A 144179-nucleotide genomic window follows, 5' to 3' on the forward strand; every position below is an offset into this window, starting at 1 on the left:
CCCCACATCCAATCTGCAGCAAGTTCTGTTTTCCTACATTTATAAATATATCCAGAATCTGACAACCATTTGTTTCCCACTGCTACCACTCTAGCCAAACCAGCATCACTTTCACCCAGATCTTCCTAAGTGCTAAATTTGCTTCCGTTCTTATAATTCTACAATCTATTCTGAATATAGCAGCCAGAGTGATCCTCTTAGGCAAGCAACATCACAACAGTTATTTCTCACTCTCAAGAATAAAAGCTTTATAATGGCCTATAAAACCTAGACACGCCTGACTGGGTGGTGGCGCAGTGGATAGAGCCTCGGACTGGGATGCAGAAGACCCAGGTTCGAGACCCCGAGCTTGTCAGCTTGAGTGAGGGCTCATCTGGTTTGAGCAAAAGCTCACCAGCTTGGATTCAAGGTCACTGGCTCGAGCAAGGGGTTACTCGGTCTGCTGAAGGCCCGCGGTCAAGGCACATATGAGAAGGCAATCAATGAACAATTAAGGTGTTGCACTGCGCAACGAAAAACTAATAATTGATGCTTCTCATCTCTCCGTTCCTGTCTGTCTGTCCCTGTCTATCCCTCTCTCTGACATTGTCTCTGTAAAAAAACAAAACAAAACAAAAATAACCGAGACGCCTTATTACCATTCTCAGCTTATTTCCCTCCAGCCATCATGGCTTACTTCCTTGACTTTGCTAAGAATATTGTACGGTAGAACCACAATTAAACTCTACTGTCCTGAACCCTAATATAGTAGTCTATTCACAAGACTATGGTGAAGGATAGACTCTAAGATCAAACAACTTTTTTTTTTGTTTTTTACCTTGCATGAATCTTGAGATTGCTAGAAGTTGCAAATTGTAAATTGCACACATCACATTTATAGGGTTTTTCCTCACCATGATGCATTCGACTATGGAAGACTAGCTGGCATTTCTGAGCAAATCCTTTATCACACAATTCACATTTGTACGGCTTCTCACCTAAAAGTAAATAAAATCTATATTTAGGAAAAAGTATTGTTTTAATTATTTAAGTCATAAAAGCTTTCAAGAGTCTATCAACAATACTAGTTTCAGTATTCAGAAAATGTTAATTGCTAGAAGTAAAAAGAATAGGAGCTCTCCTTCCAGATTGACTCCTGAAAATACCAGTAGAGTTAAAAGAAATTAGTGTTTCTTAATTCATAATAAAAAAAAGTGATCAGTGAGAGAAATATATAATGCATCTTCAAAAGTAAAAATCTAAGTATACCAATAAAGGTAAATGCAGAAGCTGAGAAAGGAATATTGCATAATGCTAAAAGATGTTCAGAGGTTGACAAAGTCTTAGAAGCAGGTGGTGAGATGTGTTGGCAAAATCTCAGAATTGGCCTGAGTTGTAATTCCTTTATTCTCTTTATCCATTTTAATATCTTTTTGTTAAATACCTAAATTTATGCTTATTTTAACTATGAGGGGAAATGGTATAAAGAGCTCAAGTATTACAGCTACGAGGGACAGTTATAATAAAACAAATAGCCATTAAACACTTGCTCACAATTACGAAGAAATTTTCAATAGTTTAGCATGCTAAATACTTTTATAAATACAAGTATCTATCAAATTTTGGCCACAAGTAGTTAATACTGTATATTAAAAGATTCACTATAAAAAGTATTATTTCAGTCACAGTATAAAAGGAGCTGTATCTCCCACAAAACCAGTCTTACCTGTATGAGTTCTTACATGTGTTTTCAGCTGATTACACTGGGTAAATGCCTTTCCACACAAGTGGCAAACATAAGGTTTGACTCCTTTATGTATCCTCATGTGCCTTCTCAAGCTGCTGGCTTCTGAAAACACTTTCCCACATGTGTTACACATAGGCTTGGCCTTGGAATACCTCTGATCCAGCTCTTCCCCAGAGCTCTCCAGTTCATAAGAGTTCTTGACACTATCTATATTAGACATAGAGTGTTCTTTGAGAGCACAGTTTGGCTGTGATTTTCCACGTTTCCGTTTCACTGTCACAGTTTGCACAATATCTTGTGCTGGAAAAGTATTTTCCACAACTGATGTCAACTCGAGTTCTGAATTATCATTTCTTTGTGCAACCTGTTCTATTACAGGTGTGGATAATTTATTTGCATCTAGGAATAATTCAACAGATGCATTCTCTAAAATGTCGCTAGGATATTGCACTGTTTTATTCTGCCCTGTTTTCTGGGAGTTGAAGGCCTTCTTCTTTTTAGTTTGAGATGTCTTCTTTGCTAAAGCCCCTTGTTTAGAATTTGCCTGAACTACAGCTGTAGACATTTCTGACTTCTCTCGATTGTTATAATCTCGTAGAGTAAGAAGACAAGTCTGTTGATTCAATTCAATATTTCCAGTAATACTAGATATCTCTGTAGAAGAGGGATTAGCAATAAAAGCAAAATCTTCCATCTTTATTTTACATTTAGTGACCACCTCTTCCACTTTGAGATAGTCAGCAGCCTGATGAATTTCTTTAACATTCCAACTGTAAGGAAACAAGGCTAAATGACAATATTCTGATCAAAGGAAAACTGTTTTTGAAACAGAGCTGCACATATATTTCAATGTCTTTTAAAGACCTAATGAAGCAGAATGCTACGAAAGGCACAAAGAGAACAAATCTATAAAATTCATTCATTCACTCAGAGTAATGTTTAGACAAAATCTCTAGCTTTACAGAACGAAAAGATAATGATTATTCAAAGCTATCTATGTATCACTACAGAAAAAAAAAAGCATTAAATTTTCTACCCGTTTAAAAAAACAAAAAAACACTTGGAACATAAAAGTAACTGTTGGCAACTTCCTGCCTCCTTCCATTCATCCCAAGACCTTTTCAGCTAGCAACTAACTTTTCTGGATAGACAATAGGGTCCTATTACCTTCCTCAGCTCTCTTCCTTCTAAAAGGGACTTTAATGGTGCTTTTCAAATTTTCTTTTGCATGTGAATCACCAAAGGAACTTATTAAATGTAGATTCAGATTCAGTAGGTCTGTGGTGGGGCCTGCGAGTCTGCATTTCTAACACACTCCTGGGGATGGCCAATGCTGCTGGTCCATCGATCACAATGGGAGGAACAGGTTTTAGAATGTGGTTCCTTTTGTAAGTCTTCTACTTTGTATGAATGTGTGATACCAACACAAGTTAGCTAGAGAGGTTGTCATACTAGGATTATATACAAAAGTTAAGTTACTCTGTTCAACATTCCAGTCCACATTTATTGAGCAACCACCGTGTGTGGTACTAACAGGGCTATTAAGAAATATCAGTTTCTTCCCTCCAAAAGTTTACAATGTAGTAAAAGGTTGTTAGATTATTCTAGTACTGGCTCTGAAATTATTAACTGAGTTAATTCAAGTTAAGTTAGTACCTTTGGGTACTTCAATTTTCTCAGCTGTAAAATCAGAACTGAGTTGGTATTAACACTAAAAATGTGAACCTTTTAATTATTTGAGGAGACAACAAACACACATCCCTACCCACCTTCCTCAAGTAACCTTTCTACTTGCCATTTTCCCCAAATATTATTTAAGTCTCCAGGAAAAAAAATAACTCTTTTCCCTATTCATTACATGTGTGAGCCAGAAAAGGGTTTTAATCATAGCCAATAATATAAATATAGCACTCTTAATACATCTTTCTTTTATTAAAAAAAAGTAAAATTTGAAATGCTGTAATACCTAGTGTCATGAAACTCTCAAATCACTAAAAGTATACGTACTACAGCATATACATATCTCTACCCATTTTCTCATAACCTAATTAAGCCTGCTTTGCTTCAGGTGCCACTGGTATGTTTTGGAAATTATTGCATTACAACAGCTTTTAAAAACTTGTCCTTTATTAGATACATAATCATTTTTCAGCTGATTATAAACTAGAGTTATAGGCTAGTTTGGAAACCTAGTAACCAGTTTAAGGAACATTTTACTCTCTGGGAAAATCCATTCTAAGTTCCTAAACATACTTACTATAAATACACTTTTGGAACATAATCTGTTTGCAAATTCAGACTTTCCCTTAAATAAGAAAACAACACTTAAGATATTCTTATGGCTCTTGGCTATAATTCCGGAATGTGTATAATCAGTAATCTTTATACTCAAGGTAATTCTTTATTTGCAAAGACACAACACAAATGCCCCAGATACAAATATAAGCTTATTCATCTTTTATAATGAACTGTTTTTTCCATATGTATAGCACTGTCATTCTCTAAAAACATGACGTTTCTTCTTAAGCATTTCTACTGATGTTACATAATCTATTATTAAGTTACAATAAATGAGAGACACCACTAAAATGAAAGCCAAATTTACTCTATTACTTTTTATACTGTGGTCTCATATTATAATTGTGCTTACTGCTCCATAAAATGAAACACCAAACAGATAACAACAAGGTCAGAAAGTCTTTGTGACCAATATGAAGTAGCACTAAGTCACACTAAAACATCAATACATACAAATTCATATAAATTATTTATCTCTTTCACAGGCAGCCTGTAATCTCAATTACCATTAAGAGAACCAATCAATATTTGTTCATGTCAACAACTGATGTGCTTTTGCTTAAAAGCATGAAGTTTCAGTGCTTGAAATTTTGCTTTCACTTTTTGAACAGTCATTGAAAGTCATTTAATTACATATTGCAGGTATCTGGCTAAATGCTTTTTATGAGTAGTTCATTCAATCCTCAGAACATGCCTATGAAATCTACTGTAATCCCCATTTTGCATACAAGTGAAGGATCAAAGGTCCAAAGCAATAACTTTTCTCCGTTATTCTGAGTTTCTTTTATCATTAAATTATACAGACTTTCTATTTTTGGTAAAGTCTTCTTTTACATTTGTGGCTGGGCTCAAACAATTGGCTCCCCGGAAAAGATATGTACCAAAAAAGATTGAGCAAAACATCTGGCTCTTCTTCACACTGGTTCTTTGCATGAGAGTGCAAAGTCAGATGCTCTTCAGTGTATTCAGATCAACTCAAGATTTTGTCAGCAAAGTTAAGTGAGAAAGAGAAAATGTTAAATTTGAAGAGCAATAAAAATTCACTGGTTTGTATGGTTATTTTATATTAAATATTCTAAATTTTAATCAGAGGCTCTTGTGGAGTCAATTATTTAGCAAATTTTACTAACTTATCATGAGATTAAAATGTGACACTGCTGTTCATTTATTAAACTTAAACAGAACTGATTTAAAGATTTCATTACACCAACATTTAAAAAATAATTCCCAAAGAGCATGAATGTTTCTTTTTCAAAAGTATTAAGGAACATCATGATTCTAGTTTTTTGAACAGGTTTATTTCCAGGCCCTGGCTGGGTACTAAGTTGGTTAGAACATTGTCCTGATATGCCAATGTTGTAGGTTCGACTGGGGGTATGGCACATACAAGAATCAACCAATGAATGCATAAGTAAGTAGAACAACAAACCAATGTTGCTCTCTCTTCTTCCTCCACACCCCTTTCCTCTCTTTCTAAGTGAACAACAAAAAATAAAGAGGTGTATTTCCATGATAAGCTGCGATATGAAAGGGAAGGAAAGATTTTGCTTAATGTGTGTATGTGCTTTTATCTATAGACATCATCTGGAAAAGAATGAAAGAATATTTTTCAAGATGTTAATGGTAATTATCAGTGAATGGCAGAATCAGTTGTTTCATTCTACCTTTTCTCCAAGAAATGTTAAATTAAAGAGGGAGAGGAGGGTAGAGAAGAGAAAATCAAGGAAAGCAATGTTCACTGGGAGATGGGCCTTCAAGTAAATCTTTAATCTTTATAGTAACACCAAGGCAGTTATTACCATCTAATTTTCACCAGTGGGAATACTGAGACCTAGAGAGACTGCATCTTGCTCAGGGACATAGGGACTTGCAGGCAAGATCTAATTCTAAAGCCGATAATCTATGTCACACTTTCAGAAGAGATAGAAGAAAGATGATCAAGGTGATTTGGATTCTCTTTCCTTTAATCTGCTCCACCTTTCCCCCCATAAACTAATAAATGTATTGGTATTAAGCTAATTATATAGATCATTATGTTCTGAAGTCACAGTGCCTACATTATCGAAGTCCTCAGTACTTACTTGTTAGTGCAGTGATAGCATTAAGCATATCAGAAAACTGTTTAGCACCTTCGACCTAACTCAAGCATCAGTATTGATAACTTTATAGAAATTATATTTCAATGAAGTTATTTTCCTGAAGCAATATCATGAAGAGGTCCTGCACATTGCTATTTGTAGTTGGAAATGGGAGTACTTCTAAACCAGGGGTAGTCAACCTTTTTATACCTACCGCCCACTTTTGTATCACTGTTAGTAGTAAAATTTTCTAACCGCCCACTGGTTCGACAGTCATGGTGATTTATAAAGTAGGGAAGTAACTTTACTTTTTAAAATTTATAAAGCAGAGTTATAGCAAGTTAAAGCATATAACAATAATTACTTACCAAGTACTTTATGTCAGATTTTTGCTGTTTGGCAGAATAAATCTTTATAAAATAACTTATTATAATTAAATCTATCTTTTTATTTATACTTTGGTTGCTCTGCTACCGCCCACCATGAAAGCTGGAACGCCCACTAGTGGGCGGTAGGGACCATGTTGACCACCACTGTGCTAGATGAACAGAGGTTCTCCCTTCTTTCTCCATCTATACTCCTTCGCCCCAAACACCTTAAGAGGTAGGGGATAGAAAGTGAGGGATAAGGAAGACCAGAGGAACATGAAAACCAAAAAGCAAGGTGAAACTAGAATTCACTTAGAATGCATTGTTTGATTCTCCAGTTTACATACTGAAACCATAGGCTTATTTCAGTAGTTAAGTCAAATGTGTCAGAAACAAGGTTTTACTCATATTAACATCTGTACTTTTTGTGCTTAAAAATATAGTCTGGCCTGACCAGGTGGCGCAGTGGATAGAGCGTCGGACTGGGATGCGGAAGGACCCAGGTTCGAGACCCTGAGGTCGCCAGCTTGAGAGCGGGCTCATCTGGCTTGAGCAAAGAGCTCACCAGCTTGGACCCAAGGTCGCTGGCTCCAGCAGGGGGTTACTCGGTCTGCTGAAGGCCCACGGTCAAGGCACATATGAGAAAGCAATCAATGAACAACTAAGAAGTCGCAACGCGCAATGAGAAACTGATGATTGATGCTTCTCATCTCTCTCCGTTCCTGTCTGTCTGTCCCTATCTCTGCCTCTGTAAAAAAAAAAAAAAAAAAAAAAAAATATATATATATATATATATATATATTCTGAACCCTAGCCTGTTGGCTCAGTGGTAGAGCATCGGCCTGGCATGCAGGAGTCCCGGGTTCAATTCCCAGGCAGGGCACACAGGAGAAGCGCCCATCTGCTTCTCCATCCCTCCCCCTCTCCTTCCTCTCTGTCTCTCTCTTCTTCTCCCGCAGCCGAGGCTCCATTGGAGCAAAGTTGGCCTGGGCGCTGAGGATGGCTCCATGGCCTCTGCCTCAGGTGCTGGAATGGCCCTGGTTGCAACAGAGCAACGCCCCAGATGGGCAGAGCATCGCCCCCTGGTGGGCGTGCCAGGTGGATCTTGGTCGGATGCATGCGGGAGTCTGTCTGACTGCTTCCCCGTTTCCAACTTCAGAAAAATACAAAAATACATATATATAGTCTGTTCATCAAAATCAATGATACTGACTTATTTCAAAAACAAACAAACAAAATAACAACATTGTGCACACCAATATCTGAAGACTCCAAGTTCAGGAACTGTAAAAAATACAAATCCACCTTAGCTCTTATGACTATTGATAAGCATTATAAAGGAAATAAAATGTGTACTTACCTGTCAAGGTTTAAGGTTCCTGTGTATATAAACTCCAACAGTTTCTTAAATCCATCTGCCTTCACCTGACTCTGATCAAGAAAGACATTGTTCTCAGAAGTGCTTCTGTAGATCGCACCAAAATACTCACTAAATGAGGCAAGCACATTCCTATGAGCTTTAAACTGGAATTCCCCAATCACTATGGTGCAGTCACAAAGAAAACCTGCTTCCCGTTGTTTGTTCAGTCTCTCTAAAAGGTGCTCACAGTGGTGCGAATACTGCATTTTGATACCAGAATGGAATTTTACCCTTGTTCTAAAAGACAAAAAGAAATAGTAAATTAGTAATCCTAAATTTTCATCAAACGTTTCACCCAAGCAGTTGGTAATGGAAGAAGAGACATAGAACAGGAATAAAGCCAGTTCCCATGTTATGCTGCCCCACCACCACAAGTTTTTTTATCAAACAGATCTGGTAAAAATGCTGAAGGGGCCTGACCTGTGATGGTTCAGTGGATAAAGCGACGACCTGGCATGCTGAAGTTGAGGGTTCGAAACAGGATTGCCCGTTCAAGCCCCATACGAAAAACAACTACTACGAGTTGATGCTTCCTGCTCCTCTTCCCCACCCTCTCTCTCTCCTCTAAAATCAATAAAAATCTTTTTTTTTTAATGCTTAAGGGATAAGTCCTTTCTACCTTTGTTTCATTTTAGCCAACTAACACAATCCTCTGGACACAGTAATAAGTAACAGTGAGTGAAAACACTTGCACAAGCTGAAGAAAAACAGCACCACAAAATTGCTCGCTTTCGCAACAACTGAACCTTCAGACTTTCAAGCTCAAGACATACGTTGGTTAAGGAGAAAGAGAACAATTCAGAAATGACTTCTGGGGATAAATGAGGAAAAGACAGGGTACAAGTTGTTTAAAACTGCTCTCAAATCACCGAAACCTGTTAGCATCCGAGTGCACACAGTTGCTTCCAAGCGCGAGGCGCGAGTCCTCGGGGTGCGACGCCAGACCCGGGCCGGAGCAGTCACAGGTTCCGTCCCTCCGCCGACTCCCTCAAGGTGGCAACTGGGTGACAACCGCCGCCGGTCTCTCCCCGCTCTGTCACCCCGTCCTTCGCCCGGCTCCCACTCCCCCAAATTACCACAGCAGAAGTTGCAGCCAAGGCCGACACTGGGCTGCCTCGCCCAAGATTCGCACTTTGACAAATCTCATCCCCACCTGAGTTGGAACTCCAAGATGCCTGCCCCGCAGGGACCCAGGGTCTGGAGAGAGCGGACAGTGAGCTGGGGCGGGGGCTGGTGACGAGAGAACTCACCTACAGCCACCCAACAGGGACCAAGCTCCCTTCACCCTCTCCCCGCCATCTTGGGAGAACGTCACCACGCCACGCTCCGCCTCGCCCTGCGTCCTCCCCGGCAGGGTCACGTCCGGGTCGGGCGTCCCCTGGCCACTCCGGCGGCTCTAGGACCGTGGAGGTCCAGTGCCGGCCTGGGCCGAACTGGCTGGCCCGCCAAGTACCCCTCACACACGCACACACGCCTAACGTGCCAGGGTTCCCCCAAGAGAGTGAGCGTCAAAAATAGACCTCAGGGCTCGCTCACAGCACCCGCCTGTTTCCCTCATTCTCAGCGTTCTGATCGGCCGACAGTTGGCGTCTCGTGATCCTCCTGCATTTAGACCGAGGCCTGGCAGAGATGCACCGTAGGCCTCTTTCCGTAAGCCACGCTGCGCACTGCATGCTGGGGCTTGTAGGTGCTTGTCTTCTCCCATCATCCTTCCCTTCCTCTGGAACAGCTGCTTTGTGTACTGGGCTCTCGGCCCTGGAGAACTCTTGAGCCGAGACGGATCATCCCTTTTCAATTTACATAACCGAAAGCTGTTGGGAACCCCTGGGTTTTGTTTTTGTTTGCATCAGCCAACTGAGCCCAGTTTCCAGGACACCCTTATCTAGAGACAAGTCTGATGCACGAAAACGGAGCAAAGCGGTAGGGCACACTGCGTATGTGCAACATTGGAGGAAGATGGGCGTTATACCGGAAAAGGTTCTGAATCTGGGCTGGAAATAATTTTAATATAGTTATTTACATCGAATTCAGGCTTTGTGTGGTGAAGGAAAGGGATGCCAGTTTGTATAACATACAAAAAGTGCAGAAACAATAAGATAGGTCATGTTACCGTAGATTATTCTCTAGAACCCACGGACATCATAAATCTCAGAAAACCAAAACTTACACATTTTTGTTAAAAGTTGTGTCAGGACCATAGGAAATTTACTCGCAGCTTTATTTTAAAGGACATTTTCAACTAGAATTTAATTGTGTCTTCTCTCCTAGTATTTTTTCCAACCAGGTTCTGTTGGCTGTTTTTATAAGTTAGTTCTGTCTACTCAGAATCATATTTGTGCATAAAACCACAACTGTTATGTTTATAAGCAAAATAATTGAGGCTGATTTTCTTGTTTTTGTTACTGAACTCAAGAGGTTCACCACCTGGGGTGCTGCATTAAAAAAGGAGAGGTGGTTATTGCAAGGTAGTTTTATTTATTTGCAGCAAGAAAAAGATGGGGTTCGTAGCAAAGCTCTGTTTCCCATAACGGAGGCTTAGCCCTTGCTTATATTCACTATTTGGTCAAGTGCACATTTCTTTGCAATTGGCTACACTTAACTAGTTAAGTTCCTGCCAAGCTCATCCTATTTACACCTGGTATGTAAAATATTGTTATATTTTAAAATTTAGCAAGAGTAACTAACATTTAGTGAGTGATCCAAACCTGGAGACCCTTGTCCCATCTAACCTAACAATTTTATCTTTCGGAGTATACTTTTCTTTCTGATTACTTTTATTTTTGTCAGAACCCTTTTTGATGATTTATTAATTCAGGAATTGTTATGAGTCTCTCCTAGGTGCCAAGCATGACACAAAGTACATAGAATAAGAATAAAGCACGGTCTCTGACGTTTAGAAAAAAATCTAATCTTCAAGAAAAGTAATAGAAAACCAAATGACTTACAGTACAAAGTATGCTCTGGAGGCAACAGGGCTGTTTTCACTTGGCTCTCCTCTTCTAGGCTGTACAGTACATTATTTTTCTAGTATCAGCTTGTGAATTGAAAATTTTTTAAAAGTCTAGAGCACAACTTAACTGTCCTCTAAAGATGGAGAAAAATTGTTTCCGCCCGGTTTCGAACCGGGGACCTTTCGCGTGTTAGGCGAACGTGATAACCACTACACTACGGAAACTAAACTTCCATATGCTGTTCTTGAAGTCTAGATATAGATACTCTACCTTGCAGTTCACTTGCTACTAAAGCTAATTAAGCAAAATTAATGTAAATTTCAATAGAAAAATAAAAAAGAAAACCGGAAAAGGGAAAATAAGTATATGTCCAATTGAATAGTGCTACTATTTCAAAAGTTGGAATTTGCGTGAACTTTTTTTTAAAGGCCACGCCCCACCCCTCCGCTAGGTCCCCTTCCTTTACCGGAAAGAAGTGTTTACTACGTATCTTTTTCCAACATCGCGCTGTTGAGAGTTTCCGGGCTTCGCTAACCTGGAAGGGCGCACCCTCACGGATCCCAGTTACCTGACCCAGCAAGATGCGCATTAGCAAACCTCAACGCTGGAATTTAGCCAGAGAGAAAGCGACTCTTCTAAGCCCCTAGTGGAGAAACGTGTAAATAGCTTTTGAATTTCCTTCTCTGCTTCTGTAGACCAGAACTTCTAAATTGGGTACTAATTTTAAAATCTACAGGACGTGCAAAATTGAATGGGGAAACAAAACAGGCATCAAGATGCACTTTTTGGCACTCAAGGTATTGAAATGTTTTTAAGCCTGAGCTCATATGACTTAAGTAATACTTCTTTTCCTGCAAAGAGGCAGACACATTCTTAGGCCTAAAAACCCATAATTTTTCAGAATAACACTTAGCTTCCATATTACCTCCAGGAGATAACCTGATGAGACTGCTCAAATAAATAATAAATAGTGAGATTCTATAATTTTGGTTTTGAGTCCATTATGCTTACAAACCAACTAACTATTGCCCAGTATATAGAAACAATAATAAAAGTTTTTAAAACTCACTTTAAATCTAGCATTCCCTTCCCCCCACCCCCCTCTTTTCAGAAGTTGATGAGGTTTCCAAAGCAGGCGCAACTGCCTCCCCTGCTGGGACAACTGCCTCCTGTCTAGTCTCTCCACCTTTCCAGTTTCAACATATTCCAGAGCATCCCCCAGGTCCCTGTTCAGACACTTAAGCAAAATTCCACGGTTTGGGAAAATAAAACTGTTTTTATAGCTCATTGAAGTATTAGAAAAAGCCACTTGTGAAGGGTTAGAGTGTATCTTTGGGGAGGAAAATCAGTTTTTCCTGATCATTGTATTCTGGGATTCCCGGGGTTAAGGAGTGAAGCCATGAGTGAGACCCAATGGCAAGCGCACGGCGCACGGAGAGTCTATGGGCATGGCTCCAGCCCCCCACCAGCTAGCAGGCCTCCAGCGCCTAGGGCCTCTGAGGGGCCTCTGTGATGCGGCGTTCCGGCCGACTGCTCCCGCGCATCACTGGAACCCTGGAAGGCCGCCCACGGGCTGCGCCCAGCACGTTCTGTTCTCCCCGCTGGGCCCGCAGGCACAGCAGCGGGAGCGTCCGTCCGCAGTATGAGCAAATACCAGCCTCCCGTGGTGATCGACAACGGCTCAGGAGTAATCAAGGCGGGCCTGGCTGGGGCTCGGGAGCCTCAGTTTATCTACCCGAACATTATCGGCCGTGCCAAAGGCCAGAGCTGGGCAGCCAAGGGCGATCCGGAGCTGTGTGTGGGTGATCAAGCGCAGGCGCGGAGAAGCGCGCTGTCCATCAGGTACCGCCTCTTTCTGGCAGGCAGGACCCACAGGAAGGGAAGGAGGGAGAGCCAAGATGAAGTGCACAAGGGAAGGGAAGGAAGCCAGGAGAGTCTCAGCTAGCCGGCGTTATTGCAAGTGCCTAGGCCAGGCCACAAATCTCCGAGAATACCAAGCACTGAAGTAGTGAATATTACTTGCTCTCTGTATGTATAGAAATGTACTCAAATGTATAGTTATCATTCATAAAATACAAGTTCATTTAAGAACGTTACTTAACTCATGGTACATTTGTCATTTGGGTTATTTTCAATTAATTGATGGTAAAACAGAACTATTATGTGAATATTCCACACCACCCCCGCACCAACTTTTTTAAGTTACAAAGGGTCTTACAAAGTACATGAGGGGAACAGAAAGCAAAAGAAATGGCAGACGAAGGTAGTTGTTCTCCTTTTGCTGGTAGTTACCTTCTCTGAGAGGCTCTGGCAGTCACTGCCTGTAAAGGGATATTGGTGATAAACAAGGGGATTAGCCCAGGTTCAAAGAGTAGAAACTTACATTTATGCTATTGTCCTTCCTACAGCTACCCGGTGGAGCGTGGTCTCATTACTTCCTGGGGGGACATGGAGATCACATGGAAGCACATCTATGACCACAACCTGAAGCTAAAGCCGTGTGATGGCCCAGTCTTAATTACTGAGCCAGCTCTGAACCCACTGGCTAAACGACAACAGATCACTGAAGTGTTTTTTGAGCATCTGGGGGTTCCTGCCTTCTATATGTCCACCCAGGGGGTGCTGGCTCTCTTTTCTGTTGGTTTCACAACTGGCTTTGTGCTGAATTCAGGTGCTGGAATTACCCAGTGTGTCCCCATTTTTGAAGGTCACTGTCTCCCTCATGGTGTCCAGCAGCTACAACTGGCTGGCCTTGACCTCACCAACTACCTCATGATGCTGCTGAAGGACCATGGCATCATGCTGCTTAGCGCTGCAGACAGAAGGATTGTTGCAGACATTAAGGAAAACTGTTGTTATGTGGCAATGAACTACGAAGAGGAAATGGCCAAGAAACCTAGAGATATAGAGAAAGTTTACCAACTACCTGATGGGAAGATGCTCAAGCTCCATGACCAGCTCTTTCAATGTCCAGAGGCTCTCTTCTGTCCGTCTCTCCTGAACGTTGAGACGCCTGGCATTGACAAGATGTGCTTCAGCAGCATAATGAAATGTGACACAGATTTGAGGAATTCCTTTTTCTCCAATATTATTCTTGCTGGGGGATCAACCTTATTCCCTTGTTTAAACAAGCGGCTAGTTAAAAATATAGCAGATGTGGCACCTGCCAATACCCCTGTGCAGGTTACAGCTCCCCAAGAAAGGAAAATATCTGTGTGGATGGGAGGCTCTATTCTTGCATCCCTGTCTGCCTTCCAGGACATGTGGGTCACTGCTGCAGAGTTTAAAGAAGTCGGTCCCAACGTAGTGCACCAGAGATGCTTCTGAATATAGATAAAATGGTTGGAAGAAAATGTTTTGAGTGTGTGGGACAGGAAACTTTAGACATTATGTTTCTGGGAGAAAAGAAAAATATTTCAATTACTGGAATGTCTGTTACATTTTTATAAGGGGGGTGGTGGAAATAATGGTGAAGCAGTCAAACAACAATGTTCATTAAGTAGAACCAAATTAAATGCGAAAGGAAACTTTCTTTTTTACTTTGGAGATCTTACATTTTCCTTGGAGAGAGAGCAATTTGGTGCAACGTGCTATGTACCAAAGGAGTGATACTGATTTAAGTTCGATGAAATTTAAGGGAAGAAGGTTGCTATGAGGAAAGACTTCATAGCAGAAGTATGCCATCAATGATGTAGTGGCATTAGGATGGGTAGAGGCAGAGGGGAAAAGGGACGATATCCAGAAAAGCATAATGGAAACGAGCTAGAGATGAAAACGAACAAAGCATTATTCAAACAAAATGAACATATTCAAGGCATTCAATAGAATGGTTTTGTTAAAATTAAGAAAGCTCATGTAGAGCAGCCTAAGAGCAACACCAGAAACAAAAATTAAAACCAGGGGCTAGAAGGCTTTGTGTTCAATGTTGTATATATAAGCAAAGGGAAACAATGAGAGGTTTAAAAGCAGAAGACATGCCTGACCTGTGGTGGCGCAGTGGATATATCATCAACCTGGGATGCTGAGGGTCGCCGGTTCTAAACCCTGGGCTTGCCCGGTCAAGGCACATATGGGAGTTGATGCTTCCTGCTCCTCCCCACTTTCTCTCTCTCTCTCACTCTCTCTCCTCTCTAAAATGAATAAATAAATTAAAAAAAAAGAAAAGGTTTATTTAAAAAAAAAAAAAAAGCAGAAGACATAAGGAAATTAAAATGAATGTGGCAATAATTTAGAGAGTAAATTGCACTGGGAAGGCCCTGGAGATTTGATGATCAGTTAAAAACTAGACACAAAGTAGCTAAGTCTTGTACTCAAGACTATAGGCAATAGTAATTAAAAAGAAGAAATTAAGCCTGACTAGGCAGTGGCACAGTGGTACAGTAGTGCAGTGGCTAGAGTGTCAGACTGGGACACAGGACCTAGGTTCAAAACCCCGAGGTCGTGGGCTTGAATGTGGGCTCATCTGGTTTGAGCAAGGCTCACCAGCTTGAGCCCAAGGTCGCTGGCTTGAGTGGGGGGTCACTCTCTCTGCTGTAGCCCCCCCCCCCATCAAGGCACATATGAGAAAGCAATCAATGAACAACTAAGAAGTTGCAATGAAGAATTGATGCTTCTCATCTCTCTTCCTGTCTGTAGGTCCTTATCTATTCTGTCTCTGTCACACACACACACACACACAAAAATTATAGGTCCTGGCTGGTTGGCTCACCAGTAGAGTATTGGGCCAGCGTGTGGAAGTCCTGGATTTGATTCCTGATCAGGGCACACAGAAGCAACCATCTGCTTTTCCACTTCCCACCCCCATTCCATCACTAGAATGGTTGGCCCCAGGTGCTGAGGATGGCTCCATGGCCTTGCCTCAGGCGCTAAAATAGCTCAGTTGCCAAGGAACAGAGCAGTGGCCCAGAAGGGCAGAGCATTGCCTAGTAGGGGGCTTGCTGGGTGGATCCAGGTCAAAGAATGAGGGCAGTATTGATAATTGAAAATATTTAGTATCTGCTCTATGCAAATCACTGTATTAAATCAGGAGTCGGATCCTGTCCCAAGCAAGCCAGTAGTCTAGTATAAGAGGAGAATCTATCCCTAACATGAGGTGGAAAGTAATTTGCTATCCTAAGAGAAGTATAAAATACTGTGATGTTTCACAGAAGGGCAAATACATGGTAGAATTGAATTTGGAGCTGGGCTTGAAGGATAGCTGAAAGTTAAGTGTATTGGAGCGCCCTGTCCTCTGAATTTAGGGGCAACATATGTATGTTTGGGTACAGATCCTTCCACCTACCAGCTCTGTGACTTAAGCATATTGTTTAATCATCTTTTGTTTTAACATTGACTTTTGAGAGAGAGAGAGAGAGAAAGAGAGGGCAAAGCATTCATTTGTTGTTCCACTTAGTTGTGCATTCATTAGTCACACCTGATATGTGCCCTGACTGGGGATCAAACCCAGAACCTTGGTGTTTCAGGAGGATACTCTAATGACAGAACTAACTAGCCAGGGCTGTTTAGACATCTTTTTTTTTTGTGTGTGTGTGTGTGTGTGTGTGTGTGTGTGTGTGACAGAGACAGAGTCAGGGAGAGGGACAGATAGGGACAGACAGGAAAGGAGAGAGATGAGAAGCATCAATTCTTCATTATGCCACTTTAGTTGTTCACTGCGTTCTCATGTGCCTTGACTAGGGGGCTCAGCAGAGCGAGTGACCCCTTCCTTGCTCAAGCCAGAGACCTTGGGCTTCAAGCCAACAACCTTTGGGCTCAAACCAGTGACCATGGGGTCATGTCTATGATCCCACGCTCAAGCCAGCAACCCCATGCTCAATCTGGTGAGCCCATGCTCAAACCAGCGACCTCAGGGTTTCGAACCTGGGTCCTCTGCATCCCAGTCTGAACTCTATCCACTGTACCACCACCTGGTCAGGCCTGTTTAAACATCTTGAAGATCAAGTTTCTCAGCCATAAAGTGGGGTTGCTAATTTCAGTCTGTCTCACAGGGTCATTGTGAGGTTTGAATGAGATTAATGTCCCTATGAGAAAGTTTTTGGAGAATTTATAGTTCCAGTTCAGATGCTACTCCTCCATGGAGTCTGAATTTATTATTTCTGTCTCCCACCACAGTTGATCATGTGTACATCTATAGATCACTTTACTTATGCAGTCTTATTGTTTGGTTTGTTTGTTTTTTTTGTTTTGTTTTGTTTTTGGTATTTTTCTGAAGTTGGAAACGGGGAGGCAGTCAAACTCCTGCATTTGCCCGACCGGGATCCAACCAGAATGCCCACTAGGGGGCGATGCTCTGCCCATCTGGGGCATCGCTCTGTTGCAACCAGAGCCATTCTAGCACCTGAGGCAGAGGCCACAGAGCCAGCTCCAGCGCCTGGGCCAACTTTGCTCCAATGGAGCCTTGGCTGCAGGAGGGGAAGAGAGAGACAGAGAGGAAGGAGAGGGGAAGGGGTGGAGAAGCAGATGGGCACTTCTTCTGTGTGCCCTGGCCGGGAATCGAACCCGGGACTCCTGCACGCCAGGCCGACGCTCTACGACTGAGCCAACCGGCCAGGGCCTTGGTTTGCTTGATTTTCTTCTTCACTAGATGTGTTCTATAAGACAGGTGTTGAGGCCTTTCTCTTTTCATCTCTGTCCCCTTGCCTAATGCCTTCTATGGTGGACTCCAAATAGGTATATAGATGTAGAGAATTGACCAGGAGTACATTCCTGGAAGAGGGAACATTAGGGCAAAGGCTCCAAGGTATAAAAATGATATACATGCACAAGTAGCAGTAACTCAGTCAGCTTGGCTATAGAGTCAAGCATCTGTGAAGAGGCGATTTCAATTTTTGGTATGTGTCTTCCACTTTAGTGACTGTAAGCAAGTCTAGATGGGATAAAGTGTAAAAACAGAGGGCAGTATAAACAACTAATGCTGCACTCAATAGATTCACAAGCACTAAAGAGTTTGATTACAACTGTCCACTTTAGATACCTTTTTAAAATTACTTAGTGAGAGGATGGGGAGGCAGAGACAGACTCCCGCATGTGCCTAACCTGGATCCACCAGGCAAGCCCACTAGGAGGGTGATGCTCTGCCCATCCGGGACCCTTGCTCCATTGCAGCTGGAGCCATGTTTTTAGTGCCTGAGGTGGAGGCCATGGAGACAACCTCAGTGCCCAGGGCTGCAGGAGGGGAGGAGAAGGAGAAAAAGAGAGAGAAGTGAGAGGGGGAGGGGTGGAGAAGCAGATGGATACTGTTCTTGTGTGCCCTGATGGGGAATCAAACATCCACAGGCCTCCAGCGCTCTACCACTGAGCCAACTGACCCAGTGTTAGTCAAATAAGTTTGTAAATTGATATATATGTTTGCTTGCTTATAGTTTGCATTGGATGTGGGGGATAGGCTGTAAGCAGGCAGGGTCCTTAAGGCCTAAGGCTTAGTTTTAAGCCTCAGATAAGTGACTTTGTATCAGAAACTTCTTTGTATATTGGATTAAAGGTTTTGATTTCTATACTATAAAATGGGACAGAGGAGCTCATCATAGAGAACAGAGAAAGGCCACGTGGAGGAGAGGAGAAGCAGCCAAGATGGGGGACTGTTGAAGGAGAAGCCAGTTTGTGTAGAGTTTGTGCAGAGAGAAGATGGGGAACAGAGGTGAATAAGGCTGGTGAGGTAGAAACCTTTGATTCTAGGAAACTCAGATAAGTCAGTGGCTTTGGAAGCCCTGAATGGAAAAGGAAGTGTTTTCCCATTGTTTATTTCTTGCCTGCCGGGTGCAAGCTAGGCTTAAAGCTAATGGTTCACCAGTTCTTGGCTCCGTTGTTTCATTACTGTCTGTCCAAATCAAATTCAAACCTGCACAGGCCAGGTGGCTGTGATGGTGGCCGTGGCTACTGGCCATACACCCGGGCTCACTTCAGATTCTTAAAAGTGCTTTTTATTTTTCTAAAAGAAAATAGAGCTAATCATACATTTATTTAATTTAAATTTCAACATCCCATAAAGACAGACAAGTATTATCCCTATTTTACAAATTAAGAAATTGAGATTAAGTTTAAAGTGATCCCAAAGTACCTTGCCAGGGTAGGGAGGCACACAGTCCTTAACCCTAGTCTCTTAGGTAGTTAACCCAACAACCAGCCTGGAATATTCTAGACTTCAGTCTCTACCATAAGGTCTTAAGTGATCCTTATCAGGCAATCTAGTAATAGGGAATAAAATGTGAAAACTCTGTTTATATTTTCCCTGCCCTTACGATCATTTGGAACCGACCCCCCTAACATTTTACTTTTTTTCTGATTGGAGCACTGGTAGCAACTCCAGGGAGTTCACCTAACTGAAAACAAATTAAATTAAGATCTGCCAGTTACATGTAAAACATCATTATACCGACCATTATAAATTCTCCTCCACTATTTATGGTGGATTGCTCCTTTTGTTTTAACCTAATCACAACACAGCATTAAAGGAAAATCAATGCTTGAAATCCCTTCCAAAAAAAAAAAAAGTAGACTCAGTTCTTACTGTCAAGATTAAAAATGAAGTGTTACACTGAATAAAACTCATCCTCTCCTCATGACATTCAAGATAGCGCATTCAAAGCAGAAGGGACCAGAGCAGGAAATTAGCAGGAACCCAACAAATTCAGCCAAGACTCTGATTTAATTAGTGCTGCCGAGAATCTAAGTTCTCTAAAAGCGACGATGGGAACTGAGAGTCACTGTTCTGGTCTCCTGCCTTCAAATTTTTCTGTGAACTCTTTATTTATTTATTTTCATATTTTTCTGAAGTTGGAAATAGGGAAGCAGTCGGACAGAGTCCTGCATGCGCTCCGCCGGGATCCAACCGGCATGCCCACCAGGGGGCGATGCTCTGCCCATCTGGGGCGTCGCTCTGTTGCATCCAGAGCCACTCTAGCGCCTGGGGCAGAGGCCATGGAGCCATCCCCAGCGCCCGGGCCATCTTTGCTCCAATGGAGCCTTGGCTGCGGGAGGGGAAGGGAGAGACAGAGAAGAAGGAAGGGGGGGGGGTGGAGAAGCAGATGGGCGCTTCTCCTGTGTGCCCTGGCCGGAATCGAACCCGGGACTCCCGCACGCCAGGCCCACGCTCTACCACTGAGACAACCGGCCAGGGCCCCAACATTTTTTTAAAGTAGTCGAGTGCACCGCACCTAGTCCGCAGCGGAGGGACAACGGTACTGTGAGTCACAAATTAATTTTCACCTTTACAGTCCGTCGGAAGAAAAGACCCAAAATTTCTTCTAAGAACGCGAGGAAAGCAGGCGAGTGACCTCATGACCAGAAATAGAACTTTTGAAAAAAACTTTTTATTTTTGCGACGTCGTATCTCGCGAGAGCTGCCGCGGGGGCCGCGGCCAATGGACGCGGGCGGCGCGGGTCCTTTATAAGGAGGGCGGCGGCGGGCGCTGCGGAGGCGGGCCCGGCCGGGTGATGGCCGCTCTCTGACTAACCCTATTCGAGTCGGGCGTGGGCGCCGTGCTTTTGCTTCCCGCGCGCTGTTTTTCTCGCTGGCTTTCAGCGGGCGGAAAAGCCTTGGCCTACCGCCGTCCACCATCTAGTTTATTGAAAAAAAAAAAAAAAAAAGCCAGCGGCCGGCTATCTCACCCTCCCGGGAGCCTGCGGCGTGCGCCGCCCAGCCCCGCGCCCGCTTGGAGGCCGCGGTTGGCCCGGGCCTTCTGCGGAGGTGCCCATTGCCGCCGCGAAGAGTTGGGCTCTGTCAGCCGCGGGCGTCTGGTGGGCCGAGGGCGACGACTCCTAACGCAGGGAGAGAAACGGAGCGGGAGCCCGCGCGGTGCGCTTCCCTGAGCAGTGGGACTTGCATCCGGGACTGGGCTCGACACATGCAGCCCGCAGAGGGCTGTGGCTGGAGGGGAATTTGCTTTCCCACCGGGGGGTGGGGAGGGTTCGGCTGTGCGCGTGCCTCTCTTTGCTGTCAGTGGGGGCCTGTGGACCTCCAGACCTGCTGATTGGACCTGGGTGCTTGCAAATCGCCGAAGGACACGTGAAGCACCTCTAAAATTGGCCCAGTTGCATTTTAGAGAGGGGAAAGGGGGAAAGAGGGATCAAGAAGCATCAACTCCCATATATGCCTTGACCAGGCAAGCCTGGGGTTTTGAACCAGTGATCTCAGCATCCCAGGTTGACACGTTATCCACTGCGCCACTACAGGTCAGGCCATGCTTGGGAATTTTATTGAGGTTCCTGCTGCTCCCCAAAAAGATCTTGACTAGTCTCGATCGGGTGTGGAAGAGCAATGTGTGTGATATTACTAAACATTTTGTAACTAGAAGAGATTGCGTGTTCTCAGAGTGAAAGGTATGTTACTTAATGGTCATTGCTTTTCACCCTTCCCTCTCTTTGCCTTTGGGTGTAAAGTATTAAGTGGTGTCAGAAAATAAGTTCACAAGGGAATAATATACCCGCGCCCCATTCCCCAAAGAAGTGGGTCTGGTTTCTTTTCAGAGAAGAAAAGCTGATGGCCCACTAGGTTAAAGGAAACAACCTACAGGCCATTCAGTGCACTCATCCCCCAAACCTCACTCTAGACTCAAGTGTGGATTCAGTGAGTTCACCTCCTTAAGGCAGCTTTTCTGGGGGCAGTAGTTGAGAGATAGTAAGTAGCCAGTGGCCTGTATAAAGGCAAATTAACCAAGCCTGAATCCTAACCTGATGGTACACAGGCCCAGAGAGGAGGACCATGTCAGTAAAATTTTAAGTGGGTAGGTAGGTCTATAGCATCTCAGTCTATAACCTAAAATAGGTCTGTAGGTGTTGTACAATACAATTTTTATTTTTTTGAGAGAGGGACAGATAAGGACAGACAGGAAGGGAGAGAGATGAGAAGCATCATTTCTTCCTTGTGGCACCTTTGTTGTTCATTGATTGCTTTCTCATGTGCCTTGCTGGGGTGGGGGGTGGCTGGGCTACAGCAGAGCAAGTGACCCCTTGCTCAAGCCAGCGGCCATGGGGTCATGTCTATGATCCCACGCTCAAGCTGGCAATCTCAAGGTTTTGAACCTGGATCCTCTGTGTCCCAGTCGGACGCTCTATCCACTGCGCCACTGACTGGCCATGCTGTCCAATACAATTCTTAGCTTTATGCAGTTAAGAAATGTGAGAAAACAAATGCACTTTTGCTGGTAATGTTGTCAAGTAAGAAGGAAGAAAAATTTTCCCCAGTCAGCATGGTTTTATGGAAAGAACTCAGGGTAAGTGAATGAAGCTCTAGTTCTCATTTTCTAGATTCTTTTTAAAATTTTCTAGATTCTTGAAAGTAGCTTCACCAAGCTTTCTTTTTCTCAGAAAGTGATCTTAAGACCTTTGAGGACTGCCCGGGCTCCCGGAACTACAAATAGATGTCTTTTGTTCCGGCTCCACCTAGTGGTGCTTTTGCTTTCTCACATTTACAACGTTGGTGTTGGGCCTGAGGCAGATGATGGTTATCTACTGGGAATACTTTTCTTATTCTTATAAAGAAATAGTGATTTAACAAATAACAATTAAAAAGCGGGCCCACAGTTGTCTAGTTCTTATATTTGAAAGCTTCCCTCTGTCTTATAAACATTTAATTTTTTTTGTTTTGGCAAAATGGTCTTAGGTTACGCAATTCTGATGTAAGACAGGGCCATCAAGTTCTCCCAATGAGATCATTTACATAACCTTTTGTAGAAAATAAATTATGGCAAATATGACTTAGTGCTACAAGATTTAAATCCCTCTACAACAGGGGTCCCCAAACTACGGCCCGCGGGTTGCATGCGGCCCCCTGAGGCCATTTATCCCCCCCCCCCCTCGCTACACTTCTGGAAGGGGCACCTCTTTCATTGGTGGTCAGTGAGAGGAGCATAGTTCCCATTGAAATACTGGTCAGTTTGTTGATTTAAATTTACTTGTTCTTTATTTTAAATATTGTATTTGTTCCCGTTTTGATTTTTTATTTTAAAATAAGATATGTGCAGTGTGCATAGGGATTTGTTCATAGTTTTTTTTTATAGTCCGGCCCTCCAACGGTCTGAGGGACAGTGAACTGGCCCCCTGTGTAAAAAGTTTGGGGACCCCTGCTCTACAAGATTTAAATCCCTCTAATAGATATAGACATTGGTGCTTAGAGGGGTTTAACTTACTTGCCTAAGTTAATTATTTGCAGAGTTGGAACAGCAACAAGGCCTCCTAAATTCAAGTCCAGTGTTCCATTTACTATGTGGCACCTTAATGCTACTTTGGTTTGCCTGGGAAGATGACTGACATTAACCCCATCATCACTTACTGGTTTAAAATAACATCCTTTCTTGGTTACTTGCCTGTGAGCTTAGTTTCAACACCCCCACCCCCACTTCTTTCCTCCACAACTTCTTTGATGTGATTTATGCTGGAAAGTCCAATGTATGTTTCACTATTTTACAAAGTTAGTTGATCCTTCTTATTTGTGTTAGTTACAGTTAAAAAGTCACCGTAGGATCCCTGGTTGGATAGCTTAGTTGGTTAGCATCTGCCTGATGCACAGAGGTTGCCGGTTCAGTCCCAGGTCAGAACAGATTGATGTTTCTGTCTCTTTTCCTTCCTTCCCTACTCTAAAATCAATAAATTAAAAAAAAATTTTTTTAAAGATACTTTGTTAAAAACAAAAGGTTACTGTAAACACGGAATTAGTGAATACCAAACCATTTCTCTTAGGAGAAATATGGAATGAGGTTCCTGTAAGCCACTGGTCACATTTTATCGAGTAACCAATGCATAATCTATGTGTTTCTGTTTACAAACCCTTTAATATATATTATTGATTCATTAACAGTGAACTTACATCCAGCAACACTAGTGCCTGTACAAAGCTTATCTAACAAGCATTTTCTCTGTAAGATATAATAGCTTTCTTGCACTTAGGATCACCAGGCAGCACTTCAGCACTATGCTTGGGGGCCAATTTAAACAGCAAATCATCAACAAGAAGCACAAAAATGGGAAAAAAAAGTGTCACTAAATACACCATAAAAAGGGCACTTGTTTATAGTGTTCTTTTGAGAACAAGTAGAGTGTCAACTTGTTTGACCTTACCTGTGAACCTTAATATTAGGTGACTCAAATTTTTCACTGCTCTGCATATGTCCATGAATGACTTAAAACATTGCAGATAATTGATTTTGAGGTTACAAATAAATTTTAGTAGATGAACACACACATATGGAATTTGTGAATAGTGAGTATCTACTGTACTTCATGGTTTATATGACACCTGTACCTGAGAGAATCTGTAGGTGTCCACATGGTCCCTGAAATTTTGGGGCATCTTTTCATGCCTTTTATATTATTTAAACAAGTAATTTGCAAAGGGATGTAATGTGAGAATGTATATGAAATTTTGAAAATAACAGTATTTGTCCCATTTATTTTCCATTATTTATTTTGAATTTCAAATAATAAAGGAGGAGGATGGGAGTATTTTATGCTCATGAAGAAAGCTACAGCTCTAAAAGTGACAAACAATTTGTTTTGTCTTTAGAGCAAGAGGCTTCTTTTCGAAAGTTCTGGGTTGGCTGTAGTTCTTCACTCTGACCATGACATGAGTTTTAATTCAGCTTGTCTTGGTTGTGTGGTCAAAAGTTCCCCGTTAGCCTGGCTCAGGACTTAAGATAGAAGTAGATAGCACAGCGTACCTATGTGCCCACATGTGTCCCGCTCACACAAAGGGTAGACAGGAAGAGGAGTTTAAAACCAAGGTGCGATTGAAAGGACAAAAGGTAATTGTCATTCTTCCCCACTTATTTTTTTAAGGTAGTATTGTGTGACTGGAAGTAAAAACAGCAAAAATACCCACGGCTTAGGCCAGAGTTTGTAAATTTAAATGTCTGCAATGGACATGAAGGAGACAAAGGAATGAATCATTCCAAGATTAAGGAAATAGAAACTATGGAGATAGTGGGGAGAATGAATGTCCTTTTAAAGGGGAAGCAGCCTATTGGGAATAGAGTTCCAAAATTGTCAATACTTTAGTGGAGGACAAAAATAAATTAGATTTTTATGTAAGCACTGATTTTTAAATGTTGGTAGCTAGTATCAAGTAAAATTTAAATATTGTCTGTGTGTTTAATAAAGAATTTAGCTGGTCTTTGTTCTTGAGTCCTGGGAGGTGGCCTCTACTCTCTTGGAATTTCCTGAGTGGTAGGAGTACCTTTCATAATCATGGTGGGCCCCTCAGACTACATGTCATAGTTTATGTGATGATTCAAATGAGGCTGGTCACATGGAATTATCAATCTGCCTCCCTGAGAGGGAAAGGGGGCCTGAGACTGAGTTGTGTGATTCAACCAATTATCCCAGTGTAATGAAGCCCCAATAAAAATTCTGGACACCCTGAAGCTTGGACAAGCTTCCTTGACTGGCTATATCAGGGAATTGATTTGTGTTACCACATTTCAATTCATTGGGAGGATAATATGTCCCTAAAGACAGAACAATGGAAGCTTCACATTTGAGACCATCCCAGAGCTCACCCTGTGTATGTCTCTCACTTTGGCTGGTTCTCATTTGAATCCTTTTGCTATAATAAAACTGTAGTCATCAGTATTTATACTTTCCCAAGTTCTGTGAGTCTTTGAAGCAAATTAGCAAACCTGAAGGGCTAGTGGGAACTTCTGAATGTGTATTCAGCTGTTCAGAAGCAAAGGTGGCCTGGGGACTCCTGGAATTGGACTGGTATCTGAGGTAAGGGCAGTCTTGTAGAGGACTGTACTCTTCACCTGTGAAGTTTGGTCTACCTCTGTTGCTGTCAGAAGTCAGTGCAATGGGCTAGTCAAAAACCTTTTGAGATAAAAATCTGCCCCATTACAGGCTACTAATTTATGACCTTTGGCCTAGGCAAATTCAATGATAACCGGAAGTTAGGAATGCCTTCCTCAGAAGTGTGTGAGTTTGGACCATTCTGCCAGTTCAAGGCCCACCCAAGATAATTGTATGTGAGAAGAGGCTATGCTGTTGGCATCTTTTATAGGTTCCTGGGAAAATTCCTTAAGATAGAAATTTCAAAATTAAATTTTAATAATATTCTGAAACAGTAGTCTATTCCTTCCCCACATAAAGGAACTAGGAACTTTATTCCAGTGTTTTTGCCTGAGGGATAAGCTTGTCCTTCAGTGTCCATTCTCTCAGATACTGGTGGGCCTGTGTGGAAGCTTCTACCATCACCTGGTAGAACTAAAAGAGTTTCCTCCGCAGCCTTCCTCTATCCTGGTTTAGATTTCCCCTACAAGAAAAATATCAAAGTATGCAGTATTTTCATTTGTGTTGCCTCCATTCTCATTTCTTCCTTAAGAGAAAAGGGAAACAGGAAGAAATGGTAATGAGGTATCCTTGTGGGCAAGCACATTTAGCCTGTGTTCTGACCTCGCTGGGGATCTTCTGTAAGTGGCCCAACTTCAGAATCCACATCTGTTGCATGGTTATACGGAGATTTACCTGGAAGGGTGTTATAAAAGAGAGGACAGGTAGGTCTTACTCTCTTTGCAAGGAAAGCTTTTACAGCACTCTGATGGGAGTCCTGTGGCTGTTCCAACAGGAAAATCCTGATTTGTTTTGGGTGAGGATGGACTTGCTAATGGTTTGTGAGTCTTTTTATAACATTAATTATTAACTTGATATACATTCATAATATAAAATGTTCTAGATGATGTTTACTATTTTGTATTTTCTATTTTTTAAGCCAGAATTTATTTCTATTAAAAAAATACTGAAGAGCCTGACCAGGCGGTGGTACAGTGGATAGAGCATCGGACTGGGATGCGGAAGGACCCAGGTTCAAGACTCCGAGGTCGCCAGCTTAAGTGCAGGCTCATCTGGTTTGAGCAAAGCTCACCAGCTTGGACCCAAGGTCACTGGCTTGAGCAAGGGGTTACTCAGTCTGCAGTAGCCCCATTGTCCAGGCACATATGAGAAAGCAATCAATGAACAACGAAGGTGTTGCAATGAAAACTAATGATTGATGCTTCTCATCTCTCTTTGTTCCTGTCTGTCCCCATCTGTCCCTCTCTCTGACTCTCTCTCTGTGTAAAAAAAAAAAATATATATATATATATACACACACACACACACACACACACACACACACACACATAAATAAATAAATGAAAAATACTCAAGAGACTTTACAAAGGCCCAAAGTTGTCCAGGTTTAATATATGATCATGGTGCCTTGACTGGTGATCAAACCAGCAACCTTTGCACATCAGGATGATACTCTAACCAACCAAGCCATCTAGTCAGGGCTGTATTATGTCTTGAAGGTTGTAGGTTTTTACTTTGGTGATATATATATGTGTACCATGGTTGTCTATATTAGTAATGCATAATTACAGCTATTAAAAGCAATTTTAAGAAAAACCATCAGAAAAAATATATCAATGAAGAAATATCAGATTTTTATATTTTTGAATTAGGTTATTATAGCTAAAATGAAAAAACCATTATTTATACATATCACTTGCAGAAAATAGTTATTTACTTACAATTATTTATTAGAATGCAAGTAGCTTACTAACGTAAATCAAGTGACTTACTTTCAACCTTGGAAGAAAAACTCAATTAAAGCAGCAATTGAACTGTAATGGCACCAAGGAGTTCAACTTGACCTCATATGCCAGATGATAATCATCTTTCAAGTGTACAAACAAGGAAGCATAGTTATCAAAGAATGAGAAATACATTTGTTCAAAGACCATTTACTGCTTTAACAAGAGGTGAAAGCTTGCCAGAAATGTATAAACACCTAACAAGGTGCTTTTCACTGGCTTAACATGTTCAAAGAATTGGGGGGCAATTTTAAAATATCTTTGAAGTTGTGGGTATTCATCATCATATCTAATAATACTTACTTTCTTGAGTCCCTCTTCAAGTAGGGCAAAGCAATTTATCTGACTTATTTTCATGACATCCTTGTGAGATAAGGCAACTACCATTATCTCTCTTTTGCAGATGGAGAAACTGAAACACTGGGAGGTAAAATCACTTGAACAAGGTCAGTAGCAGGTCCAAGAATTTAAACACACACATTAAAGCTTTTAACTTCCATTTTAGTTTAATTGCAGAAAACTAAACAAACAAAGAATTCAAAAATAAAGAATCTTTTACTTTTTTCCCCCTTTTAAGTTAAAGAATAATTAATGGTCAATCAAGTTTTCCTTGTCTGCTTTGGTAAAGAAAACTGTCTAAAACTAGGCTTTTCACAATAACTAAAATCTTATTAAATTGAAATGAAAGAAATATTTGCAAAGCCGTGATATTTATTTAACAAACACCAGATGTCTGGTCTGTAACTTGTGCATTGTTTAGGATGTTGAGACTTCAAAGGTGAAAAAAACATATTCCCTATCCTTAAAGCTCTTCTTGGAGAGAAGGATTATATAAACATTTTATATTACAGTTTTTTAAAATTTAACGGGATTTTTCATTTTATCCCCCAAATCTATTCCTCACTTTCCCCATCTCTATAAATGTTCCTGCCATACATGCAATTGCTCAAACTGGTAATCTGGGCATTGTCCTTGACTCACTCTCCCCTCCCCCCACCATAGCCAATGGTCTAGGTTGAAAATAACCCCCGAAATCTTTCAGTCTACTTCATCTCCATTGCCACCACCCTAAGCCAGTTCACTATGTCTTGCAAAGACTTTCTGACTTCTTTCTGCTTATCTTGTCCCCTTCACCACCAAATCATTCAACATAATGCAGCCTGAGTGATCCTATCATAATGCAAATTACTCTGGGGGTGTGTATGGCTCAGTTAGTTAGAGTGTTGTCCTCATACACCAAGACTGCAGGTGAGATCCCTGGTCAGAACACAAACAAGAATCAACCAATGAATGCATAAGTAATTGGAACAACAAATTAATGTCTCTTTCTCCTTCCCTTTCTAAAATCAATAAATTTAAAAGAAAAAATCTGGGATATTCCTTTAAAAAATACAAATAAACAATGTTTTCTTTATATGTCACTTTAGTGATTTCACAGTGCACTTGGAATAAAATACAAGACAGTTTAATCAAGATTTTGTATGAACTGGTCCAACCTCATTTTAACCCCTCTTCCTTGCATTGTGCTCCAGCAACATGGTCTCCTTTCAGTTCCCAGGACTTCCCAAACTGTTTTTCACCTTGGGTCCCCGCTTAAATTCCTCTCTTTCAGTCCTTGAAGTTTCTGGCACCTTCTCACTCTAATACCACTTGCTGAACAGCTTCTCTGATCCCTTTTTTAAAAACAGGTTTTTCTTTGCCCTGGCTGAGCCCGTTGGTTAGAGCATCGTCCTAATACACAAAGGTTGTGGGTTTGACCCCCAGTCAGGGCACAAACAGGAACATATTGGTATTTCTGTCTTTGTTGGGCAAATGAGTTGTAAAAATCTGTATTTTCTGGTTTTGCTCACTCTTAATTGAGCTGCTCACGTGATGATGCTCTCACGTAATACAACTGATTGTTTTCATGCTTGGGGAGGGGCTTGGTTATGCTAATGTGCGTTGGGGGAGGACTTTCACGCTGAAAAGTTGTAAAAGAAGGAGCTAGGAGGCCATTTTGGGAGAGAGACCATGTTGTAGAGAGGAGGAGACCACGTGGTTGGAGAGGAGACAGTCAAGATGGCCGAGTTCTGAAGGAGAAGCCAGTTTGTGCAGAGAGGAGAAGGGAGATGAGGAACCAGAGGGGATAAGACTGGTGGGGACCTTTGATTCTAGGAAACTCGGATGTGTCAGTAGCTTTGTGAGCGCTGAAGGAGTGGGTTTTGGAGCCCAGTGTGTTTGTGTTTACTCGCTTGTGGAGTGCGAGCTAGGAATAAAGGTAATGGCCCACCAGTTCTTGGCTCTGCAGTTTCATTACCATCTGCCTGAATTAAATGTGAACTTGCAAAAGCCAGGCAGCTGTGATGGTGGCCATGGCTACTGGCTTTACACCCTTCCTCTCTAAAATCAATAAATAAAGTAAAAAATACAGTGAAATAGGTTCTCCTTCTATTAGGATATTGTGTTAGTTATTTTTATACCATATTTTCCTAATTTGTAATTATTTTCTTATCGCTTATCTTCTTCACTGAGCTGTAAAGAGAGGAGGAGTAGGAACCATAACCATATGATTTACCTTACTGATATATCTTTGGTGCCTAGGATAGAATAGGTGCTCAATAATTATTTCTTGAGTAAATGAATGAGTGCATTTGGGACAGAGGACAGACCACCTAATTGTAATTGCTGTTTTACTAGTACAGAGGCAAACTGCTAAATAGACATCTGCTAAGTAATAGTGTTTTGTTCTTTTGTTTTGTTTTGCTTTGTTTTGTTTTGTTTTTTGGGTTTTTTTTTTTTTTGAGAGAGAGGCAGGGACAGAGAGGGACAAGAACATCAAGCTGCTCCTGTATATGCCCTGATGGAAGCAGAGTCCGCATTCTGAGACTATGCTCCAACCAACTGAGCTATCCTGCCAGGGTTTAATTTTTATTGATTTTTAGAAAGACAAAGAGAGGAAGAGGGGGTGGGGAAGGGAAGAATTTGTTGTTTGGTTGCTTTCTGTGTGTGCTCTGACCAGGGATCGAACCAGCAACCTTGTTATTTCCAGATGACACTCTTAACCAACTGAGTTAACCAGCCAGGTCCAGTAATAGTGTTTTCTAATTTTTTTCAGTTATAAAATTAATGTAACAATATCACAATATAAGTTGAGAAATTGAAAACAATCACATTTCAGTAAAACTCAAATGTCATTTGGAATATTTCTTTCCAGTCTATTTTTACATGTACATATATTTTACATAATTATACTTGATATGTACATAATTATTTTTTAAATTCTCTTCAAATTCTGTTTTTCACTTAGTAATAAATCATAAGTATTATTTTGTGATATTGTAGATCCTTCAGAACCATAATTTAATATCGTTGCCTCATGTTTCATTGAATGGTTGTATGGTAATATATATAACACTTGCCTACTGATGAGTACTTAGGTTGTTTTCAAATTTTTCCTGGGAATTATGAATAAGTATTATGTACAACATTTACTAAATCATTATTTCTTTACTTAATTACTAAGAGTTTTTCAAACTTTTTATTGAAATATGTTGTATTTCACACATATATATAGAAAGGTAAAAAAATAAATTGTAAGTAGTATACCAAAAAAATAAAAAAGAGTTCATGACTAACACAAGGGGTAGCACAGTCATCCTTGAAGAATTGAAGGATTGTTTCCTTGGGGATTTGGTATCCCTCCGATATCAAAATTCTGAGATGCTCAAGTGCCTTATATAAAACGGTGTAGTATTTATGGATAACCTATATTTGCATATGAACTACAGCAGGGTTACCTATATATCACTTCATTCCTGTGGATTCAACACAGTGTTTGGCATGTGGCACATTTAAGTGGTTTGCTTTTGGGAACCTCCTGGGATTTTTGTTTTGAATATTTTTATCTGTAGTTAGTTGAATCTGGGTTTCAATTAATTGTCCATACTTGTATAATACCTCTGGGTGATCAACCTATTTTGCTTTCTCTTCTAAAATTTCTCCAAATAGAATTTTTCTTGATCACCACATACATCTACATATCTAAAGCACTAGATCTGGCCACAGCTGCAGACCTTGGGTATCTGTGCAGATTTCATCTCTGAATCTTTCCCAGAGTCGTCCTACTAAAATGAAAAACATTGTATCTTCCCTGCCTATCTTTCCCCATCCTGTTTTCTATCTTGCTTTCACTGCCAATCAGTTTTAACAAAGCAGGAGGTAAAGATGTCAAGGAGAATGAGAGAGAAAGAGAAGGGGAGGAAGAGGGGGAGGAAGAAAGGAGAAGAAGGAGGAGGAGAAGAAGAAGGAGAAGAAAAGGGGGAGGGAGAGAGAAAGAATGGCCCAAAACATTGAGTGAGTCTATTTCTCAGCGAGGTTTGTGGTTCCAATTCACAAGGACTAAGAAAATCAATACAGGCTGGGTATGGACAGGACAGTGCCTCTGCCACATCATACCCTTTTTCATCCAATTGCAGCCATGCACTGCATGTAGGTGGAATGGATTGACCCTTGCTTATATCCAGGATGGTTCTAAGCCCATCTCACTTGCCATCATGATCTGTTCTGGGGTTGTCCAACTGAAACAAGTCTCAAACTTCAGGTTAATGGTTGAGTGAAATAAAGGTCTCGCTCCTAGAATGGAATGAAGAAACAAGAAACCAATGTTGTTGCTATAAGCAACTAAAAGGGAAGCCAGTCTGAGGACAGAGGCAACACATAAAAAAAAGGCAGAATCCAGGGAAGCAGAGAGAGAAGAGAACCCTAAATGGACCATATTTAAAAGCTTTCCTTACTCTGGACTTTTTAAATACATACATTAAAGTGTAGAAAAGAAAGGCTCTTAACGTTAATAATTTTTGGCAAAACTTACTTTATTTAAAACAAAGAGACTTTTAGCAGAACTTATTTTTTCTGAAAAGACTCCCTATTCTTGGCCTTGGGGCCAGTTTCCCAGACTGTGACCTTGGGCTAGCTTTGCAAAGTTGCAGGTGTTCTCAGAATGTTTCTCCCTGAATTAACTTTATAGATAAACATTGTAAGAAAGCTGTTTCACTGCTTTGTTTTACTGCTATGCTTCCTCTCCTCCCCATTCCTCAGTCAGTATGTAATTTCTCTTTAAAAGCCAGCCCATTGATTTGAATGACTTAGGTCTCCATGTGGTCCGCAGCTGGTTAATTAAAAGACTCCTTAATTTTTTAATTTGGCTAATTGATTGATTGTGTGGCAAGATGTCTTAACTCACTGTTCTGATATAACATGAACTGATAAATTACTTTGATTGTTTAAGCCAGTTAGCGTTAGGTTTTTGTTGTTTCTACTTAAAAGTACCTTAACTGATGCAGGAGGATTGGCATGATGATAATATGACTACTATCTTGCTAAGTAATCATATTGTAACCCTGTCCTAGAAGAGGGGTTAAGATGGCTTTTGTCCTAGAAGGAAATGTTCTCTACAACACAGGAGGCCTGCCTCAGAAAATTCTGGCATCTACTCTTCTCCCACTTTGTATTCCCAGGCTCTGGGCACAATGATAGGTGGCGTTGTTATTTCTAAAAACAGGACTTGCAACTTTCAGATAAGTAAATTTTCTCCTATTACAGATGTTTTGAAATTGAAAATACCATGGATGTAGTTTGTGATCTTTATATATATTATATATTCATTATACATATATATTTTATATATATATAATATATATATATTTAGTGAGAGAGAGAGAAAGGGGGAGAGATTAGAAACCAACCCATAGTTGCAGCACCTTAGTTGTTCATTGATTGCTTTCAGATGTGCCTTGACTGGGGGTCTCTAGCCAAGCCAGTGACCCCTTGCTCAAGCCAGCAACCGTGGGTCAATTAGGGTCATTTCTATGATCCCACACTCAAGTCGTGACCCTCACTCAAGCTGGTGAACCTGTGCTCAAACCAGAGACCTTGGGGTTTCAAACCTGGGTTCTCAGTGTCCCAGGTTGACGCTCTATCCACTTCACCACCGCCTGGTCAGGCTAGTTTGTGATTATTTATAACATCAAATAGGCGAGGTAGAGAAACTAATTTTAAGGGAAAGCCAATCTTGACAGCAGCGCTATGCTTTTCAGGGATGTAGGCCTAAAGGTTAGGAAGCTGAAACTACAGAGAATGCTTGGAATGTTTATTCTTAGAGGTGAAAGACAATTCTATTGTGTGTGTATGTTGGTATGTAGCTTTTCAATAATGAGGTAAACAGTCATGGCAAGGACCGACTCTCCAGCCCTCCTCCACCCCTCTCTCCTGTTCTGTCTTTTCCCCAGTACTAGCCCTCACCTTATTTGATTGGTTGTTTATTACAGAGAGGTTCTTATGAATGATGTTATAACTGAAGTGAGAATATTTCTGTTTAATTTTTGTATCAAAGTTAATATTTAAAAGGAATTAATACTTTTGGATGTTGGATGGCCATCCAATATGTTATTCCTGTTATGGAATAAGTCTTTCTTTGGTATTTATTGCAACAACCAAACGATAGCAAAAAAAAAAAAAAAAAAAAAAAAAAGCAAAGAAACCTCCCCTCCACACAAAACAGCACTGTGCTGATAATGCTTCTGAATGGTTGACTTCCACTGTAAGAGGCCTCCCCTTCTCTGTCAGACAGTAGGGTGTTCCTGTGGGGGCTACAAGAAAATTAATACTTTTACTTCTATCTTCTAAGTTCTTCTTGCTGGGCTGATTATCAAATTAACAGAGACAGATTCACAGGAGAAAATCATATTTTGACAACATGCACATGGAAATTTACATATGCATGAAAATTCCCAAAGACAGTGAGGCAATATTAGGTATATGTGACATTTTGGACACAGGAGAGAAAGGAGGGTAACGGGATCTAAGCTTTCAGAAGTGGTAGTGGGGGTTTACAGGTCGTTGAGGGGATTGGAGCACACAGCCGGCACATTCTAGCCAGGCAGCCCAGAAACAATGGGATGCAGGGGTTTTCTAGCTAACAGGCCCCTGCCTAAAACTTCCCCATTTACTATAGTTAATTTAAATTAAGCTAAGGCACCATCCTAAAATTCTCTTCCTGGAGTAGGCCTTTCCATAAGAATCACTTAAGCAGGAAGGGGAGGGTCAAAAGTTCTTTCTGAGTCTTAATAAACAAACAGCTTAAAATCAATATCCCAAAAAGCAGCTTCAGGGTGGCAAAACTTTGGTCCCCTTTATTCCTTAACCAGAAAGAATGTTTTTACCAGTTCATTAATGTAATTTTCTCAGTTATTGCAAGATTAGAATGAAAAGAAAGTTATGCAGAAAGCAAATGAGAAGAACAGAGGAAATGCTTTGAATTCACCAGTTCTCTACTTTTCTCCATGTCTGTCTTTTATTCTTGTCTTTTCCCAGCATTAACTCTGACCTACTTGTCTCTTTGTCTCAGAGTTTCAGATGCTGATTTTTTAATAGGGTCACAAGTATATTTATTGTATATTATTCTCACAGGTATATTATTCTCAATTTCATACTGTTTACACTGTATTTCCCAAAGGTGTTCTGCAGGCTGTTTGCTTATTTTTTTCATCTGCTTATTCATGTGCTCATTCATCCAATAAACTTTTACTGAGTGTAGCAGAGTGTGTTGGCATTATGCTAGGTGTTAGGAGGGCTAAGCACTGGGTGACCAAACCTCAGGGTCCCTGGCAGTAAACTAGATAAGCTATACAGTGACAAGTCAACTAGCAAGTATAAAATATATAATTACTATCAAAGTAAGAAATGCCCAAACCTGTAGAAAATGTTATGAGTTTATTTGAGCCAAACCGACAACATGTGCCAGGGAGCAACATCTCAGATGCTCCTCAGAGTGACAGTTTTGCAGTTTCCTTTTTGTATTTGAGATTAAGAAGGAAACATACGGAAGATGACATGGAGGTTGGAGAAAGCAAGGTGGGGATTGGATTAGCTTGCAAGACTATGTGCTGTCGTGAGGATGATTGGAAGGTGGGGTAGGCAGTTTGAAGGTGTGTATGCACAGAAACAATGGACAGGGCTTGCTCCAGGCAAATATAAACTTTTCAGTAAAAAGTTACATGCTTGGGGCGTGACTCCCCACCACAACCTGCCCAGTTAGGAGGTTCTGATTTGTTGCACCATCTCCTTTTCATCCACGTTGTAGAGTGTGAAGGAAGTGAACAGGGTGCTGTGCTGGAATACAACGGATGGGGGAGAAGGATCTAAGTAGTAGAGGGAAGAGAAGAGAAGTGTATATATTTCAATTATACTCTGCAGCTAATTATATGATAAAGAGTTATAAAATGGATGTGAGAGAGGGGAAGAGAAAACTGGGCATGATTCCCAGGTTTCTGGCTTGAGAAAATATAGGATGAATACATATGGGATTAAATAATATGAGGAAAAACAGATTTTGTAGGAAAATCAATGATTTGGTGTTTTTATGTTGAGTAAGATTCAAAACACCTAATGGAAATATTTTAGAGTTTCCGTAAGTCCCAGTTTGTATGTAGGACAAGCCCTGTTTGTGCCTATCATTCCACTGTAATTGTCAATTGTGTTCTCTTTCATTCTCAAGAGTCCTGGTTTTATAATACATTACATGGTCATACTGCGTGTTGGTTAGAGTGGTTTTGTTGGATTGGGAAGGTGTGATGTTATTTATAATATTTATAATAAGAGATATATATTTGGTGTTCCTCCATTTCTGGCACAGAGCTCCTAAACTCTTAGAATTTCCTAGGTAACAAGAGTGATAAAGATGTCTCGATATTCGTAACAAACCCCTTTGAGCCTCACAGGAGTTTATGTTAATAAGATGACTTTGGAAAGCATGTGAGGGTGGGGGCTGGTTGCTAGAAAATCAACAAGGTGTTCAGGGGGTTGGAAATTTTATTCACCCCCATATGAAGTTAGAACCCAGGTCATGTATGTGCCAGAAGTCCTTCATTCTCCTAATAAACAACCCTTTGCTGATTAAAAAAAAATGATCATTTTATTTTATTAATACAAAAATAGTATGTTATAGCTACTATTATCTGGATTTTACATAGGATAAAACTGAGGATGAACAAGGTCTGTTATCCAACTTGTATCCAATCTGTATCTGTACTTCCAACGTATCCATGCCCCATGTTACTTATTCAACTTTTCTCCTTTCCACTCTGGTGGGTGAAATGGAAGGGAATAAAAGTTAGTCATCTTTTCATTGCACTAAAATTTAGAGTGTCTGGCCTGATTCTCCCTTTGGGGCCTTACCACAGTTCTGATTATAGTGCTTTGTGTTTTGGTTGTTTTTTTTATCAAATTATAAGAGAAAGTTTATTTAGAAAGTCACAGAGGTGGGCTCAGGAAACACATTACAGAGGCCAAAGGAGGGTCCTTGGAGCTTTGCAGAAAGAAAGGCAAAGGTAATGCACCTGGGGGGAGAAGGAATGGGAAGAAAAAGGCACGGGCATGCTCCCGAGAGTGCAGTGATGGGAGGCTGCTTCACATGTAAAATCTGGAGTGGCCCAGAGAAATCAGACTTATCATCCTTGAAAATAGAAAGAGCACCAAACCGAGAGATAAAATAGCCGGGTTTAAATCTCAGTGTTGCCGTGTAGATTCTCAATGACCTTGGGAAATTCACTGAAACCTGAGCCTGTTTCCTCATCTCAAAAGGAGGTTATTAATATCTACTCTTTCTAACCCGCAGGGATTTGTCAAGATTAGATTAGACAAACCATGTGAAAGTACACTGCTCTGCAAATTGAAGTACCCAGCTTCCTTCCCTCAAAGAAATAGTTTGAGTCATCTCTGCATGTCCTAAGAATAAGAATAAAGGAGATTCATCTGAACCCATGAAAGTGGCCTAATCCTGATGTTAGAGAGAAATCTTGGGCAAGGTATAAAATATAAAGAATGATCTAAGGAAGACTTTCAGTCAATTAGAATTCAACTGACCAAAGTCTTTAATTAATCAGGATTAGCTTTTGTTTTGTTTGTTTGTTGTTTTTTTGGGGGTTTTTTTACAGAGAGAGAGAGAGAGTCAGAGAGAGGGATAGTTAGGGACAGACAGATGGGAACGGAGAGAGATGAGAAGCATCAATCATTAGTTTTTCACTGCGACACCTTAGTTGTTCATTGATTGCTTTCTCATATGTGCCTTGACCGTGGGGCTACTGCAGACCAAGTGACCCCTTGCTAGAGCCAGTGACCTTGGGTCCAAGCTGGTGAGCTTTGCTCAAACCAGATGAGCCTGTGTTCAAACTGGCGACCTTGGGGGTCTCGAACCTGGGTCTTTCGCATCCCAGTCCGACGCCCTATCCACTATGCCACTGCCTAGTCAGGCCAATCAGAATTAGTTTTTGAATGTTCTGATTCTAAATCGCTAAAAGAAATTTTTTGGATTTAGCCTGGGATTAATACATTGTTCACCCATCTACATTTTGTGGCCACAGGTGGTAAGTGTGGAGATGACAGTAGAATAGAATGAATGGAGTCCTTGATGACATTGTTGTGCTCCGATCTTGACTTGCTCTGGGACCTCCTGCTTTTGGACTTTGTGAGATTATAATTTTCTTTGTTGTGTGAGGCTCCTTCAGTTGGGTTTAATTGTTATTTGCAACCAAAAGCATCCTAATAATTCAGCTCTGCTAAAACATAGGCAGGTTTTTTATCTCTTCCTACTAGTCTAATGCTCCAAAACACAACGGCTTCACAGAAGCAGCACACTGCAGAAAACAAATAAAAAGCAAAAGGTTTTGGTATAGAATTAGAAATTTATTCACCTCACTTCCTTCATCTATTCTGCTGAACTCCTGATAGCTGACTGTGGTTGACTGAACTTCGGTATGTTTCTGTCTTCTAATACCTCTGCTGGTCTCCTTGGACTTGGCCGTTCATTGTCTAAATCCCTGCTTTTCTTTGATCTTTCCTGCTTATCTAGACTTCCACCCCAGATCTGGCTTCTCTTAAACCACCTATAATGCCAACCCCACCCAGACAAGATACACCTTTGTTTTTTAGCTTAAACCTATTTATGGAACATGAGTCATAATATCTGCTGATTTGATGTTACAAATGTTTGTATGTAACGTTTTTCTAACAGCTTCCATCCCTGAGTCCCTCACAGCCCCTACAGCTTGGAAAACCGCCAGCAACCGGACCCTGCTAAACTGAGTCTTTTTATCAAATTGCACACCCCATTTCTTTTGCTGTGTCATCCTTGGGACTGGCACATTGTCCTTCAGCTGCCCAGTTATAAACCTTCATCAATTTTTTTCTTTCTCCTGTCTCGTCTCAATCTCTAATACTATATAATCCCTGCCCATCTTAACCTAAGTATAAACTGCCTCATCATCTACATTCTTGATTCATTCAGCCCAGCTTCTCTTTTCCTTACTCGGTAACAGGCATAATTATACATTTCATACCTCGGAATCCTACTTGTCCTGTATTCAAGAAAAGCAGGAAATTGTCATTCTGGTGCTATTCTGATGCCATTGACAAGTTACAGAAAGTTACACATGAGAAAAAATGACATATAACAGGGTTAATTAATTTACCAAGTCTCACAATTGATGATGGTAGTGCGTGCCAGATCCAAGCCCAAGTCTATTCGTCTCCAAGGCCTGGACTGCTAATCACCATACTTCTGATTTCTTACTTTCAAAACAGGAATAAAGAGCTAGCTGGTTAGCTTAGTTTGTTGTCCTGATACGCCAAGGTTGTGGGTTTGGCCCTTGTCAGACACATAAAAGACTCAACCAATGAATGCAGAAGTAAGTGGAACAACAACATACTGATATTTCTCTCTTCCTCCCTCTAAAATCAATACATGAAAAAAAATCATACTTAACTTGAAAGATAAGCTATATTTAATTTTGAAACACACAAAACTAAACATATACTCACCATATGGTCCAGCACTCACATGTCTGGACATTTATCCCAGAGAAATAAAGCTTACATTTTTACAAAAATGTACATATAAGTGTGCACGGCAACTTTATTTTTAATAACCCAAACCAGTAAACACCCATAATGTCCTTCAGTGGCTGAATGGTTAAAAAATTATGGTGCAGGCGCTGGCTGGTTGGCTCACTGGTAGAGCGTCGGCTGGCATGTGGAAGTCCCAGGTTCTGTTCCCAGTCGGCACACAGGAGAAGCACCCATCTGCTTCTCCACCCTTCCCTTTCTCCTTTCCCTCTATGTCTTTCTTCCCCTCCTGCAGCCAAAGCTCCATTGGAGCAAAGTTAGCCCCGGCTCTGAGGATGGCTCCATAGCTTCCACCTCAGGCGCTAGAACGGCTCCAGTTACAACGGAACAACACCCCAGATGGGCAGAGCACCGCCCCCTGGTGGGCATGCCGGGTGGATTCCGGTCGGGCGCATACAGGAGTCTTTCTCTCTGCCTCCCTGCTTCTCACTTCAGAAAAATACAAAAAAGAAAAAATAAAAGAAAAAGAAACTGGCGCACTCACACCATGGAATGTTACTCAGCAATGAAAAGGAGCAGACTATTGACACATGTAATGATTTGGCTGCATCTTGGACATTATGCTTAGGGAAGCAAGCTCGTCTCACAAGGTCCTATACTGTATGATTCCATTTACATACCATTCTCTAAGTGATAAAACCACAGAGGTGAGGAACAGATTAGTGATTACCAGAGGAGGATTTAATGGTGGGTGTGCGTCCTGGGCCCTGACTTTTGAAGGGCTCTGCAAAACCCCAACTTTACACTTTTTTCTAATGTAAGGGGCCAATATTTTCTTCTGTACCCAGGGCCTCAACTGACCTTAATCTGCCTCTGGTCGTTGCCAGGAATAGGGATAGTGAAGGGGAGGTGGGGGGCAGATGTATCTATCAAGCAGCAGCACGAGGGAAGTCTTTGCCCCAGAAGTTTAGAAGTTTGTCTTGATTGCATTTCTAGCTACACAAATCACATTCAATAAAATGACAGAGAACTATGCACATAAATTGTAGCAATGTCATTTTTATGGTTTTGATGTTGTGTTATAGCTCCATTGGATGATCCTATTAGGGAAACTGGGTGAGGGGCAAATGTGACCTATATATACTATACTTGCAACTCTGAAGCTATAGTTATTTAAAAAAATAAAAGGTTAAAATAGCCTTTTGTCTCTCATTTTCCTCTCTACCTTCTGTTCCCCAATCTAGCTTGTTACTCAGCCAGAAAGCAGGTAATATTAAATTCTATTCTTTCCTTTATCCCCAAATCTAACCAGTCTTGAAGCCCTATCTCTCCACCCCTGAGTGTGCATTTCTCTGGTCTGGCTGTCCTTCCATCCTCTTTGCCTTTGCCCTGTGTCAGACCCTATAGCCTGACATTTTGTAACAGCTTCCTGGCTGGCCTTCTATACCCCACCTATCTTTTACAATACTGATGATTTCTATAAAATACAAATCAGATGCTATTACTTTGCCAAAGAACAGTTAGTGGCTCCCAGATGCCCGCAGCTTCAAATCAACTCAGTGCGGTAAACAGTGCCTTCAGTTCCTGCTCTCCACTCCTACTATGAACAATCTGAATGTCCCAGAGATTCATCTCCTCCCCATTCTTGGTTAATCTTGGTAGACTGCTGGCATAGCAAGCAGGTCAGAGTTAGCAGACCAGAGCAAGCTGGTATCAGCCTGTGGGCTTCAGAGGTTTTCCTTTTCTATCAAGGCCACTTCTCTGACCAGGGACCACCCCTGGCACAATGATGTTGCCTGGCGCTAGAGCATTGTGGAGCATGGCCCTTTTCTGCTGGGATGTTAGCCGTGAGTCATGTGGACCATCTACACAGGGGCTAAGCTGTGGGATAATAAGAGTACAGGATGCTTGTGGACACTATACTACCTCTCTGTTTATAAGCTCTTCTCTTATAACCTTTCATTTTTATATCTTCCCTGAATATATGATACTAGGCATATATACCTGGGACTCCTCTGTGTGACACTTGCTCACCAGACTCACCTACTGATGCCCACTGAGCATGTCATCTCCCACAATGACCTGTCATTCTCGGGAAGTGTTTCCTCTGCTGGTTCATGTGCTCTTCAGTTTTCTATTACCTACACCTTCCTGATTCCTGCCTGTCACTGAAGCAGAAACAGATCTACTGTCTTTCTCTTTTACGTAGTTCCCCTTCATTCCTCTCTGAAGGAACCTTTGACATTGTTTTGTGTTCAGTACAGATTTGTTAAATGAGCAAACAAACTGTGACATGTAGAAGGGTGTCTTATAAATAGTCAATGCTAAACCAATGTTCATTATGAAGAAAATGCTTTACTGAAGCCAGTTAAATAATCCAGAATGGTTGTAAACAGAATTGATGATAAAACAAAACCAATTATCAGTTTTCAAAAACATGAACTTCTCTACACATATACACACGTACACACCATATACAGTGTAGTGTGTAATCAGCTTTCACACTTAGACTAGCACCCTGCAGTTTCCAAGGTCTCATCCCTTTTTCTTTCTAGATGATCACGTTGGGGACTTATTCTGTACCATTCATACCTCATACTTCACACCAGCTTCTCTTGACTGTGAGACAGCTGAGACAGGACATGATGTGGTAACCGAGTTAAAGAAATACTTTTTAGAGCGGAAGATGCTTTATTATGTATGAAAACAACGGAATTTCGGCCACCAAATTATTTCTTTCAGCTCAACACCAGCCAGCAGAATAAGTACAGGTCATTCCTCACATTCATGGTCTGGAGACACAGAACGCTGTCCCTCTCACTTGCAGGACAGTTTTAGTGTGGTGGACTCGCTGACTCCGACATGTTGCTTTGATGGTAGCTTTCTGCCTTACCTGGGCTATCACTAAATTTGAGCTTAATTAGGCCTATTAGAGACCGGAAGAAGGCTAAGTGTAAGCTACCCTATTTTTCTAAAGAAAATTTATTTTTAACTAAATCTAAAATTAAACCTGACTTTGTCTTAAGCACTTCTAGTGGCTTTATGAGAAAGCAATGAAAACAAGCTATATTTTAAATTTTAATTTTGAAATGAAGTTTAGATCATTAAAAAGGGATAATTTACTTATGGTATTTCTTCATTATAGTATCTAAATGGTGGGCCAAAAGGCAACCTATAAAACAATGATTGGCTTTCAACCTTTAATTAAAAATAAGAACAATTACTCATAACAATTTTTCTGATTTTAGGGAACAAAGTTTCGTTTGTTATATTTTCTATTCTTTGTTTTCAAACTTTTATGGATTTTAAATAGCTGTATAATCGAGGAGAAACTGACTACTTTCATAAAGCCATTTTATCCATTTTGAATTTATCAGTCAAAACCCTAATAAGGCTGAAAACTTTTGGCTCAACCATTTTATTTTTTCTTGACAGTAGATGGCAATATCTGTTCATCTGTAGTAAAAACCTCAATCACTGTAGCAACCACAGATTTAGATGTTTTCTCTCCCACCCGATAGAGTGAAGCCAGTCTATCTAAAATTGTAAACCTAAAGACGGAAACAGTTTGCAAGCCAATACAATCTTACTTTTAAATTTCTGTTGAGGGTTACAAAAGCACACGAGCAGATGAAAACTATGCCTCTTTCACTTCAGGGCAGAGAGGCAGCGGCTCTAGAAGAGGCAGTCGGCTATTGTGAACAAAGAGAACCTACAGGTAGACAGTCTGGGGCGAGCGAGAACAAGAGAGGTTAAGCTAATAATTTTTAGCTAGCTCTATTGAAATTTATGTTTAAATCTCATTACATATTCAGAGAGGGTTTGTTTTTTTTGCTTATTTTTTTTTTAATTCCAAAGTGTGGTTTTGCTTAGAAATTTTAAACTTACACATTTTTATTTTTGAGAAATAAAACAAAAAAGTAAACAAAGCCAGTTTTGTACCCAAGGTTCATATTTACTCTTTCCTTCTCAAGGAAGTAAAGGGGTTGGACTCAGAGCAAGGGTCCTTCTGACTCCCTCAACCAGAGCAGTCACATTTCTTATAAAGTGGATTTCTAGTGTTTGTTTGCAGAAATAGCTCCATGGCATTACAACTTTCAAAAATCACTGCTGCTGGGCTAAGGAAGAAGCTGTTCTACAGGTTAAACAGCTTTACTTCTGTGATAAACCAGAGCTTTTTTCTTTTCTTTTCCTTTTTGTAAAAAAGGATAATATGCAGTGATATCCCCCTTAGCATCTAACATCATCTATGCCTTTGAAAATGCTAATGTCTAGTATTGTGCACTATGATGAAAGAAACATATTGACAGACCATAACTCTTTAGCTTTTACTTAGGAATTTCCGCAAGGGTTATCTTCACTAAAATCTGTCTTTAAGATGTCACTTTTGGTACTAATTTGATTGCTTATTGGCTGAAACTTTCTGTTTTGTATTTTAAAACAAGTCATCCTTTTGCCATAAAGGCTCCACTAATAATTGGCTCATTGGAGGACAGGATGGAAAAACAGCTGTTTTTGGACAGAACTGCAGGGAAGTGGGGCAAGCGTCTGCCACTGCATCAGCAAGTGTCAGGCCGTGCACAGAACAAACACAAAGAAACAGTACTGGCGCTTGGTGGTGTCAGATAGGTCTAGCTTCCATGACATCATAGCGATCAAGATTTCAAATGTTTTTATGGCCCATCTTAATATTTTCATTAAAAAAAACCCTACTGTCTTCTTTTTTTGTAGTTGATGATCAACTACTCAGAATCAATATATTTGATGATCGCCTTTCTGGACTCTTTTTTTCAAGTAATCACTTTCAGTAGCTACATTTTAAAAAATAAATGTTTAGTAGAGAAGCCAAGGAGGAATAAGAATCTATTTTAAGTTGGTCTGTGTTGGTAACTGTTGAGTTCCATATAGACAATTCCTTAGGATTCTGGAGATTTACATCGAAACTTAAATTCCTGTTAAAGAACATATCCTATGGCAGATTGTCTGTCCATCTGTCTCTTTATTTAAGAAGGCTATGGCATGTGTGGTTAACTGTAGTTACTGCATAAATAAAGTAACCACATTCTGTGAAGTTTTGATGGGTTTATGGTCAAATGAAGGAAATGATCTTGGCTACTTCTTGGTGGATCTTTTCCATCAAGTGTGGCTGTGTTTCTCTCATTATTCCCTGTGAAGTAATAGGTTTTACAGCAGAAACTTACCAATTTTTAGGGTCACTGGACATCTGGCCAGTTTCACTATTTGTTACAAGTCTTCTTTCAGGCAAAGAACCAATTTCACCATTTCTTTTTATCATACTAATGTGTCTGTAAACTACTGCACTATAGGGTCTACTATCTTTAGCGGAGGCATATCCACAACCTATATGTATTTATATTTTCATCACAGGAAGCAGCTTGAATTTCTTTATAACAAATGGAACTTTCATTTATCTTGTTTCACCACAGCCTTTTGCCATTCACTTGGTTTTATGTACATGCCTGCACCATGCACAAAGAGAAGTGTGACCCTGAGAACGATCCTCATGATTGTAAACTCCTTCACATCAGAACACATTAAAGGGTCAGGCTAATATTATGCATCTGTAGACAACTTTACACAAACAGAGCATGATGGTTTTGAGTGTGAACTCAAAAAGCCTGCTAATTTCTCTTCCTTTCCTTTTTACCTTAAATTCTCCAAGGTGGGACTTTTATCTGTACATTTCCAAGAAGATGTTCAATTAATAAGAGAGAAGAATTAAGGCTGATATGATCGCTTCATGTCTTAATTTAACTCTTTTAAACAGACTGCTGGGAAGAAAATATATCGTTTTTATGTTTTTTTTTTTAATTTCAGGTTTTTTTTCATTGTGCTTGTCATGTAACATTTCATAACAATATTAATTTTGAAATATCTCTTAATTTTTGTGAGCAGTATATTTTCCTTTCAGTAACTTATTACAGGTTACTTGGTATTTGATCGCTTATACACATAGCATACACTAAATTTTTAAAAACAATTTTATTTACTGATTTTTACCTGGGGGGGGGGAGAGAGGGAGGGAGAGAGAGAGAGAGAGAGAGAGAGAGAGAGAGAGAGAGAGATTGGGGGGGTGTGTGGGGAAAAGTGGGAAGCATCAACTTGTAGTAGTGGCTTCTCATGTGTGCTTTGGCCTGGCAAGCCCAAGGTTTTGAACCGGTGACCTCAGCATTCTAGGTTGATTCAGTGCCCCACCATAGCTCAAGCACATATACCAAAGTTAACTTTAGGTGAATAATATCTAAAATGTTAACTTGTAATCTGTGCAGGGCTTGCACAAGCCACAGGTGTCCCTCTCTATTCAGGACCTTAACCCTCTCCTGTTAAGGTGTCTCCAATTTGATGCCTGTTATGTATCATTCCTTCTAAGCTTTCTCCTCTAAATTGTGTTACCTTCTCCTGTCAGCCCTGGGTTCTAGTTTTTAGCTTTTCTTCAACCATTAGAGAGCTGGGAAGAAAGACAGCTTGTGCAACCAGCATCCAGCCAGGTCACTCCATCCGTTGAAATTTAACTCAATGGACTAAATCCTTCATTCCATTTGTGGTGGGACAGGAGACATCCCTTACCTTGACTCCCATTTCTATTGTGTCTGAGGATTCCTGTGGGAACCTATGCTCCAGACCAGTGCCCTTTGATTCTGCCTTTCTGCCTCTGCAAGTCTTCTCCACTGTGCATTTATCTTATTGTCTATGTTTGCTGCCTGCTTTGGCATGTGTCTTCTTGTTGGACATCAGCGCTTTTCCCTCTGCAAGTATATATATATCTATAGGAATATGGAGGGGGTTCATAATGGAGATAGAGTTTAAGTAGAAGTTTGTGCTAAACTATGTATAGTATGCATTGTTTTATTTAATAAATGACCCTATGAAGAATCTACTGTGTGGTAGGAAACAGTTCCCCATGAAGGAATGCATACAAGGACACAGAGGCAGTGGATTCAATCTAGATGGGTCTTAGTCCAAAATCCTGTGCCCTTCACCACTACTCACCATGGAACTTTTCTCCATAGATAAGTTCATTACATTTCTTTAAGGGCAGAAGTTCATTGAGTTCAATGTGATATTATTTTACCTAGATAGTGAATATAACATTGTTTAAACACACACTACTTCTTGGCCTGACCTGTGGTGGCGCAGTGGATAAAGTGTCGACGTGGAATGCTGAGGTTGCCAGTTTGAAACCCTGGGTATGCCTGGTCAAGGCATATATGGGAGTTGATGCTTCCTGCTCCTCCCCCCTCCTCTCTCCCTTTCTCTCTCTGCTCTCTCTTTAAAAATGAATAAATAAAAATCTAATAAATAAATAAATAAATAAACACACACTACTTCTTTATATGTGAATAAGAATCAATTTGTTATAGGATATATTGATTATGTGACAGGCTTAAACCAATGATAAAAGATTGAGATAGTGCTATATTGTCTAAAATTTAATCTCAGTTCCTTCATAAATATATATTGTGTATGTATACATATAATATAAGCAAATATAATAAATCTATATTACATATAGATTTATTTACAGGATCACTTCATGTCTTAATTTAACTCTTTTAAACAGACTGCTGGAAAGAAAATGTACTGTACCATTACTATATTATATATAGACTATTATCTATATATAATCTATATTATATATTATATTTATTATATATGTATTATATATAGATTTAAATAATTATAAATATGTATAAACATAATAAATATAACATAAAATCTATGTTCTTCTTAATCTTTCTGTACCTGCTCAATAAGAAGAGAGATTTTTATAGTCAAGATATTCAAAAATTTTTTGTTTGTTAAATTATAGTAATGTGATGAACTTTATGTTATAGTTAAAAATGAGAAAGCATTATATTTCAATTCTCCACAGTTCTACTAAAAAATAAGAATTTTCACAAATATACTTACAAGGTCATCTTATGATGCAAAAAGGTTATTTTCAAATAATTCATAAAGGAAAAATGTTCCATTAAAATTTAGTTAGAATTTTCTTTTTCAGTAGGATATGTATTCACATTGTTCAAAAATCCAAAGTTATGCAAAGGTATAGAGTGAAAGTTCTTCTTTCCATGTTCGGTCTTCCCTTGTATTTCTGCAAATCACCGTTCCTTTTTCAAGGTAACCTCTGTTGTATTCCTCCTCTTCTTCTTCTTTTTTTTTTTTTTGCTTTTTAAATTAATTTTAATGGGGTAACATTGATAAATCAGGGTACATATGTTCACAGAAAAAATCTCTATGTTATTTATTTATTTATTTATTTATCTATTTATCTATCTATCTATTTATTTATTTATTTTTGTATTTCTCTGAAGCTGGAAACGGGGAGGCAGTCAGGCAGACTCCTGCATGCACCCGACCGGGATCCACCCGGCATGCCCACCAGGGGGCGATGCTCTGCCCATCTGGGGCACCGCTCTGCCGCAACCAGAGCCATTCTAGCACCTGAGGCAGAGGCCACAAAGCAATCCTCAGCGCCCGGGCACACCCTGCTCCAGTGGAGCCTTGGCTACGGGAGGGGAAGAGAGAGACAGAGAGGAAGGAGAGGGGGAGGGGTGGAGAAGCAGATGGGTGCTTTTTCTGTGTGCCCTGGCCGGGAATCAAAGCCGAGACTCCTGCACGCCAGGCCGATGCTCTACCACTGAGCCAACCGGCCAGGGCTGGGTTATTTTGACATTTGATTATGTTGCATTCCCATCATCCAAAGTCCAATTGTCTTCTGTCACCTTCTAACTGGTTTTTTTTGTGCCCCTCCCATCCCCCAACCCCCTCCTTCTCCTTCCCCCCAAACCTCCTAACCCCCACACTCTTGTCCATCTCTCTGAGTCTCATTTTTATGTCCCACCTATGTATGGAATCATATAGTTCTTAGTTTTTTCTGATTTACTTATTTTGCTCAGTATAATGTTATCAAGGTCCATCCATGTTGTTGTAAATGATCCGATGTCATCATTTCTTATGGCTGAGTAGTATTCCATAGTATATATGTTCCAAAGCTTTTTAATCCACTCGTCCACTGATGGACACTTGGGCTGTTTCCAAATCTTCGCTATTGTGAACAATGCTGCCATAAACGTGGGGGTGCATTTCTTCTTTTTAAAGAGTGGTATGGTGTTCTTGGGGTATATTCCTAAAAGTGGGATAACTGGGTCAAAAGGCAGTTCGATTTTTAATTTCTTGAGGAATCTCCATACTGTTTCTAATTTTATTTATTTGAGTCCTCTCTCTTTTTTTCTTGGTGAGTCTGGTGAAAGGTTCATCGATCTTGTTTATCTTTTCAAAGAACCAGCTCCTGGTTTCATTGATCCTCTGTATTATTTCTTTAGCCTCTATGCCATTTATTTCTGCTCTGATCTTTATTATTTCCTTCCTTCTACTAGCTCTGGGCTTTACTTGCTGTTCTTTTTCTTGTTCTTTTAGATGCAGGGTCAAGTTGTTTATTTGAGCTTTTTCTAGCTTTTTGAGGTATGCCTGTAATGCTATGAACTTCCCTCTCAAGACTGCTTCTGCTGTGTCCAATAAATTTTGAGTTGATATATACTCATTATTGTTCATTTCTAGGAATTTTTTAATTTCTTATTTGATTTCATTGTTAATCCATTCATTATTTAATAACATGCTATTTAGTTTCCAAGTGTTTGAGTATTTTTTAGTTTTTCTGTTGTGGTTGATTTCTAGTTTCATGCCATTGTATCGGAAAGAGTGCTTGATATGATTTCAATCTTCTAATCTTCTTAAGTTGTTGAAACCGCTTTTGTGCCCTAACATGTGGTCTAGCCTAGAGAATGTACCATGAGCACTTGAAAAGAATGTATATTCTGCTGCTTTAGGGTGAAAGGTTCTGAAGATATCTATTAAATCGAGTTGATCTAGTATGTCCTTTAAGTCTGCTGTTTCTTTGTTAATTTTCTTTCTTGAGGATCTGTCTAGTGATGTTAGTGGGTATTGAAATCCCCTACTATTATAGTACTGCAGTTGATCTCGCCCTTTAAATCCATCAAAGTCTGCTTTATATATTTAGGAGCTCCTATATTAGGTGCGTAGATATTTATAACGGTTATATCTTCCTGTTGGTTTGCTCCCTTTATTATTATGTAGTGACCTTCTTTATCTCTTACTATAGTCTTTGTTTTAAAGTCCATTTTCTCTGATATAAGTATTGCTACCCCAGCTTTTTTTCATTTCCATTTGCGTGAAATATTCTTTTCCATCCTTTTATCTTCAGTGTATGTCCATCTTTTGTTTTAAGGTGTGTCTCTTGTAGACAGCATATGTACGGGTCCTATTTTCTTATCCACGCAGCTACCCTGTGTCTTTTGATTGGATCATTTAATCCATTTACATTTAAGTTTATTATTGCCATTTTATTTTTTAAAACTGTATTCCTCTTTTGCTATATTTGTTTTCTCCTTTGATATGTTTACAACAGGTCCCTTAGCATTTCTTGCAGCATTGGTTTGGTTGTAGTGATTTCCTTGAGTTTTTTTTGTCTGGAAAGCTTTTTATTTCTCTTTTAATTTTAAATGATAGCCTTGCTGGATAAAGTAGTTTTGGTTGTAGGATGTTGTTCTGCATTACTTTGACTATTTCTTGCCATTCCCCTCTGGCCTCAAGTGTTTCTGTTGAGAATTTGGGAGTCATCCTTATGGAGGCTCCTTTGTAGGTGATAGTCTTTCTTTCTCTAGAAGCTTTTAATATTTTCTCTTTATCACTTTGCTTTGGTATTTTAATTATGATGTGTCTTGGTGTAGGTTTTTTGGGTTTCTCTTTAATGGAGTTCTCTGTGCTTCTTGAATTTGTGAGATGTTTTCCTGCCTTAATTGAGGAAAGTTTTCAGCTATGATATGCTTGAACAAAGTCTATCCCTTGTTCTTTCTCTTCCTCTTCAGGAACCCCTACGATGTGGCTGTTATTTCTCTTCATGTTGTCACAGAGCTCTCTTAGAGTTTCCTGAGACTTTTTGAGTCTCTTTTCTTCTTTCTGCTCTGCTTCTGTACCTTTATTTATCTTGTCCTCTAACTCGCTGATTCGATTCTCAGCTTCATTCATCCTGCTTTTAATTCCTTCCATTGTGTTCTTCATTTCTGATATTGTATTTGTCATTTCTGACTGATTCTTTTTTATTATTTCAATGTTCTTTTTTATATTTGCTATCTCTTTATTTAGGTGTTCGTAATGACCATCTATTGTTGTTCTAATATCTTTGAGCATCCTAACAATCGTTATTTTAAACTCTGCATCTGGTAATTTGGTTATATCTGACTCATTCAGGTCCTTTTCTGGGGATTTCTCTTGATTCATTTGTGTTGCATTTCTGTGCCTTCTCATTTTGTCTGTGTAAAAGAAGGTTTTGGCCACTGGACTGGGTGTGGCCTCTGTGTTCCCTAGGTGTAGTCTGTCTGCAGGCCTGCCACGCCCTCTGCTGTTGCTGCTTAGGGCGTTAGGGTATGGGCATTGCCGGTGTCTGCCCACTGGGGCTCTTGCTGTGGTTTTTGTCTTTCCTTCACGGGAGTGGCTGTGATCACGTGCTCGGGTGTACTAGCCTTCGTGTCCTTGGCCTTTATCCTGCCCCCACAAGTGGTGTTATGCTCAGTTCTGAGGGCAGGGTTGAGCACCTTGCTTAGCTGCGTGTCTCTGCCTGATTCCGGGCTTTTATCCGGCCCCTGCCGGTGGAGCCCACTTGTTGGACAGCTGCAAGCCTTGGCTCCACAGGCCGAGCGGGACTGCGTGCCCACACTCAGTAGCAGGACTCCACTTGTTCTGGGCTTTTAGCTCCGCCTCCGCGGGAGGAACCAGGTCCCAAGTCAGGCCACAAGCCTCGGTTCCAGGAGTGAGGCAAGGCTGTGCTCCTGCACCCTTGCTCAAGGGTGGGTCTCCACCTCTTTTGGGGTTCCTGCCCTTCCCCTGCAGGCTTGAATACAGATGGCCCGCAGCTGGGCTTGACCACTTTTGCACATCCCCTCCTCCCCAGCCAGGCAAGACCAAGGTTGCACCTGGGCCTCAGTGTTGGCCAAGCGGCTTCTGCCCTTGCCGACAGAACCGTGCTTTCGTGTCTTGCCATTGCCCACCCTCAGGAGAGCCCTCAGCCATGTGAATGGGGGCGCTGCAGCTCAGACCCTAACACTCACTACTATAGTCCCGAAAGCTCCCTCCTTCTAAGCAACTCTGCTCTGAGTGCTGCGGGGGAGCTTGTTTGGCTGGATCCTGCTTCCCTTTGCTGGTATTTCTATTTCCAGGGGAAATATTCACTTCATATTTGGGGAGTGACTCATCCCAGGGGTTAGGGTGGCTGTCTCTCAAAATGCTTCTCCCTGTGCCTCCTAAATTACACTCTCTTCCAGTCCTCTCCTCTCTCCCTGTCCCCTGGAGCCCCAGGTGAGTGGTTGTGAGAGAGGTTTTCTGTGCAGTCCCTTTAAGAAGAATCCTGGGTCTGAGAAATCAGTCTCTTTCCCACAAACAGTATCCTGTCTTGTTTCCAGCTAAATACTGTCCATACACCTTTTCTAGGCTCTGGGGCTGCAGGCTGAGGCTTTGTTCCTGGGACTCAAGACCCTCCCCTCTCTGCTAAACTCACTTCCTGCCATGTGAGTCTCTCCTGGCTGCCGTTCGCTCCGGGGAGCCGGGCAGCCCTCTCCGTGTTTCCACTTTTCCTACCGGTCTCAGTGTGGCTTCTTCAGTGTTCCTTGGTTGAAGAGTCCTCTTAGTTTAGTCCAAGTTGGTTTTTCCAGAGATGGTTCTTAAAATTAGTTTGTAAACCACTTTGGTTTTGGGAGGTGGAAGTTGGTACATCTGCCTACACCATCGCAGTCTTGTCTTCTTCTTTTTTTTATATATAGATTTTATTTATTTATTTTAGAGAGAGGAGAGAAGGAAAGAGGAGGAGTGGAAAGCCTAAACTCATAGTTGCTTCCCATATGTGCCTTGACTGGGCAAGCCTAGGGTTTTGAACCAAGGACCTCAGCATTCCAGGTTGATACTTTATCCACTGTGCCACCACAAGTCAGGCTACCTATATTATATATATATATATATTTTTTTTTTACAGAGACAGAGAGAGAGTCAGAGTGAGGGATAGACAGGGACAGACAGACAGGGACAGAGAGATGAGAAGCATCAATCATTAGTTTTTTGTTGCACATTGCGACACCTTAGTTGTTCATTGATTGCTTTCTCATATGTGCCTTGACCATGGGCCTTCAGTGGACCGAGTAACCCCTTGCTTGAGCCAGCGACCTTGGGTCCAAGCTGGTGAATTTTTGCTCAAACCAGATGAGCCCACGCTCAAGCTGGCGACCTTGGGGTCTTGAACCTAGGTCTTCCGCATCCCAGTCTGACGCTCTATCCACTGCGCCACCGCCTGGTCAGGTCTATATTATATTTTTATGCACTTGAATATATATTCATATTTCCTTCTTCTACATAAATATTTGCATATATAAACATTCTCATCTATTTTGTTTTCTTTACTTAATAATATATCATGGAACTTTTTCAATATCAGTATATAAAGATTTTTTTTCCTCTTTAGTTGAATAATATTTAGTAGTATGGCTGTACCAATCAAAGGATATTTGACTGTTTTTAATCTTTTACCATTTTAAATAGTGTTCAAAAAATTAGCTTTGTGTAATTTTGCATGTATGTGAATATATCTGAAGGAAGTGGAATTGTTGGACTAAAAAATATATGCATTCATAATTTCAGTAATTATTATAAAAATGCTCTCCATAGAAATGTAGCTATATAATTTATAAACAATATGATAATATTTAATCAATGTGGAAGAGTTCCTATTTTACCAACAACCATGACAATAGGGTGCTATCAAACTGGTTTGTTTGTTTTTTTGCCAATTTGGTAAGTGAAAAATGGTATTTTAAATGTGTATTATTTTACTTTTTTCTATTATGAATGAAGTTAAGCTTCTTTTCATATATTTAAGACCAACTTATATTTCTTCCTCTGTTGCCTATTTGTCACATACTTTGTCCGTATTTTTCTATCGAGTTACAGTTTTTTTCTGATCAGTTGCCATTTGGGAGACTTGTCTGTCAAATGTATTGCAAATATTATCCCCAGCTCCACTCTTTAGAGGTGAGCGCTATTAACAGGTTGAGATTGGACTGAACATATAGATTAGTTTGGTATCATTTAAAATTTTTTCAGAATTGCTTTATCCTATCCAAGAATAAGGGCTGTCTCAGGGTTTTCCAAATCTCATTTATTGTTTTCGTTTGTATTATTATTATTTTTAAAGGTGATATATATTTTTAAATTTTATTTATGGACTTTTAGAGAAAGAAGAGAGAGAAGGAGAGGGAGAGAGAGAAAGAGGGGGTAGAAGCAGGAAGCATCAACTTATAGTAGTTACTTCCTGTATGTGCCTTGACCAGGCAAGCCCAGGGTTTCGAACTGGCCACTTCAGTGTTCCAGGTCGATGCTTTATCCACGGTGCCACCACAGGCCAGGCTTTGTTTGTATTATTATGTTTATAGTGGTCTTGAACATTGTTATTATGTTTTTTTTCTATATAATTTGCAGATTTTGTTGTGGCTTTTTAAATTTTTTTGTCCAGAAATAAGCTATCATCTTTCTCTAGCTCAATGTCCTAGTATTCTGGTATGTAGGTCCATCACTCTGTAATTGTTCTGAATTTTATTTAATTTTATTATTTCTTTTTCCAAGTGAGAGGAGGGGAGATAGAAAGACAGACTCCCGCATGCATCCCGACTGGGATCCACGCAACAACCCCCATCTGTGGCCATGCTGGCAACCGAGCTATTTTTAGCACCTGAGGTGGAGGCTCCAAGGAATCGTCCTAAGTGCCCCAGCCAATGTGCTTGAACCAATTGAGCCATGTCTGCAGAAGGGGAAGAGAGAAAGGGAGGGTGGAGAGGTGGAGAAGCAAATAGTTGCTTCTCCTATGTGCCCTGATCAATAATCAAACCAGGGACATCTACACAGTGGGCCAACACTCTACCACTGAGCCAACCAGCCAGGGCTATTCTGTAATTTTTAGACTGAAGACCACCCTGATGGCCTATTGGTGATTGAAGAAAAGCAAAGGAGAAAGACCACCATGGTCCTTATTTATGTTATTCTCTTGTAACATTCTGTAATTAGGAAAGAAAATTTTTAATTCTAAAAGTATCATTTCTTAAAATGAAAAGACTAACCAAGGCCTAAAATGAAAATGCAGTGGAGATATTGCTGTTTACTTCAAATGGTTGAAATTGTAGGTGGTGGTTTTAAAGTTTTCCCTTGGTAAAATATAATGATTTCAGTGAAATCAAATTTTTCCCCAATAATTACTACATTTCTAAGAAGTCTTCCCTATTCAAAGAAATGTGTGCCTTACTTTTACTCAAAATAACAACTGTTTGGGACAACAGAAAACCTATAAAAGGTTAGTTCTGTGCACGGGGATGTTCTCTATTCTCAGAACTAGTAAAAAATCCATGGCATTAAGATTTTTAATTGGTCAGATGATGATAGTTAAGAAAAATTTTTATTCCCCATGAAACCCTATGAATTAAAAACAAAAACAAGGCACCTTGGGGGACCATCTCAACTCCTTTGGATATGGCAAATTCTTATGTTTGTTTTATTTATCAATTCATAACATTCAACATTTATTTTTATATGGCAACTCTGCATTTTTAAGGATATGCCATAACTTTTACTTATATTAAATAGTATTTTCTTTTTTATAATTAAAAGAAATTTATTGATTAATTTCAACGGGAGAGGCAGGGAGAGAGAACAAGAGAGGAGCATGGAGCTGTTCCCATGTGTGCCCTGACCAGGGAATCAGCCCACAGCATCTGTGCCTCAGGGTGAGGCTCTAACCACTGAGCTGTCCAGCCAGGGCTAATGAGTATTTTCCAAAGAATACCTTTATTTTTAAAAAATCACCTTGATTGTGCGGATTATGAATAAATTGTCTTATTATTGTTGCCTTTTCCTACTTCTTTTTAAATTCATTATATTGAGGATTTGAAATCAGCCTCAGCTTTCCATGTGGTCTTTGGACATGCCCCCTAGATCACTATGCTGAGATCGTGTTTTTCTGCAACTGAATGATCAGGTGGCAAGGAAGTGGCTTCTATGATTCTGAACATGGTAGCTGGTTTAGTGATTTATCTGATAGAAATTTTCTCTGGATGAACAATGTTGATGATGCCCCCTCATTCAGCTACTTCTGCTTCATTGAACACAGCTAAACCAGATTTGAAAGCAAATGGGAGACAATGTGGTAAACCACAGGCAGAAAGACAGCTCTTGAATATTCCTGACAAAATAAAGGCCTGACAAAGAAGAATATGTGTTGACAGCATTTCTTAAGACATGCTTCAAAGATCACATTAAAACATTTCCACAGGGTACAGGATTCAATCAGCAGAAGATGTTCTTGTATCCACAGTACCACAAGGTCAAGTTTACTAATGACCCCAGCACCACAGCCAATATAAGGGCTGCTGGAGTAATTAAACAGAATTCATTATCAGCAAAAGCTTGTGGCGAGCTATTAGATGAACTTTTATGTATTATTATAGTCAAATCCTTCCAAAAACATCCAGGCTAATCTAATTGAATTGGATATTGCAATAAAGATACATTTATTAACAGGGGAGATTTGTTCTTCTGCCTTAGGTGACAATGTTTTAAGAAATCCTTCTGCTTTATTTAATTTATGAAATATATAAGTGCCTGGGCTAGATTCTCTCAAGGACACTTCAGATAGACTCTCTTCTAGAAGTTTTACTGACTTTGGATTCATATTCACCTAATGTTAATTATTGACTGTGTTAGGCATTCCTTCTCACAAACTACAACATAGCTATTATTTTCCCAGTTTTATAGTTGAGGAAAGGAGGACTCAGAGAAGTTAAGTAATTTATCCAAGATCACACAGCCAATAAATGAGAAAAAAACAAAGATTGAATCACGAATTCTAATTATATTCCTTTCTCACATCGCATTTATTATATATTTTTAAAAAGCAATTGATATTATAGCAGATGTATAGTAGTCTAATCTCATTAGTGAAGTCTCATTCTATTTGGTGTGAAAATTGTTTATGCTAATCACACTTACTAAGAATTTATTCATAGAACAACAACAATAAAATTATTTTCCTATTCCAGTTTGCTCAATACATATTTTCCCATTGATGTTACCAGCATAGAAATAATGGGACCAATTTGAATATGAAATATTTCCCCAAAGACAACAAGATAGGATGTTGAAACGGTGACCATTGGCTTACAGTACTTCTTAGGGGCTTTTATTCCACCTTTAGAACTTGTGGAGCTCTGAGTAGAAGCTTTGGAAGTAGGAATGTGAATAATTACAGTGACATGGAAGGGCTAAAATTTGAGAGATAATAGCTTATAGACAATTTCATTTCCCTTAGAGATGTTTTAGGCTTGCTTGATGGTATCTTCTTGTAATTTTAACCTTGAGAGTTCACTGAACTCAGAACATTGAGAGGAGACTGTCCCTTCTTCTTAAGCTATCCTCTATTTAATAATCTTGAATAGGTAAGTGATTATATTAAAAACCGCATAGAAATAATTCTCCAATTTCTCTGGTAACCTATGAATTCCAGTGTCAAGTAATTATTTTTTTAAATTGGGCAGTGTCTACAACAGTGTCTAGCACATAATAGGCACTAAATACTTGGTTAATAAAAGAATCCAAGATAAATTCACTCAGAAGAGATAGGCAAGAAGGCTCTTTGCAAAAGTGCAATAAATTGAGACTAAGAGGGAAAGTTGGGTTCAAATTAGACTCAAGTGTGAGAAAGAATGCCCTATATTGACATTTCATCTGTTTTGGCTTTCGGTATATATAAAAAAAAACACCAAAAATTTAAAACAAATTTTTTTTACCCATAATGAGAAGAAAATAAATTTTAGTATTTTTAAAAAATTCAAATATAAATTACTATTAAGTTGACAGGGTAGGAGAGAAACAGCAAATGGAATAAGGAACAGTAATGGAAAAAAATATTTATGATTGTATTATAATATCCATATAATATTAAACCTGATGGAAGAAAATGCCATTTTAGCAACTTCTGCCTCAAGCCTGAGCTTTCTATGCACAAAAAGGTCTAAAGCTGCATAATAAAGGTATTGAAAAGTGATCTATGACATAAATTAGTGTACAGTTTAGAGATTAATCCCTTAGAAGCACACGTGTGATATAGAACAAGGCAGCATAGCAAAAGATTTGAAAACAGAACTGACAATGAAACTAATTGACCAAAGAAGGAAAGACAGAACTTATAGTCTGAATATAATCATGTTATTTGCTTGTTAAAAAGTCAACATTCTATAGAACATTTTAATAGAACCTGGTGTTTCATAATGTAATAAATATTCAAAATGTCCATCCAGGATACAATTCAGAATTACTCAACATACAGAAGAACAAGAAAATATGACTGATTCGCAAGTGGAAATATAATCAACAGATGCCAACCCTGTGATGACGCAGATGTTGGGATTATTAAACAGACTTTAATTTAGCAGCTATTATAATCATATTACATGAAGTGAAAGTAGACATTTGAAATGAATGAAAGATAGAAATTTTGAAGAGAGAAATAGAAATTATAAATGAAAGAGCCAAATGGAGATTTTAAAACTGAAAAATACAATGTATAAAATAAAATAAATATTCACTAGAAGGCTTAATAGCAGAATTGAGATGATGGAAAAAGAAGTCAGTAAATTTGGAGATTGATCAATAGAAATCATTTAATGTTAGAAACTGAGAGAAAAAATATTCTTTAAAAAATGAACAGATCACTTTTAGTCCGACATCTTCTCGAGGCAACAGCGGTAGTGGCCTGTGTTGGAGTTTCGCCATGCCGCCCAAGGACGACAAGAAGAAGAAAGATGCTGGAAAATCGGCCAAGAAAGACAAAGACCCAGTGAATAAGTCTGGGGGCAAGGCCAAAAAGAAGAAGTGGTCCAAAGGCAAAGTTCGGGACAAGCTCAACAACCTGGTCTTGTTTGACAAAGCAACATATGACAAACTCTGTAAGGAAGTTCCCAACTATAAGCTTATAACCCCAGCTGTTGTCTCTGAGAGACTGAAGATCCGTGGTTCCTTGGCCAGGGCCGCCCTACAGGAGCTCCTTAATAAAGGACTTATTAAACTCGTTTCAAAGCACAGAGCTCAAGTAATTTACACCAGAAACACCAAAGGTGGGGATGCCCCAGCTGCTGGTGAAGATGCATGAGCAGGTCCCACCAACTGTACATTTTGAAAAATAAAGCTTTATTAAACCAAAAAAAAAAAAAAAAAAAAAAAAGAACAGATCATTAGGCACATACAGGACAATATTTTAATACAACATGTCTGTCATTGCAATCCTAGAAAGAGAAGGAAAAAGTTTCATGCAGAAAAAATATTTTAAGAAATAATGGCTGCCCTGGCCGGTTGGCTCAGTGGTAGAGTGTCGGCCTGGTGTGCAGGAGTCCTGGGTTCGATTCCCAGCCAGGGCACACAGGAGAAGCGCCCATCTACTTCTCCACTCCTCCCCCACTCCTTCCTCTCTGTCTCTCTCTTCCCCTCCTGCAGCCAAGGCTCCACTGGATCAAAGTTTGCCCGGGCGCTGAGGATGGCTCTGTGGCCTCTGCCTCAGGCGCTAGAATGGCTCTGATTGCGGTAGAGCCACGCCCCAAGATGGGCAGAGCATCGCCCCCTGGTGGGCATGCTGGGTGGATCCCAGTCGGGCGCATGTGGGAGTCTATCTGACTGCCTCCCTGTTTTCAACTTCAGAAAAATAGAAAAAAAAAGAAAAGAAAAGAAATAATGGCTGAAAACTTTCTAATTTAATGAAATATGTAAGGTTACAAAATAAACTCAGAGAAAACCACATCAGACACATTACAAACAAGCTGCTGAAAATTAAAAGCAAAGAAAAAATCTTGAAAGCAGAGAAAAATAACACTCATATAGATCTTAGAAGACAGTGGAACAACATCTTCAAAGTAATTAAAGAATGTGTTTGGCAGTATTGCTTTTTCTTCAATTTTTTGAAAGACTTTGAGTAGAATAGGAACCAAGTCTTCTTTGAATGTTTGATAGAATTCACTAGTATAGCTGTCTGCTCCTGGACTTTTGTTTTTGGGGAGGTTTTTAATAGTTGTTTTTATTTCCTCCCTGCTTATGGGTCTGTTTAAGCTTTCTGCTTCTTCATGGCTGAATCTAGGAAGATTGTATTGTTCTAGGAATTTATCCATTTCTTCTATATTGTTAAATTTGGTGGCATATAGTTTTTCATAGTATTCTACAATAATTCTTTGTATATCTATCATATTTGTGGTGATTTCTCCTCTTTCATTTTGGATTTTGTTTATATGAGCCCTTTCTCTTTTTTCCTTCGTTGAGTCTTGCCAAGGGTTTGTCAATTTTGTTGATCTTTTCAAAGAACCAGCTCCTTGTTTTATTAATATTTTCTATAGTTTTTCTGTTCTCTATTTTGTTTATTTCTGCTCTGATTTTTATTATTTCCTTTCTTCTGCTGGTTTTGGGTTGTCTTTGTTCTTCTTTTTCTAGTTCCTTAAGATGTGAAGTTAAGTGGTTTACTTGGGCTCTCTCTTGTTTGTTCATATAGGCCTGTAGTGATATGAACTTCCCTTTTATTACTGCTTTTGCTGCACCCCAGAGATTATGATATGCTGTATTGTTATTTTCATTTGCCTGTATGTATCTTTTATTTTTTTTGTATTTTTCTGAAGTTGTAAACGGGGAGGCAGTCAGACAGACTCCCACATGCGCCCGACTGGGATCCACCCGGCATGCCCACCAGGGGGCGATGCTCTGCCCATCTGGGGTGTTGCTCTGTTGTGACCAGAGCCATTCTAGCACCTGAGGCAGAGGCCATGGAGCCATCCTCAGTGCCCGGGCCAACTTTGCTCCAATGGAGCCTCGGCTGTGGGAGGGGAAGAGAGAGACAGAGAGGAAGGAGAGGGGGAGGGGTGGAGAAGCAGATGGGCGCTTCTCCTGTGTGCCCTGGCTGGGAATCGAACCTGGGACTCCTGCACGCCAGGCTGACGCTCTACCACTGAGCCAACCGGCCAGGGCTGTATGTATCTTTTGATGTCTGCTTTTATTTCTTCTTTGACCCACTCATTTTTTAAAATTATGTTGTTTAGTTTCCACATTTTTGTGGGTTTGTTTACCTCTTTTTTGCAGTTGAATTTTAGTTTCAAGGCTTTGTGATCAGAAAATATGCTTGGTATAATTTCAATCTTTCTGAATTGGTTGATGTTATATTTTTGGCCCAACATATGGTCAATTCTTGAGAATGTTCCATGTACACTAGAGAAAAATGTATACTCTGGCACTTTGGGATGAAATGTCCTATGGATGTCTATCATACACATTTTATGAGGCCAACATAACCCTCATACCAAAACCTGGCAAGGACAACACACAAAAAAAGAAAACTACAGACCAATATCTCTAATGAATACAGATGCTAAAATACTAAACAAAATACTAGCAAATCGAATACAACAACACATTAAAAAAATAATACATCATGATCAAGTGGGATTTATTTCAGAATCACAAGGATGTTTCAACATACGTAAAACGGTTAATGTAATACACCATATCAACAAAACAAAGAGCAAAAACCATATGATCTTATCAATAGATGCAGAACAGGCATTTGATAAAATACAACATCTTTTTATGTTTAAAACACTCAACAAAATGGGTATAGAAGGAAAATATCCCAACATAATAAAGGCCATCTATGATAACCCATCAGCTAACATCATATTAAATGACATAAAGCTGAGGACTTTTTTCCTAAAATCAGGAACAAGATAAGGTTATCTCTCTCCACTCTTATTCAACGTAGTGCTGGAAGTTCTAGCCAGAGCAATCAGACAAGAGAAAGAAATAAAAGACATTCATATTGGTAAAGAAGGAGTAAAGGTTTCACTTTTTGCAGATGATATGATCCTGTACATAGAAAACCCCAAAGACTCCACAAAAAGACTACTAGAAACAATAAACCAATACAGTAAGGTCACAGGATACAAAATTAATTTACAGAAGTCCATTGCCTTTCTATATGCCACCAATGAAGCATCAGAAAACGAGCTCAAAAAAACAATCCCCTTCATGGTTACAACAACAACAAAAAAATACCTAGGAATAAACATAACAAAGAATGTAAAGGACCTATATAATGAAAACTACAAAGCATTGTTAAGAGAAATTATAAAAGATATGATGAAATGGAAAAATATTCCTGGTTATTGGATAGGAAGAATAAATATAGTCAAAATGACTGTATTACCCAAAGCGATATATAAATTTAATGCAATTCCCATCAAAATTCCAATGTCAGTTTTTAAAGAAATGGAACAAAAAATCATCAGGTTTATATGGAACTATAAAAAACCTTGAATAGCCAGAGCAATCCTAAGGAAAAAGAACGAAGCTGGGGGCATTACAATACCTGACTTCAAATTATATTGTTGAGCAATGATAATCAAAACAGCATGGTATTGGCAGAAAAATAGACACTCAGACCAATGGAAGAGAATAGAAAGCTCAGAAATAAAACCACATGTATATGGTCAAATAATTTTTGTTAAAGGGTCCAACAACACACAATGGAGAAAAGACAGCTTCTTCAACAAATGGTGCTGGGAAAACTGGAAACCCACATATAAAAGAATGAAACTCGACTACAGTTTGTCCCCTTGTACTAAAATTAATTGAAGATGGATCAAAGACCAAATACAAGACCTGAAACAATAAATTACATAGAAGAAAACATAGGTACTAAACTCAGAGACCTTAGTTACAAAGAGCACTTTATAAATTTGATTCCAAAAGCAAGGGAATGAAGGCAAAGATAAATGAATGGGACCACATCAGACTAAGAAGCTTTTGCACAACAAAAGAAACTGACAACAAAACAAACAGACAGCCAACTATATGGGAGATGATATTTTCAAACAACAGCACAGATAAGGGCCTAATATCCAAAATATACAAAGAACTCATAAAAAACAACAAACAAGCAAACAATCCAATTAAAAAAAACGAGAAGAAGACATAAACAGACACTTGTCCCAGGAAGAAATACAAATGGTCAACAGATATATGCAAAGATGCTCATCTTCATTAGCTGTTAGAGAAATGCAAGTCAAAACTACAGTGAGAATGTTCCATGTACACCTGTTAGATTAGTTATTATCAACAAGACAGGTAATAACAAGTGTTGGAGAGACTGTGGAGAAAAAGGAACCCTCATCCACTGTTGGTGGGAATGTAAAGTAGTATAATCATTATGGAAGAAAGTATAGTGGTGGTTCCTCAAAAAATTAAAAATAGAACTACCATATGACCCAGCAATCCCTCTACTGGGAATATACCCACATAACTCAAAAACACTGGTATGTAAAGACACATGCAGTCCCATGTTCATTGCAGCATTGTTCACAGTGTCCAAGACATGGAAACAACCAAAAAGCCCTTCCATAGAAGACTGGATAAAAGAAGATTTGGTACATATATACTATGGAATACTACTCAGCCATAAGAAATGATGACATTGGATCATTTACAACAACATGGATGGACCTTGATAACATTATACTGAGCAAAATAAGTAAATCAGAAAAAACTAAGAACTATATGATTCCATACATTGGTGGGACATAAAAATGAGACTCAGAGACATGGTCAAGAGTGTTGTGGTTACCGGGGATGGGGAGGAGAGGGAGGGGGTAGGGAGAGGGGAGGGGCACAAAGAAAACCAGATAGAAGGTGACAGAAGACTATATGACTTTGGGTGATGGGTATACAACATAATCAAATGTCAAAATAACCTGGAGATGTTTTCTCTGAACCTATGTACCCTGATTGATTAATGTCACCCCATTAAAGTTAATAATAAAAAAAGAAACAAAGTGCTTCAAGAAAAGAACTATTAATCAAGAATTCTACATCTTTCTGGAATTATGGGGAAATAAAGATATCCTCAGAGAAAGAAAACTAAGGCAATTCATTGTCAGCAGACCTGCTTTAAAATAAATGATAAAGGAAATTCTTCAAATTAGAGAAAAATGAAATAGGAGGGACAATGGGAACACTAGGAATGAAGGAAGAACAAACATCTGCTTGGGTAAATGTAATAGAATATTTTTTCCTCATAAATCTTTAAAACAGGTATGAATGTTGATAGCAAAATATAAGATTGTTGGGAGTTTTGATGTATGTAGATGTAATAAAAATGGCAACTACAACATAAAAAAAGGGGGAAAGCTAAAAAGATTTAAGTAATTGTTAGGCTTTTTTTTTTTTTTTTTTTTTTGTGAAATGAGGGGAGATGAAGAGAGACAGACTAGTGCTTGTGTCCTGAACAGGATCCACCCAGCAATCTCTGTCTGGGGCCCATGCTTGAATCAACCGAGGTATCCTCAGCATCCGGGCGCTGGAACCAATTGAGCCACTGGCTGTGGGAGGAGAAAAGGGAAAGGAAGGGAAGAGGAAGAGGAAGAGAAGTAGATGGTTGCTTCTCATGAGTGCCCTGACGGGAAATCAACCTGGGAAGTCCATTCATCAGCTGTTGCTCTATCCATGGAGCCAACGGCCAAGACTGTAAGGCTTTTACATTTTACTTGAAGTGCTAATATTGACTCTAAATGAACCATTAAAGGTTATTTAGGTGTTTTATACTCCCTAGAGATGGTACACCAAAAAGAGTGAATTTTACTGTATGTAATTTCAAAATCCAGAGCACTCTAAGGACATTTATAAATAATTGAATTTGAAAGGAAAAAAATAACAAGAGAATATTAAGTTTTTGAAGTTTTGTAGTGTTTGTTGAGAAGGGGAAGCTTCATCAACTTCAGCATAAAGAATACATGAGTTCTTACTCAAATTATTGATTTATCTTCATGCTCTCACCATAGTCCACATAGTTTCAATGTTCTTTAAATTCAGGTCAGTAAAAGTGTCTGGCAGTTGGCATTGCATACCTGGACAAATAATTAAACAGTGTACCTTTCCATTATCAGAGCCTTGGGAAAGCCTGTAATTAAGCATTTTATAATAGTTTTTCTTTAACTTTGATTTCTGGTGACTTTTAATTCCTCAGTTTTCCTGAGGATTGAAAAATTACTGAGTAGGAAGCCTTTTGAAAAAGATGATGCTGGGTTAATATCTTAAACAATAGAAGATGAACTCTAAGTGGATCAAAGATTTAAATGTAAAAAATAAAACTATGCTAGAACATGAAAAAAGAAACATGATGGGTTCCTTTATAAATATTGAATGCAGAAACCCTTTCTCTGTAGGATTCAAAATTCAGAAGCCATAAGAGATTTGACAAATTCAACTGCATATATGAAAAATTTCTTTGTAGCAAAAAGAACAGAAGTCAAAAGGTGGTGACAAAGCAGGAAAGAAAAAGTTCTAACCTCCCTAAGAACTTCTAGAAATTGATAGAAGTAAAACCACTCATTGAAAAATAGGCAAAGAACATGAACAAACAATTCACAGAAAAAGAAATACAGATTTCTTGTCAACTTATGGTAAGTTGCTTATCCTCACTCACAAAACAATACTCACAAATTAAATTTGTACTGGGATATCTTAAAGAAAGGGGAGCAAAGAGGTATCATTTCTATAGAGGGAGATTTGGCAATATCTAGCAAAATTTCTTTGACCAAAAAAAAAAAAAAAAGTAAAGACTATACAAAGCTTTTTGTTACAACACTATTTTGTGAGAGCAAAAGAAATACTAAAAATAACACAAATGACCATCAGTTAAAGCATGGTTGAATAAAATATGGTATAAACACAAAATGAAGTACCAAGCTGTTGAAAAGGAATGAGGACTATTTCTAGATACTGTTATGAAATAAGCTCCAGAAATACTATTAATACTATTAAGTGAAAAAAACAAGATATATTTTATTCCACTCTCTGGGGAGGAGATGTGTGTGTGTGTGTGTTTGTGTGTGTGTACACACACATGAATTTTTGCTTTGCTTATATAAAAAGTAAACTCTAACAGCAATGAAAGCTGTGGTAGAGAGAATTCTAGGATGGTTCCTAATATTCTGTCTTCCTAATATATATTCCTTGTATTATCTCCTCTTGAATATTAGTCAATATAATGCCTTCCTACTGGCTTGGAAGAAAGAAAAAAGCCATGTTGTGAATTGCATATGAGGAAGCCATGTTGTTAGGAACTGAAGGAAGCCTCTAGGAGCTGAGAACTATCCTGTGCCAATAGTCTGCAAGAAAATAGGGATTTCAGTCCTACAACCGTAGGAATTGAATGAGCTTGGAAGATGATCCTGAGCTCTAGAAGAAATGATAGTCCTGGCTGACACCTTGATTTCATCTTTTTAATGACTTGAACAAAACACTCTGTTACACCCTGCTCAGACTTCTGACTCACAGACATTATGAAATAATAAATATGCTTTATGTCACTAAGTTTGTGGTAATTTGCTACACAGCAAAAGAAAATGAATACAGAGTATAAATTAAGAACTTCAGGAAATTTGAAGGAAAAGATGGAGGAGAGAGGGAGTAAAACTTTTATGTCTATATTTATCATAGTTTTAATTTTAAATCATGTAAATATGTTGATCTAAGAAACAAATAACAAAGTAAACAAACAGAATAGCAACCCAACATCTGAGCACTAAAGTGATTTTGAGCACAATTAAAGGCTGTCGATGTATACAATTCTTCTGTCCTCCTAAGTTCTCTGATACAGCTCATATTCTACTCACATTTGTGTGCCACAGAACAATTCCTCAGGAAACACAGGGTTTACCCAGTGCCAGGAAAAGCGTGAGTGTGGAGCTGAGACTTTAGCATCTTTGAGGAACATGCAGAAGAGGATATGGAGGGATAGAGATTAAACCACTGAGGAGATTTCTTCCTTCATCTTCCGAATGACTCTCCCCTGTCTATCTACGTGTTCTTATACCCTCAGAAGGGTCTTTTGAAATAGTTTGGTAATATTTATTCAGCCAATACCAGTTATGAAATAAGGACAATTGGACAGAAGTCAGTGGAGAAAGATAAATTGATAAAACAAGGTCCCCCAATAAACTATGGCATACAGAGAAAATGAAACAAACAAAAATGGTATCTTTGTCAGAAATAAAGTCAGAATAAATAAATGTATAAACAAGTCTGGAAATTAATAGGAACTTATAGATCAGGATTGTTGGTTGCAAGTACAAAAACACAATTCAAATTGGCTTCCGTAAAAAAAGAGAATTTATTGGATCATATAATTGAAGTCCTGCAGTGTAATGACTGTGAGATAGCTGGATTTAGGAGCTCTTGGCCTGCCATCAGGGACAGATCTGTTCTCTTCAGGCTTTTTCTTAGGCAGGCTCTTCCCTTGTGGGTTATGATGGGGGTTTAAAGCACCAGTTTATTCCTTTAGATTCACAACCCCCAAAGCAAAGGACAGTTATTTCCCTCCAGAACAGTTCAGACACAGTTTCATTGGACTGGCTTGGTCCTCATGCCCATCCCTGATCCATTTACTGTGCAATAGCCAGCCAAGCCCGAGTTACACACCCAGTTTTGAAGGAGATGGGAGTCAGCTCACTGGAGCTGTAGGGACTAGGGATGGAGGCTATTTCTTCAAGGAAATTAGGATGAATGGATCTGGGCAGGTAAAAGCAACAGATTCCCACTCTAAGGGAAAGTTTAGAGATTATACACTTGCTTAAAAAGAAGGTTAAAAATTTATCCTCAAGGTTTGAGAAGAAATTAGGAGAAAGGAATGTTAGGAAGTGAAGAGAGAAGAAAACATTGGGCATCAGTGCAGTGGGCGTCCACAGACATTACTAAAATAATCACTGAGCAGCCCCTGAGGGCCCAATTAAAGTTAGATAATGTAGATTTGCCATTAACTCATTAAACCCAGTTTTCAGGACATTTTACTGTAGCTTTCCCAGGACTGGGGATTGACCTAAGGCTGGGGAGAAATCAGGTGCTAAGAAGTCTGGTTAAAGCAGGGCTCCAGGCCAAGGTGTTAGAAGAGGGCAACTAGGGGATGGCTGGTAGACTAAGAATGAGGAGAGTCAAAGGACTGAAGGTCACAGGCATATAAAAAAGCAGTTTTAGCAGGAGTGGTGGAGTATAGATGATGAAAGGCAGGTTCTCCAGAGGTGCAAGATATGTGTGTAGAGACAGACGGTGTAGACCAGGGGTCCCCAAACTTTTTACACAGGGGGCCAGTTCACTGTCCTTCAGACCACTGGAGGGCTGGACTATAAAAAAACTGAACAAATCCCTATGCACACTGCACATATTTTATTTTAAAGTAAAAAAAACAAAACGGGAACAAATACAATATTTAAAATAAAGAACAAGTAAATTTAAATCAACAAACTGACCAGTATTTCAATGGGAACTATGCTCCTCTCACTGACCACCAATGAAAGAGGTGCCCCTTCCGGAAGTGCGGTGGGGGCCAGATAAATGGCCTCAGGGGGCCGCATGCGGCCCACGGGCCGTAGTTTGGGGACCCCTGGTGTAGATAGAGTCATGGCTAGCTATCAGGGTACAGGTTGGCTTCTCTGGGGAGCAGGTGCTGAAATGGCTTTAAGAGTGCGAAAGGCTTATTAAGGGGTAACACCAATGAAAGGAAAAGGGGAAGAAGTAAGATTGGCTAGAGGGAGCCATCAGACTATGATGCAGGCCTGACCAAGAGCTCCAGGACAAGGAATGCCCATTAGAGCTACCCTGTGTTAAGTACAGATGGCGAGGCCCGTGAAACACCATGCTGCTTAGCCATCAACTTGTGGCCATGAAAAGAGCATGAATTCCCCTTGAAAACTGAGGCAGACTCTGAAGGCACTAATAGTGGGAGGCTGTCAGCCTCTTGCATTCCTCACAGCTGACAACCAGCCAGTCCCTCCCCAAAGAAGAATCTGTGCATGCCCACCATGAGTACCTTTGTGCCAATTAGAAAAAGGCAGTTCCTCTAAGAGTTTTCTCTTGTGTGGATACATGGCTTGGTGAACATAAGGAGACTCTGACTGTGTTTGCAGGTGTACGGAGGCACCCCTGCCCCTAGACAGACACAGATCTATGCACCAGGGTGCACAGTGTGGTGAACAGAGAAGCACTCCTTCACTCTTTCATTGAGCCACCTTGGATGCTGCCTAAACTGCACAACCGTATGCAGTGACCCTAATGGATAAACTGTGAAATTAGTAGCTGTAGCAGCCATACCCCTTTCTATCTCAGCTGATCCCAGAAGATATTCTGCCCCTCCCCATGCAAGGAAATGTGATCTCCCAGGTCCTGAATAATCCAAATCAATTAAGGTAATCCCATCTTCTTTGTTAGGGATTGATTTAGGGATTTAAGTTTAAACCAATCACTATGCATTTTCCTTTTATTGGTCCATGGATAGGCATATGACTTAAATTTGTCCAAGCAGACATGATTGGAGGAGAGTTCCAACCCCTACCCCTCATTCACATGGGGACAACAGCAGGGAGCATGTGGTTCAGTGGTGGGATTCAGCCAGTTCGCTAATTTTTTTGTTGAGTTCAGCAAACCAGTTGTTAAAATGGCACTTGTGATCAAGGTTCTCTCTAAGGTGGGCGCCTGGGCAGCTACCCAATGTGGAAATCACAAATTGACATTCTTTACTTTTTTTAATGTTCATCTGCACAGCAGTGTATTCTAAGCACCCGTAGTAATGTTCATTCCATCCACAGGTGAAAAACTTGCAAGTGAGGATGCCAATCAAGAAGCAATATGGAGAGAGAAATGGCACCGTGAGGAGTGCAACCGACAAATCTCCCCAAAATTTCAACAAGTTCATCAACCAGAGACAGAAAAATCTATCCTTGGAGCATCTGGGAGTTCCACACACTGAAGGCAAAGGTAGGATCGAGTGAAAAATTTGACTAAATATATAATCAACCCTGAAGGAAATAAGTCGGACAGAGGAACATTCTGCCTTCCTCACTAATCTGAGCAAAGGCTACTTTGTTTTACTTGGAACTGAGAGTCGGGGGGGGGGGGGGCTAAGGGTGTGGAGGAAGCTAGGCTGTGGCATGGAGGTTTGTTCAAGCTGAGGAAAGAGTGTGCCTGTGGTGAATCAGCCCACGCGAGCAAACGCCTGGGCGCTGCAAGCAGCAGCTGCCAGTGGCGCGCGGGGAATGTGCCAAAGCGAACTTCCCTACACCCAAGCTTCTCTAGGCGGGCGGGGTGCCGCATCCAGCCATTCAAGCTAACAGTCAAGCATTGGGGGAGGGGCACGGGCAGCTTGCAGTCCTTTCTGGAGTAGATCGGTGGATCCAATTGCTGAAATTAGCTTAACACACAGTCTGCTCACCTCCCAACTGACATATGTGGCTCTAACTGACAAGATCTCTCTCAGTTCAGCAATCTAAGACAAGAGGCGTGATATTTTCTAGTGACTCTTGCTAAAGGGGTGGGAGCAACTTCTGACTGGCAGAGCTTTCATATTCAGGGATATACGCTAAAAAGAGGGACTTGGCAGATGTTAAGACCTCCTGTACTGCAGGCAGTGACTAGGGCATCTTCTTCCGAGCCAAAACAGGTTACAAAGTACGGAAAGCCTGGGGAGAGTGGTCCCACAGAGTGCTAGGTGTGCCGAACAGGCCTGGAGACTCATAGAAAGTCACCTTGAGAGCAATTGGCTCCCAGCCCCACCTGATTATGCTGGCAGCCCTGACTTCCAGAGCCTTACCCAGAGCCCTGCATTGAGTGGGGATAGAGTGGGGATTTGCCAGCTCTCTGAGCCTCTTACTCCCCACACAGAGGCAGCGGCAGCCTCATAGCTGGATCATTAGGCTGCTAATTCAGGAAGGAGAGACTAGGAGATAGGCTCTGGGAAAACAGACTCTCTCTTTGTCGGAACCTGCAAACACTAATAAGCCTTGACTACCAACAAGACTAAAGCCTAATATATGACATCGCCGTAGAGCCTTATCAACTGCAAATCTCTACCTAAGCATGCCACAGGGGCAGAGCCTGGGGTACAGAGTCACCGACCAGGAAGAGGGAGAGGAAAGAAAAAGGAAGAAGAAGTTAACCTCTCAAAATCACTATTTTTTTGTTTCTTTCATCTTCTTGCCTTTATTATTATTATTTCTATTTCCTCCACCTTGGTCCTTTTATTCTCTGCCCGTCTTATTCTTCCCTCTTCTTGAACTACACTACCCATAAGTGTTACATTTTATTTCTTTTCTTCTTCCTTACTCTCCAGGAGGGTTATATTCCAAAACCCTTAACTCTCTCTCTCTCTTTTTTGTTTTTTTTCTTTTTTCTTCTTTTCCTTTTCCCCTTTTTCTTATTTCTCCCTCTCTATTAGTTTCTTCTTTTCTCCTTTTACTTTTCCTCTCATTCAATCCTCAATCACAAACAAATTATTTAATTTGGGACTCATTTTTTTGTGGCATTTTGGGTGATTTTTACTTCATTTTTAACTCACTAGCATTCCTCCCAAACCAGGATCTCCATTCTATTTAGTTTTTGCTCCACTTAAGAAAATAGTTATTTTTTTTTCGTTTTTCCTGTTGCCCTCTTATCCCTCTCATTATATCTCTTAGTTGACCATCACTTACAAGCAAATCATTTTATACTTAACCTAAATTTTTTCTTTTTTTGCATTAAGTGGGTCCCTACTTCCTTTTTTGCCCCTTGAACACTTCCCCCCAACTCAGGCCCTCTGTTATAGGCAGTTTTTGTTCCATTGAGCATAATACAATTCACAGTTCATCACGATATTTTCCTAAGGAGGAGGGGAGAGGAAGGGAAGAGAAGAAAGAAAAGGGGGGGGGATAATAAATTATTATTGGTGTTTTTTGGTGGGTTTTTTTTCCAAATTTTTTTCCATTTTTTTTCTTTTTATTCTTTATTAATTCTCATTACTGCTATCAACAAGACCACCCTAAGATGCCATTAAGAAAAAGGAAATCGAATATCATGGATATAAAAGATAGAGAAGTAGCACAAATAGATGTGGAAAAATCTATGGAGAAAAAATTTAATATATTGGAAACCTTGGAGCTAAATGACAGAGAATTTAAAATAGAAATCCTAAAAATACTCAGAGATATACAAGAAAACACAGAAAGGCAATTTAGGGAGCTCAGAAAATAACTCAACGAACACAAAGAATATACTACCAAAGAAATTGAAACTATAAAAACAAAAAAAAAGAGATGAAAAACTCAATTCATAACTGAAAAACAAGGTAACAAGCTTAGCTAATAGAACGGGCCAGATAGAAGGTAGTATTAGTGACATAGAAGACTAGCAACTTCAGGCACAACAAAAAGAAGAAGAGAGAGTCTCAAAAACTAAAAAAAATGAGAAAGCCCTACAGGAATTGTCTGACTCCATCAAAAAGAATAACATAAGAATAATAGGTATATCAGAGGGAGAAGAGAGAGAAAATGGAATAGAGAATATATTCAAACAAATAATAGATGAGAACTTCCCAAGCCTTTGGAAAGAACTAAAGCCTCAAATTCAAGAAGCAGACAGAACACCGAGTTTTCTTAACCACAACAAACCTACTCCAAGGCACATCATAATGAAAATGGCACAAACCAAAGACAAAGAAAAAATTCTCAAGGCAGCCAGGGAAAAGAAGAATGCAACATATAAAGGAAGGCCTATTAGATTATCATCAGATTTCTCAGCAGAAACTCTACAAGCTAGAAGAGAGTGGACCCCAATATTTAAAGTCCTGAAAGAGAGGAACTTTCAGCCAAGAATACTATACCCATCAAAGCTTTCCTTCAAATACGAAGGAGAAATAAAAACATTCACAGATAGAAAAAAGATGAGGGAATTTATCATCAGGAAATACTAAAGGGGGTTTTCCAACCAGATTCAAAGAAAAAAACAAAACAAAACCACAAGTAAAAGCTCCACCAAGAACACAATAAAACCAAATTTAAACTTTTAACGACAACAACAAAAAAAAGAGGGAGAGGACAGAGCAAAGGATGAAGATGTGCAGAAACACTCATAAGATAAGGTACTACAATAAATATGGTAGGTACCCTTTTCATTACTTAATGGTAACCACCCTTGAAAAAACCACCACAGAAGCACATGACTTTAAAAAGGTAGCAACAAAGGAAAGAAGTATGGAATACAAGCAAATGAAAACAAATGATAGAAAAACAAAAGAGAAGAATCAAACAAGATACAAAACTAACAGAAAGCAATTTATAAAATGGCAATAGGACACCCACAAGTGTCAATAATTACACTAAATGTAAATGGATTAAACTCACCAATAAAAAGACACAGAGTAGCAGAATGGATTAAAAAAGAAAATCCAACTGTATGCTGCCTACAAGAAACACATCTAAGCAACAAGGATAAAAGCAAATTCAAAATGAAAGATTGGAAAACAATACTCCAAGCAAATAAAATCCAAAAAAAACCAAACAGGTGTAGCAATACTCATATCTAATAATGCTGACTACAAGACAGAAAAAGTACTCAGAGACAAAAATGGTCATTTCATAATGATTAAGGGGACACTGAATCAAGAAGAAATAAAAATCCTTAATATATATGCACCAAACCAAGGAGCACCAAAATATATAAGATAGCTACATATTGACCTAAAAACAAAAAGTGACAAAAATACAGTCATACTTGGAGACCTCAATACACTGCTGACGGCTTTAGATCGGTCATCCAAACAGAGAATCAATAAAGATATATTGGCCTTAAACAAAACACTAGAGCACTTGGATATGCTAGACATCTACAGGACACTTCATCCCAAAGCGACAGAGTATACATTTTTCTCCAGTGTACATGGAACATTCTCAAGAATTGACCATATGTTGGGCCACAAAAATAACATGAGCAAATTCATAAAAATTGAAATTGTACCAAGCATATTTTCTGATCATAAAGCCTTGAAACTAGAATTCAACTGCAAAAAAGAAGAAAAAAACCCACCAAAGTGTGGAAACTAAACAACATACTTTTAAAAAGTGAATGGGTCAAAGAAGAAATAAGCGCAGAGATCAAAAGATATATACAGACAAATGAAAATGACAATACGACATATCAGAATCTATGGGATGCAGCAAAAGCAGTAATAAGAGGGAAGTTCATATCACTTCAGGCCTATATGAATAAAACAAGAGAGAGCCCAAGTGAACCACTTAACTTTATACCTTAAGGAACTAGAAAAAGAAGAACAAAGACAACCCAAAACCAGCCGAAGAAAGGAAATAATAAAAATCAGAGCAAAAATAAATGAAATAGAGAACAGAAAAACTATAGAAAAAAATTAATAAAACAAGGAGCTGGTTCTTTGAAAAGATCACAAAATTGACAAACCCTTGGCAAGACTCACCAAGGAAAAAAGAGAAAGGACTCATATAAGCAAAATCCAAAATGGAAGAGGAGAAATCACCACAGACATCATAGATATACAAAGAATTATTATAGAATACTAAGAAAAACTATATACCACCAAATTCAACAATCTAGAAGAAATGGATAAATTCCTAGACTGAGTCATGAAGAAGCAGAAAGCCTAAACAGACCAATTAGCAGGGAGGAAATAGAAAAAACTATTAAAAACCTCCCCAAAAATAAAAGTCCAGGACCAGACGGTTATACTAGTGAATTCTATCAAACATTCAAAGAAGACTTGGTTCCTATTCTACTCAAAGTCTTCCAAAAAATTGAAGAAGAAGCAATACTTCCAAGCACACTTTATGAGGCCAACATTACCGTCATACTGAAACCTGGCAAGGACGGCACAAAAAAAGAAAACTACAGACCAATATCTCTAATGAATACAGATGCTAAAATACTAAACAAACTACTGGCAGATGAAATACAACAGCATATTAAAAAAATAATACATTATGATCCAGTGGGATTCATCCCAGAATCTCAAGGATGGTTCAACATACGTAAAACGGTTAACGTAATTCACCATATCAACTAAGCAAAGAACAAAAACCACATGATCTTATCAATAGACGCAGAAAAGGCTTTCGATAAAATACAACACAACTTTATGTTTAAGACACTCAACAAAATGGGTATAGAAGGAAAATATCTCAACATGATAAAGGCTATATATGATAAACCATCAGCCAACATCATAATAAATGGCATAAAACTGAGGACTTTCTACCTTAAATCAGGAACAAGACAGGGTTGTCCACTCTCTCTACTCTTATTTAATGTGGTACCAGAGGTTCTAGCCAGAGCAATCAGACAAGAGAAAGAAGTTAAAGGCATCCATATCGGAAAAGAAGAAGTAAAGTTATCACTTTTTGCAGATGATATGATCCTGTACATTGAAATCCCCAAAGAGTCCACAAAAAGATTACTAGAAAAAATAAACCAATACAGTAAGGTCGCAGGATACAAAATTAACATACAAAAGTTCATAGCCTTTCTATATGCCAACAATGAAATATTAGAAAAAGAACTCAAAAAAAGAATCCCCTTCACAATTGCAACAAAAAAATAAAATACCTAGGAATAAACATAACAAAGAATGTAAAGGACCTATATAATGAAAACTACAAAGCATTGTTAAAGGAAATTGAAAAAGATACAATGAGATGGAAAAATATTCCTTGTTCTTGGATAGGAAGAATAAATATAATCAAAATGGCCATATTTCCCAAAGCAATTTATAAATTTAATGCAATTCCCATAAAAATTCCTATGACATTTTTTAAAAAAATGGAACAAAAAATCATCAGATTTATATGGAACTATAAAAACCCCAAATAGCCAAATCAATCCTAAGAAAAAAGAATGAAGCTGGGGCATTACAATACCTGACATCAAACTATATTATAGGGCCACGACAATCAAAACAGCATGGTATTGGCAGAAAAATAGACACTCAGACCAATGGAACAGAATAGAAAGCCCAGAAATAAAACCACATATATATGGTCAAATAATTTTAGATAAAGGGGCCAAGAACACACAATGGAGAAAAGAAAGCCTCTTCAACAAATGGTGCTGGGAAAACTGAAAAGCTACACGCAAAAGAATGAAACGACTACAGTTTGTCCCCTTGTACTAAAATTAATTAAAAATGGCTCAAAGACCTAAATATAAGACCTGAAACAATAAAGTACATAGAGAAAGACATAGATTCTAAACTCATGGACCTTGGCTTTAAAGAGCATTTTATGAATTTGACTCCAAAGGCAAGAGAAGTGAAAGCAAAAAAAAATGAATGGGACTACATCAGACTAAAAAATTTTTTCTCAGCAAGAGAAACTGACAATAAAATAAACAGACAGCCAACTAAATGGGAAATGAGTTTTTAAACAACAGCTCAGATAAGGGCCTATTATCCAAAATATACAAAGAACTCATAAAACTCAACAACAAACAAACAAACAATCCAATAAAAAAATGGGAAGAGGACATGAACAGACACTTCTCCCAGGAAGAAATACAAATGGCCAACAGATATATGAAAAGGTGCTCATCTTTATTAGTTATTAGAGAAATGCAAATCAAAACTACAATGAGATACCACCTCACACCTGTTAGATTAGCTATTATCAACAATACAGGTAATAGCAAATGTTGGAGAGGCTGTGGAGAAAAAGGAACCCTCATTCACTGTTGGTGGGAATATAAAGTACTACAACCATTATGGATGAAAGTATGGTGGTTCCTCAAAAAACTGAAAATAGAACTACTATATGACCCAGCAATCCCTCTACTGGGTATATACCCCCAAAACTAGAAACATTGATATATAAAGAAACATGTAGCCCCATGTTCTTTGCAGCATTGTTCACAGTGGCCAAGACATGGAAACAACCAAAAAACCCTTCAATAGATGACTGGATAAGGAAGATGTGGCACATATACACGATGGAATACTAGTCAGCCATAAGAAATGATGACATCAGATTATTTACAACAAAATGATGGGATCCTTGAAACATTATATGGAGTGAAATCAGTAAATCAGAAAAAATCCAAGAACTACATGATTCCATACATTGTTGGGACATAAAAATGAGATTAAGAGACATGGACAAGTGTGTGGTGGTTACTGGGGGTGGGGGGAGAGGGGGCGCAGGAGGGAAGGAGGGAGAGGGGGAGGGAGAGGGGGAGGGTCACAAAGAAAACTAGATAGAGGGTGACGGAGGACAATCTGAGTTTGGGTGATTGATATGCAACATAATTGAATGACAAGATAACCTGGACATGTTTTCTTTGAATATATGTACCCTGATTTATTGATGTCACACCAGTAACATTAATAAAAATTTATTTATAAAAAAGAATTAAAAAAGGAGCAATATGGAAATACTTTAAATGACAGTTTTATTGTTTTTTGTCAGGTAGTTTTAAAATTTTTTTATTAATATTTTAAAACTCATAACATAATCTAGTTTTGTGTACCTCTTTTATTGTTCTTATTTAAGTATTAAATACATGAAATAATAAAATACTTATCAGTATAGTTTTTTTATACTTAAAGTGGTCATTAAGGCAAAGAACCAGTTGTCAAATTATTTGAATCCTACCACTGGTGACAGTTGTTTCTAGCAGCCACCCTCAACTCTTGAGCCAACCTTGAATTAAATTTTCAGAGTGGGGTGATGGGAAGAGGTTTGATCCTTGGTTCCTTGATGGCATTGTCAAGCTGCTCAATCTGGGAGTTCTAAAGGCTGATCTAAACAATTCCTATCATGTAAAGTCAATATCCCTATTACTTAAGCCAGCCTGGGTTGGGTGTTTAGATTCTTGCAGCCACAAATATCCCAAAACTGACATAGGGTATTAGAAGAGTTGTCTGAGCAATGAACATAGGAGGTACCCCAGGGTGATGGCAGAAGAGAAGGTAGAGAGGTGGCTTTGGGTTAACATCATGGAGTAAGGTGGCAAATTCCCCTTAAAGTTAGTAGATAACAATGATCTGGGCATGGGGTGAAGAGAAAGGAAGAAAATTTAAAAAGCATTGCTGCTAAAGGTTAGGAAATAGTATTCAGTGTGATCCCTCAGTTCAGAATGCTTAATTAAGTTCAAATTCTGACTCTACCGTTTAACAGGTATAGCATCTTTGGCAGCTGGATCTCTCTTGATGACAATTTTTTCATCCTCAATTAGATGGTGGTAAGAATTGAATAGGATAATGCTTATCAGGTACCAAGTTCATAGTAAACCTCAATAATTATTTGAACATTTCAAACAAATGGAGACTGTTTCTCAATTAAAATAACACCATTGATCAAAACCTCTAAACCAGCGGTTCTCAACCTGTGGGTCGCGACCCAGGCGGGGGTCTAACCACCAAAACACAGGGGTCACCTAAAGCCATCGGAAAATATATATTTCCGATGGCTTTAGCTGCTGAGAAGCCACGCTACCATCTGCAGCAGTACTATTCAGCTTGAACACACGCCATTATGGATGTGCGTTCCAAACTGAATGCCTGCGGTCATGCGCAGACATGATTGCATCATCCATGTGGGGCCTAAGGGGCAGGGGAAGCGGGAGGAACGCTGCACAGTCCATAGCAGCATGGCTGCTCATCCATTGCAGTGCATTACGTGTGTCCAGCGCTTGCTGACGTCATCAGTGGAGGACAGAAGCCTAGGAGGCAGAGAGGCAAGAGGCGGAGAGCCAAGAGAGCCTGCGAGACAGCCTTCTGGTGTAAAAAAGGTTAATAATGTAAAAACAGTACACACACCATACACACAATACTGTGTAAGTGTAAGGTGCTTTGTGTGTAATCATTACACAGTACACAAAGCAGCTTACACTTACACAAAGCACCATACATTTACACAGTGTGAACTACATCAGTCTTATACTATAAGAGACCACTATAAGATGTAGTTCACACTGTTCCCCAATGAATAATTATCTCCCATATCTCCCACTATTTTCCCATATTCTGAATGAGGAAACTGTTGAAATCAGCGATTTCCGGCATTGAATCTGCCTCCTATTGATTTCATTGGGAGTGCGGTGGATTTTGTGGAAGAGAGCTCCCGAGAATCTCGGGTTACCACACAATCCGCCGCAGCCTCCTTTTGATTTCAATAAGAGGTGGAGACATGACAGTTTCCGACACATTTCTTCCTCTCCTATTCAAGTCAATGGGAGGCCGCCGCAGATTCCACTCAAATATAGAGCATGTTGCTTAATTTTTTCCATGCTGGAACTTTTCCTAGAGCAGAAAAATTCCAAAGGTGGAATCCGCCACCCCCAATAGACTGAAAGAGGCCTCACACTGAGGAATCTGCTGTGCGGATTCTGCAGTGTAAAAGATCTGCCTCCTATAGAAGTCTATTTATGGAATGGTAGCCCCAATACACTAGGTAAGGAGGTCCATTAGTAATAAATATTTCTCAATATATAATTATTGTTTTTGCGATTAATCACTATGTTTAAATTATGTTTGATTTGTAGCAATGAGAATACATAATGCATATCAGGTATTTACATTCTGAATCATAACTGTAGCAAAATTACAGTTATGAAGTAGCCACCAAAATTATTTTTTGGTTTGGGGTCACTGCAACATGAGGAACTGTATTGCGGGGTCACGGCATTAGAACGGTTGAGAACCACCGCTCTAAACTATCTTTTTTGTTTCCAGGAAAGAGTCAGAGGTAATGGGACAGAGCAGCTGGAAATATTGCTCCTATGGAGATGAGAACTGAGAAAGAGTGAATCTATGGGGCTTGATTTGTTTCTTTCATCTGGATTGGAAATTGACAAACAATGGCTGAGAGAAGCAGCCATGCAGGAGGAGCAGACCCCTGCCTCTGAGGACAGGAGAGGGAGGGTGGAGCTGAGCAGAGATGCATGGAGGGGGAAAGAGGCAGGCAACCTTGCAAGAAGATCGTGCACATGAAGATGGAGGCTGATACACAGGGAACCTGAGTCTTGGAAGAGTTTGTAGACTGACTGCATCCAGAGTTTCACAGGGGTCAAAATGACACACAGGGCCTAGGGTCAGGCACTGGTGGAGAACACCAATTTTAATGTCAGGGACCAGCAATAACCTAAAAAAGGAGATCACAGCCTGACCTGTGATAGTGCAGTGGATAAAGTGATGACTTGAAATGCTGAGGTCACTGGTTCAAAACCCCGGGCTTGGAGACAAGATGGCGCTGAAGTAGGTGGACGTACTAACATCCACCTCCCATAACCAAAGTGGATTACAAACTAATTTTAAGAACTGTTAACTGGAAAAATCAACTTTGGACTAAACTAAGAGGACTCCTCAACCGAGGAACACAGAAGAAGCCACACCGAGACTGGTAGGAAAAGCAGAAATGCGGAGAGGGCTGCCCAGCTCCCCAGAGCGAATGGCAGCCAGGAGAAACTTGAGTGCCGGGAAGTGAGTTTATCAGAGAGGGGAGGGTCCTGAGCACCAGAAACAAAGCCCCAGCCTGCAGCCCCAGAGCCTAGAAGAGGCATATGGACAGTATTTAACTGGAAACAAGTCAGGATACTGTTTCTGAGAAAGAGACTGACTTCTCAGATCCAGGATTCTTCTTAAAAGGACCGCGCAGAACACCTCTCTCACAACCACTCACCCAGGGCTCCGAGGGACGAGGAGAGAGGACAGCACCAGAGTAGCAGGAAGAGAGTGTAATCTAGGAGGCACAGAGAGAAACATTTTGGGAGACAGCCACCCTAACCCCTGGGACAAGTCACTCTCCAAATCTGAAGTGAATATTTCTCCTGGAAACAGCAATACCTGCAAAGGGAAGCAGGACACCAGCCAAACAAGGTCTCCCGCAGCACTCAGTCACTTAGAAGGAGGAGCTTTCGGGACTATAGTTGTGAGTCTTAGGGTCTGAGCTGGAGCACCTGCACCCACACAGCTGAGGGCTCGCCGGAGGGCGGTGGCAGCAGGACATGGAAACGCGATTCTGTATGCAAGGACGGAAGCCAGCTGGCCACCACTGGGCCCAGGTGTGAGCTTAGGCTTGCCCGGCTGGGGAGGAGGGGGCGTGCAAAATTGGTCTAGCCCAGCTGCAGGCAGCCTGTAATCCAGCCTGCAGGAGAAGGGCGGGAACCCCAGAAGGGGTGGAGACCAGCCCTTGAGCAAGGGCACAGGAGCACAGCCTTGCCCCGCCCACGAAACCAAGGCTTGTGGCTTGACTTGGGATCCGACTCCTCCCGCAGGGGTGGAGCCAAAAGTCCAGAACACACGGAGTCCCACTACTGAACGTGGGCATGCAGTCCCACCTGGCCTGTGGAGCCAAGGCTTGCAGCTGTCCCACGAGCGAGCTCCTCCTGCAAGAGCAGGGCAAAAGCTCAGAAACAGGAGGAGACTCGCAGCTGAGCAAAGGTGCTTGCCACTGCCCTCAGGGCCGAGCATAACACCACCCACAGGGGCGGGGCAAAGGCCAAGGACACCAAGGCTTGTACACCCGATCATGTGATCATAGCAACTCCCGTGAAGGAGAGGCAGAAAACACAGCAACAGTCCCAGTGGGCATGCACTGGCAACGCCCATACCCAAATGCCCTAGGCAGCAACAGCAGAGGAGGTGATGGGCCTGCAAACAGACTATACCTAGGGAACACAGGCCACACCCATTGGACTCCAGTGGCCAAAACCTTCCTTTACACAGAGAAAATGAGGAGGCAAAGAAATGCAACACAAATGAATCAAGAGAAATTGTTAGAAAAAGACCTGAATGAGTCAGATATAACCAAATTACCAGATGCAGAGTTTAAAATAACGATTGTTAGGATGCTCAAAGATATTAGAACAACAATAGATGGTCATTACGAACACCTAAATAAAGAGCTAACAAATATGAAAAAGGACATTGAAATAATAAAAAAGAATCAGTCAGAAATGACAAGTACAATATCAGAAATGAAGAACACAATGGAAGGAATTAAAAGCAGGATGAATGAAGCTGAGAATCAAATCAGCAAGTTAGAGGACAAGATAAATAAAGGCACGGAAGCAGAGCAGAAAGAAGAAAAGAGACTCAAAAAGTCTGAGGAAACTCTAAGAGAGCTCTGCGACAACATGAAGAGAAATAACATCTGCATCATAGGGGTTCCTGAAGAGGAAGAGAAAGAACAAGGGATAGAGACTTTGTTCAAGCATATTATAGCTGAAAACTTTCCTCAATTAAGGCAGGAAAACATCTCACAAGTTCAAGAAGCACAGAGAACTCCATTAAAGAGAAACCCAAAGAAATCAACACCAAGATACATTATAATTAAAATACCAAAGCTAAGTGTTACAGAGAAAATATTAAAAGCTGCTAGAGAAAAAAAGACTATCACCTACAAAGGAGCCCCCATAAGGATGACTTCTGACTTCTCAACAGAAACACTTGAGGCCAGAAGGGAATGGCAAGAAATTTTTAAAGTAATGCAGAACAAGAGCCTACACCCAAGACTACTCTATCCAGCAAGACTATCATTTAAAATTGAAGGAGAAATAAAAAGCTTTCCAGACAAAAAGAAAAACTCAAGGAATTCACTACAACCAAATTAATGCTGCAAGAAATGCTAAGGGGCCTGTTGTTAACAGATCAAAGAGAAAAAGAATATAACAAAAGAAGAATACAGTTTTAAAAAATAAAATGGCAATAAACAATTATATATCAATACTAACCTTAAATGTAAATGTAAATGGATTAAATAATCCGATCAAAAGACATAGGGTAGCTGCATGGATAAGAAAACAGCACCCATACATATGCTGTCTACAAGAGACACACCTTAAAACAAAAGATGCACATAGACTGAAGATAAAAGGATGGAAACAAATATTTCACGCAAATGGAAATGAAAAAAAAGCTGGGTGGGGTAGCAATACTTATATCAGAGAAAATGGACTTTAAAACAAAGACTATAGTAAGAGATAAAGAAGGTCACTACATAATGATAAAGGGAGCAAACCGACAGGAAGATATAACCGTTATAAATATTTGCGCACCTAATATAGGAGCACCTAAATATATAAAGCAGACTTTGATGGATTTAAAGGGCAAGATCAACAGCAATACTATAATAGTAGGAGATTTCAATACCCCACTAACATCACTAGACAGACCCTCAAGAAAGAAAATTAACAAAGAAACAGATTTAAAGGACATAATAGATCAACTCGATTTAATAGATATCAGAACCTTTCACCCTAAAGCAGCAGAATATACATTCTTTTCAAGTGCTCATGGTAAATTCTCTAGAATAGACCATATGTTAGGGCACAAAAGCAGTCTCAGCAAATTTAAGAAGATTGAAATCATATCGAGCACTCTCTCCGATCACAATGGCATGAAACTAGAAATCAACCACAACAGTAAAACTAAAAAATACTCAAACACTTGGAAACTAAATAGCATGTTATTAAATAATGAATGGGTAAACAATGAGATCAAAGAAAACATTTTAAAAAATTCTAGAAATGAACGATAATGAGCATGCATAAATTCAAAATTTATTGGACACAGCAAAACCGGTCCTGAGAGGGAAGTGCATAGCATTACAGGCATACCTTAAGAAGCTAGAAAAAGCTCAAATAAACAACTTGACCCTACATCTAAAAGAACTAGAAAAAGAACAGCAAGTAAAGCCCAGAGGTAGTAGAAGGAAGGAAATAATAAAGATCAGAGCAGAAATAAATGACATAGAGGCTAAAGAAACAATACAGAGGATCAATGAAACCAGGAGCTGGTTCTTTGAAAAGGTAAACAAGATCGATGAACCTTTAACCAGACTCACCAAGAAAAAAAGAGAGAGGACTCAAATAAATAAAATTAGAAACAAGAGTCGGAAATAACAACTGACACAACAGAAATACAAAATATTGTAAGAAAGTACTATGAAGAACTGTACGCCAAAAAACTAGACAACCTTGATGAAATGGAAAAATTCCTTGAAACATATAATCTTCCAAAAATTAATCTGGAAGAACCAGAACACCTAAACAGACCAATTACAACAAAGGAGATTGAAACAGTTATCAAAAAACTTCCAAAAAAGAAAAGTTTGGGGCCTGATGGCTTCACAACTGAATTCTACCAAATATTCAAAGAAGAACTAACTCCTATCCTCTCAAGCTCTTTCAAAAAATTTAAGAGGAAGGGAGACTTCCAAGCTCCTTTTATAAGGCAAGCATAATTCTGATTCCAAAACCAGGCAAAGACAACACAAAAAAAGAAAATTATAGGCCAATATCCCTGATGAATTTAGATGCTAAAATCCTCAACAAAATACTAGCAAACTCGATCCAGCAATATATGAAAAAAATCATACACCATGATCAAGTTGGTTTATTCTTAGGAGGGAAGGCTGGTACAATATTCGTAAATCAATCAATGTGATTTATCACATAAACAAAAGGAAGGAGAAAAACCACATGATAATTTCAATAGATGCAGAAAAAGCATTTGATAAAATCCAGCACCCATTCATGATCAAAACTCTCAGTAAAGTGAGAATACAGGGAACATACCTCAACATGATAAAGGCCATCTATGACAAACCCACAGCCAACATCATACTCAATGGGCAAAAATTAAAAGCAATCCCCTTAAGATCAGGAACAAGGCAGGGGTGCCCCCTTTTATCACTCTTATTTATGGAAGTCCTAGCTACAGCAATGAGACAAGAAAAAAAAATAAAAGGTATCCAAATTGGAAAAGAAGAAGTAAAACTATCATTATTTGCAGATGATATGATATTGTATATAGAAAATCCTATAGTCGCAGTAAAAAAAACTACTAGACCTAATAAATGAATTCAGCAAGGTGGCAGGATATAAAATTAATACTCAGAAATCAGAGGAATTTTTATACACTAACAATGAACTGTCAGAAAGAGAAATTAAGGAATCAATCCCCTTTACCATTGCTACCAAAAAAAATAAAGTACCTAGGAATAAATTTAACCAGGGAGACTAAAAACTTGTACTTGGAAAATTATAAAACATTGATAAAAGAAATCAGGGAAGATACAAACAAGTGGAAGCATATACCGTGCTCATGGTTAGGAATAATAAACATCATTAAAATGTCTATATTACCCAAAGCAATTTATAAATTCAATGCAATACCAATTAAAATACCAATGACTTACTTCAATGATATAGAACACACATATTGCAAAATTTTTTTTTAATAAATTTTATTAATGATAATGGGATGACATTAATAAATCAGGGTACATATATTCAAAGAAAACATGTTTAGGTTATTTTGTCATTAAATTATGTTGCATACCCCTCGCCCAAAGTCAGATTGTCCTCCGCCTCCCTCTATCTAGTTCTCTGTGCCCCTCCCCCTCCCCCTAACTCTCTCCCTCCCTCCCTCCCTCCCATGTCCTCCCTCCCCCCACCCCTGGTAACCACCACACTCTTGTCCATGTCTCTTAGTCTCGTTTTTATATTCCACCAATGTATGGAATCATGCAGTTCTTGTTTTTTTCTGATTTACTTATTTCACTCCGTATAATGTTATCAAGATCCCACCATTTTGCTGTAAATGATCTGATGTCATCATTTCTTATGGCTGAGTAGTATTCCATAGTGTATATGTGCCACATCTTCTTTATTCAGTCTTCTATTGAAGGGCTTTTTGGTTGTTTCCATGTCTTGGCCACTGTGAACAGTGCACATATTGCAAAAATTTATATGGAACCAAAAGAGAACATGAATAGCCTCAGCAATCTTGAAAAGGAAGAATAAAGTGGGAGGTATCACACTTCTGGATATGAAGTTATACTACAAGGCCATTGTACTCAAAACAGCCTGGTACTGGCATAAGAACAGACATATAGATCAATGGAACAGAACTGAGAAGCAGAAATAAACCCACACTTTTATTGTCAACTGATATTTGACAAAGGAGGTAAGAGCATACATTGGAGTAAAGACAGCCTCTTCAACAAATGGAGTTGGAAAAATTGGACAGCTACCTGAAAAAAAAATGAAACCACCAATTTATACCACTCACAAAAATAAACTCAAAATTGAAAAAAGACTTACATATAAGCCGTAAAACCATAAGCATCTTAGAAGAAAACATAGGCAGTAAGCTCTCTGACATCTCTCGCAGCAATATATTTGCCGATTTGTCTCCACAGGCAAGTGAAATAAAAGACAGGATAAACAAATGGGACTTTATCAAACTAAAAAGCTTCTGCACAGCTAAAGACAATAGAACAGAAGAAAAAGACAAACTACACAATGGGAGAACATATTTGACAATATGTCTGATAAGGGGTTAATAATCAAAATTTATAAAGAACTTATAAAACTTAATACCAGGAAGACAAACAATCCAATCTAAAAATGGGCAAAAGAAATGAATAGACTCTTCTCCAAAGAGGACATACAGATGGCCAATAGGCATATGAAAAAATGCTCAACATCACTGATCATTAGAGAAATGCAAATTAAAACCACAGTGAGATATCCCCTCACACCAGTCAGAATGGTGCTCATCAACAAAACAACACAGAATAAGAGAAAAGGGAACCCTCCTGCACTGCTGGTGGGAATGCAGACTGGTGCAGCCACTGTGAAAAACAGTATGGAGATTCCTCAAGAAATTAAAAATTGAACTGCCTTTTGACCCAGCTATACCACTGTTAGGAATATACCCCAAGAACACCATAGCACTGTTTGAAAAGAAGAAATGCACCCCCATGTTTATGGCAGCATTGTTCACAATAGCAAAGATCTGGAAACAGCCCAAGTGTCCGTCAGTGGACGAGTGGATTAAAAAGCTTTGGTACATATATACTATGGAATACTACTCAGCCATAAGAAATGGTGACATCGGATCATTTACAACAACATGGATGGACCTTGATAACATTATACTGAGCAAAATAAGTAAATCAGAAAAAACTAAAAACTATATGATTCCATACATAGGTGGGACATAAAAATGAGACTCAGAGAGATGGACAAGAGTGTGGGGGTTACAAGGTTTGGGGGGGAGGAGAAGGAGGGGGGTTGGGGGAGGTGAGAGGCACGAAGAAAATCAGTTAGAAGGTGACAGAAGACAATTGGACTTTGGGCGTTCGGAATGCAGCATAATCAAATGTCAAAATAACCTAGAGAGAAAAAAAAATAACCTAGAGATGTTTTCTCTGAACATATGTGCCCTGATTTACCAATGTCACCCCATTAAAATTAATCAAAAAAACCCCCCAAATCCCAGGCTTGCCTGATCAAGGCACATATGGGAATTGATGCTTCCTTATCCTCTCTCTTTCTCTCTTTCTTCTTTCTCTCTAAAAATGAATAAATAAAATATTTTTAAAAAATTTTTAAAAGAGGGATTATATGTCCAATTGAAGGTAGTTTGTTTTTCCAGTGTTGCTCAAGCCCTGCTAATATGCATGGCAGAAACATTTAGCATTTGAAGTGAGCCCCCTCTAGGGCATCTACCTCCACAGAGCCCTGGGCTTAGCTACTAGGGAAAGAAGGCTGGCTCTCCTTCCTCCTTGCGGGGCCTGTGGTTAATGTGCTGCCAGGTCACTAGCAGTTTGTAATCATGTTTGTGTCCACTGTGGTGAGTTCCTGAGGGAGATATGGGGAATTCAAAGGCAGTGATGCTGCCGAGCTGTGTGTGTGCAGAGGTCACCCTACTGCTCTGCTTGGGATCAGAGAAAGAGGGAGAAGAATCAGGGGGACTTGGAGTGCCGGCATGAGAGCATTTGCCAAGATCAGAATGTTCCCCTTTTGCCATGAGCAGATGGGATCTTGGAACCTAGAATCACAGAGTCCCAGCTCCAGCAGGGCCTCTGGCAACAGCTGTAGTGTCTTCAGCTACAGACACCACCTCTGTGAGTGCCAAGAAAAGCAAACAGAGGCCTCAGATCTCTTGTTGCACCAACTGGAAAGAAGCCCACAGCAAAGGAGCTGAGCTGTGAGGACAGTCTTCCCATAGCCTTGATTTCCCGCCATTCTTCCCCCACCCAGATCGAACAAACACAACATACTTGCAATAAAATTTGCAGGTGTGGCTGCTTTATATTCTGGGATTCTCTTTTGATCAGATTCCCTATAGGACACTGGAATAAAATGGTGAATAAAGCTGGATAATGCCGTATGCCCCAGACTTTTGAGACAATATGACAAGAGGAATCCTGGACAAGCAGAGATTCCATTCGGCCCCTGGAAGCTTGTTCTTTTTAGTGGCCTGGGATGGTGTCACTCAAATGCCCTCCAGCCAGCCCTTAGAAAATGTATTCCAAATTTCTTTTCTTAGGGATAGGGGACAGGGGGGAGGGGTTTCCTGTAAATTTAAAAGAGCAAGGTGGTAAAGTGGCATCTTAAAGTCCTGGCCATCCAAGATTGAGGTTAGGATCAGAAATCCGATGGGGAAAATGTTTTAGAAGAATAAAAGTAGAATTAATAACATCAAGTGTGACAATAGCTACCAAGGAGAGGAAAATATCCATAGTTTATCACAGAAAATTATGACCCACTGGTGGCACACAGGTGAGTGAGGAATCTGAGATCTGAGGAGGTTGAATTTCTAGAAAACAAACTGATGGCTGTTGATGACTTAAGTCTTCAGATCTTAAAGCTTTAGTTTTCTTATTAAATCAAGTTTGGTCCTATTTCCAGTCAGTTGCTAGGTTTCTAAATTGAGATTGATCAACCAGTGAGTGTTGACCATATTTAATGTGCAAGGCATTGGGTTTCTTTTGGATTATGCCTAAGAGTTGGTTCTTCTCTGTAGTGTTTCCGGGAGGCCTGGATACCGTTCTGCCTTGTTCCTCTCCTCTTTTAATTCATCCTTCATGCATCACACTGTCCAATACACTCTTACTTTATAGTTAGGAAGATTTTAAAACATACAAAAAGATAAAGAAAAGGCCACTCTTCATGTTTCAGCTTCAACAATTATCAGCATTTTGTGAATCTTCTTCATTTTTATCCATTATTTCAAAGCAAAGCCTGGACATTACATCCTTTTCACCCTTGAATATTATTTCTACTTTGTTGCTTCACTGTGAAAATCATGTTTCTCTGTTTGTTTGAGAACTTTCATGGTGAAATATATAGACAGAAGATTGTTTAAAATGTATAGCAATGCTAAAAATAAAACAAACAAAAATTAAATAACACTCATGTACCTATCTCCCAGCTTAAGAAATAGAACACTGATTCTTTTTCAAAAAACAAAGATGGAATTTGACTTGCAGTTTCTATCATGATGGTAAACTAGTATGAATTCTTGGTTTCTTCCTTTAAAGTTGACCTGGCAGGAACTCCAGGTAAAGAAGTAAAGATCTTCCTGCTGCTGCCATCACCCCAGAAACCCTGGACTCTCAATTGTCAGACTGCCCTTGTCTCTGTTCATCATCCCCTTTACTATGTAAAAATCCTAGGTCTGAACATCTGACTGGCCAAGCATAAGTCACAGAGTTTCAGTTAGAGTGGAGAGAGGGAGAGGTACAGTGGTATCTATATTTCTATATATCTATGTGTGTGTTCCTTGTAAGACTTACTCCTGAAAATGTGTTCGCTTCTAATAAAATAAAAATAAAAATTGGAAAAAGACTGAATTAGACTATCAAAATTCAGTGATGTCAGACATTCAAATTACACATATAACTACCTTAGTTCAAATTCTTCACTGCTCACTGAACAACCTTCTGGGTACAAAGTGATTTACATATTAACTGCCTGAACAGTGAAAGTACAGGCCATACCAAAATGAGCATTCTTTTGAGTGTCATGGTCATATTTCTTATTGAAATGAATAACTTACATAGCAGTTCCCTGTGTGTTTGGTTGTCATGTATTAGTGCTTTGAATTTGATAACTCAGGAGCACTATGGGGATCAAATTTTGAATTTGTGAATCTAAGGACCTTACATACATTTTTAAAACTTTTTTGTTTTTATTTTTTTTGTGTATTTTTTCTGAAGTGAGAAGCAGGATGGCAGAGAGAGACAGACTCCTGCTTGTACCTGACTGGGATCCATCTAGCAAACCCACCAAAAGGCAATGCTCTGCCCACCTGGGGCGGTTGCTTCATTGCAACTGGAGCCATTCTAACGCCTGAGGTGGAGGCCATGGAGCTGTCCTCAGTGCCTGGGCCAACTTTGCTCCAATGGAGCGTTGGCTGTGGGAGGGGAAGTGAGAGATAGAGAGAAAGGATAGGGGGAAGGGTGGAGAAGCAGATGGGTACTTCTCCTGTGTGCCCTGATCGGGAATTGAACCTGGGACATCCACATGCCAGGCCGATGCTCTACCACTGAGCAAACTGGCCAGGGCCATATCTTTTTTTAAAAATAATGTTTTATTTTTCAATTACACTTGATATACAATATTATATGAGTTTCAAGTGTACAGCTCAGTGGTTAGATATTATATAACTTACTAACTCATCATCCCAATATATCTAGTACATATCTGACACCATACATAGTTATTAAAATATTACTGACTAAATTTCTTTTGCTGTTACATCCCCATAACAACAAATTTGTACTTCTTTATTCTTTCACCTTTTTCACTTACCTCTGGACCCCCATTCTTTCTGGCAACCATCAAAATATGAGTGTTTTCTGCTTCTTCATTTTTTCTATTTAGATTCATTTGTTAATAGATATGTATTTATTGCCATTTTCTTGTTCATACTTTTGATCTTTTCTTCTTATCCTTCTCCTTCTTCTTTGAGATCTTTTAACATTCATGTAATACTGGTTTGGTGGTGGTAAACTTTAGTTTTTTCTTGTCTGGGAAGCTTTTTATAGCCCTTCAATTGTAAATGATAGCTTTATTGGGTAGAGTAATTTTGGTTGTAGATCCTTGCTTTTCATCATGTTGACTATTTCTTGCCACTCCCTTCTGGCCTACAAAGTTTCTGTTAAGAAATCATATGAGTCTTTTAAAATAATTTTTTACAGAGACAGAGAGAGAGTCAGAGAGAGGGATAGATAGGGACAGACAGACAGGAACGAAGAGAGATGAGAAACATCAATCATTAGTTTTTTGTTGCAACACCTTAGTTGTTCATTGATTGCTTTCTCTTATGTGCCTTGACCGTGGGGCTACAGCAGACCGAGTAACCCCTTGCTCAAGCCAGCGACCTTGGGTCCAAGCTGGTGAGCTTTTGCTCAAACCAGATGAACCCACGCTCAAGCTGGTGACCTCAGGGTCTCAAACCTGGGTCCTCTGCATCCCAGTCCAACGCTATATTCACTGAGCCACTGCCTGGTCAGGCCAGATGACAGTCTTATGAAAGCTCTCTTGAAGGTAAGTAACTGCTTTTCTCTTGCTGCTTTTAATATTCTCTTTGTCTTTAACCTTTTGCATTTTATTTTTATTTAAAATAATTATTTAAAAATATTTTTTAGCCTGACCTGTGGTGGCGCAGTGGGTAAAAGTGTCGACCTGGAACGCTGAGGTTGCCAGTTTGAAACCCCAGGCTTGCTTGGTCAAGGCACATATGGGAGTTGATGCTTCCTGCTCCTCCCTCTGTTCTTTCTATCTCTTTCCTCTCTCTGTCTCTTTCTCTCTCTATGTCTCCTCTCTCTAAAAAAATGAATAAAATGTAAAAAAAAAATAATAATAAATAAAGTTTAAAAAAAAAAACCTTAAAAATATTTTTTATTTTATTGATTTTAGAAGAAGAAGAAGGTGGGGGTGGTCGTGAAGGAGCAGGAATCATCAACTTGTAGTTGCTTCTGGTATGTGCCTTGACTGGGCAAACCCAAGGTTTCGAACCGGTGACCTCAGCATTGCATGTTGATGCTTTAGCCACTGTGCCACCACAGGTCAGGCTACCTTTTGCATTTTAATTATGATGTGTCTTGGTGTGAGTCTTTTTGGATTCATCATGTTTGGGACTCTGCACTTCCTGGACTTGTGTGTCTATTTCTTTCATCAGGTTAGGGAAGTTTTCTGTCATTTTTTCAAATAGGTTTTCAATTTCTTGCTCTCCCTCTTCTCTTTCTGGCACCCCTATGATGAAAATGTTTGTATGTTTGAAGTTGTCCCAGAGGCTCCTTACACTATCTCCACTTTATTGGGTCATTTTTTTTTTCTTTTTGCTGTTCTGATTGGGTATTTTTTGCTCCCTTATATTTCAAATCACTGATTTGATTCTTGGCTTCATCTATTCTATTGTTGATTTCCTGTAAATTATTTTTCATTTTATTTATGTATTCTTCATTTCTGACTAGTTCTTTTTAAACTTTTATTTTATTGATTTTAGAGAAAGAGAGAGAGATATCAATCTGTTGATCCACTTATATATGCATTCATTGGTCGACTCTTGTATGTGCTCAGACCAGGGACTGAACTCGCAAATTTGATGCATCAGAACAATGCTCCAACAAATAATTACCTGGTTAAGACCTGACTGTTTTTATTTATTTATTTATTTATTTATTTATTTATTTAAATTAAGTGAGAGGTGGGGAGACATGAGACAGACTCCTGCATGCACCCTGACTGAGATCCACTGGCTAGCCCCTACCAGGTGATACTCTGCCCATCTGGTGCTCCTGCTTCGTTGCTCAGTAATTGAGCTATTTTAGTGCCTGAGGCAAGGCCATGGAGCCATCCCTAGTGCCCTGGCCAACTCGAACCATTCAAGCCGTGGCTGTGGGTGGGGAAGAGAGAAAGAGAAAAAGAGAGAGAAGAGGGAAGGGAAGGTATGGAAAAGCAGATGGTTGGTTCTCCTATGTGCCCTGACTGGGAATCAAACCCAGGACTTTCACATGCCAGGTTGACACTCTACCATTGAGCCAATTGGCCAGGGCCATGCTCCTTTTTTATACTGTTGAGTTTCTCTCTTAGTTCAACTATTTTTCCCCTAAGTTCATTGAACATTCTTATAAACAGTGTTTTGAACTCTGCAGTAAGTAGATTGCTTATCTCATTTTGTTTAGTTCTTTTTTCTGGCATTTTGTTCTGTTCTTTCATTTGGGACATGTTTCTTTGTCTCCTCATTTTGGTAGCTTCTCTGTGTTTGTTTCTATGTATTAGGTACATAGAAACCTTATACAGAAGCATATGTCTCCTGGGCTTCGTAGAGTGGCTTAACATAATAGGTGACTAGTATGGTCCAGTAGCACAGCCTCCTTGATCACCCAAACTGGGCACTCCAGGTGTGCTCCCCATCCCCTGTGTAGTCTGTGTACACCCTCCTGCTGTAGTTGAACTTTAATTGCTGTTGGTATGTCAATGGGAGGAGATATAGTCCCAACCTGTTTGGCTGCAAGGACTGGCTGTGACTACTAACCACTGTGGAAGATCAGCTGTGCAGGGGCCTGTCCCACAAAGCAGGGCTTAGTTCAGTGGGGATGAGGATATCCCTTGAGAATGTCACTGTGAAGGTGGTTGTGTGATGCTTCAGTGTGGTCTGAAGGTGCCCAATGGGCACACTGGCTCTGGTTCTTTCCGGGAGGTGCAGACCAAGGTTAGCCATCATCTGTGTTCTGTTTGATGCCACATGACTTGAGCTACAAAATGATCTGCAGATGGTTTCTACTTGTGTTGGCCTTGGAGCAGTGTTTCCCAACCTTTTTGTGCCATGCCCCACCTTAACCTTTCTAAAATTTTTATGTCTCCCCCTATGTAACATACATAATTTTTAACATTAAAAAATTGATTTGTTCACTTAATAAACATAAATGATAGGTTCTAGGAAGAAATCACTATGAAATTGTTAACAAAACACAGTAAGTAAAATTTTAAAATGTATAATGAAAAACAGAAATTTAAATTCCAAATAATTTTAATACAGATTTTTTAATATTAATTTTATATTAATTTATTATTTTAATTTAGTGTGATCCTTGTGCTTGATGCTTGCTGCACAGAGATTTTATATTAGGTTCCAATTTGGTTAGCTTTAGTCTTAAGTCTCCACGTTGTGTTATATCCAGCCGATTTCTTTTTTTTACCAGTAAATCATTTACAGCACTAAATCCACATTCAGCTAAAAATGAAGATGGAAACGGTAGCAATAGTTTTCTTGCACATTTGGTTGAATTTGGGTATTTGATTTCTGTTTCCTCACAAAGCCATGCCATCGCTCCTTTGATATTAAATAAAGCTTTAACTGACTCATCATTTTGCAATTCTGTGAGTTCTTCTTGATACTGCATATTTAATATATCAGACAAATCCACTAACATTGGCTGCATCATCCATGTTGGGAAATCAATTTGTTTTAAATCAGAAAATCTTTCTTTTAAATCAGCCGATAGAATATTCAAATGATTGACAATAACAAGTAAAGCGGTATCAGTTACTTCACATTTTTGGAGCCAATGAAACTGTTTAAAGTTTTTGTTGTTAATATGTTTCTGACATAACTCAATATTGGTAATGAAACCAAATATCTTTACTTTTGCATCGACAAGAGTTTTATTTGTTCCTTGAAGTTGCTTATTTAATATATTTAGTTTTTCAAAGATATCAGCTAAATAACTCACAAATGCTTTACCATCTATTGTTAACAGATACTTCATTTCAGGTTTGTCACTTAAAAAATCACTAAGAGTATCAAACAGTTCCATAAATCTTTTCTAACAGTTTCCTTTAGATAGCCATCTTACTTCAGTATGAAGTAAAAGTCTCACATGGTCTTCATTTTGTTCTTCACAAAATAGCTTGAAAAGACGCTCACATTTGGCACTAGCTTTAATAGCATTAACACACTTTATTACTGTATGTAATACTTCATTCAGAACAGGCGAGATGTTTTTAGCTACCAAGTTTTCCCTATGAATAACACAATGCACAAGAATCATTTCTGGATTCGCATCTTTCATCAATTTTAAGCAGCCATTTTTCTTGCCCATCATATTAGGAGCACCATCTGCAGCACAAGATGTTATATTTTTCATTGGTATATCATTGACATCTAAGTAGTTTTTTAGCTTATTATATATATCTTTGGAGGTAGTGGTGCTTTCTAATCTTTTATAGAACAACATTTCTTCAGCAAAATGTCCTTTATCAATATATCTTACATAAGTTATCAATACTGCCTCACTGTCTCTCAAAGTTGATTCATCCATTTGCAAGGAGAATTTTCTTGTTTTCAGCTTTTCAATAAGTTGTTTTTCAATATCCTCACTCATTTCGTCTATTCTTCTGCTAACAGTATTGTCACTGAGTGGCATAGCTTTTACATCTTTGTCACCTTTTTCAAGAACCATTTTAAGAAATGCTAATATTGACGGTTTTATTAAATTCTCTCCTATAGTGTGATTTTCTCCAGTTTTAGTGATACATAAAGAAATTTGATAACTAGCCTCAAGAACACGATTATTAGTTGAAGTATGAGCAGTAAATAGAGACTTTAATGTTGTTCTTTTTTCAAAATTTTTCTTTAAAGTTTTAAAGTAACTCAAATATGAATTAATATGAGCACTATGTTTCGCCTTCAAATGCGCCTCAAGATGACCTCGTTTCATTGATTCATTGGTCAAGCATTGCTGGCATGAAAGACAAAAAGGAATCCGCTCATCGTGAACAGCGGGTATGAACCCAAATTTTAAATATTCCTCCGAATATTGACGAGTTTTTTTCTTGCTTGCACCACTCATTTTACTATGGGCTATAATAAAAATAAGATCAATTAAAAACTAATATTAAAATATGTGTTAAAATATATTCAATGTGACATAGAGTAAACGTATACTAAAAATTCATATTTATTTAAATGTATATAACACATTTACTACACTACCACCGCAAATCAAAAGGTATCTATATTTTTTCCACTTGACAAAATTTTCTGGAAAGTTATGCTTCTAAAATTAAAATTGTCATGCATGCACTATTATAGCCCCAATAATATTTATAAAATATTAGTGCTTTTTAACCCCGATGCAAGAAGTACTTAATAAAGAGTTTAATATTGATAAAAATAAAATCAAATACTTACCAATTATATCTATACAATATATTTATGTATATTTATTAAATCAACGAGCTTTTACAACAGTTTTGACTGACACTTATTTCAAATTAACACCAACTGAATAATGTGAAACACTACAGAAGTTGCGATGGGCCAATTAGGTGAGAATAACTGCGTTGTTTAGTGAGTTTTTAAAAGGTCCAGGGTTCCCCGCGGCAGACGGCACACTCCGCGGTGAACCCAGGACGAAGTTTACTTGACGATGCCAGTCACCCAGTTGATATTTTGGTCTCGTCAAACAAAATTATACTTAATAATTATTTACCACAATTATTTAAGAATTGCATTTTTTGTTAAATTTGGCACCGATATCTAGCATTGCATTTAAATGGCCCGGGGCGAAAGAGTTAAAGTCGTGTTGAGTCCATTTTCAAATTGCCCCCCTTAACTATCGAATTGCCCCCCTGTGGGGCATGGGCCCCACATTGGGAAACACTGCCTTGGAGGTACCAGGAGAGGCCAAGCTGTGAATTAAGGCTGGCTGCTGCTAGTGCAGGCCTCAGGTCACTTAGCAAGAGGTATGGGGCATGCTGAAGTCAGATGTTGCTTGTTTTAGAAATATTTAGGAAAGTTTGAAGCATGAGTCAAGACAGCTAGTTGTACGGAAGAGCCACTAGAAAAAGCCTGGGTGGGTGTACAAGTTATGTGGGGCAGGGTCTCAGGAATTACCAGGGCAGGGGTAACAGCCAATCAATGGAGATTCATATGGATTCATATGGATTCCTGCCTCTAGGATCTGTTGTTGGGGAGGGCTCATCAAAGGAACAATGGTCTCTGTCAGCACTTCTGTTTCAAGAAAGCTGCCTCCCCTCTTCAGCACTTACTATGATGCCAGACAATTCAGTTCTGCTCCATAATGTCCCTAGTGTCTCTTGAGCTGCTATCCCAGCACTGGAGCTCAGTGGGAGTGAGTCTGAATAAGTCCATACATGTGTCCTTTAAGAGGAACTAACTGCCTGGGACTCCAGTAACATCTGTCTCACTCAGTCTCAGTTCCCACTGGTTTTTATAGCCAGAAGTTCTGGGGACTTCTCAGTACTGGAACCGTGGGCTTGGTGGACTGATGTGGGGATGATATCCCTTGCTCCTCAAGTGGGACCTCTGTAACCAAGATATTCCCCCTATTATTATCTGCCACATATGAGTGTGGAACCAGACTGTTCTGCATCTCTGTAGCTCCTACCAGTCTCAATGTGGCTTCTTCAAATCCCTAGTTGAAGAACCTCTTTTCAGCTAGATTTTAGGCAGTTCTTTTTTTTTTTCTTTTTTTTTTTTATAATAAATTTTTATTAATGGTAATGGGATGACATTAATAAATCAGGGTACATATATTCAAAGAAAACATGTCTAGGTTATTTTGTCATTAAATTATGTTGCAAACCCCTCGCCCAAAGTCAGTCTGTCCTCCGCCACCCTCTATCTAGTTCTCTGTGCCCCTCCCCCTCCCCCTAACTCTCTCCCTCCCTCCCTCCCATGTCCTCCGTCCCCCCACCCTTGGTAACCACCACACTCTTGTCCATGTCTCTTAGTCTCATTTTTATGTTCCACCAATGTATGGAATCATGTAGTTCTTGTTTTTTTCTGATTTACTTATTTCACTCCTTATAATGTTATCAAGATCCCACCATTTTGCTGTAAATGATCTGATGTCATCATTTCTTATGGCTGAGTAGTATTCCATAGTGTATATGTGCCACATCTTCTTTATCCAGTCTTCTATTGAAGGGCTTTTTGGTTGTTTCCATGTCTTGGCCACTGTGAACAGTGCTGCAATGAACATGGGGCTACATGTGTCTTCACGTATCAATGTTTCTGAGGTTTTGGGGTATATACTCAGTAGAGGGATTGCTGGGTCATAAGGTAGTTCTATTTGCAGTTTTTTGAGGAACCACCATACTTTCCTCCATAATGGTTGTACTACTTTACAGTCCCACCAACAGTGAATGAGGGTTCCTTTTTCTCCACAGCCTCTCCAACATTTGCTATTACCCGTCTTGTTGATAATAGCTAATCTAACAGGAGTGAGGTGGTATCTCATTGTAGTTTTGATTTGCATTTCTCTAATAACTAATGAAGCTGAGCATCTTTTCATATATCTGTTGGCCATTTGTATCTCTTTCTGGGAGAAGTGTCTGTTCATGTCCTCTTCCCATTTTTTTATTGGATTGTTTGTTGTTGAGTTTTATGAGTTCTTTGTAAATTTTGGATATTAGGCCCTTATCTGAGCTGTTGTTTGAAAATATCATTTCCCATTTAGTTGGCTGTCTGTTTATTTTGATATCAGTTTCTCTTGCTGAGCAAAAACTTTTTATTCTGATGTAGTCCCATTCATTTATCTTTGCCTTCACTTCTCTTGCCATTGGAGTCAAGTTCATAAAATGTTCTTTAAAACCCAGGTCCATGATTTTAGTACCTATGTCTTCTTCTATGTACTTTATTGTTTCAGGTCTTATATTTAGGTCTTTGATCCATTTTGAATTAATTTTAGTACACGGGAACAGGCTGTAGTCGAGTTTCATTCTTTTGCATGTGGCTTTCCAGTTTTCCCAACACCATTTGTTGAAGAGGCTTTCTTTTCTCCATTGTGTGTTGTTGGCCCCTTTATCAAAGATTATTTGACCATATATATGTGGTTTTATTTCTGGGCTTTCTATTCTGTTCCATTGGTCTGAGTGTCTATTTTTCTGCCAATACCATGCTGTTTTGATTATCATGGCCCTATAATATAGTTTAAAGTCAGGTATTGTAATGCCCCCAGCTTCATTCTTTTTCCTTAGGATTGTTTTGGCTATTCGGGGTTTTTTATAGTTCCATATAAATCTGATGATTTTTTGTTCCATTTCTTTAAAAAATCTCATAGGGATTTTGATGAGAATTGCATTAAATTTGTATATTGCTTTGGGTAATATGGCCATTTTGATTATATTTATTCTTCCTATCCAAGAACAAGGAATATTTTTCCATCTCATTGTATCTTTTTCGATTTCTCTTAACAATGCTTTGTAATTTTCATTATATAGGTCCTTTACGTTCTTTGTTATGTTTATTCCTAGGTATTGTATTTTTTTTGTTGCAATCGTGAAGGGGATTATTTTTTTGAGTTCGTTTTCTAATATTTCATTGTTGGCATATAGAAAGGCTATGGACTTTTATATGTTAATTTTGTATCCTGCGACCTTACTGTATTGGCTTATTGTTTCTAATAATCTTTTTGTGGAGTCCTTAGGGTTTTCGATGTATAGGATCATATCATCAGCAAAAAGTGATACCTTTACTTCTTCTTTTCCGATATGGATGCCTTTTATTTCTTTGTCTTCTCTGATTGCTCTGGCCAGAACTTCTAGCACCATGTTAAATAAGAGTGGAGAGAGTGGACAACCCTGTCTTGTTCCTGATTTAAGGTAGAAAGTCCTCAGTTTTATGCCGTTTAATAGGATGTTGGCTGATGGTTTATCATATATGGCCTTTATCATGTTGAGATATTTTCCTTCTATACCCATTTTGTTGAGAGTCTTAAACATAAAATTGTGTTGTATTTTATCAAAAGCCTTTTCTGCATCTATTGATAAGATCATGTGGTTTTTGTTCTTTGTTTTGTTGATATGGTATATTACGTTAACCGTTTTGCGTATGTTGAACCATCCTTGAGATTCTGGGATGAATCCCACTTGATCATGATGTATTATTTTTTTAATATGTTGTATTCGGTTTGCCAGTATTTTGTTTAGAATTTTAGCATCTGTATTCATTAGAGATATTGGTCTGTAGTTTTCTTTCTTTGTGCCATCCTTGCCAGGTTTTGGTATGAGGGTTATGTTGGCCTCATAAAATGTGTTTGGAAGTATTGCTTCTTCTTCAATTTTTTGGAAGACTTTGAGTAGAATAGGAACCAAGTCTTCTTTGAATGTTTGATAGAATTCACTAGTATAACCGTCTGGGCCTGGACTTTTATTTTTGGGGAGGTTTTTAATAGTTTTTTCTATTTCCTCCCTGCTGATTGGTCTGTTTAGGCTTTCTGCTTCTTCATGACTCAGTCTAGGAAGGTTATATTGTTCTAGGAATTTATCCATTTCTTCTAGATTGTTGTATTTGGTGGCATATAATTTTTCATAGTATTCTACAATAATTCTTTGTATATCTATGATGTCTGTGGTGATCTCTCCTCTTTCATTTTGGATTTTATTTATTTGAGTCCTGTGCCTTTTTTCCTTGGTGAGTCTTGCCAAGGGTTTGTCAATTTTGTTGATCTTTTCAAAGAACCAGCTCCTTGTTTTATTGATTTTTTCTATAGTTTTTCTGTTCTCTATTTCATTTATTTCTGCTCTGATTTTTATTATCTCCTTTCTTCGGCTGGTTTTGGGTTGTCTTTGTTCTTCTTTTTCTAGTTCCTTAAGGTGTAAAGTTAAGTGGTTTACTTCGGCTCTCTCTTGTTTGTTCATATAGGCCTGAAGTGATATGAACTTTCCTCTTATTACTGCTTTTGCTGCATCCCAGAGATTCTGATATGTCGTATTTTCATTTTCATTTGTCTGTATATATCTTTTGATCTCTGAGCTTATTTCTTCTTTGACCCATTCATTTTTTAGAAGTATGTTGTTTAGTTTCCACATTTTGTGGGTTTTCCCCCCTCTTTTTTGCAGTTGAATTCTAGTTTCAAGGCTTTATGATCAGAAAATATGCTTGGTACAATTTCAATTTTTCTAAATTTGCTGATATTGTCTTTGTGGCCCAACATATGGTCAATTCTTGAGAATGTTCCATGTACACTAGAGAAAAATGTATACTCTGTTGCTTTGGGATGAAGTGTCCTGTAGATGTCTATCATATCCAGGTGTTCTAGTATTTCGTTTAAGGCCACTATGTCTTTGTTGATTCTCTGTTTGGATGACCGATCTAGAGCCGTCAGCGGTGTATTGAGGTCTCCAAGTATGATTGTATTTTTGTTAGTTTTTGTTTTAAGGTCAATAAGTAGCTGTCTTATATATTTTGGTGCTCCTTGGTTTGGTGCATATATATTAAGGATTGTTATGTCTTCTTGATTCAACTTCCCCTTAATCATTATGAAATGACCATTTTTGTCTCTGAGTACTTTTTCTGTCTTGTAGTCAGCATTATTAGATATGAGTATTGCTACACCTGCTTTTTTTTGGGTGTTGTTTGCTTGGAGTATTGTTTTCCAGCCTTTCACTTTGAATTTGTTTTTATCCTTGTTGCTTAGATGTGTTTCTTGTAGGCAGCATATGGTTGGATTTTCTTTTTTAATCCATTCTGCTACTCTGTGTCTTTTTATTGGTAAGTTTAATCCATTTACATTTAGTGTAATTATTGACACTTGTGGGTTCCCTACTGCCATTTTATAAATTGCTTTCTGTTAGTTTTGTATCTAGTTTGATTCTTCTCTTTTGTTTTTCTGTCATTTGTTTTTGTTTGTTTGTGTTCCATACTTCTTTCCTCTGTTGCTACCTTTTTTAAGTCAAGTGTTTTTGTGGTGGTTTTTTCAAGGGTGGTTACCATTAAGTAATGAAAAGGGTATCTACCATATTCATTGTAGTACCCTATCTTATAAGTATTTCTGCACTTCATCGTCCTTTGCTACTGTTAATCTCCATCCTCTCCCCCCTTTTTTTCCTTTGTTGTCACAGTTTAAGTTTGGTTTTATTGTGTTCTTGGTGGAGCTGTTACTTGTGGTGTTGTTTTCTTTTGTTCTTTGAATCTGATTGGAAAACCCCCTTAAGTATTTCCTGGAGTGGGGGCTTTCTGTTGATAAATTCTCTCATCTTTTCTGTATTTGTGAATGTTTTTATATCTCCTTCATACTTGAAGGATAGCTTTGATGGGTATAGTATTCTAGGCTGAAAGTTCCTCTCTTTCAGGGCTTTAAATATTGGGGTCCACTCTCTTCTAGCTTGTAGAGTTTCTGCTGAGAAATCTGATGATAATCTAATAGGCCTTCCTTTATATGTTGTACTCTTCTTTTCCCTGGCTGCCTTGAGAATTTTTTCTTTGTCATTGGTTTGTGTCATCTTTATTATGATGTGCCTTGGAGTGGGTTTGTTGGGGTTAAGAAAACTCGGTGTTCTGTTTGCTTCTTGAATTTGAGGCTTTAGTTCTTTCCACAGGCTTGGGAAGTTCTCGTCTATTATTTGTTTGAGTATATTCTCCATTCCATTTTCTTTTTCTTCTCCCTCTGATATACCTATTATTCTTATGTTATTCTTTCTGATGGAGTCAGATAATTCCTGTAGGGCTTTCTCGTTTTTTATTATTTTTGAGTCTCTTTCTTCTCTCTGTTGTTAGGCAGTTTTTAATAATGGTTGTTCTGTAGTCTAGTTGTACTTTTGATATAGTTGTGAGAGGAGATTGCAAGTACCATGTTAACCTATGCCACCATCTTGACTGGACATCCCTTACATATATGTATTTCATTGCTGTGATGTTATCCAAGTAACACCTACCTGTCAGGTAACCAGCCAGCTGATTTTCTTAAGCCTATTATCCTTCTTTGTAAGGTGCAATGATTCAGGTGTCACATCTTCCTTATCCAAACCTCTATTGAGGGACACTTTGGTTATTTCCATGTCTTAGCCACTGTGGATAATGCTGCAATGAACATGGGGGTGCATGTGTCTTTATTTATTTATTTATTTTGTATTTTTCTGAAGCTGGAAACAGGGAGAGACAGTCAGACAGACTCCCACATGCGCCCGACCGGGATCCACCCAGCACTCCCACCAGGGGGCGATGCTCTGCCCCTCTGGGGCGTCGCTCTGTTGCGACCAGAGCCACTCCAGCGCCTGGGGTAGAGGCCAAGGAGCCATCCCCAGCGCCCGGGCCATCTTTGCTCCAATGGAGCTTGGCTGTGGGAGGGGAAGAGAGAGACAGAGAGGAAGGAGAGGGGGAGGGGCAGAGAAGCAGATGGGCGCTTCTCCTGTGTGCCCTGGCCAGGAATTGAACCCGGGACTTCTGCACGCCAGGCCGACGCTCTACCACTGAGTCAACTGGCCAAGGCCAGCATGTGTCTTTATATACCAATGTTTTTTAGTTTTTCTGGTAGATACCCAGTAGAGGGATTGCTGGATCATATGGCAGTTTTATTCTTAGTTTTTTGAGGAACCACCATACTTTCTGCCATTATAACTGCACCAGTTTACATTCCCACCTGCAGTGAATGAGGGTTCCTTTTTCTCCGCTGCCTCTGCAACAGTTGTAATTACCTGTCTTATTGATAATAACCAATCCAACAGGTGTGAGGTGATATCTCATTGTAGTTTTGATTTGCATTTCTGGAATAGCTAGTGAAGATGAGCATCTTTTCATATATCTGTTAGCCATTTGTATGTCCTGTTGAGAGACGTGTCTGTTCGGGTCCTCTCCCCATTTTTAAATTGGATTGTTTGCTTGTTTGTCTGTTCAGCTTTGTGAGTTCTTTATATATTTTGGATATTAATCCCTTATTGGAGCTCTTGTGTGTAAACATCTACCATTTGGTTGGCTGCCTGTTTGTTTTGTTGTCAGTTTCTTTTGCTGTGCAGGAGCTTTTTAGTTTGATGTAGTCCCATTCATTTATTTTTACCTTTACTTCCCTTGCCTTTGGGGTCAAATGCATAAATTGTTCTCTATGGCCAAGGTCCATAATCCTAGTACCTATGTTTTATTTTTTGTATCATAATTTATTGTTTCAGATCTTATATTTAGGTTTTTGATCCATATTAAATTAATTTTTGTGCAAGGGGAAAAATTGTAGTCAAGTTTTATTCTTTTACATATGTTTTTCCAATTTTCCAAACACCGCTTATTGAAGAAGTTTTCTTTTCTCTATCTTCTGTTTTTGGCTTCTCTGTTGAAGATTATTTGTCCATATATATGTGGTTTTATTTCTGGGCTCTCAATTCTGTTCCATTGGTCTGTATGTCTGTTTTTCTGCCAATACCATGCTGTTTTGATTATCATGGCTCTGTAGTATAATTTGAAGTCAAGTAGTGTGATACCTCTGACTTCATTCTTTTTTTTCAGGATTGCTTTGGTTATTCAGGGTTTTTTTATGGTTTCATAAAAACTTGATGATTTATTGTTCCATTTCTTTAAAAAATGACATTAGGATTTTGATAGGGATTGCATTAAATTTGTATATCACTTTGGGTAATATGGCCGTTTTAACTGTGTTGATTCTTCCAATCAATGATCATAGAATATTTTTCCATTTCATTGTGTCTTTTTCAATTTCCTTTAATAATGCTTTGTAGTTTTCAGCATATAGATCCTTTACATCCTTTGTTAAATTTATTCCCACTTATTTGTTGTTGTTGCAATTGTAAAAGGAATTGTTTTTTTGAGGTCATTTTCTGAAGTGTCATCATTGATATAAAGGAACACAACAGACTTTTCTGTACTGATTTTGTATCCTGTGACCTTACTGTTTTGGTTTATTGTTTCTAATAGGTTTTTGGTGAAATCTTTGGGATTTCCTATATACAGGATCATGTCATCTGCAAAAAGTGATATCTTTACTTTTTCTTTCCTGATATGGATGCTTTTTATTTCTTTCTCTTGCCTGATTGCTCTGATAAAACTTCCAGAATTATGTTGAATAAGAGTGGAGAGAGTGGACAGCCTTGGTTTGTTCCTGATTTTAGAGGGATAGCCTTTTTTTTCTCACCTTTTAGTATAATATTAGTTGATAGTTTATCTTATATGGCTTTTATTATGTTGAAGTACTTTTCTTCTATACCAATTTTATTGAGTGTTTTATTTATTATTATTACTATTTATTTATTTATTTTAGAGAGGAGAGTGAGAGAAAGAGAGAGAGAAAGGGGGAGAAGCAGGAAGCATCAACTCCTATATGTGCCTTGACCAGACAAGTGCAGGGTTTTGAACCAGCGACCTCAGCGTTCCAGGTCGATGCTTTATCCACCGTGCCACCACAGGTCAGGCCCTTATCGAGTATTTTAAACATAAATAGATGTTGTATCTTATTGAATGCATCTATTGATAGTATCATATGATTTTTGTTCTTTTGTTCTTACTGTTTACATTCCCACCTGCAGTGAATGAGGGTTCCTTTTTTGTTGATGTGGTTGGTGTATTATGTTGATCAATTTCCATATGTGCTCCTGGAATGAATCCCACTTAATCATGATGTATTATTTTTTTAATGTATGGTTGTATTCAATTTTCTAGTATTTTGTTTAGGATTTTTCCATCTGCATTTATTAGAGATATTGATCTATAATTTTTTGTGTGTGTGTTGTCTTTGCCAGGTTTTGATATGAGAGTTATGTTGGACTCATAAAATGTTAGGGAGTGTTGCTTCTTCTTCAATTTTTTGGAAGACTTTGAGAAAGAGAGGTATCAAATCTTTTTTGAATGTTTGGTAGAATTCACTAATGTCACCATCTGGTCCTGGACTTTTATTTTTGAGGAGATTTTGATAGTTGTTTCTATTTCCTCCTTGCTTATGGGTCTATTTAGCTTTTCCACTTCTTTTTGATTCAGTCTAGGAAGATTGTATAGTTCTAGGAATTTGTACATTTCTTCTAGATTGTTAAATTTGGTGGCATATAATCTTTCATAGTATTCTAGTGTAATCCTTTGTATATTTATAATGTCTGAGGTAATTTCTCCTCTTTTATTTTGGATTTTGTTTATATAAGTCTTTTCTCTTTTTTCCTTAGTAAGTCTAGCCAGGGGTTTGTCAATTTTATTGATTTTTTTGAAGGACCAGCTCTTTGTTGTATTAATTTTTTCTATAGTTTTTCTTCTTTATTTCATTTAGTTTTGCTTTAACTTTTCTATTTTCTTTCTTCTCCTAACTTTGGGTTGCCTTTATTCTTATTCTTTTTCTAGTTTTTTAAAATGTAATTTAGGTTGTTCACTTGGGATCTCTCTTATTTTTTGATATAGGCCTGTAATGATATAAACTTCCCTCTTATTACTGACTTCACTGAATCCCAGAAATTTTGATATGTCATGTTGTCATTTTCATTTGTCTGTATATATTTTTTTGATCTTTGCTTTTTATTTCTTCTTTGACACAGTCATTTTTTAGAAGTATGTTGTTTAATTTCCACATTTCTGTGGGTGTCTTTACTTTCTTTTTGAAGTTGAATTCTAATTTCAAAGCCTTGCGGTCAGAATATATGCTTGGTATAATTTCAATCTTCCTGAATTTGTTGATGTTAGTTTCTTGGCCCAATGTATGGTCTATCCTTGATAATTTTCCATGCACACTGGAAAAGAATGTATAATCTGATGTTCTGGCATGAAATGTCCTGTAAATGTCTATTATGTTCATTTGGTCTAGTGTGTCACTTAAGGCTGATATTTCTTTATTGATTTTCTGTTGGGATGATCTATCTAAAGCTATCAATGGTGTGTTAAGAACTCCAAGTATGATTGTGTGTTTGTCTGTTTCTATTTTTAGAACAGTTAGTAAATGTCTTATATATTTTGATGCTCTCTGATTTGGTTTATATATATTAAGAAGTGTTATGTCTTCTTGATATAATGTCCCCTTTATCATTATGAAATGTCCATCTTTGTCTCTGGTTACCTTTGTTGTCTTGAAGTCTGCACTGTCAGATATGAATGAGTATGGCTACAACGGCTTTTCTTTGGATATTATTTGCTTGGAGAATCATTTTTCAGCCTTTCACTTTGAGTATACTTTTTGTCTGAAACTGCTGACAGGATGTGATATAAGCCTGGAGGGGCCTACTTGCTGTTGCAGAATCAAAGAGAAGAAAGAGAGAGAGAGATTGAGTCTTGATGATACCATTTGAGCTGTTAAAGCTAGCCATACCTAAAACTTACTTCTGTACTTTTACATTCAAGTTGCATTTCTGTCAGTAGCAACTGAAGATGGTCTAATGGAGAACTATTTTCCCATGCCCACTTAACCCTCTTAGGAATCCTTCCTTTCATCTACTCTGACAATTCTATTCTTTCTTTAAAACTCAGTTTAAGTGTTACTTTCTCAGTAAAGCCCTCGAGCAAGAAAGCAGACAATCTGATCTGCAAAATTTAATTTATACAAATCATACTATATGTAATTGTCAATATACTTGTTAGTCTATGACAGACATTACTTACTGCTAACCAATCTTATTCTGCTTTTTTCTTATAGCAGAGTCCCTGGTTTGGGGTGGCAATACGCCTAATTTAAACATATGCCTTTCCAGAATCCTTTGCGGATAACGACATTCTTCCTGCACATTTCTGGCCAGGAGACATAGACAGATGTAGAAATTTCTGGGAAAGATTTTGTTTTCCTATTTCAGGTAACTTTCTTTCCTCCTTCTTTGTTCTTCCTCTTCTTTCTTTGCTACAGGAGGCATGATAGTTGAGGTAGAGATGCTACTTGTCAGCCTTGAGTGACAAGCCATATATTAGTGATGGTGAAGTAGAAGGGTATTTGAAACTTAAAGCTGCCTGACCTGTAGTGGCACAGTGGATAAAGCATCTCCCTGGAGTGCTGATGGTCGCCAGTTCAAAACCTTGGGCTTGTTCTGTCAAGGCACATACAAGAAGCAACTACTGTGAGTTTATGCTTCCTGTTCCCCCCACCCCCCACCTTTCTCTCTCTGAATCCTCTCTCTAAAATTAAATAAATAAAATCTTTAAAAAAAAGAGAAATAAACTTAAAAAGAAAAGAAAACAATGTTTAAAAGAAAAGAAAAAAAAACGTTAGAGCTGCCCAGATGATTCTGATCGCCCACCTCTAGATCTAACTGTGGGAGATACAACCTTATGCAGTTAAGCCATTATACCAGGATTTTTAAAATTCGAATTGCATACTAACTGATAGTCTTGTTCAAGACTATTATCTCTTTAAAGATAAAACCTAAGCCTTTACTTCTGAATCCTGAATATACCTAATATTAATACATAGTATCAACATTGAATATATCTAATACTAGGTTCACCTTAATGCTAAAAATAAGATTCAAGCCTCAGATACATTTCAATCCTGAGATCTTATGGTTTTATTCTGTAAACTACTTCTGATGCTTAATCTCACTCCAGCATCTACCCCCTCCCCAGCCATTCTCCTGCATGTTATTTTGAAGGGCAGCCCCAAACCAGGAAGCAGAGGTCGGTCTGCACTTCTTTATAATATGGATTGCTGCTGATACTATCTTAATATATTTCTAACCATTTATCCACATTTGCTACTGTTTCCATTTCATACAAGTAAAGATTTTTCAACAGGAGGTTGAAATTTCAGATTTCTTTGACTATGATTTCAGTCAGAAAACACTTAAAACAGTAATTCTGACTTAGGAATTAAATATATTAACAGCTGCTGGTAGCAGTCATAAAATTTGGCTCCTTGAGAGGCTGCTTTGGGCCTCAGGTAAAATTTTTCATCATCTTAGATAAAAATACGTTTCTTTAGTCCCTGACTCAAGCCCCAGGGGACTGATCAGTCCGATGATGATTATTATTATAATAAGCAGTGATTGCTGTTAGCAGATACTGGTTCCAGATTTTCTGAATTAACTCCCCATGCAAAACAAAACAAAAACAAAATCCAACAAGAAAAACCTCTCACCTATTATTATAGCAAGGACAGGAACTTTATTTTATAATACATGTGTTGTTTAACACCCATTAACAGTAAAGGAAAATTGTCCATGTATATTTCTCATTCATCAGTTGTATCAAGGAATTTAAAATAAGTATCTCTCAATTAGCTTCTGAAAGTACTTGTAATGTCATCATTTAGAAGGAGGCAAAAGTAGCTCTGTCCTTTATCAAAAGAAAGTTTAGTGGAAAAATAATCATTTCTTAAATTAACCATGGTAAGGCTTTTACACTATGAGAAGTAAAGACAAGAGTACTTAGATCATCACTAAACTTGCTCCAAGTCAGATGCTGATAGCTTAAACATTTGTAAGAAAGAAGTCCTCTGAGTTTGTAGCTTCTTGCTGAGATAGAGGAACATACAATGTATGATTCGAAATTCTTTGGCCATGTGACTTAATCAAAGGATCTGGATGTTAGAGCTAGCACTGCAATACTGATTATACTCACTAGATTTCAAGCCTTTCCAAAGGAGCTCTAAGAAAGCCAATAATACTTACCTGTGCAATCCAGGCACTGCCCTTAAAGATGAGGTATTGTTTTTAGACTTCTGCAGCATTCATCTCATCCCAAAGCTTTTCCTTATTAAACTAATCCCTGGAGAATATCTTTAAAACTATTTTTACTTACTCTTGAGATGTCAACTAAAATCAATTCATTTGTTGAACAAGCGCCATGAAAAAAATGAATTAACACAATAAACAGTGATGGATTATAAAAATAAAAATAAAAAGTAACACAATAAAACTAGTGGCTGCTTATCAGTGAAAGAAAGTGCCTTTTGAGCTGAAATAAGGTCTGGGAGGCAAGCATTTTAGGCAGACACAGCAGGAACGATGGCTCTGAGGTTCTCTGGAGTGCAGCGTGATTGGGAAACATATAGGAGCCCCCGTGGTGGGAGTAGTAAAGTTGAGCTAGGTGGGAGGAGTTATCTGAGATGAGGTTTGAGGAGTAGGCAAGAACCAGCTCAGTCAGGCCTTATGAAAGTTTACATTTATTCTAAGTGGAATGGCAAGCTGTTGGGACATGACTTGGTTTCATCTGTGTTTTTTAAAACACACACATGTTGCTGTGTAGAAGATGAACATTGTGAGGCAAGAGTGGAGATGGGAGACTGTCAGGAGGCTATTGGGTAAGTCCAAATGAAGAATGATGGTGATTGCACTGGAGTGGTAGGAATTGGAGAGAGGTGCCTGGCTTCAGGATATATTTTGGAAGAGCAACTGACAAAGCATTTTGATGAATTGAACACGGGTTATGAGAAAAGAGATGAATTAAGGCTGGAATGGAGTGGATGAGGTGCAACTGAGTAAAATGGGAAGACTGGCAAAGGGCCAGGTTATTATGTGGAGTTGAAAAAAGAAATTGTAGACATATTGTTTAGATTCCTTTTAGATATGAAAAAAAGATGTTTGGAAGATGAGGCTGACCTTGATAATAGTGTTTTCACTGGAGTGTTGAGGAAGTGGGGAGAGACACTAAAAACAACTCTTTAAAGAAGTTTTAAAGTAAAGAGAAGTAGAGATACAGTGTGATAGCCAAGATGGATGTGAAATTAAGGAATATGTGTTTTAAGATGGAAGATACTGAAGCATATTTGTAAAATTGGGAGGAATTGACAATGCATTCCTATGAAGAGAAAAATAAAGTCCTTCAAAAGACAAGAGGAGAAGAGAACAAGAGCAGAAATGGAAGGCTGATCTTTGAAATAAGGACATTTTATCCATAGCCAGTAGGAATAGGGCAAAGAGAGTGGATATAGTCGTTTTGTAGATTTGGAGGTAGGAAGATGATGCATTCCTTCTGATATCTGCATTTTTCCCAATGGATAATGAGACAACTGCCAAGAGTGGTCAGAATCACTCTTCCCTGTGGGAAGAGAACATAGAATATCTGGGGGAGAAAATAGAAGATGTAATATGGACTAAAAATTATGAAAGCATTAATAGGGATTTTGAGCTGTGCTGTGTTCCCAACTGGGATTTATGATGGGTTTAAAGTAAAAACAACCAACATGGTTAGTTATGTGTTTTTCTATGCACATATAAAATCTTTGGGAGATCTGGTCTAAGCATGCAGTGCTTGTAACAGTGAGTTTAATGGTGTTAGGGGACTTAACCAAGGGAATATTACAGTGGGGAAAGGTTGAGTGTTTACTTACAATTATAATTATGGACTGTGGAAATCTGTATACCATGAGATGAGGAAGCGATGAATGGTGAAAAAGCAATTAGGCCAATGGGTCAAAGATCTCTGTGAGGTCAAAGACTTGTTGCAGAAATAGTATATAAGTGGAAAACTTCTGGGGAGCTATTAACACATAATGTTGTTTATGCCCCACCCCCAAAGATGCTGAGTTAGTTGGTTTGGAATGACATCTCAGCATTGGTGTATTAATAGAACTTGGTAAGTGAATATAGGTGCAACTCTGGTTAAGAACCACTGCGTCACAGAAAATAGAAAGTCAGTGCATGCGTGAGGACTGGTGGTTGGCTGGAAGGAGCAGGGCCAGTGAACAACTGATGTCTGTCTGTTTGGTGGTCTGGGAGTGACCTGGGAATGAACAAGGGTTTCTTCCTCCCTTGATCAAACCACATCCAAAAAGGTAAATTTGAATGTAACTACAGTAAATACTAATGGGACCAATAACTTCAAGCATTGACAGGAGTACATTTCCATTGTTATACACATTGCTGTGGTGTGGAACCTGGGAGAGTGAAGGACCATCTCACCAGCATGGCAATGCTCTGTGGGGGCTCTCTCGGAACATCTGAGTCATAGGAGTTCTGAAGTCATACTTGGGCCTCTCTCCTCTCTTTCAATATGGAAGAATAAATGTCACCCTTATATATTTATGGTCAAAAGTAATCAAAGAAAACTACAGCAAAGAAACCCAAACTGTGAATTGCCTATCACCCTCTTCTATCTATTTTACATATTAAAAACATGAGAAAGTGTCAGGTATGGCTTAATGAGATAAAATGAATTTTCTTTCTATTAATAAACAAAAATATCATTATGGAACAATTTCAGAAAAAGTCCTTTAAATCACAAAGTATGTGTGTGATATACAACACTGTTTCTTAGTCTTCCTGAATTCTGCACCCAGAAACTGCCAAGGTCATCCCAAGAACCAGCAGGAGGTCAAATGTGGATGGGCCTTTCTTCAGTGGCTCCCAATAGGCACAAGAACCAGACAGGTAGTCTCTCAGGTAATAACATCAATATTGGGCCTCTTACCTGCATGGCCACAAGGTAACCACATGGCAGAAATCAGATGTGAAATCAAAGAGATGCCAGGAAAAATGCCATGAAGTACTCAACCATGGTTGGATCTGAATGTTAAGAATACCAAGTAAAGTCAAATGTGGCCGAAAAATGTACAAAATGTTCTGGAGCTGGGCTTTCATTGCTTACTCCCATCACTGTGCAAGCAGCAGGGTAAGCAGCAGTTTAAAAAAAGAGCATAAACATTTTAATAGAAAATAAACTTCAAGGCTTTTAAAATGTCAGAAGATGCTTTTGGTTGGTTTTAATCTAAAATGGAATTTATCACTAAAAGATGAAAATGATCAAACAGTATCCAAAAAGGGTACATTAAAAGGTAAATTTGAATGTAACTACAGTAAATATTCCCTGGGATGATAATCCTGTTAACATGACTACATTTCCATTGTTACAAACATTTGGCCCCAGAATATTACTGCCTAAAGCAGCGGTTCTCAACCTGTGGGTCGTGACCCCGGCGGGGGTCGAATGACCAAAACACAGGGGTCGCCTAAAGCCATCGGAAAATGCATATTTCCAATGGCTTTAGCCACTGAGAAGCCGCACTACAGTCTGCAGCAGAGCTATTCAGCTAGAACACACCATTATGGATGTGCGTTCCAAACTGAATGCCTGCGGTCTTGCGCAGACGTGATTGCATCATCCCTCCGGGGCCTAAGGGGCGGGGGAAGCGGGGGACGCTCCACAGTCCATAGCAGCACATTACGTGTGTCCAGTGCTTGCTGACGTCATCAGTGGGCGGGTGCAGCAAGCGCCCGAGGACAGAAGCCTAGGAGGCGGAGAGGCAAGAGACAGCCTGCTGGTGTAAAAAAGGTTAATAATGTAAAAACAGTACACACACCATACACACAATACTGTGTAAGTGTAAGGTGCTTTGTGTGTAATCATTACACAGTACACAAAGCAGCTTACACTTACACAAAGCACCATACATTTACACAGTGTGAACTACATCGGTCTTATACTATAAGAGACCACTATAAGATGTAGTTCACACTGTTCCCCAATGAATAATTATCTCCCATATCTCCCACTATTTTCCCATATTCTGAATGAGGAAACTGCTGAAATCAGTGGTTTCCGGCATTGAATCCGCCTCCTATTGATTTCATTGGGAGTGCGGTGGATTTTGTGGAAGAGAGCTCCCGAGAATCTCAGGTTACCACACAATCCGCTGCAGCCTCCTTTTGATTTCAATAAGAGGCGGAGAAATGACAGTTTCCGACACATTTCTTCCTCTCCTATTCAAGTCAATGGGAGACCGCAGCAGATTCCACTCAAATATAGAGCATGTTGTTTAATTTTTTCCACGCTGGAACTTCTCCTAGAGCAGAAAAATTCCAAAGGTGGAATCCGCCACCCCCAATAGACTTCTATAGGAGGCAGATCTTTTACACTGCAGAATCTGCACAATAGATTCCTCAGTGTGAGGCCTCTTTCAGTCTATTGGGGGTGGCGGATTCCACCTTTGGAATTTTTCTGCTCTAGGAAAAGTTCCAGCATGGAAAAAATTAAGCAACACGCTCTATATTTGAGCGGAATCTGCTGCGGCCTCCCACTGACTTGAATAGGAGAGGAAGAAATGTGTCGGAACTGCATTTCTGCCGTACAGGGGATCTCTCTTCTGCGGAATCCACGGGTCTCCCATTGAAGTAAATGAGATGTGGATTCCACCGCAGAAACCGCTGCTTTATAGTGTGAAAGAGCCCTGAAAGATACCATGCTGTGCAGAAACTGCAGTGTATCCTATGACGTAGTTCACACTGTTGTATATAGAAAACTTGCCACTAATCTGGAAAAAACAGATCCATTAGTTAAGCAGCTATTTACGGAATGGTAGCCCCAACACACTAGGTAAGGAGGTCCATTAGTAATAAATATTTCTCAATATATAATTATTGTTTTTGTGATTAATCACTATGTTTAAATTATGTTTGATTTGTAGCAATGAGAATACATAATGCATATCAGGTATTTACATTCTGAATCATAACTGTAGCAAAATTACAGTTATGAAGTAGCCACCAAAATTATTTTTTGGTTTGGGGTCACCGCAACATGAGGAACTGTATTACGGGGTCACAGCATTGGAAAGGTTGAGAACCACTGGCCTAAAGGAATCTCATTGACAAGAGCTAATGCATTGGTTACTCTTAAAACTATCCCTTTTTAACTGTTGACTTACTGGTAGTGTTGGTCATGGAAAAGACTATTTTTATTACCATTGTCATCAATTTCAGTGAAGTTTCAGAGATATCTGCTTGTCGTCACTACAGTTTATTCCTTCGCTGGTTAGAATCCACATGTGTGAACAAGAGCCCAAGGGTTCAGGTGATGCTACATTTCTATCGCATGACAGTGTGACTGTGATTGGATCCGTTGAAAATGTTTGGCTGAGCTTCTAATCCAGATTCTTTCCACTAAAGCCAACAGGTAAGGAGAAGCAGAAACAAAATGCATAATGAATTTATTAAAAATGTTTTTTGTATGATCAACCTTGCTTGGAAATACTGAGGGTGGGGTAGTGGATAAGGTCTCTCCAACCCTTTCCTCCAGCTTCTCAGACACTCCTCAACTCAGATTAGCAAACATCTCTCAACAGGTCAGAAATACAAAGGAAATACAAATTAGAGAGCATTGCCAGACTAGCATTTCAATGAACAATGCAATATGATGGAAAGAACTCTGGCCAAAAAGCAATTCAGGGAGTGTAGGCTTAGTCATCAAATAGAAGAGTCAGTTTGGCCAAGTCATTTTCTTTCTGGGCCTTAGTTTCCTAATCTGCAAAGTGAGAGGGCACAGGTGTACCATATCAATGGTTTTTAAATAGCATTACTTTGGACCCTTCAAGAAAGTAGCAGGTGGCCTGACCTGTGGTGGTGCAGTGGATAAAGCATCGACCTGGAATGCTGAGGTCACCGGTTCAAAACCCTGGACCTGCCTAGTCAACACACATAAGGAAGTTGATGCTTCCTGCTCCTCTCCACTTCTCTCTTTCCCCTTTCTTTCTCTCCCCTCTGTAAAATTAATAAATAAAAAATAAAAAAATAAAAAGAAAGGAGGAATGAAGGATCCTACCAAATATATTGTTTGTTTTAGATATTGAGGTTTTCCTTGAAGAAAGATTTCTGGCCCTGGCCAGGTAGATCAGTTGGTTAGAGCCTCAATTCAATATGTCAAGGTTATGGGTTTGATCCAAGGTTATGGGTTTTTTTCCTGGTCAGGGCACATAGGAGAATCAACCAATCAATGCATAAATATGTGGAATAGCAGATTGATATTTTTCTCTCTCAAATTAATAAATTAAAGAGAATATTTATGCAATCAAAAACTTTTACAAAGTACTAGATTAGATGTTCTTTAGGGTCCCTTTATGAATGAATACTTTAAATTCACAGCTGTGTTTTCAAATTTTTTTGATCATGCATACTATTCAGTCTTTTTTTTTTTTGGCCATGTGTTTCTAAAACACACAAAAATCGCATATGTGTATTACTGTGAACTCTTATAAACCTTCCCTCAAATAGAAATGTCAAAAGGGAGATAAAAATAAAAATTTTATGTAAACCATAAATTTGTTTTCTAACAGTTAAAGCCTTTTATTATCAATAATACTTTTATTATGTCTGGTCATTGTTTTTAACATTACTGCATGATACTTGTTAATTTTCTACTAGTACAGGTGAGCTCATGATAGACCTTCAATATGAATAGTACTCTCCATTGGGCTCTACAAACAAAAATTAGATAAGTGATCAATGGCTCTAGGATTCTATGAATGATTCAGAGATCACAGTATGTTGGAAGATGGTAAATTAAGTGTTCTTGACTCCAGATAAAATAATTCATTCTGTCTAGTCTAAGCAGAAAAGTTTTATTAAAAGATAGTATGCTGCTTTCAGATTAATGGAAGGACCAGACACCAGGCTTGGATGCTTAACATGACAACTAGGAGAAATGGCCTCCCACAGCACAGGACTGATCTAGCAAAACATGATGGCTGTTCTGCCTATTTCTTAATATGATGCTTGGGATTGGATGCCAGAAACTCCAACACAGTACCCCCAAAGTTCTGGATGTTTCTTTCTCTGAGCTTGTCTGGAGATCCAGTTGCCCCCTAGTGACCACTGCCTCACATTGCTCACTCTGCCTCTTTCTCCCAGGAGGTGTGCCTGCTGTTAGAACTCCTGGTAAAGATAAAGGACAGATTGGGTTGAATGGCTGGGAGTGAAGAAAGAGCTATTCCCTTTAAAGGAGGAGCCAGAGTTCAAATGACCAAGTCCATGAAGGCAAAGTGTGGCTGGCAGCCTGGATTGTAATAGGTCTTTGAGTGGTCCTAAACAAAGGGGTGGTAGAATGAGCCCCAAACTTCTGGATAACAACAGGGCTTTGCTTCTGGTAAGCGGCTTGGCTGCTCTAGATTAGGTTTACCAGTCAGTCAATATGAGGGATGGCAGAGGTGAGGTCCATCCCCAAGAGAGGGAAGTGACAATAATGAGTTGGTAGCTCACTGTTCTCAGCCAACCAGATTGGGTTCAGTCCTGGGCCAAGACAGCATGACTGTAAGACAGATTCAGCACAGAGGGTGAGAGCCAAATGCTCAAAACATGTCCAGAAGCTTAATCCACTTGAAGCACACTTTTTGACTCTGGACTTGAGAGTAGCCAACCACCATTAGACCTTTTTTTTTTTTTGAGGGAAAGGAGTTAAGTTCCCTTATACTACCAGCCCCACATCTGGAGGGTTCAGAGCTGACAGGCCAAATGAAGGCAATGCTCTAGTTGTTTATTGATGTGCGACAAACCCTCCCAGATGTAGTGGTGTAAAGCAATAACAATGTTACTGTGTTCACAGGAATTCACACAAGACCAAGGGGATAGCTTGTCTCTGCTCCACAATATCTGGGACCTTACCTGAGATTCAGATATTTGGAGGCAACTCAAACAGCTGAAGTTTGGAATTGTCCATAACTTCTTCACTCACCTGGACTAGATAACTCAAAGCAAGGGCTCCGCTGGGCCTGTTGGCCAGAAAACCTATATAAGGTCTTTCCATGTAGACTGGGCTTCTCACAGTGTGGTCACTGAACTCTGAGATACAGCTCCCATTGGTAGCATTCAGAGCAAATGTTCCAAGCCACCTAAGCAGAAGATGCATGGCTTCTATGGCTCAGCCTTGGAAGTTATGTAACATTGCTCCTATTCTCCTCTGTTGATTGAAGCAGTCACATACTGCCTAAGTTCATGGAAAAGAGACATAGACACTACTTCTTGATGAGAAAAATGTCCAAAAATTTGGGACTATATTTTAAAACTTCTATTAAGAGAGAATGAGACAGAGAACATCTCAGAAGCACATCAACTACAAATAAATATTAACCAATACTTGAATAACCTACTTTATTTAAAAAAATCATTGAAGACTTATGTACCAGTTACTGTGTTAAGTGCTGGGGATAGAGCTAAGGCACATCCCTCAAAGAGTTTACAGTCCACTGGAGAAGATAGATGAACATACATCATTATAACTGAAGGTCAAGTGAAGAAAGTCAAGACAGATGGTATAAAAGTGCTAGGAAAAGAATTAATTCATATAGCAGAGATCAGGGGAAAGCATATAAAGTTAGAAAGCATATGAATATGATTTCCTCTTCACTATTTCATAGATGAAACAATGTGAAAATGTTGTGTATATGTGTGAGTAAAACAGTAGGTGTGTCAGGAATTTTATATGATTCAACCTATTATTAGATAGGTCACCTTGAAAAAGTCACTTTAACTTCTGGGAACATCAGTTTCATTACCTGAACAATGAGGTTAAAAATGTCATGAGATAACATATGCAAATAAGGAAATATGAAAATAAGGTAACAAATGCAAAATATCAGAGTAGTGCTTAACACAGAGTAATTACTTAAAAAATAATTTTTGTTGTTTTGTAATTATTACTATTATTATGGAGAGCACTAAAAAGAAGTCTGAACAGAGAAGGGAGGTGAATGAGAGATTTTAGGCTACTCAAAAACATGTGAAAAGGTTGTTTTTGTGATTTTACTCATAAGTGCCATTTTGGTTTGCATTTGTTTTTGGAACTAGAAATTTCTTTTAAATAAAATATTCAAGAAAAATATATTAAAACTGAAATTCACTAATAGCAAATCACCACAGTATTTTCAAATCTAGATACCCTAGAATTTTTATGGACTAAATAATCTATAGTCTCTCCCTTCTCAAATCACTGAAATATTCTGATTAATAATTAATAAATATTCTCAAAAGAAAGAAAGAAAAGTCCTTGGGGGAGAACATGAGAGGGAATAAAAATTCTGGTAGCCTCTAATTAGAGAATGAGGAGTAATAGCTTTGAGAATTCAAAGCTTAACTTCGAAAATCTTCATGTGATCAGGACATAACATTTGGGTCCAACATGAATTGGGGAGTTAGAACTGGTACATTTGCATGAAACTGGATCTCAAAGAATCTTCACACCACCAGTGAAAGGTTAGTCTGGAAGACTATCAGTTTACCATATAAAAAGAGGCAACAAGGAAGCTTTTTTCTCATCTGATCTCTGAGTTAAAAAGAAAAAAGCCTCCCCTGACAATTTTTCCCAACAGGCCCACTATACTCATGTTTGTGGTCCCAAATATACTTCCTCCATGGTTTGGAAAATCCAGACTGATAATAAATTTAAAAATTAATAATAACCCTGGGGTATCAGATAAAAACAAGTGTAAAACCACTCTGGAAAAATGTCTTAAAGTAATTTTAAACATGATTCTCACAGATAAAATCTTGTTAAAGGTAAACTAACTATCTAAAATTCTGAAATATAAGAAAACAATTTATCTGAGCAATGGTCAGTAGATAAACAAATAGCAGGATTAGACTCTAGAAACTTTAGATAATAGAACTGTCATATAAAAGAAATATGCTTACAATGTTTTTCTTTTCCTTCTTCTTTTCCAAGTGAGAGGAGGGGAGATAGAGAGACAGATTCCTGCATGTGTCCCAACTGGGATCCATCTGGCAACCCCTCCTCTGCCCATCTGGGGCCATGCTGGCAACCGAACTATTTTTAGTGCCTGAGGCAGAGGCTCCGTGGAGGCTTCCTTAGCACCCATGCTGATGCGCTGGAACCAATCAAGTCATGCTTGCAGAAGAAGGGGAAGAGGGAGAGAGGAAAAGAAGGGGTGAAGGAAAGGGTGGAGAAGCAAATGGTCGAGTCTCCTGTGTGCCCTGACAGGGGAATCAAACCTGCGCCATCCACATGCCAGCCAATGCTCTACCACTGAGCCAACCAGCCAGGGCTCTTACAATGTTTAAAAAAGTTAACTTTGACATAGAAAATAAGGAAACAATAAGGCAGCATGAAATGATAATAAGCATGATTGAAAAATACATTATAAAAAGATATAAATTATATAAATTAAAAATATGTAGTTGAGAGAGAAAAAAATTAACAAGTTAAATAGCTGAATAGACAAAGCTAAAAAGAGAATTAGAGAACTTAAATATTGAGCTGAAGACATTATTCAGAATTAAACACTGAGAAAGAAATAGAATTTATGAAAAGAGGCAAAGAAACATGAATGATAGCACAAAAACATCCCCCATACTTCTAATCAGCAAGGAATAATGAATTGAGAGGTTGCAGGAGAGGCAGTTTAAAAAAGGTAATTGCTGCCCTGGCCAGTTGGCTCAGCGGTAGAGCGTCGGCCTGGCGTGCGGGGGACCAGAGTTCAATTCCCGGCCAGGGCACATAGGAGAAGCGCCCATTTGCTTCTCCACCCCACCCCCTCCTTCCTCTCTCTCTCTTCCCCTCCCGCAGCCAAGGCTCCATTGGAGCAAAGATGGCCCGGGCGCTGGGGATGGCTCCTTGGCCTCTGCCCCAGGCGCTAGAGTGGCTCTGGTCGCGGCAGAGCGACGCCCCGGAGGGGCAGAGCATCGCCCCCTGGTGGGCAGAGCGTCGCCCCTGGTGGGCGTGCCGGGTAGATCCCGGTCGGGCGCATGCGGGAGTCTGTCTGACTGTCTCTCCCCGTTTCCAGCTTCAGAAAAATACAAAAAAAAAAAAAAAAAAGGTAATTGCTGAGTATTTTCTAAAGTTGTTGAAAAAGAAAAATCTTTGCATTTAGAAAGAGCTACTGGTTCTTACCAAGATGTGTTTTGGCACTGAAGGACAAGACAAGTTGGATACAAATACCTCTCAAGAAATCTGCACTATTGAGACTAGAGAGGCACAAAACCAACATGGAAGGAAGGTTGGTAATGGGGGAGATGGCTTCCAGTTGGGAGAACCATATCAACAATTTGCTGGAGGAGGGGATGTTTTGTCTTGGATCTCAAATGACGAGTAGACTGAACATGTGAGAGGAAGTGTAATTTATTCTACACACCACTGCCTGCTCAATCTTCCTAAGGCAAAATTCTGATAATGTTACCCCTCACCCCATGTAGAATCTTCAAGCTCTCTTAATTATTTTTAAGATAAAGCCCCCCCTTTTGCCATTCATCTAAAGCAGTGGTAGTCAACCTGGTCCCTACTGCCCACTAGTGGGCGTTCCAGCTTTCATGGTAGGCGGTAGCGGAGCAACCAAAGTAGAAATAAAAAGATAGATTTAACTATAGTAAGTTGTTTTATAAAGATTTATTCTGCTAAACTTAGTGAAAATCCGACATAGAGTACTTGGTAAGTAATTATTATATGCTTTAACTTGCTGTAACTCTGCTTTATAAATTTTATAAAGTAAAGTTACTTCCCTACTTTATAAATCGCCATTACTGTGAAACTGGTGGGCGGTTAGAAAATTTTACTACTAACAGAGATATAAAAGTGGGCGGTAGGTATAAAAAGGTTGACTACCCCTGGTCTAGAGTATCCCATGGCATGTGCCCAACCTGTCTTTACAAACCTGTTTCACACAGTGTCTCTCTTGAATCCCATAATCCAGGCAGACTAAGATTCCTGACCTTCTGGTGCTTACCCCATTGCTTTCCCCTTCTCTTGCTGTTTCCACGTTTAGAATGTCTTTGAATAGAGGGGAAACTTTTGGGTCTTTATCTTGAGAATAGCTAAGGGATCTTGAAGATTCTGAGTAGGAGAATGATATGATCAGAATTGTGCTTTAGGAAGATTATATGTTATAACCATCTAGGACGCACAAGGAGCACCAGATTGCTTAATTAATGTGATGAAAAAAGCTGCATGATTGTTGATTCTGTAGAGATTTTGGACACAAATGTGAAAAGTTCAACATAAAATTAACACAACAGAAACAGATGGATCAGAATAGGATTCACTATTCCCCCAAAATGCCAATGTTCCAATTAATTCAATATATACAATTATAGAGTTTCAGTTCAATGCCAACTAGCTAAGTTAAAACCTGGATATGAGGTGGATTTTTGCCTGTGGCCTATTACTTCTAAGTGAGTATAAGCCAAGACCAATTTTAGAATTATTCTTCAGTTTCTCTATGCAACAGAAAATTCTTCAGTTTTAAAAAGTATTTTTGAAAGGTATTTATAGAGTTGACATGGAATTTTTTTTTGGTATTATAACCCAGTACAATTGTATTTTATGAAACATTTGAAGTCCAAATCCTAACATATGTCAGACTTTTAGTACATCTATGTGAGTCCTCAAATTAGATAATTCAATAGATTGGTTTCTATAGTTTCTTCTCTGCACAATTGATTCTCTGTAAGAAATTGTTTCTTTCCCAATCTCAGAACTATGCTTCCTGGTCTTAACCTTTGAAAATGGACTGCTCCTAAAACATTTGCTAAGGGACACGTGTCACCATTTAAAAAAATAGAGCTTTACCTCCATGGTATGTTTCTGGGAAAAGTGAGTATAAATCAAACTTTTTTATAAGTCAAATCGTATTTTAAATGTCCCAGGGGAACTCATTATTTAATAAAATAGCATGGAGCAAATAATCACATTGTGATGTGGCTTTTCATAAAGTAGGGCACATGTGTATCACACTCTCATGGTTACGGGACTTTACTCTATGGTGAGTTTGAGGGTAGCCAGGTCTACCTTGGACCCAAGTCAAGGGAATTGAGTTACTAAACACTGATGATCTTGTTATAATGCAGTCTCCTTTATAAGCTGTCTCATCATGGGTCTTATAGTTTGTGCTTTAAAAAGATATGGACAATCTGACCTGTGGTGGTGCAGTGGATAAAGCCGACCTGGAATGCCGAGGTCGCTGTTTGAAACCCTGACCTTGCCTGGTCAAGGCACATATAACAAACAATGAACAACTAAAGTGAACCGACTATGAGTTGATACTTCTAGCTCCTCGCCCACCCCATAGAGTCAATAAATACAATCTTTAAAAAATATATGGGGAATCTGCCATATCTATAAGTTTAAAAGTATATTAAGCAAATTAATTTGATTTGATAATCTTTATAATTTCTCATGTCAACCATAATTATTTGTTTGAATAAAGAATTTTGAAGTACCACATGTGTAAATTTTACAAATCTTTTATCTCCTTGCTGGGATCTAAATTCAACCAATTGTTTCACGTATTGAAAGTAAGGTTAACTAGATTAATAAAAATAAAAATTTAAAAACACTACACAAACAAAAGTATTATGTAAGTAATACAAATATATATATATTTATTTTTAAAGAAAGAGAATTTACTAATCCCATTAAAAACCACTTTCTCTTAGAACTGTGTAGCTTTCATCTCATAGGGAGAGAATATATGAACACATACACTAAATGTCTTCAAATTATAACTTTGTATGTATTATCCAGAAAGACTAACATTCAGATGGCCGGGGCGGGGCAATGTTTCTGTCAGCAAGTTTCAGTGGCCCTCATCATGTGGCTCAGATTATGTTTCTTCCTGCTGTCTGGGAGGTGGTCCGGATCCTGTTTGCATGGAATGAGCTGGGTAGGACCCTGATTCATACCCAGGCACAAGTACACAAAAATCCCTTAAAAATATGTAGCTATATCCAATCACACACACATTTGTGCCCATTCAAATTGCAATGTTAAGAGCTGTTTGTACAAACCAGTTTTATATATCATATCAATATGTGATATATATATATATGATATATATATATATATATCAAAAGCTTCAGGCTTCAGTTATTTGAATGGACAGTCTGTTGAGCAAAATATACCTCATTACAATGGGAGTGGAAAGAGCAATATCCAAGATTCCTGACCACCACCCCCTTCACCTACAATATAAAATTTATTATTACGCCAAATTCCAGAATGTTAGAGCTTGGAGCTCTAAATGATTTTGTTTGTTAAAGTTCTACTAATGTAGTAGAAATAGTAGGCATTTGTATACATTATGTTTAATCTTCACAACAATTCTGCAAGATATACATAATTATTTCCATCATACAAAAGAGAAAATGAGGACTCAGAGATATTGAGTAACTTGCCTAAGGTTACACAGCTGATAAAAAGCAGAACTGGGATTTGAACCTCCAAAGGTTTGACTCTTAAGGTCTTTCAATTCTTTTTGTTGTTTTAGAGTTTAGTGTATAATGTATAATGGTTCTGAAATCTGAGTACTGCCATCTTTTCCTAAGCCCGGCAATCATGGCTTCCAAAAAGTTACAGGATCCTCAGTAGTGTGTGTCCTTTTTGCAGAAGCTGAAAAGTGCTCACTTCATTTTAGTTTACAAAAGCTAGCTTTTAACTCTTTCAGCTATTGACCACTTGGAATGCTGACAGATTACGGGCTTCAGGACCAACTCTGAGTCACAAAATTAGAATATGCAGATGTCAAACAATCTTGTGAAACCTCAGATTAAAAATCCCCTTTCTATAGAATTATACAGGGGAAAAAACAAGGACCTAAGCCTTAACTCAAAGAGCTTTAAATTTGACTGTGTTCTAGGTGCAGAATATCAGATGTGCAATGAGTTCAAGAACCTTCCAGAGAGAGAACAAAATACTAAGTGCCTAGTGATGTAAAACATTGTGTTAGCTTATGGGAGGGGAGTTGATGTGTGAGAAAAAGAGGTAATAGTTACTGTAGCTTTACAGTTCACAAAGCATTTTTTTTATCATTAATCTCATGGGGGAAGGAATGACGATTTCCATGCTACAGTAAGAAAACAAAGCTTTGAGAAGATAAGGCATGGTTTCCTTCAAAAAGCTTACAGCTGAGAGGGCAAAGAAGACCAGGAAACAAAGAACTTCAATGTAAGGAGGGAGAAATCAATGTCACAGACTTGACAGCAAAATCTTGGGGGGTGAAAGGGAAATGTGTGTGTGGAGTGTCAATCAGACCAGGATCCAGGAGGCCTCACTGGTGGCATTTGGCCTCTGAGTCCAACAGTCAGTGGATGAAAGGGGAAAGAGTTTCTGCAGGGGCCAGAGGAGTTGTAGCTTTAAAATGGATAGGTTCTTCGACTCCATTCTCTCCCGAGACCCAGGCAGAAAGCAGGACTTGAAATGAAGTTCAGTCATGGAAGTGTCCTGGTCTAAGACAGAAGAAAACCTGGTCAGGTATATTCCAGACCAGTGCTTCTCAAACTTCAATATTCAAGTGAATCACATGTTAAAATGCCAATTTTCATTTAGTTGGTCTGGGATGGGACCTGAGAAATACAGGACTGTATTTCTAATAAAGTCCTGGTAATGCTTGATGTTGCTGGTCCAGGGGCCACACTTAGCCGCTTTACCCGGGAGCCTGTTAGAAATATAGACTGCTTGGGTCTCACTTCGGACTTAGAGAATCAGAATCAGCATTTAAAACAAAGTCCTCAGGGAGTTCACATACACATTTAACTTTGAAAAGCATTTTTCTAGATTATTCTTTTTTCAGTAGCAGGGATCCAAGGAGGTCCAAACTTCCCTGGGTATTGCATACCAGCAGTCTGGTTTCTCTCCGGAGCTCCTGTTCCCACAGGCAGAGATTTTGTGCCGCGTGAAGCTGCTTCTCCGATTCTAAACCAGTAGCAACTCAGGGAGTTGATCGCCTCGTAATCCTCCTTGCTGGGTTCCTTCCCACCCCAACCCGTGCTTCCCCGGGGCGATCCAGCTGTTTCCCACCCCCCACGCCCAGGCGGCTACTGTGCACAGCTGGAGCCCTCTGCAGCGGGAGTATCGGGAGCTGCTGCAATCGGGAACCAGCCAGGCGGGGGCGCCGCAGACTAGGCTGTGCGGGAGCACGCCGTTCCGGGTCCGGAAAGGGCAGACGAAGCGCCGGGCGGGAGAGCGCTAGCTCCGCATCTGGTGCCAACCAGCGCGGCCCTGGAGCGGCCCCACATTCCCACACCGCGGGAGCGGCGGCTCGCTACCTGGGAGGCGGCGCGCATCACCCCAACCTGTGTTTCATAAACCCGTCGTGAAATAATTCCCAGCCTCCCGGGCCAGTAATCAGCCCGACCTTCTCCCGAAAGAACTGCTGATTATAATCCCCGAGCTGGGTGAGAGCCTCGGGGGCCTAGATTTTAAGTCAACTACTTAATATCATTATTATTATTATTAAAAACTAGCTCCCCCGCCCCTCTTCCCTTACAGACAAATCGGAGGTTGGGCGGGGGGTGTTGAACGACCAGAGGGTGGGAACAGGATTGTAAAACCTAACGATTTGCTAAGAAATCCGGGACCAAAAACGCAATTTACAAAACAGCGAGTTTTTACAAGGTAGAGAAGGTAACTGGGCAGAAAACACGGGGCCGCCAAATCCCCGCCGCGCGTGCTCGCCGGAGCAGGCTGGTCTCCAGTGCTCCTCTCGGGCCGCGCGGCTGAGACAGCGCTAGAATTTCGTAGGAAGAGGAGGCTGCCTCAGTGCCACGGACTCCGACATCCGCGGGCCGCCCAGAGGAGTACCCTGGCTGCCTTGCGCCCCCTGCGGCGGGCGGCGCCCCTTCGCCGACTGCCAGCGAAAGCCGAACCATGCCCGCGCCTCGCCAGCCCCACACTTCTTCCGCCCTGCGCAGCCCCACGCACTCTTCACGCCGGCGTTTGAAAAGCGCGTTTCACCGCCCGCTTCCTTTTCAGAGCCAAACACAGCAGACGGTTTAAAGTTAACACCTTCACGCAGCTACTGCTTCGGAGATATGCGCATTTTCCCCCTGCCTAGGCGTATGAATATGTTTTTCCAAGAATGTCAGACTAAATGGACAGTATTAACGTTTATTAAAGCCTACGTGTTCTGTCTTAAGGCTTATCGGGTTCGTCCAAACTTGTGTGTGTGTGTGTGTGTGTGTGTGTGTGTGTGTGTGCGCGCGTGTGTGTGCGTGCGCGCGCGCGTGTCTCCACCCTCCTCTCGCCTTCCCAACCCCGTCCGTGCAGGGCGAAGTAGTCCTATATAGCGATGATAAATATCCCTGTTGATCACTTGATTGATTACCTCCCTGAAAGGTCACGCGGGCTCGCAGTAATTTCCTTTTGCCTAAGGCTCCCTTTTCACTTTTACTCCGGCACGACAGCTCCGAGTACACGGATCTTTAGTTTGTATTTTAACCCCTCAATGCAACCCCTCCCGAAAACAATGCACACAAGAAAAATCGAATAAAATCAACTCGAGACCTTTTAGCTCACTAGCAGCCGCCCTCCCCATCTCGCTTTTTTTTTTTCTTCTGGTCCCTGCCCCCTCCTACTCTGACCCCTCTCCCCTACTCAAATGTATTCTGGACACTATTTAATAGATGAGGGTCTTGCAAGTAAACTCAGGCGTCCCTTGGGTCTGCATTTCATGTCTGTGGCTCTCTCTCTCTCTCTCTCCCGTGGACTAAAAATTCGGATTTAAACACTAGACAAGCTATTAATTTAGCAAGACTACCCAGGGTCCTGAACCCAATTAATTTCTAATAATTATAGCCCAAGGGGGCTAGATAGATCTCCCTGCCTCTTTCTTTTATTGCCACTCCACGACACCGAGGTCAGCCTATAATAATAACGCGTATATTTTGAAAGTGATCTCTAGAACAGTGAGTTATTGCAATGAATGAAAATTGTTTCCATTTTGGCTAATTGAGCCGGTGGCCAAAAGCTAGAGCTCTGAGACTAAATAAAGAGGACTGTTTCATTTCAACATGAAGAAACCCCTGCCTAGCTTTGGTCACCCAGCGAGAGTTTAATTTCTTAACAGCCAACCTGAAACCCAGCGTTGGGTAAACAGTATTAATAATTGCATTACAATGATTAAATTAATCTTGCTGGTAGCCAGGAGAATTTAAGTTTGTGATTGAATAGCAAGATGTAAAGTTCGCTGCACAAAGACAATAGGCAAAAAAATGCCCCCGAAAGAATTCAAACTTTTTTCCAACGACACTGTGGGGTTGGTTCAATCATAATGCAAGGAAAGGAAAATTTCCTGTTGCGTGCAATGTATTGAAACCCGGTTCTTTGTCGTTTCTAGCATTAATTAAAGGCACATAGTTGGGGAAGGGATAAACTTGTGCTCTTCTCCTTTTCAGTGACTCATCTTCCTTCCAACTCCCACCTCGATCTCCTTGCTTTTGCTTAATAACAACAACACCCTCACAAAAATCGGAAAGCCAAAAATGACAGTAGCAAAACAAGCAAATCCAAACATCCCGTAACTTAATCGACTTTCTAAGGAGGCACTGCTTCCAGGATGCCCGCTTCCGTGGAGGAAAATGCAATTAAACGTTGGGACCCATGCTACTGCCCCTCAAGGAAACGAATTGCGAGAGGTGAGGGAAAAGCGGGCTGGGGGCGGGGGCGGAGAGCTCCGGCAACTTGTTGGAGGCCTTGTTTCCCTCGGGCCAGCGACGGTTTAGACGTCCCGTCAGAGGGAACCCTTGGGGCCGCTGAACAGAAAGTCACCTGCTTGAGTCTCACGGCTGAGACTTCGGACAGGTGGATCTGACGGGGCCCGGGCATCTGGGAGTGGGAACCCGGGGTGAGCGCGCGGCTGCCGCGCTGCAGACCGCGAGCGCCGTCCTCTGCTGCTGGGCGTTTGCTCCACCGGGTTAAACACACACACTTGAACTAGCAACTTAGCTCTTTTATTAAGGTTCACTTAGGGGAAAAAGCAAGAGATAAAAACAAAGAATGAAAGAGAACAGGAGAAAAAGGAAAAGAAACTCAGCTTTCAGGTTTGAAAATGAGAGTGATGGTATTGTGAATATTTTATTTAAACAACAACGAAAGAAATAATGCCTTGTCTTTTCACAATGGCTTGGCCCGAGGGCACAGGGGAATTTGTGTTTATTATTTCAGTTAGAGGAGGTTGGACTCGCTCTTGTCCCTAAACTCTTGCAAAGATCAGGCAAAATACCGGTTTGCCAAAGCGACCGCGACCCCAGGGACTTTAAAAACCAGAACAGGAGGGTCCTCCAGCTGCGCCTCACTACTCCCACCCCGCCTCCACCACCCTGCCCTTTAGAAAAGTTTAAAAGACAGAAATCTTTAAATTTGGGGGTTCAGATTTGATTTTCCTTAGTTTTCCACCACCTACCCAGTCCCTTTCATAGCCCCCACCCCGGCCCTAGCCTGCCACGTGCTTCATAACTTCTCAACAGAAGCCACCACTGCAGCTGCACATGTGGATTTTGTATTTCCTCCTGGGTTTGGTTCTATGGTATCGCCGTTTCTTAGAAATTCCTTAACACTCCTTTCAACCTCCTTTCTCCAAGGGGACCCGGTAGAGATTCCCAGGGGCATGCGATGAAAGGAGGTGATGATAAGACCAGTGGATGGGGAGGTTGGTAACTCCTTTATTTTTTTAAGCTCCCCAGAGTAAAAAGGTGAAATAAAACGTCCCAGTCAGATGCTCCTCCTGTCCCGGTGCTTTTGGGCCCCTAGTGGGCTCCACCTCTTCTCCCAGGAGCCAAGGCCTTAGGGTTTGACAGATGAGAGGGGCCTGGTCCTCCAGCGTGGCCCCTTTGTCCTCTGGCCTAGGTGAGGGTGCCCAGAGAGTCTCTTAAAGTGACCAGAAACGGTTTCTATGAACTTTTTTCCGGCTAGCTTAATGTACTTCTCTCCCTAGAGATTTTTCTTTCTTTCTAAAGGCTTTAACACCCCCCCCCCCCGTTTCTTCTTTTCCCATAAGACACTGGATAGAAGGAAGATACTCCCCCCATCTAAACAGAGAAATGCCAGTGAACATGTATTCCTAGATTATTGGCTACCCACACTCAGCATGTTGAAGTGTCTGGTGCTTTTGCATCTACCGAGTGTGTAAGTACACCACCTGTAAGCACAAGGCAGCAGGAATTGTGGGAGGGTTGGGAACTCCCACCCCAAGGCTCTTTAGTCCAGGAGAAATGATAGAGATTCCCTGTGCCCATGCATGTGGGCACCAGAGACTTCTCTTTTGGAAGTTGTTTTAATCCTGCTTTGTGTAATTTCTCCCATTCCCCTTCCTTGCGTTTCAACGTTCCACATCTATCTCCTTTGGGACCTGTACCTTGTTCTCTAGGAGCCTGTATCTTACAGCCTAATGCCCCTGGAATTACACAGCCCGGGAGAAAGGGAAATGGTAGCCATGCTAAATCCTTTGATTTTGACTAAAGATATTTGTGAGCCATTGATGGATGCCCTTTGGGGTTGAACCTTGTTATTAGCTCACTCACACCCCAGTCCTAGTTTGGGCAGTAAATGACAAGTACAACGGGGCATTCTCAATGATCTCCCTTCTTCCTCTGACTTTGCCAAACTAACTACCAGAATCTGTTTTTTCTTTTTTTCCTTTAAGTTGAACATCAAGGATGTATTGTCGCAGCACAGAGACTGAAAAGATTGTAATGGTCTTTTATGGTGTCTGGCAGGATTTGCAACAGGTATTAATGGGACGTAAATAGCTCGTGGAAGGTATTGAACAAAACTGTTTAATGCACGGAGGTTGTACCAAGAGAAAAATCTATACGGAGTTGGAATTCAGTTTACCTTGAACATTTTTGCTACCCACGTCCTTGGTAAATCTTGTAATAAAAGCAAATTTCAACAATTTATATTTTAAGGGTGGGAGATGAATTTCCTCACCACATTTTTCTTGCGACCCTGGAGGTTGTGGGTTTAAGCGAACGAGTGAAGATGGCAGGCAGGCTGGGCTGCAGCAGGAGGCGGCGGCGGCGGGGAGGCCGAAGGTGACAGCCAGCCTCAGGGGGGGCAGGAGGTCTTGGGCATCAAATGCCCGAGCCTGCCCAAACCTGGGCTCAAAGATGAGAATTACTATTTGGTGGGAATAGGACACTAACATGTCCTACGGATGGCAACAAGCATTGATACTGTACTGTACCTACACCCGAGAAAGAAACAATTATTCATTCTGCGTTCTGGAAGCAGAGCCGCAATAGGGCCAGTGGCAGCAGCGGTGGCAGCATCGCGTTTCCCGAAGGTCAGGATGAGTCTCACTTTCTCCTGGGTTATTCGTCGGGAGTCCAGCCCTTCCAGTTCTTTAATATGGAAAAGATTTAAAAAGTCCTCCTCCACCCCCCTCCTTGGTCTGTACGGTATAGAACATTCCCTGCGATTTCTAGTGGGGAAAATAGTAATAGTAATGATACAGGCTTATTGGTGATTCCAACACGAAATCAATACTCTGCTAGTCTTTTCATTCTTTTTTTTGAGGGTGGGGGGGCGAAGTGTCTGCTCCCCTCTGGTCCCCCCGCACCCCCCCCCCCCCCGCCCCGCCGCCCTCCCCATAGCTCCCTTTCTCCGCCTCCTCGGCGATTGCCATCTGACAAGATCTCCAAATCAAAGTGATAAATCGCTCCAAACTTTTTTTGGCGGCGCTGAGATGTTGGAGGGGCGTTTAGCGCGCATGTGCGAAGGTGTCCAAACTGACAATGCTGGAGAGATAGCGAGTGTGGATTGAGAGAAAGGGAGAGAGGGAGGGAGAGAGAGTGAAAGAGGGATAGACGGAGAGTGTGTGTAAGTGTGTGTGTGTTTGTGTGTGTGTGTGTGTGTGTGTGTGTGTGTGTGTGTGTGTGTGAGAGAGAGAGAGAGAGAGAGAGAGAGAGAGAGAAGAGGGAGGGAGGGAGAGAGAGCAAAAGAAGGAAAAGATCCAAGAAAAAAAAAACCCAACCACACACCAGCGGCTGCAGGACTGGGCACAGCATGAGATCCAAAGGCAGGGCAAGGAAACTGGCCACAAGTAGGTGCAATATCCCTTTTCTATTGGCTTTCCCCCTCCTCTGCCATCTTGCATATCTGTCTCCAGCGCTCCGGGCGGGAGCGCGGGGCTGCCTCTAGCTCCGGGGCCCCGGGTGGAGGGCAGGCGCAGCGCCGCCCCAGCAACCTGCCGGTCCCAGCCTCCCCTCCCGGCCGAACGCGCTTTCTCTCCTGTTTTGGGCACCCGAGGAGCCAGGCAGCCTTCAGCCTCGCGCCGACCAGCTGTGGCAACCCCGGGGTGGGGGTGGGGGTGGGGTAGCAAAGACTGGGGTGGGAGGGAGGAGAGAGCGCGAGAGTGAGCGGGAAGGGGTGGGGGGGCGAAAGGGAGATGTGAGAGTCTCCCCCTCCTCTTCCCTTCCCCCAGGCGGAGGAGAGTTGCCTCTGGCCAACCAGCTAGTACCGGGTGTGGGAGGGGGAGCCGGGGGGGGCGGGCTGGGGGAGAAAGCATTTTTAGTCCTCAGTTTGTTTCTGGGGTTTGGGTGGGTGGCAGGCTCCGAGGGAGCCACGGTGGTGGTGGCGGCAGGCAGCAGTGGTGGAGTTGGGAAAAGTTGCCAGGCGGCCGCTGGAAGTTGCGCGGGCTGGCGGGCTGCGCCGAGCTGCGGTTGCGGTAGTGGGCGCTGTGCGCTCGGATGTGCTCTCCAGCGTGCGCGGCGCCGCGGGAGGACTGGGGTGGGAGAGGGGGAGACGATGGTGGGGGCTGTAGTCTCGGGGTGTGTATGGGCGCACCGGCAGCAGAGCTACTGGCTCCGCAGAGCTGCTAGCAGGTGGGGAGAGAAGAGGACCCACGAGCGGAAAGCGGGTAGTGGAGGGCGTGCAGCCAGCGGCAACAGCTGCCGAGGAGAAGGGGGCCGAAAGGGCGCGCTCTGGCCCCTGAGTTTCAAGCTGGCGGGGCGCCTAGTGACCCCCAGGGGGCGGGCTGCCGGGACTTCGGGCCGCGGAGAAGGGGCGGCGGAGTCTCCTGCTCTCCTTGTGGACGCAGCCCAGGTCTCGGGTCACTAACCCTTGCCGGCGCCCCCTGCCTGCTCTGCGTGGAGCGGCCTGGGGCAGACAAGGGCAATTGGATTTCGGAAGGGGGCGGAGGGACCCCATCTCCCACTGTTTTTGCAGAAGTGTTGGGTGACTTCGCCCAGCACTGCTTGCGGAGCCGACACTCTCTGAGATGGCATGAGCGTCTACCGGGAGTGTTAGCAACTAGGCTGAGTTTGCTGAAATGCTTCTACCTCGAGTCTAAGGGTACTCGTTGTTGGTACCAAGACCAGGAGCAACTCGGGGCAGGCCACAGTGCTTTTCAGCGAGGTGTCAGCAAGTGGGGCTGGAGCAGCACCCGGAGAGGACAGGCCTCTGTTCGCTTTCCCATTTTCTGACAACAGAACTCTCATTGTTTTGCTTGTGGACTAGGGAGAGAAGAGGTGGGGTTGGGGGTGGGTGGGATGCTTCTCCCCAGTGAAATCCTTAGTCTCTCCCCCACCCCTCCCTCGCATAATAAAACCGAGTCCTCTCCACGCCATCCATGCAGCCTCTGGAGTCCCCGCAGCAGCAGCGCGAAAGGGAGCCTCGGGTTCCGGCTCGGCCCGCTGGGCTTCCTGGGCGCGGGGAGAGCACGGGCCAGCCCCGCGAGAAGCTGCCCCTGTGGGCGCCTTTCCAGTGCTCCATGCAGTCCTCACCCAAGCACTCCCTCATTCCCCCGTACGTTTCCTTTCGCCCTGGTCTCCAGGATTAACCTAAATATAAGGTTCTTTGGGTCACCAGTCTATCTGTTTCTCCTTTGAATGTTGTTCATTTCACTTAGCTGCGACAGTGTCAGCGCGCTGGTGGAACTACTGTTTTTCCTGTTTGCTTTTAAACGAGGCCGATGTCTTTATTTTCATCTGAGGAGGAATAAATGTGCTTGCAGGCTTGGGGACTTCAATAGTAACTAAAGGTTAGGTGTGTGTGTGTGTGTGTGTGTGTGTGTGTGTGTGTGTGCGTGTGTGTGTGTTTGGGGGGGTATGGGATGGGGGCGAGAGGGGTGGGTAGACAGCCTTATTACAACCAAGTGTAAGTTGTGAAATGAAAGCCGAAGGCTTCGCGCGCCTCTTGCCGGGTATCCGCCGAAGTGAAAGCAGAACACAAAACCCTTAGAATTGTCATGAGCAACTTTTTCAACTGTTTTAATTGCCAAGCTGTATGCTGTCGAATTAAAATATTCCTGCACGCACAGCCCATTTAGCATTTAGAAACCAAGCCTCTTTTCCGATCTGGTGATCGTTGTCATTCATCCAGTGGGAGACCCATTTATTTTGTTTCTAGTGTCTCTAAGGATGCCGCTGCCGCTTTCTGCTAACTAGATACGAACTCTTACAAACTTTTCTTGCTGAGTCTTCGGTTCCCGCTCGCGCTGTTCCAGCGGTTGCCACCGTGGCTGCTTTTTTCAGACAGAAGTACCGCTTTATGCAATTCTTCAGTTACAATCTGAGTAATAAAGGAAATCACATTAAAACTAGGCATTTTTGTATATCGAAGCGCTAGTTCCTTCCCCCGCTTAGTGTGTGAGTTTCCAAGCGTGTGGTGGTGACCCCTGCCGTGCAATCGAACGAAAACTTTGCTGCACTGTCTGCACCGTTTTCTTTCTTTTTTCTGGTTAGGAAGAGGCAGTGTGACCAGTATACTTTAAAAACAAACCTACCTTTATTGTCACAAAAGTAAACATTGCAATGGAAGCAAATAACATAGAAACAGCTGTTTTCTCGATTGCATGTTAATCTTTTTGTCTTTCGTCAATTTCTCTGGTGGCCAAGCCCTGTCGCGGTCTTGGCGTCGGTACGGGAACCCATGGACCAAGACCAGGGACCACAGACCCTGAAAATACCCACTAAAGTTAAACCCAAAATGAATACACAACACATTTTCTAATTTACAGGGCTTAGAAAAAACATAATAGTTTTAACTGATAAATTCGTTGCAATTATTTGAGAGGAATAAACTATTTAATTAAAAAATTAAGAAGGGAAAAACAAGAAGATTGACATCTGTACTGTCAAAAGCCCATGGCTTTTATTCCCATCTTCAAAAAAAGAAAAATAAAAACCAAGCCCACTCTGGCAGCTCTGGGGTCTCCTAGCGTTTTCTTGGGCTGCTAGGATAGCACCTGGGCCGGGCTAGAAACGCCTGTTGCAACTGTTATTCTCCTGATGACGGGAAAGAAGTGAGGTTAGGTTTGCTCAGCATGTCTAGAGCCCTGGACCTCACTTCCCTGAAGTGATACCCTCAGGGTTTCAATTACAGCAATGAACGAATTGCAACGACTAACCTCCCTTAGCTACCGGCCCCCCAGAAGTCTCGTAAAGACCTAGAAGGCTGCAGGGGCACTTGTTATTTGTACACTTGATCTCTGTTTAAAAAGAGGTTTTCAAGTAGGGAAGGTAGATGACGACCCTTCCTCCTGTGCTTAAACCGTAGAAGCACCAGTATCGAAGATGGTAAAGGAAATGCGACCCAGATTCCAAACTGCGCTGTTCGCTCGCTTACCTACTTACGTTTCTTTCATCCTTTAAAAAAAGATGAAAACACAGAGCTTTGCTAAAAAAATACATTTTAGTTGTTTATTTCATACGGCTTTTGAGGAGGAAAAACCGCTGTCCCGACGGAGGCAGAGGCCGCTTCTAGGAAGGCAGTTTACTTGCCATTACTTGACCATTACCCTGGCTTAGGACTTTTTTATTGCTTTTGGCACTTGGAGTGTAGTCTTTCTGAAGCATTTCTATGTGCTTCGCCAATAAAATAAAATAAAATAAAATAAAATAATAAAAAATCTGTGTTTAAGGGAAGGTTAATAACGCTTTTCATTTCCCCCTCATCCTCAACACTGTGGAAGCGACGGTTCATTAGCTGCAGAGGCAGGAAGGATGGAAAGAAAGGCTTCCTTTTCAGGTTTTTATTTGTAGGGGCTGGAAAGTCGAAGGTCTTGGCTACGGTGCTAGTGTTTGTGAGTGTGTCTTTTGCAGGGTAGCTCAGCACTCAACTTTCAGAGCAAAGTCTACCACCGGGCTGGGCCTCCTCTGCCGGCATTCAACACGTAGGTCGCTTACGGAATAGAAATAACTTGTAATTTCACGAAATTTTTGTTTTTTTCTTCTTTCTCTTTCTCTTTTTCTTCTTCTTCTTCTTCTTCTTCTTCTTCTTCTTCTTCTTCTTCTTCTTCTTCTTCTTCTTCTTCTTTTCCTCCTCCTCCTCCTCCTCCTCCTCCTCCTCCTCCTCCTCCTCCTCCTCCTCCTCTTCCTCTTCTTTGGAAAAAGTTGAAGGCAATAACTCTGTAAGCAGTCTCCCTTTAAACATTTTGTCGTTTGGAGTTTATTTTATTTCATATTTGGAAGTTAGGGCCAGGTTATCTGAGGCTGCAGATGTGGCCTGATGCAGGAAGGCCACAGCTGAGAACACCTGGCTCTGTTTTCCTGGGCAAGGAGGGCAAGAGAGCCCCGAGTTGCCCTCAGCACACCCAGCTCCTGCCTTCTGTCCCTGCTCCCTCTTCGTTTTGTCTCTGCTGTAAGCTAGCCCGGAAGTGGAGAAACTTGACTTGTCATCTCCCAACCAATGGCTCTTACCCAGGTACTCAGTGCCTGGCAGAGCACTACTCTCAAGAGCTAGACATACCTTCCCATCCCTCATCTCAAAGCTTCTTGGTTTGGAGGAAGTGGTCTCTGATAGTGAGCGTAGAGCGGGAGAGGCCTTGGGCAGTAGGGAGGCAGAGCTCCCCAGGGCAGCTCCCATAGCTCTCCCCTCCAGCTGCTCAGCTCCTGGCTCCCAGGCTGAGGCCAGAACCCTCCTCCCCTCTCCAATCTCAGGGGCTATATGCCTGCTTCCCTCAGAGCAGTTTGCATTGACGGTGTACACACACATGCACACACAAACACTCACACTCACACATCCAAGGTTCAGAAACCTAGTCAAGTAAAGAGAGCAGGCACACCTGGCTTATTCACTCTTCCCAGCAGCGAGGCCCCTTCCCAGCCTGTTTGGCAGGGGAGTGAGAGGCTGGGGAAGCGACGGGGAGACAGTCACACTAAAAGGATGTCAGGCACATTTTTCCAGTGACGGTGAACCCCTCCTCAGCTGGAAGCCGCTGCTCTAGGCATTTTCTAAAAAGGTCTGTGGGGTCTGCTTTTCTTTTCCGCTGGACTGCCCAGTATGAACCATTAGTTCCCTCCCCACTCCATTGCTGTGGTCTTCTTTCTAAAATTAGATCCCCCCTTCCCCCCTCTTCTGGCCTTCTGTGTTTACCAGGGAACTCTCAAGGAAATTGACTGTGTAGTGAGAACAAGTGTGAGGAAGAGGATAAAAAGAGACAAACAAATGGAACAGAAAACAAGAAAGGAAGAAAGGAAGCGAGAAGCATTGTGATTCTCTGAATTCTCTGTTCACACACAGATTGGTATTATTTCCCCCCCAGTAAATGAACAAAATATAATCCTTGTTAATTACCTTTGCTTACATGACATACAAGAAACTTCAGAATTGTTTCTACATAAGGAAGAAACTGTTTACAAAACTCTTTCAAAAGTGTGACATATTGCTCTAGTTCAGCACTAAAAAGCTAAACACACTTGCCCTCCTTTGAAGTGCCCTGGCTAGGGCAGCTTATTTGAGTGCGGTTCAGATATTGCTGTGGGTATAACTAATGGCCTCTACCTATTTAGCTCAAGTGGGAGGAGAGAAAGGCCTGAATTCCTTGTCCAATGAGTCCCTCTGGGGACTGAGTTCTGGCTCTCAGCCAGTTCTGTACAATGTCAACATTGAATATTTGAATTCCCAGACTCTCTTTAACAAGTTTCTAAATAAATAAACTCATTGTGTGTCTGTGTTTAAAATTATTTCACCTTTCATAGAAGCTACAGCATCTTATTACATTGGCCTTGCAACTTGATTTTTTAAAAAACAAACAAACAAACAAAGCTTAAAGTATTTTAGTAGGAAAATCACAATATGTATGCTTTGCAAATAGTTGGTGCTATTTAGAGGGATCTTGGGCTGTTTAGTGTGATGTGATAGTGAATTATAATAATAAAAACCATACTAAATTCAGAAAGTCAGTGAAACATTAATTACATCTTAAGGGAGGCCTGTCTGATTGTGTAACTGTAATGTCTTTAAGCATGTGATAATTTCGCCTGCTATGTCCTACAGGGGGACAGAGAGCTTCACTGAGGAGTCTAACTGTATATCTAGGTACTCCCCAGTCTATAGGTATTGGTAGGTATAGACTTCTGCCCAGATGGAGTTTTGTTTCTTGGCATTTTTTTTCTCTATCTGTGTCTGTCTTTTTAACTTGGAAGGGGTAGATACACAGATGTTATTCTCATATTTCAGTATGGTTTTGAAAAGGACCACATGAATCCTGTTTTTACTAATCTCTCAGCATTTGAACATCTATGGCATTTTAATGCAGATAGGAACATACTTGTTCTAAGAAGTATACACAATTTAAAAAAAAAAAAAGCAAGTCTAGTTCTCTTGAAAGTGTGGACCCCATCTGGAGTTGTTAGAAAAGAAAGTGGAATTCACTCTAATTTATGTGTATAAAGTACAACATTATTAAAAAGAATAGGATTTGAAAGGGCACACAGCAAAACCCATAATGTTTAGCTGGTAATGTCGAGAGCTCAAAGCCAAGAAAAAAAATACCACCAACCCATGCAAACCCTAAAATAGATTACAATGACCTCAGCCATTTTCATTTTCAAAAATAATAGCCATGATTAAAATGGGAGAGTGTTTTACTTGGAACCATACTCTTCTGCATTATTATAAAAGCTGTTTTGTGGTTAAAGAACTGTTTCATTATAGAAAAAAAGGGCAATTGAATTTTTAATCAAATTCCTGACTCTTCAAAAGCTCTCATTCTTGAATTACTTCTTATTTTGATTTTAATTATTATTCTTATTCATTTGCAAACTTTTTTTTTGCTTGTAAATTAGCCAGATCCTTGACTACTAACTTTTATAACAATTCTAAAGGAGAAATTTGATTTAGAAAAGAGATTTTATAAATTCCCTTAGCAGACACCTGCTTAAGGGTCACTGACTATATAAGAGAAAGAACCAAAGCTTTCTTAACCTGTTCAAGAATCAGCCTAAAGGAATTAATTTTGTGTGCTAGGGTTGTTCACATTACAGCATTTATGCAAGTCCTTGTACATAACACTTGGTGGGCTTTGTACATAACCATAGGCAGGCTTACAAAACAAATATCAATGAGATCCTTCTGTGAGCATGGACAAGCTACGTCCCCTGCTCTCAGTAACATTGCAGACGTGTTTATCAGTGTGTGAATCTGGGTATTGTCCCTGACTGGATAGCTGGGCCATCTTGAAGTTAGGGACTGCCTCTGAGCCCCAGCATCTTTACCAGTAAAGTGGGAGTACCAATATTACCCTTTCTTGGCTGATCTGAGGTTTAAATGGGGTAGCTGTATGTAAGGTATTTGAGTCACAAGCAGTCACCTAACAAATCTTAGTCATTTCTCTTCCGATACATCAATTAAATTTTCTGAAGATGCTCTGGCTAGTTGGCTCAGTGGTAGAGCGTCAGCCTGGGAGCATGGACACCCTGGGGTTCCATTCCTGGTCAGTGCATGCAGGGGAAGAAGAGACCATCTACTTCTTCAGCCCTCCCTTCTCCCTCCTCTCCTGCAGCCATGGCTCAGTTGGAGCAAGTTGGCTCTGGGTGCTGAGGATGACTCCATGGCCTCGCCTCAGCTGAGCAACAGAGAAACGGCTCCAGATGGGCAGAGCACTGCCCAGTACGGGGCTTGCTGGGTGAATCTGGGTTGGGTTGCATTCAGGAGTCTATCTCTTTGCCTCCCCATTTCTCAATTAAGAAAATAATTTTTTTTTCTGAAGAGAAACTTTTTTAGACATTATTATCCTTCTTGTATTTTTTTCTTTTACCCCCTTCACTGTAGAAGTAGTTGCATGTATAGAGTAAGCATTTTGTATGCCTTCCAATAAAGCATGTCCTCAGGATAAAAGACAGTCATATCTAAAATTTGGGTTCATAAAAACTGTCTATACCAAGCCAAAATAGGCAAAAAAGTTTATTTGGCAAATTTGAGAATCTTTACCTTTTTTTTTGGTGAGGACACTGTATAAATGAAGTGATTTAGATTTCAACTTTGCCCCACTGATTTCAACATTGTATGCACACAGCCTAAAGTTAGTTGTGCGTACTCTCCAGTTGTTATTAGATCATGATCCATTGTGTATGAATATTTTACTTTTCATGGAATGAATTTTGTAAGTCACTTTACTACCCTAACTGAGTTGGTCTTTAAAATGAGAGGTCTGAACTAGAGTAGAGCTTGTAAACTCAAATGCTTACAGAAATTGGCAGGTACAGTACATGCTTAAGCAAGGTGGGTATAAGCATAAACTCTTACTTCTATTAACAATTTTGACACCCAACCTTTGTATTCCAGAACAAGAGGGAGTGGTGGGGACTGGCAAACTGGAGTTCAGGACTTCCAGCTCACGTCTGCCATTTGTGCAAGGTGACCGGGGTCTGCTAAGTCTTCCACTTTGTAAAAAAGTCACACATCTGGCTTGTTCTGTGAATTTTCTCTACTTTAAAAAGTTGACTCAAGTTAAAAGGCAACAGCAACAACAAACAACATTCCATAGGCCTACCCATACACTTCTGTGTGTCATGTGTAGGTCATGGATCCTGGGTTTGTGCTGTCTAGATTAGATGGTTTCCAAGGGTCCTTTAAAGATCCAACATTTTATGATATCCAGAGGCCTTCCTGAATATTTCCTTATATTTTTAAGATCTGTATCTTCCTCTTCCACCTCAAAGTTTGTGTGTGTGTGTATGTGTGTGTGTTTTGATAGGTGGAAATACTTATTACAGAATCTGATATCTGGCCATTTAGCTGGAAAAAAAGTCTTTCACGGCCATGTTTTGTCTTTCTTTCCCTCCATGCCGCTCCATCATTAATTGGTTTAAGAAAATAAACTGAAACACTCTCCTTTCACATAGCCACTGGCCACCATTCTTTCTTATTTTTCATTCAACCCATTTGATTTGTGAGCTAGGGGTTGGGCAGTAAATCATAGGAGACAGTTTTTTGTGGTTTTCCACAGTGGGAGAAGAAGTCATTTGGCTACTGTGGGTATAACAGAAAAAGAGTTCACCCCTGCCCTCTAAGAGGGTCCAAATATCCTGTCCTGTACATGTGTAACTGAAGATTCTAATTGATTTTTAAAACATAAACTTAAGGAGAAAATAGTTTTTTGGGTTTTTTTTTTTGTATTTTTCTGAAGTTAGAAATGGGGAGGCAGTCAAACAGACTCCCACATGTGCCCGACAGGGATCCACCCAGCACGCCCACCAGGGGGGCGATGCTCTGCCCATCTGGGGCGTCGCTCTGTTGCAACCAGAGCCATTCTAGCACCTGAGGCAGAGGTCACAGAGCCATCCTCAGTGCCCAGGCCAACTTTGCTCCATTGGAGCCTAGGCTGCAGGAGGGGAAGAGAGAGACAGAGAGGAAGGAGAGGGGGAGGGGTGGAGAAGCAGACGGGCGCTTCTCCTGTGTGCCCTGGCCGGGAATTGAACCCGGGACTCCTGCACGCCAGGCTGATGCTCTACCACCGAACCAACTGGCTAGGGCAGGAGAAAATAGTTTTTAAGGGATGAATTTATTAAAAAGCAAAAGTGACTCTCCTTGCAGCAAGGTTAGATATGTTCAGGGAACATTTGGAAATAATCATACATTATTCTGTTGATTATCATGGGTTGAATTTCTAGTAGAAGTCGTAGGTGAATAACAGGTAAAATTAAATCCTGAGGGCTAAAAGGGCAAGGTATAGTGACAGACTACCAGTTCAATGCACACTCCCAATAAATGTTTTGGTTTTTTTTCCTTAAGATTTAATAAAAAGAGGAGAGAGAGGGGGTGGGGCTCGAGAAGTATCAACTCATAGTTGCTTCACTTTAGTTGTTCACTGATTGCTTGCCATGTGTGCCTTGACTGGGCACACCCAGGGTTGCGAACCAATGACCTCAGCTTTCCAGGTCAATGCTTTATTCACTGCGCCACCACGGCGCAATGAAGTTTGGAATAAGAATTCTATAATATATAAATCAGTATTGTAATAAACAGACTGGTCAATAAATATTTGTTACTATCAGTTAACTTTGTTGAAAAAGTATCCAATAGTGCAATACTTGTGGAGGAGGATTTAGAGTAGTGACAAACCATGCTTATAAGCACTTTAATAATGAGTTATCAACTACCTAGCTCCCAATTTTAATACCTGATGCTGAAGCCCAGATTCCTTGCTTGGTTCTTGGGAGGCCTCCTACTCTTGAGTTAGAAAAATGTGGTGATTCTGAGGCCAAGTTAGGAGTTAAATTTGTTTGGGTTTGAATCCTGGCTCCACCAATTGCCACCTGGGTAAAATGAATGCAAGCCACTTAATCTTTCTGTGTCTCAGTTTTCTTACTAATAGACTAAAAATCCTTACCTCATGTAAGGATTTGATAAATAATGCATTTAAAGGGTCTTAAATATAGTAAGAATTCAACACATGTTCATTATTTTAACTTTTTAGGCTTTTTTGTCTTCCTGCCCAAGACTAGTCCATTCAGCCTGATTTGTTTACTGACTCTGTCCCTCTCATTCTCTTGCTGGCCAAGCCTTGTGTTTCCATCGTCCAACTTTTGGCTACCATACTGTCATAGTCTACAGCTATACCTGCACTGTACTTTGACCATCAATATCTAACTCTTTTAAGATTATTTTAAAACCTTCCTTCTTCATGAAGTTCATTCTCATCCCTCTTTGGAGACATGATTTTTCTGTCTTTTCATTTTAATGCTGTGGAATAATTTTTACCTACTATCATTTTGTCATTTTTATTACAAGTTCCTTGATTATCTATCTATCATCTATCTATCTATCTATCTATCTATCTATCTATCTATCTATCATCTAATTTTTCTAGATAAATTATAAAACTCTGGAGAGCCCAATTTTGTTTTGTATAGTGCCTGGTTCTATGACTTACATATGGCAGACAACGGTACAGTTAGGTGATGGTTGTTACCAATGGGCTTAGGTGGATTATGTAAACCCCTTCAATTTCTTTGCCTGTAAAACTGTGCAGTCAGGTAATGTCAGCAGTAGAACTCTGGAATATCTGACACTTTAATTGCATACTAAATCCACAATTGACCCATTTTGACAGTGATAAACCACCTGGTAAGCACATTTGGAAAATAGAGTATTATTCTTAATTTTCACCAACAATACTCCTGATTTTGCGAGTGCAGGTATAAGCCATGACTCCTCACTTAAACTGCAAATTGTTATTGCTATACACTTGATCTTAAGGTTTATGGAAACTATACAGACCTGACTCTCAAGATTGTCAATGGAGTCAAGGTAGAGCTGGTGAGACAGTTTGTGAAATTCTGTTATTCCTAGGAAGTTAGGAGTAGCCAGCTACACAAAAGTCATTGGAAATCAAGGTTTTACATAAATTTTAACCCAAATTTAGATTGTATTACTATAGCCTAACCACAAGAATTTTGCCATATAGTTTAATGTGCATTTATAATTAAAAATCTTTTTAAATAATTTAAGGCTGACAGATAATGATGGCGCATTGAATCTTGTTGCACTGATTATATTAACCCCACTCACACAATGAGGTCACCTGAATTCAAATGCAATTATGACTTCTTCCTCTCTGCCCACAGCCTCACACCCCATTCTTTACTCCATATCCCCCACCCCCATTTTACAAATCTCTTATCTCTATGGAGAAAGCAGGGCTATTTGTGCCTCAAGCCCTGAATGATTGCAGGGTTTCATTGCCCATTAAGAGTTTTCTTCTCCCATGACCAACCTGGTATAACTTTCTATCCCACTCTTAAGGCATTGGGAACTTCTTTAAATGAGAGCAGAGACTAAGAACCATGGCTTTCATAGTTTGCTGTTGATTTAAGACTTTGCCTTTGGCCAGAACTATGAAATTAAATAGTAATAAAATGTTTCATGATAAAATAATGATAAAAATGAATGGAGGGATGGAACAACTATCTTTGTTCTGTTAAGGTCATGCTTTGTGACCTTTTGGATCTCAGACTCCTGCAAGAATCTGATAAAAAAGTATGTATAAAAATTTTCCATATAGTTTCAGTAGTTCATGGACTGAATATTATATAAGATGTGTGAATGCTATAGATATTATAGTTGTTTGCATATGTGTTCAGACATATTTCATCCTAGTATGTTATTTATATAACATTTTAAAATCTTTATCAATATTGTTTCATTATCTTAGAGATATGATTTTTTTCTGATTAAAAAATTTATATGCGCTTGTTCTAGCAATTTAAGAGCTGCAACAATTATCACATAGAAAATGAAAGTTCTTTGCAGTTGATCTTCTTTCTTGTGTCACATACTGCCTGCAGATGACCACTAATCATTGCTTAAAGTCCTGCAGATCTCCCCCATGTATTTATTAGCACATACACATACACATACACATACACACACAGCTTTATGACTTTTTATATAGCCACTTGCTTTTTTCCCCCCTTAAGTTAATAGTGTACCTCAGACCGTCCCCCCAGTCAGTACAAAACACTCTAAGCCAGTCTTTAAAGGCAGCAGCTTTCCCATTGTTTGGATGTAACACATTTTATTGAAGCAGTTCCCTATGGATGACATTTGGATCATTTCCAGTTTTCAGAACAGAACAGACAGAGAAGTTCCCCAAACCAGGACCTGAGGGAAAATGAAAGTGAAGTGTACAATGAGAGGAAGCTGGCAGTTCAGGGTGAAGCGTGCTGGCCTCTGAGCAGTGGGCAACATGGGGCTTGGGCAAGCCACAGAGGGTCGCCTCACCCTGTCAGGACAGAGCAGATTTCCAAGCACTTTCGTTCCCTGAAAGACCAAGAGCTGAAGTCCAGAGACAAGGTGCATCTTTGTACAGTCCATTGTGATGGATGTCATATCTGAAGCTTGCTGGGTTGTTCTGGACCTCATATTTTTGCCTCATTTCCATTTTCTCCTGTTGCCCAGGGTGTAGCTGGAATCAATCCATATGGCTTTATCTGGATAAGGATAAGTAAGTTGTCAGGGTTTCAAGTCTCAAGCTTTTTAATTTATTTTAATTATTTTATTGTTATTTGTTTGCATAGTACATTATCATCACCCTAATTTATCTTGTATCTATACCTTAAGCCAACTGATGCGACTAGATAAATGCAGGTAATTATTTGAAGCCAATTAAAAATTTTTTTGATGTTCTTTAAAAAGATACAATAATTTCTAACCTATGATTTGGAAAGGCCATTTTTATAGGAAAATGTTTTTCACTGGGTAACCAGGCTATGGGAAAATTTTCATAATGGAAACTATCTTGTACTTTTAACTATAGCATCAAAAATATGAAAGTATAATGTTACATAAAGCCCATCAGATGCAAAATTCCGGTTTTTGATTATAAGCTATAAACCAGGATAGAGAGACTTCTGAAAAAAAATTTTTTTGGCAATGATGTTGTTAATTAAGTATAAAAAATTAAGAAAAAAAAATGAGCTCATCTCATTCCTTTACACAGAAGGTTACAAAAATGGAACAGCTCGATTTTGGTTCTAGTGGGAACAGCTTTGCTTATTAAAGCTCATTGGATTATGTTAGATTAAAAACACTAGACATTTTAGATTGAATTTGAAAATGTACCATCCAAAGAATTTAAATTTTAGGCATATAAGTCTTTTTAAGAATTAATTTTCTTTGTGATTTTGATTCTTTAGAGTACAACATTAGTTCCAGATTCATATTAATTTTTTGTGGATGCATAAAGATTGTTCCATGGGGCATTGCTCTTGTTAACATTTTCAAAGTATATTTGAAATGAGATCAATCAAACATAGTCAATAAATAGTGATTGTATAT

The 144179-nt window shown here is 40.0% G+C and overlaps 3 protein-coding genes, 1 long non-coding RNA gene, 1 other non-coding gene and 1 pseudogene across 16 annotated transcripts in view; 4 read left to right on the plus strand and 2 right to left on the minus strand.

The window, feature by feature from the left end:
• The window catches only part of MYNN (myoneurin), a 17159-nt gene extending 7588 nt beyond the window's left edge, over positions 1-9571 (minus strand). Inside the window, exons 1-4 of one of the 6 annotated variants that reach the window (XM_066347384.1) lie at positions 9411-9571; positions 7831-8127; positions 1706-2496; positions 818-977 (exon numbers count right to left, since the gene is read on the minus strand). In XM_066347384.1, coding sequence (XP_066203481.1) covers positions 818-977; positions 1706-2496; positions 7831-8127; positions 9411-9448 — 1286 coding nt within the window. In that variant the 5' untranslated portion in view covers positions 9449-9571. The other 5 variants (XM_066347383.1, XM_066347387.1, XM_066347386.1 and 2 more) reach the window with 5 other exon arrangements.
• Positions 9572-10992: 1421 nt separating this feature from the next.
• On the minus strand, positions 10993-11065 carry TRNAV-AAC (transfer RNA valine (anticodon AAC)). The gene has a single exon. It is a non-coding gene; the product is annotated as a tRNA-Val (tRNA).
• A 1301-nt stretch (positions 11066-12366) lies between these two features.
• On the plus strand, positions 12367-14233 carry ACTRT3 (actin related protein T3). Its single transcript, XM_066347733.1, has 2 exons — positions 12367-12683; positions 13250-14233. The coding sequence occupies exons 1-2, from the start codon at positions 12484-12486 to the stop codon at positions 14166-14168; spliced, it is 1119 nt and encodes a 372-aa protein (XP_066203830.1). The 5' UTR covers positions 12367-12483; the 3' UTR covers positions 14169-14233.
• A 13569-nt stretch (positions 14234-27802) lies between these two features.
• On the plus strand, positions 27803-116401 carry LOC136379813 (uncharacterized). The gene is made up of 4 exons (XR_010746804.1): positions 27803-27846; positions 69064-69232; positions 113423-113579; positions 116001-116401. It is a non-coding gene; the product is annotated as an uncharacterized lncRNA (long non-coding RNA).
• LOC136379657 (small ribosomal subunit protein eS25 pseudogene) lies at positions 58123-58628 on the plus strand (annotated as a pseudogene).
• Positions 116402-129867: 13466 nt separating the features above from the next.
• The window catches only part of MECOM (MDS1 and EVI1 complex locus), a 695135-nt gene continuing 680823 nt past the window's right edge, over positions 129868-144179 (plus strand). For 4 of the 7 annotated variants that reach the window (XM_066347369.1, XM_066347371.1, XM_066347370.1 and 1 more), the window contains exon 1: positions 129868-130218. In XM_066347369.1, coding sequence (XP_066203466.1) covers positions 130182-130218 — 37 coding nt within the window. In that variant the 5' untranslated portion in view covers positions 129868-130181. The remainder of the gene's footprint in view (positions 130219-144179) is intronic. The other 3 variants (XM_066347380.1, XM_066347372.1, XM_066347381.1) reach the window with 2 other exon arrangements.

This window comes from Saccopteryx leptura, chromosome 8 (assembly GCF_036850995.1).
Source record: "Saccopteryx leptura isolate mSacLep1 chromosome 8, mSacLep1_pri_phased_curated, whole genome shotgun sequence".
Lineage (NCBI taxonomy): Eukaryota > Metazoa > Chordata > Mammalia > Chiroptera > Emballonuridae > Saccopteryx > Saccopteryx leptura.

Bases quoted from the DNA above. Each gene is read 5' to 3' on its own strand.
- ACTRT3 (XM_066347733.1), top strand. From the start codon at position 12,484: ATGAGCAAATACCAGCCTCCCGTGGTGATCGACAACGGCTCAGGAGTA. The intron at 12,684-13,249 runs GTACCGCCTCTT...TCCTTCCTACAG, and splicing joins AGAAGCGCGCTGTCCATCAG to CTACCCGGTGGAGCGTGGTC.